This window comes from Acanthopagrus latus, chromosome 15, assembly GCF_904848185.1.
Source record: "Acanthopagrus latus isolate v.2019 chromosome 15, fAcaLat1.1, whole genome shotgun sequence".
Taxonomy (NCBI): Eukaryota; Metazoa; Chordata; class Actinopteri; order Spariformes; family Sparidae; genus Acanthopagrus; species Acanthopagrus latus.
The window spans coordinates 10,366,699-10,508,462 of record NC_051053.1 but is presented as its reverse complement, the minus strand read 5'-3'; the positions used below and the strand labels follow the sequence as shown (position 1 = coordinate 10,508,462).

Sequence of the window (141,764 nt, the reverse complement as noted above, 5' to 3'; positions counted from 1 at the left end):
GGATGGTAAACTTCATTGTTAAACTTAAAAAAAATATCTGCCTCTGTTACAAAACATATTCTTGAAAAAAAAAATGTGTGCAGACCGTCTGATACATCTGAATTCCTTACTTCTCAATTTTGGTATTTGCCTTGGCCCCAAAAAATCTGTGTGGCTTGAATAAAGATGCATAAAAACAAGGGTAGAATGTCATAATTACTGAAAAATAAGAAGTAGGATTATCTCACAACAAAAGCAGAGACAAGACAAAGGCTAAAAACTATCATATGTGTAAAAGTGCTTTAAAAGTGCTTTACTATGTATATTTCAGATGTATATATTTCTTTGTAACACTGTTGGCATTTTGTGAACAGCAAACAAAGAATTTCATTGCATAACTGAGAACATGTTTCTTTTCTGTGCATATGACAATAAACACTTTGAATTGAATTGAATGCATTGCATAAGATGGAAAAAAAATAAAGTTAAAAATAGCAGACATAGAATGCATAAAATCAAGTCAAATAAATGGTAATCATGTCAGGTTAAAAATGCCTTTTGATTTGACTAAATCAAGCTGTTACCAGATGTGTGTTTGTTACTCGTCCACTGCTGTCAGTCTTCAGTTTTCTTGTTTGCATGAGAACGAATGTACAGTAGCTACTGATGTGGTCGGCTGGTTAGCACACAACATCATAACGCTCTGCTGCCACAAGGGTGTGCATCTGATGTTAAAAACAATATGGACATAGGGCTGCTGGAGACGGCCTTTAAGTAAGATAGCTGTAATTATGCAACTGTAGCAGAGATGTTGAGCCAGAAAAATCCGACTACCAAGATGACCAGGAGGTCAAATTATGATTTCTGAAGAGATCTGGAGAGAAGAAGCACGGCGACTGACAGAACAACAGCTGCATCAGACCAAACCGAAAGGTAATAAACAACTAAAATCATTTCAGTTGTGTAAGTCGCCTGTGGAAGCGCTCCCATCCCTTCTCGTTGTCATGAATGTAAGCTCTCTTCTCTGTGCTATAATCAAGCCTGACATACGAGTGCACAAAGTGCTGCCCTTTGCTGCCATTCCATTCAATTAGCCGGGCCTGATGCAGTTTACACGTCTGTGGCTGATCCCACAACAAGCAGCCGGGCTCCGCGGGGTCTAGGCCTGCTGCCCACCCGGAGCCCGGTGCTGACGTACAGCCGGGGCTTAAATATTACACTGCTCACTTTGTTTGCATTCCCCACAGATCAAGGTCACAACGTTTAAAAAAAACAAAACAAAACAAAAAAAAAAACAACAGAGAATTACCCCAGGAGGGCAGGCAAATGTGCAGTGTGATCCCACTGGACGAGCAGAAATCACACATATAAATACTCTCATTGAATGTGACTTGCACGCTTACAAACACGCAATTTCACGCCGGTTAGGGAGAACAGCCGTTTCTTGTCGGTGAATTGTAATGCCACATTGAAATGTCTCTCTCTGAATATGTTTTCAGTAAATTACATCACAAGTTTGCTTAATCCCGCACCGGGACAGCTGCACGTGTGTCGCGTTTGTATTTTAAGTGGAACAAATGGAAAGCGTGCCTATACACACACTTACACACGCACACACCTTATCACTCCTAATCTTATTTGCCTGGCTGGACGAGGCCGGCACACGCATCACTTGTCGCAGGCTGCAACTCAGTGCATTTATTGACCATGTCAGATGTGGAATCACCTTGACAGTACTGCATGAAGGAACTCTTTGGTTATTCTACGTTACATAATAAAAAAGAAAGAATTACAACTTACAATCTGCCTCCTCATAATCTTGCTTGGCTTTTTGTCAGAACACACAGTGAGAGACGAGACGGTCGCTTAGACTTTTCAAATGCAGCTTTGGATACTCACTTGCAGGCTTTCAGAAGAGGATTGGATGGAGGGAAGAGCTCCGCTAGTGTTGTGTAGCATGGAATCGCAACGGCATTGTAGAATCCCACCTGAAAAAACAAGTAGGCAGGAGAAGCACACTTTTAGAAACGGCATGAGAAGAATCAGACAGGAAATGCAACACAAGTCTAATGATTTGAACTTCCGCTGTGGTCTGTGATGTGTTAAAGAGGGGTGTGGGGGTTTTAACCTCCTAAGGCCGAGAAGAACAGTAGAACAATGAGTCTATGCTGTGTGGGAGGGTTTTTTAAATATGAAACATGCTCCAAAAATCGAAAGTCTGCTCGATGAAGAAAAACAAAAAGGAAAGTCATATTGGTTTTGTTCTGATGGGTCCACAAAAATCCTTAGAGATATCTTTATTTGAGGTTTGACACCTGTATATTGACTGAGTCACTGTGAGGGCCCTGCACACACACACACACACACACACACACACACACACACACACACACACACACACACACACACACACACACACACACACACACACACACACACACACACACACACACACAGGTATTTTCAATTTGTCCGGCTGATTAGAGCTCCAGCCAAAGGTGTCATTCAACAGTCTGCACCTGCCCACACACAGGCTTGAAGTGAGGTGAGTGAAAACACCTGTCTGGACTGTGAGTGTGTTGACACTGAAGGGAGAGTCTTCTAACTTGGCTTTTACCTGTATTTCTGTTCCCAAAAAAGTATTATTAGGCTGTTGTGCTAAAAAGAACCAGAATTATCATATTGTTAAACTATCATAATTTTAATATAAATTATGTAATTGATGAGTATTTGTTAAAAGGTCTGCATATACTTGGCTTACTTATTTATTATTAGTTAATCAAACAACCTATATGATTTTTCTTATTTTCCTCCTTAAAAAGCAGGATGTACTGGCTTTTTGCTTTTAATTTCTTCACTGCATCTCAGATGGAACTATTGTACTTTTTCTTTGATTTATCTGGCAGCTTTAATTACTTATCTTAAAAATCAAGATTTCTACACACAAAACATTTGAAGGGTTTATAAAGGAAATGTTTACATTTATTATTGTTAAATACTGAACCACCCAACAGTTTATAGAAATACAGCACATTAATCAACCCATAGATTATTTTGATAATTTTTTAAATTTTTCATATAAAAACATTTCATGGTTTCAGCTTCACAAATGTGAACATGTGTTGCTTTTCCTTTAAATCAGGATTAATAACTTTGAGGTTTGGACATTTGGTTGGACAAAACCCTCCAGGGTTTTAAATTTGGGTGAATGTGACAGCATTTCTCTCTAATTTCAACAAAGCCAACAACCGACTGTTTAATGGGGAAAATAATCAGCAGATTCATCCGTAATGAAAAAAACATCATTTTTACCACAAAATAATTCTTAACAAGCTCCACGTCAACCAACTACAACAGAAAAGTCCTGCTTGGAATAATCTAATAATACTACATACAATTACATAAATTCACAGGGGACATTTTTGAGTAGTTTTATTTTTATACTATAGAACCTTTTCCTGGTCATATTTCATTACACATACTTAACTAACTAACCTTTTCAAGGGCTTGGGATTGGTACTTTTACCAATGTAAAGGATCTGAGTAGTTCCTCTATCTATGCTAGAAAGTAAAAACTTTTAAAGACTTGATTCAAAGTGTTGGTCTTACTTGGCCTTGGGGAACCTCGTCCTTCTTGTCTCTGTCCATCATCGGGATTGGCTGCAACCCGATCTTCTTCATCTCGTCTCCCTGTGGAGGAGCATGAAGAGACAGGAGTTTCCTATTATTTTTGCATACCGTGGCAATCCTTCTGACCACCACACAACACCATTTTGTGCCTCAAAAAATACTGAGCAGCATTTACAAGCACCAACAAAAGTCTGACTGGTTTAGGAGGCACGGCTGTGACACTACAACTGTTTCAATTCCAGCAGGATCCCACTGTACCTCGGCCCAGAACTCAGCATAGATGTCGTTGGCGGTCAGTCGTGTGATTTGCCATTTCTTGGTAACAGAACACAGGTCACATGCTGTCATCATCAGACCAATCACACGGTCCCTGGAGGGGAGCAAAGCCTCGTTATAGCCGAGTGGAGAAACTCAATGTGCCGTTTATGTGCACCAGGTCCGGGTTTCTCTTCTCTGAGACCCGGATATGATCCGGACCGGACCTGTGCACCGGTGCGAGTCGCTGTGGACCTGACCTGTGTGAGTGGTTGTTCAAGTCCAGCGCCTGTGAGCCCAACAGCTCCGTCAGCTGCTGGTGGTTGTTGAAGTACAGGGCGAGGTCCGTGGCAATGATGGCCTTCCGGATGATCTCCAACACCTGCTCGTATTCGCTGGAATTCAGGTTGGAGAAAATATTGTGCCCTTCCAGCTATGAGAAACAAAGAGATCAATAAAAAAGCAAAAGCTCCACTTATGAGGCGTTCAGCTCAGCTAGACTACAACAGGTTGTAATCTCACGTTCATGTCAGGGTCCACGCCCTGGCTGCCAGCAGATCCGGGATGTTACACAAGAGGGCACTCAGGACTACAGTATGATCCTTTCAATGCATTGTGGGTTGGTTAATGAATTTACAAGTTGATTTAAGAAATTCAGCTGTTACAGGATGCATGCATATAAGAAGAAAGTGTTAATATGCCACTTCTCTTACACAGGATCAGCAAAACTGTTGTTAAAATTATATACCAACTGAATTCAGGTTGATTTTTTTATCAAAGTGGCTTCAGTCTTTGAAAAGTCACTTCTTTGTAAAATATGAGTTTCTGAAGCTTTGTGTTCATTTTACAGTGTTTTCAGCGGCCATCTGTGTTTTCATTTTCCAGTACTAATAGGAAGTTAATTCCAATCAGTTCAGACTGGAGGTAATTTACATATCTATACAAATATGTATACATGCACTCAAAATTATTATTTCCCTTCTTCACTTAAAATCAGATGTTATTTCTGGCATTCTCCAGAAAGGTGACAAATTTAAAGAAAGCACAAAAAAGTGTCATGTTTCAAAAAATACATCCTGGCTGAGCTAATATAAAATGGTTTATTATGAAAGTTATTAAGTTACATTTTCAAGCGCTGTATCCAAAATTCAAGCACTTTCAAAACTTGAAAGAAACACAAGATTCTAGTGCAGTCTAGTATTTATTTCAGGTCAAAGACCCCTTCACTGATTTATCTGTATGTTTTTTACCTGTGAGTTTTAGTTTGCTTTAATAGCCTTGGATTGTCTGACTACCAATACTGCATCTGTGGCTCACAAACTCCTTGTGAGCCTGATCGCTGCCTGAGATCCTCTAGCAGAGCCAGACAAATGGTTCCAAAGTCTTGACTCATGACCAAAGGTGACCGGGCTTATGCAGCTGTGGAACTTCCTGTCTGGGGATCTCAGGCATTCATCTAGTATCCTCCTTTGAATCTCTTCTTATAACTCACTTTTATCATGCAGCTTTTTTTTTTTTTTACACTAGTGGTATATTTTGTTATTTTTATACTTTTTATTTTGATCCTACATTTTTGCTGTTAGATCTTTTATCAAGTTGCTTTTGAAAGGTACTGTATCTATGAAGTTAAAATTTATTTTAAAAAGTTCGTTAAAATTATTATTATCATCATAAGCTAAAAAGAAATGGTGCAGGGTCAACCCACTACATCTACTGTGAACAATTCATTGGGTATTCAGTATCAAACTGGGTTTACAATAATGTGCAGGGTAGACTGTGGTGCCATGTATAAACTATTTGGCAGCAGTTGTAGCACGGCTGATGTCAGGCTCATCAGACTCACCCACCCTCCCATTAATCTGCTGGTTTCTGAGGTGGAGGGTATGTCAGAGTCTCCTGCTCAATAAGTTAAAGTTGGAAAAAAAAATCCACAGTGGCTCACAACAATGTCTGCATACTTGGAATAATAATACAGATAACTGGCAGATATATATTATCAACCAGTCATTTGGTGCCCACCCCCTGCAGTAACTCTGAGGACGTCCTGTATAAGACCCGGGTTCAATTATTCACAAGGATTTCCAGCACCGTGCGAACCCTGTATTTGTGATTTTATGCTAAAGATCATAATTTAAAAGATGATAACTAAATAGAAAAATGTAATTGTAGAGTAAGTCCCACATAGTGGAGCTCTACCTGTAGGATGGAGACGGTCTGAGAGAAGTGGTGTTGCTCCATGGTGGAGGTGGAGTACAGCGCAGCCAGCGGATGGTCAAACTTCTGCAGATACGTGTTGCTGTACCCTCGGTGGTCCAGATCATGGCATAGGCAGGCTATCAACAGACCCTTCTTCTGTAAACCAGAGATAACACGAAAGAAAAAAAAACTCATAGAGGACCCCCAGATGCTAATCTTGCTTTCGTTTGTATAAATTTTTGTCTTGGAGCAGTAAAACCCAGACCCAATGAGGAGCAAACCTCCAGCTCTGTGAAAATCCCAGTGGTTTTCTGCAGGATGGCGTACATACAGTGTGCCACTGTCACTGCGTGCTTCCAGTTGTGGTAGGGCACACGCCGGTAGTTCTTCCGTACAGACATGGTGAACCGACACAGCTTCTCCAGCTCAAAGCTACACAAAGAAAGGAAGGATGGTTAGATTTTTTTACCTGGGCTCTATTTTTACATGTTTAGGTGTGTAGATGATTCAGATTCACCACATTTTTTGGAATCATATCAGTCCCGTAGATCTCCTCAGTCGGCAGCTGCACAACTGCAATGGCTGCAAAGTAATACTTTGAGGCATCTCCGACTGTCAAAGCTACATCCTTGGTAGAGTGCTAGTTTTTGCTACAGACAGAGGTTGTTATTCTATAGTGCGTGTCTGATAACAATACCAGCAAAATATCAAGAGCAGTGAGTTGTTGCAGGAGGACAATGGTGGAGATGTGAGTCAGAGTTTACCTAGAGGAGGGGTGAACAAATGTTTTCTCCTGAATGACCAGATTTTAGAGTTAATAGTGGACCATGGGCCAAGCTCCTGTTCTGTTGGATTGTTAAAATGCAAAATGGTATTTTATCTTAACAGCATAAACAGTGAATATTATTATTTTAAAAAAATTTTTTTTTGGCCTTTTCTGGCTGTATTATTGATAGGACAGCTGAAGAGTGTGACAGGAAACAGGGTAAGAGAGGGAGAGTGACACTCAGCAAAGGGACCCGAGTCGGGAGTCAAACCCAGGTCCGCTGCAGAGCCTTGGCACATGGGTCACACGCGCTACCAACCGAGCTAAGCGGTGCCCCGTACAGTGAATATTATTATTATTATATATTTTCTTATATGATGGACAATCTAGATGAGGTGACAACTGTAACAACTCAGATTTCAGAGCGAGACTTGTCTTTCTCGTTGCGAAAAGGATTTTATCATTTAACAAACAGCTCTATCTCTGAGTCGTTGCTGTAGTGCTGTCAGAAGTTGAAGGCTGTGAGAACAATTTAATTAAACATAACTTTGACCTTCATAGTTGAGGCGATCTACTGGACCGATTCCAAAAACTTTTGCTCAGAGTGAATAATTTACACACCAAAACGTGTTAATACAGGGCCCAGGTTTAAAAAAAATTCTGGAATGACCCTTTAAGTGTGAATCATGAAGCTCTTTGATAAAGAACTGACATTGTCATGGCGATGGCGACAGCAACACCATACCTGGTCTTTCCACAGGAGTTATGAACCATGTAGATAAAGACAGCAGGCCAGATCTCCTCAAAGGGATTAATGTCAAAGTGGAACCTGGATGAGAGCAGAGTCTTAAATTAGCACGTACAGCGCACAGGGACAGAGGAGGGGACTCGCCCAGGTCTGGACTCTGTCATCATCCCTCTCACAGACACATGGCTGTAGACCAGCGACACTCAGGGACACTAGTGACCGGGTCTGCACTCACATTTCGATCTCTTTATAAATGGGTGCAGGGAGGTTGAGCTGGGTGAGGGTCTTCCATTCTTCCGATGTGCATATGCTGTGATAAGACAGTTTTTCCATCGTCACTCTGTAAATGCATTCAGAATGCCGGATCCTGTGGTACATCTGCAGAGAAATCGCAGAACAGGAGTTAGTCTTCAGTAGTGTCAACACTCCGGCGCTGTTACACCATCTCCTGTTGAAATCACAGTCGAAATTTCCATAAGGGGTTGGACAAAGTTATCCGCGACAGTCCCGTATCATATTTTATCTGCGTGTCTCCAAAAAGTGTCTCCACATCTGGTTTTTATCCCTGTCCCCCGTCCCAGGCAGGCAGGTACATGCGCCAAGCCTCACACCTTCCACCACAAATCACCATAAATCAGGGGCCGGGGCCTGAGTGAGTTTCCTAGAGACGAGAGGCATAAATTACAGCGAAACATAAATCCTGTCAGTGGACGGATGCAGACTGCTTGTCTTAAAATATTAACACGCCTCATCAATTTTAAAACCAACTTTGTGACGCTGCTCCTGCGTAAGTTTGTCGCACGAGATGATGGTGAGTCAGGCCCCACAGAGAGGAGAGGCTCTGACAGACAGACAGACAGACAGACAGACCACACAGCGCAAGCTCCCAGAGTTAGCCCGATTCCATGCACTGCCAGAAAATAAGCTTTAATTCACATTTTTGGAGCAATGCACACTTTAAATAGAAAGCTGCTGGCACTATCTTTGTCAACCTTGGAGGGAAAATGAAATTACTACTCTGACAAATAGAGAAACCTGCAGCCTAGTAACAGCTGAAACAAGCCTTCCAGCTATAAGTAGGAATTTAGGACGAGGATGAGGCCACTACGTCAAAGGTGCAGCTATCTGAAAATGAGCCAAACAGGAGCGAGCACTCATGGCCATGAAGTGTTATATAATCGCTGCACGTCATCTACCTACACTGCAAAAGATAAAGGGCAGGCTCATGCCGACAGACAGAGACAGACTGAGAGGGGTTTTCTGCTGTTGGAGAGGATCAGTTAGTTGTTGTTTTTTTTTTTTTAAATGACTGAATTCAGTTTACTCACGTTTGCACAGTGTAAGGCCAGAGCACAAAAGACAGCAAACATCTTAAAGTTGTTCTCATCTGTTTTAGTGAAGGCACTTCCGCTTAGCTTGTTCACCATCTGCACCACACCTATAACGGTCCCCCTGCTCACGATGGGCATGCAGAGGATGTTCCGCGTGGTGTAGCCGGTTTTAAGGTCCACCTCCCTGTTAATGAAGACACACAAAATAATATAAGGCAGCACAGAGTTAATTTAAGTTTGTGGGGGACACATAAGAAGAGCAGCATATTTAAGTCTGCAGTGTTTTTAGCCTAAATACAGGAGAATAACCATACATAATGGATAGTGAGTAAAAATGGCTTATCACAGGGTCTGTTGGAGATTACCGGTTGAACCGTGGATCTGCATAGGCATCTGGGATATTTAAGACTTCCCCTGTCCGGGCCACTTGGCCAGCTATTCCCTTGTCTATAGAAAACCTACAGAGAGGAGAGGAGAGGAGAGGAGAGGAGAGGAGAGGAGAGGAGGAGAGGAGAGGAGAGGAGAGGAGAGTTAGTGCCGGGCTGATGGGGGAAATCTGCATTACAAAAATCAATAATGTGAAAATCAATGTGAAAACCTGATTTTAAGAATGCAATTTTACACTGCAAAGAGTGTGTAGATGAACCACTTCTCCTCAGAAGGAGGGATGATTATGTTCCAGTGTAAGTCTGAATAAAAATGGTACAAAATCAGCAGGTTGTTTGAATTTATCCCTCATTTTTCTATTGATTTTCTTTCATTGGACATTTTTTCTGAGCTGCCTTTATCACAAGATGACCATGTTTACTGTAGAATATAACGAATAATGTCCTCTAGATGCAGGGAACACACTTTTGGATGTATGGAGACAAAAAAAAAAGTATTGGAAAATTTGAGGAAGAAATTTTAATCAGAAGAGAAAGATCTTCATTGACTGTTTTTCTTTTGCTAAAACAGACTAAATAAACAAACTCTTCATTTCATGACTGAATAAACTGAATAAACAAACTGATCTTAAAGGACAACACAGTTTCATACCATTTTACTCTGTATGTGGCGGACCCTGCCACCTTTCTCGCTTTAAACAGTGGGGACTTTCTATTTTCTACTGAGAACAGCTTGTTTATTCAACTGTGGAAAATATAAATCTTGTTGAGTTTGTTTTATTACTTCATTAATGTTGTAACTATTACATTTCTGTGTTGAATTTATTCTCCAAAACTACATATTGCCCCTTTAGAAAACTGTAAGACTGAAACATATGAGACTTGCATCAAATTTGAAGACACCATGAAAATGACACAAGTATACACTGTGCTCTCCTAGAGAAAAGGTTAAATCTTACGCACCTAATTTCTTTGGTTTTCCTAAAGACAGGCTTGCCTTCTTTCTCCTCCCCGATATCGAACAGGTCAGAGTACAGTTCTTTGTTGTTGTGATCTACCTGGAAGAGTGCGCACCTGTCCGCATTCACCAGGTTTTTTGCATATATCTGCAAAACAACATCAGGGACAGAACTTCATCGGTATATGAGGGTTCAAAATTAGCTTAAAAAAACAAACAAACAAAAAAACCCAATCCCCAAAGATTCAAAATCAAGTCTAGCAACTTAACTAAATCAGATGCATAACTGTACTGACAGTTTCTTTTGGATGGAACAGTTAAATGTAGAATTACGTCACACACACACACACACACACACACACACACACACACACACACACACACACACACACACACACACACACACACACACACACACACACACACACACACACAGGTACATATACAGGTACAGGTCATTCCAGTTCATTTCAGTGTTTGAACCAGATGAATTGAATGACCTGAGATGACAACACAGTCACGAGGCAACACGGTACAGACAAACACACAGGTGGGTTTTAGTAAAAGAAACAGGGAAGTCATCTTTGACACTCATCCAGATCACGTTTGGTTTAGATTTGCAAAGCAGAACAAATACTGCAAGCCAAGGAACTTCTACACTTTAAAACTTGAGCTTAGTTTAGATTGAAGACAGTCTTAACTTGTATTTAGTATGTCCTCTGTATGTGTCTATTATACTGGTAGTGAAAAACTACAATAATCATTTTAAGAAAGTGTATTACTACTATTATTGCTACATATCGTTATGTTATGCCCCTCAGGTATCGAGATGGCCAGTTTTCACATCTGTCCTATGGCAGCATTGCTTCTCTTTTTAACACACATAAGCTAGCACACACTCCCAGGATGTGTAGCCTTGAAGACAATGTGAATGAACACATACTTGCAGAGATCACACTCACCATAATATGTTCAAGTAGAGAATCTATTGCCACAATGTTATCAAAGTATGTTCTGTGCGAAAAGAAGAAATGGCGCATTGAGATGTTTGACAAATGGGAAGCTCTGATGATGTTCACATTCAAGACATGAAAGCTGTGTTGCCTAAAACTCCAGTCATTTCTTTTTGCTAACACTTGATAATAAGGGTACATCATATACTTGATTACTGATTAAACTAAAAATAGACAACAACCAGACTCCAAAAAACTCCAAAAGAAAAAGAACTCCCACTGATGGAGGTAAAGAAGGCATCGATGAGAAGCCCCCCTTCTGCTGTGTCGAAGTCTGTAGATGATTCAACACATTCTCTCTACTACGTAAGTAGGCAAACCGCCTCCTTATCAATACAGTGTCTAACTCTGCCTTCTCATAGCACTGAGGTCTGGGTTTCTAGGTGAAGTAGGGATTCTTACAGTTGTGTTTTAATCTTTAGACAGTAGACAGTCTGCGAGCGGTAACCGTGTTGCTATGCTGCCTTGTAGAGTCTATCATCTCTTTAACTGAGACACGACTCATTTTGATTGAATGCATGAATTCACGCAGGGTGCGTCATACATTTCTGTTGCTCATCACCAATGTAAATGATCGTGTTACTATGACTTTGTGTGAACAGTCATCAGCTGAGGAATGTAAATTCACAGTTGTTACATTATTTGTACATATTTTTTAAGATCAAACTGGTCGTCAGATGCAGATATTTACATTTTAATCATAAGAAAAGTTACACTAATAGAGCCTGACTGATATATGATGTTATTATGTTATATATTCATCGTCTCAGTGTATAAGTTGTCCAATATGGGGCAATATGAAAAATGTCTTTTAGAGATTATGATGCAGATTATAATGAAACATTTATAATGTTTATATTCCCAGTAAAGTACTGTTGCCTTGGTAATGGATTGGTTGGGATATATACATAAATTAAGTGTTTTATAATGGAAATCCAGATGACGTGATGCATATAAATGAACGTATGAAGTAAATGTGCAGTGCTGTTTCCTAACTGATTATCTGTCAACTGTGAACGAATCATATAAAGTCATGGTAACGTGATCATTTATTCACAGAGCACCAGGAAATTCATGATACGTCCTGCATTTATTCCTGCCTCAATCATCTTAGTCACGCGTTAGTTAATTATGTGATTTGTACCCTTAGTATTAAGTGTTATCACTTCTTTTATTGTGTGAGCTAAAAAGTTGTATTTAACCTTTGACCTGACATGAGTAAAGATGAGACACTAACTTTTTTCAGACTGAGTAAGAACATGGTGTAACTACATTTTAAGTATGATTTCATCAGCATAAATGTACACTGTCCCATCAGCAGGCCTTACTTTGACACATCTAGTAGGAAGTCATTGAGCTCAGTCTGTTTGGCGAGGCCTCTGCACACCTACAAACAAAGGAGGAAAAAAAAAAAAAAGGTCATGACCCAATAGTGAAGACGCTTCACAGGTTTCTCACAGGCCACACAGCATTCCGCGTGTACTGTAAACAAACAGACTTGCTGTCTACACACTTGGCTGTGGGCCCCCTTCATGACTTTCAGTAACAACAGAGTGTTTTGCAGCGAGCAGCACAGTGCGGCATGCTACAGCGCTACGCCGCTCACTGAGATCCACTGTGGCCAGTGCTGCAGTGGGACGCTGCCTCTCTGAGGTGTTGTGCTATCTAACACCAGTGGGGCGTAATGACGTCTTCGGGGAGCTGTTTGTTGAATCTACGGCTTAGCTGATTGGACTGGGCCCAGTGACAACCCAGTTCCTGTACACAGTGGATTTCCCCATTAAAAACACCAGTGCAGAACCAGAACAAACAAAGTCATCCAAGATCATAATAAGTGGGACGGGTTGTTCCAAGTCGGAGGTGAAGTGTTACAGCGCGGTGTGTTGGCCGTAATGTGCAATTCTAATTCAAACCAGTCCTCTGTGGAAGTTTGCTCACCTGTACTTGATGAATGGCAACCGACGCCCACGCTAGATTAGCTGTTGCAACCTGGAAAAGAAACAGAAGCTAAGCTCCGAGGGACTGCGGCAAAAAACAACGTATCACAATTAACGCACATTATCACACATTTTTAAAAGGTTATTATCACATTTCCTCTCTTGTGTATTTCAACATAATTATCTGTTAACGGAAGAGACAGTCAGCCTATAGAATCAGAGTCACTCTGAGTCCACAGACGCACACCTGTAGCACTGCGATGCTGCCATGTCATGACTGTTTTCACACCTGTAGTTCAGTTCATTTGGTCCGGACCAAGGAAAGAAAATTATACTGTTCACGCTGACAAACAAACCAAGAAGAGTAAACATGTAGTTACACAGACTGACAGATGTCATCCTGCATCATAAGCTCACGACTGTGGAATCGCTGTCACACACTTTTTAATGACCAAATTCATGGAGTGGGATGCAACACAGCACTTTTTACAGCGTTTGGCCTATTGATCAGGGAAAACACCCATACTAACGTATATTCATGCAACCATGGATGATTTTACACAAACACACAGCTTAAAGGCTACAGATTGATTAAAGGTTGCTTCCTGAACAGTTCATGAACTGCAGATGGATTTGTAGCAAGAGATTGCTGTCAAGAGATTGTTTATGCCAAGTTTTACATTTAAAGTTTGACTCTTCAAAGCTTAATCATCGTTACCACTTCTCAGCTCATCGCCCTGCCATTTCTCCAGAATGTATTTCACGAGCACCAAATAGAAAGTCCACTGAAACAAACTACATTTCCACAATGAACTGCACCCCACACATCTAACGGAGATCTTAAACAGATCCAGATTAAGGTGAATACCAGGCTAACTGCTGTTCCAGCCTCCCACTCTTGGTGTGTTTTGTCTGGGTCAGACTGACCTCCTGGTGGCTGAGGTTGAAGGGCTCCTTGCCCCAGTGCCGATGCAGCTCCAGGATGGCAATGAGGTCCCCGATGGCAGTGAGGATGGGAAGGCACAGGACAGAGTGAACATGGATCCCTGAGTCCTGCCCTGTGCCGTCGGGGAAGCGCTCGTCCTGCAACACACAGGTCAGTGACGGTCGTTATCACCGGAAGTGCGCAGGAGTTTAGCAAAGGAGGTCAGAGTAGCTCAGTGTATCCACTGATGTTGATGACAGAGAGGACAGATCCTATCATTTAGCCCTCAGCAGGGCAAACATTTAGTCTCTGAAGCCAAACACACCATCTGATCTGAAGTTTTAACTTTTAGCTGTTTCTCAATGCAGAGCACCTTTGCTCATATTTTCATGAATTTTAGAGCCCACCAGAGCTTTGGACCGCTTTTTTTGGACATGTTCTCTTGTCCACAGTGTGAAGTGTGAATGAGGACACTGGGCCTCTAGCTGGAAAAGTCCCCCATCATTTATTAAGTAAGCACTGCAGTGGGCAAGTGCAGAACCCTCAATTCAAATTCAGAGTATGTTTTCATTTTTAGCTTGAATGTGCCGAGTGCACCGAACCAGGTGGTGACTTCATGAAACATATGTACAGAATATAGAGCAGAAGGAGATCTGCAATCAAAATTTACAGCAAAGCAGTGAACTGTTAAACTCCTCTGACAGGCACTAATTGATCTGTGTGTCCTACAGGCTAAGAGAGCAATAGGTACATGATGGAAAATGATGAACAAACTACATTTGAATGAACATGTTCAGGATCTAACATCATGTGTTAAACTACCATACATTCCAACAGGAAGGCTTGGATTTTTTTGAACAGGAGTAACACTGATCAGCCAAAGACTGGAATGTAGCTGCCAAAAAACATGATTTCTTGAGCATCGTAACTGTCAAAGTCCTGTCATTTCGTGTTTTTCGCGGGTTTTTGTGTTGTATTTGTGCTCCTGTTTTCCTCCCCAGCCTGCTTTCCCTACTTCTACTCCAGTCATTTGTTTAGTCTTAGTCGAGTCATCTGTTGTGTTTTCCTGTTCCTGCCATGCATTTTGAATAAAACTTCCTCAACTGATCTTCCTGAATTTGAATCCAACTCTTTTCCTTCTCGGCGTGACAGTAATTAGCGCAAAATCTGTATATTCAGCCCTGTTGTGTCATCTGTTTTTATTTACTTTCCTATTCATGCAATATAAAATTCCAAGATGGATAAGTCTGCACTGCCTTACCCCCATGATGTCCTCTACTAGCAGTGTTTTGCGAGTCTTGGCAACATGAGCGGCAATGGTTGTCCCAAATGCGATGGGGCCAGAGGGAATGAGGCTTGGAGGGCCATCCTTGGCCCCCGTTGGAGTGAACATACATAAACTCTATAGAGAAGCAAGGACAAGAAGAGAGAGGGAGAGAAAAAGAAAGAAAGAAAATATACATGTAAAAAATATACACAACTGTGTTAGTGTTCAAGATGTAGTCAGCAAATGTCCTCTGCACTTACATTGTTGCATTCTCCCAAGAAGTAAAGTGCAAATCCATCAGCTTTTGTTGCTGCAGAAGTGAGGGACAGACGTGGTTTAAATACAGTAAAACAGTCCAAGTCACATTCTGTTAAACCGTCTAAATCAATGTTAGATATACCTGAGAGGACACGTGTGACAAGGAGACAACAGTCCGGTTACAATCTAAAAACAATCTATTAACAATGTCCCACATAACAACGAGGGCACTCTGACCGAGGGCTTTGACAACCATCCAGTTCATCTCATTCCCAGTCCGCCTTTCAAAGTCCCATTTCACACTGATATATGGGTCATGTTATCACATAATGTGGCAACAGAGAGACTGGCGGACCATCAGATCATCAAGAAGTTAATGAGAGGTGTGGTTTGGGTGAAAATGATCTTTCTGTTTGATTCTCTGACAACATTTCTTAATACGATTTAAGATGTCAGACTCTGTCTCGGTTAGAGGGATGAAGTCCTGGACCTTTCCTGATCGCTGTTCCTGTTCACATTTAACAATATCTGAGCGGAATTAAGAAACATTCGAAAATAATACTGATTGCTTGATCATATGATTAGATTATCCAGTTTGTTAGATCCTTTGAACAATAATTTCATTTTGGTTTGTCAACCTGAATGATTAGGGAGAAAAACTGGGACTATTCATTCAGGGGTAATTCTTCCTGCTTATCGTATGCATGCATGTCACTCCTGCTCTCTAAACAAATATTCTGCTTGTAATATATTAAGTATTTTTTTCCCAATCTCACGAGGAGACGCTTCTAATACCACTGTCATGATCAAGTTCCACATTAAATGTGTGCTCTCAGTGTCACTTTCAGGTTGCAGCAGCAGCAGCGTGATGTGAACTGAAGCCGAGGGGACCAGTGTGCTGACTCATGTCGAGTTTTACCTGTTTTGATGATGTTGCACAACTCATAGAGCAGGAGTTTGTTGTCTCCTCCAGTGTCCAGCCGCTGCTCCATGTAGCTGTTGAGTTCGTACACCACGCCCTGCATATTCGTGTCCTGGTACTGCTGGACGCAAGACACACAGATATTGCAACTCGGCAGCCTCGCCATAAACACCCAGATTGAATTTCAAAACTCAGCAAGCGCCACGACAAAGGAAAAACGTGACGACAACCTGCAGTCTGTCTTGCGTCCGGTCTAATGGTTCTGAAGTGGCTGGCGATTAACTCGAATGAGATTTTTTTTTTCTTTTAGATGAATGAATGAAAAGGGATTATCTTCCTGCCATTCACAAAAGCAGAGCCATTCATCACAACATCCTCCACCCCACGCTCACACCGCCCTTCACTGCTGCATTCTAGCCCAGGGATCCCCTCACTGTCCCCAGAGGAGGCCGCCGGAGCCCCACAGCTCTGATTAGAGCTTCTCCGCTCAGCCTCACCTCAAAAGTGTGGTTATGTAAGAAGCAGACCTCCTGCCTTGTGCGGGGTCAGAGAGCCGTCTATTTCTGCGCCTGCAGAGAGGGTGAGGACAGGACGGCAGGGAGAGTGGCGTACTAGAAAGCCTCTCCCACGGGACGCCTTCTATCCTCCTACATCCTGTTTGCACAGACGTATGGATGACGCACTGAGGGGTCGAGTGGCCCTTGTTCAATTTTTTTTTCTTCTTCTTCTTCTGTGTGTTTATGTGTGAAGTCCTTTCTGCCCGGCTCTGGGGCCCTGCTGTGGGCCCTGACACCTGGTCTCCTAAGGGCATGATGGTGTTAAGATGACAAAGGTGTGAACATACGTACGTGGAGCACAGGGGAGCTACTCTTTCCCCAAATTTTCCAGCCAACTGCCACACACGTGCTGAGTGCAGCAATTCTTCTTGTTCTTGTTAATTATCTACATGACGCTGACCTGAACAGTCACAAAGCCTGGCCTCCGATGTCAACATCACTACAGGTACAAATTTGTAAACTGTTTCAAGATTGTCTTCATAACTTTTCTTTTTTTTTTCGTATCGAAGAGTCAAAGTCACAACGTCTTTGCTCAAAAGAAAGTGAGCACAAGGACAAACAAGGCTGTTGTCAAAGAACATAGTTAGTGTGCATGTAAATGAAGTGCACCAGGACATTTTTGCAGTTATTAAAGGACATTGTGTGCTATGCTGTCCTTGAAAGAGTCTGGCCATAGTGTCCATTCCTGGCTAAGACTGAATCTGTCACTTAGGTTAGCTTTGGGATTTAGGGGGGCAAAGGCAATAAAGAATCGAAACATGACAATTAATAAGATTAAGCAGAAAACCTACCCTGCTGACTTCTTTAGCTGATGTGTCATCTGTAAAGAGAAAAATCACAAAGTTAAAAAACAAATTGAAGTTTGGTTCCCTTTTAGGATCAGGTCCCATATTGTTAGAGGGTGGATGAGACATGAATGATCAGGGCGTGTAGCCTACAAACTTGGACTTTCTGCTGTGTCACATCACTGTACTTAGCTAGCCAACGTTAGCTAGTTCGATATAGTTTGATAAACTCAAAACAAACAGAGAGAATTTTTAACACATCAAATGAAAACTTTAATTATTAAGTTACAGGTTCATCCTGGCAGTACTAGATTACTTGGTTTATTGTGATCCATAGCATGAAGTGGCTAATGTTAGCAGACTTAAGGACTACCTGCTGCTTCATTATGTTTTGGCATTTTAAATAAATGATCATATGTGGCTGTTGGTCAGTATAATACATATCAGACACGTTGCTTTGCTTTAATCAGTATTGGTTAGTGGAGACGGCTTTGATACAAGCGATGTTTAAAACTGATGAAGGCCCTGGTAAACGGTAGATGCCAAGTCAGTGTTATTATGCAAACGCAAATGTAGTCATTGCTGAGAAAGAGCAAAATCAAGTTGGTCTGCATTAAAGAGCAGACAACACGGCGAGCCAGACAAAAATCTACAATAAGCCGATAACTCTAATTGATCCCCAGAGGGGAAATGTAGCTGATGCTGCAGCACAGTGACAGAAATAAGTATTAGTAAAGAAAGTTAATTAAATCAATAATAGATGTAAATAAAACTAAAATATGAAAAGAATCAGAGCATTTGCAAATAAAAATGACTAGGTAATCTGGCCTGGCTGTAAGAAGGTTGGGTGGGTATTCGCGCACGGATGGACTACAGAGGCACAACAACACAAGCAGCAGGTAGGCAGAACCATATGTCGCCCTCACTACAGCAGACAGGTGAATGGTAAATGAGCAAATGCATATTCAAAGCATTAATACACATTATGAATAAATTATGAATGAATATATCATGCTGTCGATGTAGGTAGACATTTGCTTAAACTATGTTCCCTCTAAAACAGAATTAAGAGAGGCATTCATTTAACTTGACAAGTGCAAAATTCTGCGGCCTCAAGTGCAAATTCCTGGTGTGATTTCAGGCTGTTGGAGAGACAGCAGACATATGACTATTGTCTTTGGACGCAAACACCAAAGTATGTGATAATAACGAAAGCGTCGGCCAATCACAACAGTTGCTGGACTTATAGTCTGGGAGCGGGTCTGGGAGCGCTGCTACTTGAGACGAAAATAAAACCATTCACACAGCTCGAGCGGTTCTTCATTACACGTCAACAGGACACGAGAACAGTAAAAGCCCAGATCTCTTTGGTGACTTTTCATGTGATCAAACCAAGCTGATAAAAGAGAGAGAGAGAGAGAGAGAGACAGAGAGAAAAAAAAACTGGGCAGATTTTAGAAACATCTCCTGAAGTGCTGACTCGAGCTGGTCTTCCTTTGAAAAATGAACCTCTTTGTACATGTGAAGGAAGAAATTACAGCCAGCTACATTGTTTGTTGTTTTAAACATTCCTCCAGTGTGCTATGAGTTTCCTAACTTAGCCATGAGAGCTATTTTAGAGTGAACCCCTGGCCGGGCGTGACGTCAATCAGAGGACAGAGAGCTGCACTTGAAAAAGACTTCAAACCCCTTTGGAAAAAAAAGGAAAAATACACACAGAGCCCTTTTTTTATGATGACTTGTTGAGGCCAACAATATTCCGACATGAAGCCCTTTGAAGGGCACATTTGACAAATACAGCAGGATACCTCGTCTGCATTTTCATATCACAAGAGAGCGACTTGACACCGGCCATTTGACACAGATACTATGATAGAGTCAATGACCGGATTATTGTTGCAACTGAGCTGCAATGATTATTCACAAGTCGACTAATTAACTGCTATGTTGATAACTGATGAGTCGCTGAAGTCGTTTTTCATGCAGAAATAGCAGAAAAGTCTATTTTTAGCCTCTCAAACATCTCCTGCTTTTCTCTTTGGTATCATGTTAAATTGAATATCTTCAGGTTTTGAACTGACAGAACGAGATATTTCAAGATATCACCTTGGACAGTGAGGAAGTGGGAGAATATCTTTCACTGTTTTCTGACATTTTATAAACCAAACGTATAATCGGCCTGTCTAGAGAATAATTAGCTGATAGCTGCTGGTTGCAGCCCTATTGGATAATTCTGTTAAGAAATGAGAGAAAACAACCTACTACCTTCATTCAATAACTGGATATGAATAACAGACAAATTACATTTGCTGCATTAAATTCAGTTTAAAGGTGCTACATGAAATACCTGACCACCTGTTGACTTCATAGTAACACAAACTGGGCAGCATAACACCAGAGTAAATGATATGCAATGTGATGTAATGTGGTGCATAATGTGTACATGCTGTAGTGTGTAATGATATGTGAACTACTCTGAGTACTCAGACTACAAATAAATTATTACTAACTACACATTATTTGATTCATAGCATACATTACGTACAGTGCAGAACACATGTGCAACAGATAACTGCGAGCTATTAGCAGCAAAAAAAGACATGGCATCTCATGCGTAGTGGTCCCAGTGGAGATGAAAATGTTTAAGGGGCCAAAATGACGGGATGCTGTTGTGCTTGCAGGCTATATACCCTGTCAGGTGAACCTTTAAATGTGTTGTGCTGAACCAGTTGCCCGGTTGGACCAGTTCCAATAGTTTCATTAAAGTAAGCATGCACGGCCGTGCACACATTCAGCAGGTGCAGGTCCAGCATGGCTCTCATTCCTGGTGTTCCTAGAAGCCAGAGCATAGCTAGAAAATACGGTGTGTGGTATCTTTGGCTGTGCTCTTGCTCCCTGACAAAAACGTTGGTGATTGCTACAGTCTATAACATCAAATAGGCTCCAAATTGTATCACATACACTGTATAACAATGTGTGTGTCCTGCTATTCTTTTGTTTTATCTCCATACAATGTGGTCAGCTGTCAACTAGGGACAGAGACCAGTAGCCTGTTGTAATGCCATCCCATATTTTCAGGGACACCGCTGTGCTGTCAGTAAACAAAGGAGGAGAGAGCAGACATAGTCTGAGAAAATACACTGCCAGCTCATGAGGCGGTGAAAACTAAACATGACTGTCTAGAAACCAGCAGACGCTAACCAGACCTGCTGTTATCACTCCATTCAAACTTTTCCCAACCTGGAACGACAGTGAAAATTATTTTCTGGTGCACCAGGACACATAGCTGCAAGTTATATATGTTTTTTCTGTCATGTAGACCAATACTATACACGTTGTAAATCAAACGACAGTGACGGCCCTGCAGCTCTTGCTGACTAGCTGGGAGATGTTAGCAGCTAGCTTGCTATGCTCCAAAAGCTCTGTTAGCTTTTTAAGCCTAATAAATACATAAACAAATCTGTAGAAGCCACAAACACAAGCAAAGGAGCTGTCACAAACATACCTCCGTCTGAAAAGGCTACCTGGTGTGACGGTTACTCCTCCTTCTGTAGTTCTGTGCTTTGTGCTAACATTAGCCGATGAAGGAGGCTGTTGATGCCACTGTGGCTCTCTGATTAGGCTCAGGGCCTGTGTGCTTTGTGCTACCTCCTCAACTCCAACTCACTTCATAACACTATCATAATAAACGCAAACAATCAACATGGCTATCGTTTGGACTCACTGCTGTCAAGCTAGCATGTTAGTATTTGAAGGAAACGCACATTGTTTCTTTACCATTCTTGTGCCACTTGCTTGCCAGTAGGCTAAATGAAACATTTACAGAGGCTTATTCAAGGCCTATGATGGCCACAGAAACTGTTTTCTGTGATGTATTGATTTTAGTTGATATGTTAAGACATTTTCTACAAATATAACAAGAAATGCTTGTAGAAGAACTTACAAAGTATAACATATATAACATATGATAACAGTATTAAATGCATGGTTACCTGTAATTAATAATATATCATAATTTGACGCTCATAGTATTTTGTAAATACTATGAGCATATAAAAAAACATTTAGTTATTTATTTTTAGTTTCACATTAAGTCCAGTTATGTTTTAGTAGGCTACATTTTTTATTTTTTATTTTGCTCCAGTGTAACAGTTCAGACAGAGGAGCTGACCATTTTTGGAGAAAAAAAGAACAAACAGCAAAGCTGAAATGAAATGAATGGATCCATGTGAGGTCAGACAGGACAAACTCTCTCATGAATGCTGGTGTTAAATTTGATTCTAGTTCAGACACCATGATAATAATAACAGGATAGTGAAAGCCTTTTCGCACCACACAAGGTTATCTGTGCACTTATTGATTTCATGGTTTGTGATGAAAGCTCCTGAATGACGGACATTCGTGCTGCTGGCAAAAAGTAGATTTTTAAATGGGTTCAACCAATAAAATCATCGGTCATGAGATTCTGTACAAAGGTGTCGAGCAAACAAAGTTTATCCAATATAAAGATGTAAACATGCCGCGCCCCCCCCCAAAAAAAGTTTCAAACTGAAACAAAGTTTTTTTTGACAGATCTTTGAAGATGACGAAGAATAACAAGAAGTGGAAGAAGAAGGATAAGAAAAGTAGACGTCAAACTCTGTACCTTTACCCAAGCACATACACGCCAGCACACAAAGTCTGCCGTTGACATATAAGCACAAAGGTCTCTGGTGAACTGACAGCGATAAATGATTTGAAGAAGTACCCAGAGAATATCAGCAGCCTCGGGCTGAAGCCTTTCACCGGGGAAAAATCCCCCAGTCAGCTGGGTCTAACGTGCACAACACTTGATGGCCGTTTCATTGATCGGCTGCCACAGACACACACTCTCTCTCTCTCTCTCTCTCTCTCTCTCTCTCTCTCTCTCTCTCTCTCTCTCACACACACACACACACACACACACACACACACACACACAGGATGGTCAGCTATAGCAGTGACTCAGCAGTCAACATGTGTTGACCCAGTCCTGCATCAACCTGCAGCACCCTGTTTGCCTCCACTTGTGTTTGTGTCTAAGTGTGTGATCTTTAAATAGAGATATTAATGGGAGCCTGGTTAAAAAAGTGCTGAGTAACAGTCAGATGGTTGTTGTAATTTTTGGGAAGTAAATATCAACAGCTTAATACTTCCCGGCATTCAGATGATTACTTTTGGGTGTGAAATTACTTGTTAAGAACAAAAACCTTTCTGTTGGCCAAACCAGCAAATTTAAACTGTTTTTTCTCCCAGTATTTTAAACAGTATTCACTGAGCGCCGTGTGGGGCAACCTCCCTCCTCCCTCCTGATGGAAAGCCCTGCAGGTGAGACAGCGCTTATCACAGTGGTAGGGTATGAGGTTCTGCTACACAAGCACATCTTTGTCTGTCTGCCACTGCCATCCAAACACATCTGAGACACAGTATCAGCTGCTTCACAGCTCGGCCCAACTCTTGCCCTCTGGAGCTCAGGCAAGAAAGACTTCTTCCACAAACTTCTATATTTTTGTTCAGACATGGAGTCTGATTCGTCAGGGACAATCAACTTTTTATTATTACTAACATTCCAAGTATCCGTTTTACAGCCTCTTACAAACGAGTGTGAGCTGCTTTTCTGTTTTTGTAATTACAAGTTATCCAAAAGCATGATCTGAACTTTCATTTTTCACTTTTTTGTGACACTGATTATCCAGCAATAAAAATGACTGTCAGTTGCAGTTCAAGTTCAGATATAATCTAATTTTGAGAGATAATATTGAATCTAAACTACGCTTCCTTCTTCACAAATTGAGGAAATGAGGGAAGAAGAAGTGAGGAGAATAGATCCAACACAAAATGTTAAATTACATGAAATAAAAAAAGCTGGAGCATTGCATATTGTTAAAATTATAGCAGTGATAATAGAAATGTACACCATGCAGACTTTATCCATTACTCTGTATGAGCAGAAGTTGTGAAGTTCTGACAAAGAGCCACACTTGTTACATTTTCACTGTGTGTGTGTGTGTGTGTGCGCGCGCGTGCACACACACACACACAGTGTGCAGAAGGCACAGGCGAGTGATGAGGGGCCTCTGGATGCGAGCAGTAGAGGGATTTATTAATTACCCCATGACAGCGTGTGGCGTGAAGTAAACATTGCCAGTGGGACTGGTCGAGAGAGGTGTGATGGTCAAATGACATCAGCAGGGGATTCTGGGAAATAGTGTTCAGAAAAAGGCTGAAGTGCTGTGACACACCAAATCTGCCTTCGCAGCTGAACTTGATATGTAAATACTTAATACTACAGAGCAAGATCTATCATGACAAATATAATATCACCACTCAGCAGATTCTACACAGTGCAAAGGCTGGAAGCGGAACGAAAGGCTGTAACACAACCTTTGCACAAACACACCCTCACACACACTTGCGTGTATGTGTACAGACAGACTATCTATGTTATCCAGCGCAGCTCATCACATGATAAGTGAGAACGGGACAGGCTGCAGGGACTGCTTCCAGAAAGCAGCGGTTATCTCAGTGACGATCACATGATGACAGGACCTGCTGCTGCTGCTGCAGCACTCAGATATAAGATCAATCTGATCCCTCAAAAGTATCACTACAGGACACATAAATAGATAATATGAGCTACTTTGACCAGAAAAATATGTCTAGGAAAAGTCCAGCTTCTTTAATAAATGGAGTACAGTGTCAAATAAATCTACAAGTCAGATCGTCCCAAACACAGTTGAGCCTGTGAGATGAACCAGAAATTAGACAGCGCTCGTCATTTGATTGGATACAGCCACAGAGAGGCTTCGGAGTGGTGCCTAAGTGTCTGCTCACACTGGTCTGACACAGGAAGTGGACTTACGTTACTGGTGTGATGTAAAGATCAACACAGATTGAGACACGGGGCAGCTCAATGAGAGAGCTGTCAGGCGTATTACTCATGTTCACGGTCGCCTCATGAGCCCAACTTCACAGACCTAGTGGCTGAACGTTGCTCAACACTTAAACTTCCGATTTGTAAGAAGCTGAAGAAGGAGATGGGAATGACACTCAGAGGTCAGCTCTCTTACAAATCAAACCTTTAAAGTAACAAGTAAGTGGTTTAGACCAACTCAGCATGCGTGGTGTGAGTCTGGTGTGGTCAAGGTGGAAGTTTATCTACTGTGGGTCAGTGTAACAGCACTCAACAGTAGTAGGAAACACATTCAACATGTTGATAAAACTCCACAGGGCTCCTTTAAAGATGTATTGCACCAATTTAGCATTGCACTCCAACACTGTCTGCCTTACGGCGGCCAGTTAATGAACAGATAAATAAGAACCACAGATTTATTCCACACATAATTTTTCTGTGTCACAGCATGACACCGATATTACCCACAATGTATCTTAACTGGCAACATTTTGGTCTGAGCGTGCCCACAGGAAGAGCACCAGGGTTTGGAGCCAATTTGAAACCATTAAATAACAATGTGACGTGATGCACCACGTCCCAAAAAGATGTTCCTCTCATAAGACTACACTGCGGAGAGGAGTGGCTGTAAAATGGCGGATGACCACCCCACAAATCCCCACAAAACGTGTCTTTTCACTCTCCCAATAAAACACAATACATAATTAAATAATTTGATCCATTTTCAAGTTAGCAGAGGGCTAAACCGGAAGTTTCGTGACTTTGCACCGCTCCGTTCTGGCATGAAACACTGCAGTTTAACAAATGAAGACTAAAGCTGCATCTGGCTCCACAGGCTACATCCAAACTAACATCCACACCAGAATAACAACAACGTGGATCGTCAAACAAAATCCCCAAACGCTTATGTGATTAAAATCCCAGACTCTGATGGTGGTCTGGTGGTCCCCATCTCTCTATTCCAAGAAATATCTACCGTCACCCACGGTTCATAATGAAGTTGGCTCCATCAGCCATTCACGGACATGGACTTTGTAAAGAGAAAAAAATGTCTGCACTTGTAGCAGAACAGCATATTTGCATATCTACATATGACCTACAGTGTATTCATCAGTAAGTGCACGGTCCTCCACTGTGTTTCATCATCCAACGCATCGATGCCGGTAACCACTTCACCAGGAGCCTTAGGTCTATCAGGGGATCACTAACATAGTTTGTCAGAGCTCTTGCTTTTTACTACCTTCCAGGCAGCCAGCAGTTAAGAAGCAACATGAGAACTAACTGTGAAATTCAAAACTCGCTTGAATCCATCTGAATGAATATTCATGTCTACTTTTGATTTTTTTTTTTTTTTTTTACGTTACAAATTTCCAGTTCCACAATAACCAGTTACTGCTGGGTGATAAATTGTCCACAAATAATTACAACAAAGATCGTTTTATGCCACTAATATAATGGTAACTGTAATAGCCTGAAGTTAGAGCGGTTCACTTTTTATTAAAAACCCAGAATCATTGGGACAGGCCAGGCAGCACCGATTTTTCAGCTCAATCAGCACTTCTGAGCTTCTTCTCAGCGATAACAGCGACTTTGTTCACTGCGACGAGGTGCCTCACACACAATTACTGAAAGTCGACTTTCCTGCCATACTGGAACAAATGGTGGCCAGTGGCTGAACAGAAGAGAGGTCAAAACTAGTGCTGTCACAACACTGGAGCTCCTCACCTCGATGCAACACCACACTGACACCATGTTTGGCACCGCAGGGAGAAACTTACATATATAAACATCTTGTAACCATCATCCAATACAAAATTACTGGGGTTCCTGATTATCATCAAAATGGCTTAAAAAAGGGCATACCCACACCAATTTAAAATAAATCAGGAGCTGTGTATAGGACTATGCTAATGATCTACACAGTTTTTTCAAGTAACTCATGAGGATATCCAATCATCCAGCATTTAAGATGACTCCATAATGGAAATCCAACACGACCAACTCATCTTGACAGATTTTTTTTTTTTATCACATCAGTCACGCTGATAAAATCTTACATCCTTCTATCCCTAAAGATTTTTATTAAAAAATCAATATGACGAGGCTCATGTTCCGTGTGTTCCCAACAGCATCTAAGTTTATTCATTTGTCTGGGTGGATGCGTTCGCTCACTGTCTGAGGGAAAAGTGAAAAAAAAAATAGTATTTCAAACTGTTTCAAATGTTCAGAATTTTTTGCAGTAAACAAAATTACTACTTAAATTGCTAAGTCTTCGCAAAGCATGGGAAAACCTTGACCCTTTTCAGAGTTTTGTTTCATGACTCATATGATAGCTGAAAAACAACAACAACAAAAAAACGGAAATATTAGCCAAAAAGGTTTTTCGCCTTTCTGCTCCGCAATGAAGTTGGGTGAATCAGCACAGACTCCATCTGCTCTGAACTGAAATTAGTTATTCCGACTTGGCGCCTGGCGAGAAGGATTAACATGAGGGCCTCTATTTGGTACCTGTCGACCTAAACACACACGGACACACACACATATGTACGAACTGTGCACAGGAAATGGCTTCGCATGCAGGCTCAGACTCCAGGAGTAGATGTCTGCATGGCTGCAGTGAACATGGCTGTCTGTACATGAAGTAGAAAGCAGCTCCAAAATGTGACAAATCCATCCTCCGCCAGTTTCCCCCTTCACTTCAACACACCCACACCCTGAGCCAGCACAACCCTCCCCACCACCACCACCACCACCATCCCTACCCCTCCCCTGGGCCCCCTTCAGCCGGCTGCATGTCTCTGGAGGTCGCCTCTGACGTCAGCAGCTCGACTGGGCCGAGTGCCAGCCCTGTGGGCCCTTGATGGATGCGGTTGGTCTGAGAAACAGTCCGCTGTGTGTGGAGCGCGCAGCACAGACTCAACTCGGCCCGCTCAAACACATCTAATGACCCGTAAACACCCGACAGGCCCGCTCCCTCTGCCTCTCTTCTGTCTATCACACGTACTGACGATTGAAGGAGACACATGTGAAGATGAGTGATTTGTACTGCAAATGGCCGGGATAATAAACACAAGCCGCAGAGGAACACTCTGGTTATTCTCTGGTCTTAAAGAGGAAAAAAAAAGGCTTCAGTTGTTCAGCGCCTGACTCGGCTGCAGATATTCAGGGCAGCCTGTATTTGTGGTTTACTAGTCGGGAACTCTTATGGGATTATGTGCGCAAAAAAAACATTTAACCAAAGCAAAATATTACAACTCTACGTCAATATACTGAAATCTGCTGATCTGATCATTATGTCAGCGTGATCCAGACTGCTGCAGCATGTTTGTGTGTGTGTGTTCATATGTCTGTCCTTGTGTGTGTGTGTGTGTGTGTGTGTCTGTCTGTGTGGGTATACCTGCAGGCCTGCTGCTGGTCTTCCTCTTCAGCCATCTGTCCAACGTCTCTGCACTCACGCTCTCCAACACGAAGTCGTCCAGCATCTGCGGGTGCAGGGAGAGGTAGGCCTTCACTTTCTCATCTGTCAAGCCTGAAAACACAGAGACGGGACGTCTTTCAGAGAACACAACTTTATTCCTGAGTAAGTTAAAATACTTTTTTTTTTTTTTAATTAAGGCTGAGAAATCATGGGAATGCTAGAGATTCAAGATACAGGAGGGTGGAAATCAAAGGCGCACAGTGTTCCCGACAACCACCCAAACAAATGCACAGGCCGGAGACGAGCGAAGGTCATCTCGTTTTTTTTTAACTCTGAGGTGACAGCGGCAGCAGCAACAGTGCCTAGGTTCCAGCTAAAGCTGATAGCTGGGCTAGCTCACTTATGTTTACTGTAAAGCTGCGTCTCCAGGGACAGGAGCCCCCAACAGAGGCAGCAAGATAAAGGAGGACTCGATTGTGCTTAATAGGCAATTAGGTTCTTGAGAGCTCACTAAGTGCTGCTGTTTACTGTCTTTGTTGTCAGGGAAAAAAGCCATTTGCCAGACCATCGTTGGGGGAAAGTTGTTTTTAATACACCCGCTGGCGTCTGAGAGGCCGCCGTGATCCACTAGGAAACAATCATGTTTAGGTCACTCACGCAAATGGAGTGTGCATCTGAAACAAAGCCTTGTAACTGAGACGTCATCTCGTCATGAGACCTCGAACTCAACGCTGACATTAGAGGCAATCAAAAGTAATTCTTCCAAGAAAAGAAAAAAAACAAATCCTGTACAGCAGTGCTGATATATTTAGATTTGTGGTATGGTGTGTGGTAATTGTGTCTTTTATCAGATAATAAAACAAAGAGCGTTGTTGTTTTTAGACAGCCCCTATATTTTTTTTTATACCGCTTTCTCACGAAATGTCTGGTTATCAGCAGCATCTGTGTAGACTCCCTTCAAGTATGAATCACAGGAGGACATGCAGCTGGAAGGCATGTGTTCTGCTGTCAGACACACAAACACACCCGCGGAATGAAAATATCACTAAGTGGGGCTGTCTGTCTGAAATCCTGCACGGTGCCCGGATGGTGGATGACCTGAACGAGGGGGGTGGCGTGGGCTCGACAGTTGCGTGGGATGATGCAGGGGGCTCGAAGCATCCACTTCAGCTGCAGGTATCTCCTGCATTTCAGCGAAGAGTGTTTAAGACTTGCAGTTGTTAAATAACCTTTAATTCGATTTAATTTTAGAATCAAAGTGCTCCCGACTCTGGTAAACAGTCTGCTGCTATCTGCGACCTTTGATCCATTCCCCCAGAACAAATCATTTGATCTTCACTTACGATGGATAATCTGCTGTGTGTGTGTGTGTGTGTGTAGGTCGAGCAGGCTTGTGGTTGCAGGCAAATAAGGCAAATAAGGGTGGGGGGTGGAGGGGTGGGGGTGGGGGGTGTTCGGGGGGGATGGAGGACGCTGCGGTCTGACGCTGTCCAGACACGAGACACAGATCTTCAGGAGCGGAACGCCTCACGAGACTCCTGGCCAGCTCTGACGCACATCGCCAGAATACGGCTTAATAAATCAGAGAAAGTTGAGGGGGGGGTGAGGTGAGCTGCAGGGGATAGAGAGACACACAGGGAGGAGTAAAACGGGAGCGCTGCAAGAGACCCTGACGACTTTGTCCTATTTGAAACACAAAGGAGGCACTGTGATTGGTGACACTACAAGAAAAACAACTGAAAAGACAAGGAAGCTGTATCAATTTATGAATACGACTTCTGTGTCGACGGGGCTCTAAAAAAATTATTTAGCTATCATATGTGTGCACATGAACAAAAATAGTCAAATGTTCTGTTTCCACGGGGCAAAAACTAACTGCACTACAGTGATTAAACATTTGCAGTGGCTACAAGACGGTTGATATAATGGTGTTCTGGCTGTGCTGAAAATTGCTGACCCACACTAGGAAAAATTGAAAAAACAAAACAAAACAAAACAGGGACTTAGTGGCAAAGAAAGAGCGAACGTTGGCTGCCTAGAACAGCAACTGTTTATTTGTGACCCCCATTTCAACCCTTAACCTTTATCTTGGCATGTATTGCGGGACAAGAATGTGAAAGTTACATTCTTGTCAAAGCTCGATACATTTCTTAGCTAATCAGTGTCAGGTCGGTGACTGCTTAAGGATAAAGCTGAGCATGTTCTATATTTGTTGTGTGGTCTTTCCGTGTGACTTGTTGTGGTCAACAAGTCACACGGAAAGACCAAAAGCAACAAATCTGTCTTTGGAGTCTAAAATCAGGTTACAATAAAAAAAATATAACAATAAAAAAAAAAGACTTACACATGATCTAAAACAGCTGGGCACTGTAGTCTTCAAACACTGTAGTATCAAACATTAATCAAACAGGAGTCTGTAGAATATTTTTTGTGGACTTCAGCTGCGTATTAATACACAGTCTGTGCTCTGATGATTTCAGGCAGTAGGAGAGTGTTTGTGGGATTCATTTAAACAAATTCATGGAGGATTCATGGGTCGAGACTAGGGCTCATGGACCATGTGGAGCTTATTTTTAGCTTCTTATTCTTTATTGTTGGTTTTTTTTTTATGTTTGTTTTTTTTTTTATTTCTCTGTTTCTGTTTGGTTAGGTCTAGGTCCTTAGCACACCAAACTGACATCGTGGAACTAGCGGCACTTTAACACTACAGGACTACAGCTGGCGGTCAGCTAGCTTGCACAGCACAAGGTAGAGGTAGTCTGTGACCGTCATTCAAAAAGTGCAGGCAGCAAAGAAGTGGCAAATGGCACTTGTGAAGAGGTGCAGGTGAATAAAAATTGAGAAACAGTGATAACTGGGGAAATCGCTGATGCTACTGGCTCAAGGAACTTTCTCTTTTATTTTCTGTTTTTCTTCTCATGTACTGATTTGCTTATTTGAACAATCAATCAGAGGGATTTTTCTCATCGACAGGCTCCCCCGCCAACTCTGTTCGCTCAGCCGGTAAAAGCTGACTGTTGGGCAAGAAATAGGGCCACAGATGCTAATCAACAACCCGGACATTGGTTAGGTATAGGAGAAGATTATGATTTCAGTTCAAATCAAGCCACAGACTCAAAAACATGTATTATGGAGACTACATTCTCCAATGGATGTATTTTCCCATCCTTTTTCACAAGCCACAAAGTGATGACAACAGAAAAATCACAAAAACGTGATTGGTCAGCTGAAATGATGGTCCCGGAGTAGCACTGATTATGATGTTGTAGAAACACCAAAATCGCAATACAGGATCATTCCCCATGACATATTCCTCAAAACTATAGTTTCAAAATGAAATGAAATTGAATGCGTACAGGGAAGACATATGAAAATGGAGTTATGACGCATGAAAGGAACCATTCAAGGGTCGACTTCCTCTAAATCAATGTTAAATCAACATTTTCAACATTTCTTTCAGTGACAGGCGGCTGTTTAAGCTGTGTGTGCATCTGCTCTAAGCTTCACATCTAATTCAGGTGAACGCCAGATAAATGAATTTATCTGTACTCCTTTAGAAGAAGAAATCACTGGTTACTGGAAAAAGTTATGTAAATATCGTCAACCTCTATTAAAGAGCTGTGGAAAAAGATGCCAGAGGAATGACTGGTTTGACCCAACAGCCACTTTATTGCAGCATGATGTTGATTGATGGCACTTTTTTTTTTCCTCAGCATTCCTGCTACTTTCTGTCGACCTTACAGACTTTCCCTCTGATTCCTTCACAAATCTTTCGAGCCACGGCTCAACATAATGCGACCGCAGTGACACTCAGAGCTGTGGGATATGCGTCAGTGTCCTGGGCCTGTGACTACGACGGCTAATCAAAGGTGCAGCCAGATCCGTCCCACATGCTGTGGTCCAGAATGGTTAACCCCACTGGGAACCACATGCGCTCACTCAATCAGGAGAGAGGGAGGGAGGCTGCTGTGGGAGACGCAGCGGCTTGGTCACTCGTTCGACCCAAGTTTTTGCTTTTATTTTGTCGAACCTCAATTAAATTTCCATTCTCCCCCGTGGCCAGCGCTGCTGAAAACAATGTGGTCATCAAGATAAGCACTAAATGTTTTTAATTTATCATCTAGGAACATTATCTGGGCCGAAATTCAGCTTTAAAAAAATAAAAAATTAAAAAATTCTGTGGTTTTTTTTCTGGTTTCTGTGTTGTTTTGTCCAATTGGGATATAAAATAAATTAATTTAAAATGTACTAATTTGCACTACCTATCTATCTATCTATCTATCTATCTATCTATCTATCTATCTATCTATCTATCTCAGTTATCAGAGATAGATGTCTCCTATTGTCGTTGGTCACTTCACATAATAAACACTGTCGATCAAAAGCAAATCAACACGTGCAGACAGAACGGCCCTGTTCCCAGTGTCCCTCCACCTGCAGCCCCTCCTGTCATTAGCTTAGTTTGTATTTAAGCCTGCGTCGTTCCCTCACTTGTTGTTGGTTTGTCTGCTCTCGTCCTTGTGTCAGTCCTGTTTTCGGCCACATATCTCATGGTCCTCGAGTGTTCCCTGTGTTCCTGATTTGTTCCTCGTGGTTATTTGGTTTGGTTTGTATTACGTGGTACTTTCCTTTTACTGCATCTGTTGCTGCCAGGTTCTGTTTTTTGACTCTTTGTGTGTCTTGCATTTGGGTCAATTTTATGTAATTGTGACAAAAACATGTCTGAATCTTCATCATCTAACAAGCTCTTTTTAGATCTGTCACATTTAAGGTTTTTCAAAATCTTGAGCCAGCCAATGAAATATGGTATTCATATTATGTACATAAGTGCTACTACCTTATTGTTAAAATATTGAAAGATAAGTCAAAGGCTTGCTACTAAAGTAAAAGAACAGAAGTACTATTGACAAAATGTACTTAAACTATCAAAAGTAAAAGTACTCGCCTGCATAAAAATGTTCATGGTGACTGATTTATTACTATGTATGACTCCCACCACAAGTCACAAGATAAATGTGGGAGGTGGTGAGATGATTAATAGAGTAGGAAGGAAGACAAAACAAAGTTTTGCTTTACTTATTTGTATTCCAAATCTTTGCTTCTTTGTGAAAATTTAGGCCCCAGACTTGTCTTTAAATGAAACCACCTGAAAGGTCTAAAGGGAAATCTCTCCAGACGTGAATCATGACAAGGGGCCTGAAGTAGACACTACTTTTTGTCAGCCAAAAGGGTTGAGAAGCACTGGACTTGTCTCTCACGATAATATGTATTTTATACATCCATTTTGTAGTGGAGTCAAATGTACAAAATTCACCCCTCAGCATAAAACATAAATACGTATGCAGAGTGTGTCTGTACAGCTTAAAATCACCTTCAAATTGTACTGAATGTGGTTGCTCCTCACGTATGTGCTCTAAATGAGTCAAACATTCATTGAGACAAACGTATAGGCGGGAGGCAGCGTGTTGTGCAGCATGTTTGTGAGTGGCTGCAGCCCAGTTGGCAGGGATTTTGGTGCCTGACTCAGACTTGGGCTTCCTGTGTAAAAACTGAAGCCTGAGTTCATGCAGTGAGGTATTGTTGCATAACACTTATCTTGACTACAGCTCACCACACCCTGGAACTGGGGAGGGGAGGCCAGAACCAGTCGCAATCCATCTGGGTCTCACAACCACAGCGTTTACACCGTGGGCTGGGCATCTATACGTGTGTGTCGGCACCGGTTCGTGGTGTTAATCTGGTATTTTCGAGGCATCAAAACATCCCGAAAAAGCTTCCAAAATAGTCAATCGTTGGGAGTTACGATTTAAGTTTATGAGCGTTTTTATGAAGGAAATCAATTAGGCATGGTCTGCTTTTATATGGAAAAGTAAATGGCTTGTTGAGATACTCCAAGTAATTCACGGCATCGTATAATAAAATGTGCTTTTAATAAACATGTTTTTTACGCAGCAACTTTAAAGGACTGAAACAAGCAACAACACTGAAACCTGATAGAGAGTCAGTTGTGATGGGGTATCGTGAACAATCACAGGTCACAACAAGAAACCTTGTGTGTCAACATTTAGCAGTGGCACATAACAGGGAACGCCTGAGAGTATTTCTGATGCTACATCTCTTTATAGGAAGCACCTTCAGAGAATGGGACAAGAAAAAGGGAAGGCCTCATTTCTCTGTAACCATCCATCTGTCCCTATAATACCATGTGCATTTGGTCTGATTCAAGTCCACACAACCTCTCCGACTCCGTTTTGATGCCACACCGCTCTTTATGTCATCACTTCAGTCTTCATCTGAGAGCTGAGGAACAGAGATGGTGACTGCAACGGACGTCATCAGCTGTGGACACACTTCCTCTTTTAAGTCGGAGGATTCTATTTTGAAATCTGAATTTCTCAACACAAGCGTCAGCACAGCGAGAAAACTCACATGGTGAGGTTTCCTTTTGTACCCACAGCAGTGCTGTAAGGATCCCACAGTCATTTCAGCCAAACTATGAGTCTTTATGTTCAGTTGATCTGTCGATTTTTTGAAAAGAATTTATTTGTTTATCAACTTACAAGGTTGGATGTAGTTATAGGTATAAAAGAGCGCAATTCAGAACACCCGCATGCATCACTGATGCTGGGGCTTGATGTTGAGTGGACTCGGGGTTGGTGCCCGCATGTTTGGAAGAAAATGCAGCAAAATTGCCCTTTGGACACAACGGTGGTAGGTAAAACAGGCTAAAGTGCCCTCTCTTCACTACAAAGCTGGTGCCATATTTATTTTCTTCGCCCCTGCCTCTCAGACATCTTGAGCCCGCCACTGAGCCCAAAATGATGTTGTGGGTTGCAACATTATTGTGTCATTTCTTGGTTACACCGTATGATACCCGTAACAGTAACATTGTTACTGACTAGTAAATAGATAATTAGACTGTAATAAATAGTTACTTTACAGTTAACAAACAATGGAATGCTTTTTATTTATTGAACAGTTGTAAAGGTTTATGAACATCAATTGCAACTTCATATTGACCATCCACATATTGTTTATAGATGAACGGCACAGTATTTATTTGCCATTAACACACTATTATAAACATCAGCTGCAACTGTACAATAAAATTGTAAAATTGTTTAATAAATGTTTATAAAGCACTGGACTGTTAACAGTGAAATGATTATCAAGGTTTAATCAACTACAAATTTAACGTCTACTAATGAAATGTCACCTTTTTTTATTAACTGCAGAGGTGTAAAAAATTATTTTCCATGAAAGTCATAACATCTAATTAGATCTAATGAAAGTCTTCTTCAAAAGTGCATGAATATATTTGATAAGTAAATGTGAACGCTCCATAAGCCTCCCACAACACTGAGCACATTTCAGAAACGTTTGCCCTGAATTCAGCCTGTCAGGTTTGCTCAGGTAACACTCTTTCCCCACAACAGACATTACACAACATGGGGTGAGGGTTGTTTAACGAGCCCTCTCAGCTGACAGAAAGCTGATGAGGCATTGATTTATCTGGAGGAGAGGTGGTTCTTGTAGTTGAGGGCATAGGTGTAAGTCACCTGGGAAGGGTATGACTCAATATCATGTGATTTCAATATCAATATCAATGTGATTTCAATAATAATAATAATAATAACAATAATGAGAAGTCATTCTTCATGTTTGGTTGATGTTTGCCAGCGAGCCACAGTAACATTAACCAGGGTGTGAAGTGAGAAATGTAGTTTTCCTCAGCTGGCAGGGGGACAACGTGTTTGTTTGCTGAGTTACCTCTGGTGTCTTTCTCAGGAACTACTCTTGAGAAAATCTAATGACGCTGTAAAGTCCAAAGTTGATATGAGACCACGGATAAGGGTGATGCATGACTTCATTTGACTTTGGTTGTTATTTGGATTACAAGTCATTAATGCAGAAAAGGGCAAACATGGATACAATTGTTTTTCTTGTTGTTTTTTTTTGCTTAAATCCTGCAAGAATAAGAGAAAAGTTCAAGCCCTGTCCATTAAAGTGAGGATTGGTTGATTGAATTTTCTTTATCCTTGCTATCAAAGACTGCAAATTCCTGGAGGGACTGCCAAAGCAAGGTACTGCTTGAACTGACACAATCAACTCACATATGCACATTTCAAGAGCTGTTAACAAACAACAACCAGCTCCATCCTATCTTTATCGCTCATCTCTATTCCTCATGACAAAGTAAGTGATCTGTGAGACGGTGCCTGAAACAGGAGTGGACGTGTGTCTCCGGCGTTCCTGTTGGACGATGTGGCGGCAGAGGCCGACCCCGGCAGTGCCGATGTTTAGTGAGCAAGATGTTCCTCCTCTGCAACACATAGATGAAAAATGCACATGAGAGAAAAAGGGAAAAGACCACTTCTCTCGAAGCGCACTCCTTCTGGCAGGGAGTCAAGGGCAAGCTGCCAAGGTACTACTTTTCACTTTCCTGACATGAGGCTGAGGCAGGAAAGGGGAGGGAGGAGGGGGAGGGCCGCAGGGTGTGTGCGTCAGCAGGTCCGCCTGGGACTCCCTTGCCAGGAGGTGGGAAGAGCATGTGGTTCTTATCTTATCTATAGGAGGGCTGGAGCACGGCGTCCAACACTGACATTCAGTGCGCGGCAGAGAGGGAGAAAAAAGAGGCAGCGCCGGAGATGAAAACGCTTTAACTCCTCTCCCACTGCTCACCTCATTTATTCATTGAGCCTGAGCCGGTGAACCTGAGTGCGTGTGTGTCCGTTTGCAGGTGGACACATATATTATATTATATTATATTATATTATATTATATTATATTATATTATATTATATTATATATATATATATATATATATATATATATATATATATATATATATATATATATATATATATATATATATATATATATATATATATATATATATATACACATACACACTCACCGGCCACTTTATTAGGCACACCTGTCCAACTGCTCGTTAAACGCAAATTCCTAATCAGCCAATCACATGGCAGCAACTCAATGCATTTAGGCATGTAGACATGGTCAAGACGATCTGCTGCAGTTCAAACCGAGCATCAGAATGGGGAAGAAAGGTGATTTAAGTGACTTTGAACGTGGCATGGTTGTTGGTGCCAGACGGGTTGGTCTGAGTATTTCAGGAACTGCTGATCTCCTGGGATTTTCACGCACAACCATTTCTAGGGTTTACAGAGAATGGTCCGAAAAAGAGAAAATATCCAGTGAGCGGCAGTTCTGTGGGCGAAAATGCCTTGTTGATGCCAGAGGTCAGAGGAGAATGGCCAGACTGGTTCGAGCTGATAGAAAGGCAACAGTAACTCAAATAACCACTCGTTACAACCAAGGTATGCAGAAGAGCATCTCTGAACGCACAACACGTCGAACCTTGAGGCAGATGGGCTACAGCACCAGAAGACCACACCGGGTGCCAATCCTGTCAGCTAAGAACAGGAAACTGAGGCTACAATTTGCACAGGCTCACCGAAATTGGACAATAGAAGATTGGAAAAACGTTGCCTGGTCTGCTGAGTCTCGATTTCTGCTGCGACATTTGGATGGTAGGGTCAGAATTTGGCGTCAACAACATGAAAGCATGGATCCATCCTGCCTTGTATCAACGGTTCAGGCTGGTGGTGGTGGTGTAATGGTGTGGGGGATATTTTCTTGGCACTCTTTGGGCCCCTTAGTACCAAGTGAGCATCGTGGCAGCGCCACAGCCTACCTGAGTATTGTTGCTGACCATGTCCATCCCTTTATGACCACAGTGTACCCATCTTCTGATGGCTACTTCCAGCAGGATAATGCGCCATGTCATAAAGCTCGAATCATCTCAGGCTGGTTTCTTGAACATGACAATGAGTTCACTGTACTCAAATGGCCTCCACAGTCACCAGATCTCAATCCAATAGAGCACCTTTGGGATGTGGTGGAACGGGAGATTTGCATCATGGATGTGCAGCCGACAAATCTGCAGCAACTGCGTGATGCCATCATGTCAATATGGACCAAACTCTCTGAGGAATGTTTCCAGTACCTTGTTGAATCTATGCCACGAAGGATTAAGGCAGTTCTGAAGGCAAAAGGGGGTCCAACCCGGTACTAGCAAGGTGTGCCTAATAAAGTGTATAATATATATATATATATATATATATATATATATATATATATATATATATATATATCTATATATATCTATCTATCTATCTATATATATATATATATATATATATATATATATATATATATATATATATATATATATATATAGAGAGAGAGAGAGAGAGAGAGAGAGAGAGAGAGAGAGAGAGAGAGAGAGAGAGAGAGAGAGAGAGAGATAGATAGATATAGAGATATATATAGAGATATATTTATACACACACGCACACACTCCTGCCACATTCCACAGCAGCCAAGGGTGAGGTGACCGGTGTGGCTAAATCAATACAACCAGTCAGTTGAAAGGTGTCAAATGAAGAAATCACTGTTTCAGGCTGGACTTTAACTGCAGTCCCATCACTTCTGGAGACACGCCCCCACATGGAGAAAACAAACACCGCTGCACAAACATGCAGGCTCACACCTCATGCTGGAGAGAGAGGGAGATTTCCATGGAAATGTAATTTGCATTATTTCCACTTCCATAGTCCAGGTCATGAGACATAAAGGGTAAGGGCTATAAATGGCAAACTGAGATGTAGATAAGGCATGTCCCTTGATCCACAGTCTAACAGTGCGGTCATGGGCGAGCAGCAACTCTCTTGACTGCAGCTGCAGGCACACAGCAGGCCAGCCTTCACCTTCAAGTTATAAACACAAAACTTTTCTTGTGCATTTCCCCTTCAGTGAAAGGAAACTGAACGGCAGCCAGAGGTGGTAGATCACACTGCCGACAACAGCGACCTGCAGTCGCTGCCTCGGAGCCAGCATCTCCACCGACCTGGTGGTTTGATGTCGCACTGCCCAAACCCTCCTCCTCCTCCTCCTCCTCCTCCTCCTCCTCCTCCTCCTCCTCCTTCTCCATCCCCAGAGCCACATCACTGATCAGGGGTCATGTTCCCCGCTCCACATCTGGACTGACGCTGAACTCTGCAGCCGCTCTGCAGAGGAGCCAGTGGGGACCCGGTGTAATGAGAACCACAGATCCTTGCGTCTTCTCTGCTGCCGCGTTCTTTTATGAGCCTTGACAGGAGGACAAGTTGTAAAGAAATCTTACATGCATGTGGCCTTTTCCCATCAACTCAGATACCAACCCCGGCGACGAGCCGACGAGGGGGGTCAACGGACGCCTTGAGGAGAATGTCATCTGTTCCTTTCGCCGCTCAGATTGTGTACCGTGCCCTGGCGCCCGTCCAGGCCTGCGTGGATCTCGACGTAAGAAATGGGGGTTCAAACTGCGTAACAAGCTCATTTTCTTTGGCTCGAATTTCCCGAGAGTTTAAACAAACGCAGAAGACAAATCACACCACTCTCAGCTCAATCTGGAATTACTTAGGCATTCAAATTTGAATTCAATTTTCATGTCCCAATCACATCAAGCCATATACGTTTTGATGTATTCGGTGACTGTGCTGAGCGAGACGTCCTGGCTCAGAGTGAGAGAGAGGGCATGCGGTGGGGCAGGAAATGTCCAGCGTGAGCACTTCCTGCCTGACAATGCAGCCTTCTTCACTGAGTTAAGCAATTCGCAGACAACCAATTGGGTTTTGAAAGATTCCTGAGAGATCACATTAAGGCTGACCCAGACTGACCTCTGATGCCGACCAGCACCATTCACAAAACAGGCACACAAACACACACGTATGGATGTAGATCTGCACACAACATGAGGCTACAAACAGATATCATGTCTCAGAATTATGGGAGGACTCGATTTGCTGGAAAGTCCGGCAACCTGTCCCACTTCACAAAATATTATAGAAGGATAAACATGCCAGCAAAAAAAAAAAAAAGCCCTCCACTTCTCTGTGCTGGATGCATTTAAAGTCATCTTTCTCATGTTTAAAGGTGCAGTATGTAGAATTATCAGAAGAGAAAGAAAATTTGTATGCCTAAACAAACTAAATAAACAAACTCTCTTTCAGTTTCATGACTGAATGAACCGAATAAACAAACTGATCTCAACACAACTTACATACAGCCTGGCTTTGTTTATATATGGCGGACCCCGCCACCTTTCTAGCTTCAAACAGTGACCTGCAGACCTTAATTTCCTCTGAGAACAGCTTGTTTATTCAGTTACGGAACAAAATCAATCATTCTGGGTTTGTATTATTACCTCGTTAGTACTGTAAATATTAAAATTCTGACTTGGACTTTCCTCTCCAAAACTACATAGTGTCCCTTTAATATTTGCATAGAGCAGTGCATGTGCAGTAAATGATGCAGATGCAGCCATGGCGTGCACTGTAGTTCGGAAATGTTCATGTGTCAAAAAGCCTTGGATAAAGTCTAATCAAATTACTGCCTGATGTCACACCGGTCACTGGAAACATACAGTGAGAAGGCAAATATGAGTCAAGTTAATCCTACATTTACCCCAGATTAAGTGACAGCTGTAGCGTTTGGAATAAAGAAAAAAAAGGGCAGCATAAATGCAAGCTACGATACTCACACATCACGCATCGAGCTGAAATCTGATGACTTTTTACTGAAAACTACTAAGAGAGGGCTGAATGTTACTACAGTAGGTGTTACTTCACTCGACTCTGACGGCTGTTGTTTCATGAAACCCAAAAAGTGTGGAGGCTTTGAGAAAATATGACATTCTTGTCCTTTTTTGGTCAGCACGGGGAGGACGGGATACCTACATACTGTACCTCAATAATACGTTCCATGACTGCAGTTTACTGCTATGTGTGTACTTTGGCGTCCCCTCGCTCAGTTAGGATCCCAGGCCCCCGAACTGCTAAGCTGTTATTACAGGGTCGTCACTGCAGGTCACTTGAGGTGCCACTGAAACAACTGAAGCCACTGACATGAGTTATTCATATTGCATGCAGAGAGTTACGATCGCAGACAGGAAAAAATTACAACTATCCCTACAGAAGAGGTTCCCACAAAGATTGAGAAGTTACATAAAACGCCAAAATATGCAAGGAGGGCTGTAAATTCACCACTGAAATTTTAAAAAAAGCTTGTTATGGGTGCAAATATTTCCTGGAAGGATTTACTAATGTACTTTTTTGCACATTTTTAAAATGTTTATTATTATTTCTAATTTTACGATTAATGATAAAAAAAATAAATAATGCTAAATAGTATATTATGTCTGCCTCTGACACTTAAAATCATACTGGAGTGAGAAAAGCTGACATAAAAAAAGCCACTATCATATTTTATGAGTTTATTATCTTATGGATATTGGCAGCTATGGGATTATTTGAATAATTATGAAAATCACGAGTTATCATAAAATAAGAATAAGCCCCTTTTATTCCGTCAGGAGTAACATCAACCCTAAGATCACATTATTACAAGAGTATTTTATAAGATTTGTTTTGCTGAAGCAGATTCTTCACTCTGTCTCCTCTCTCCGGCTCAGGCTGCAGACTTGGCTCCGCTCTCTGATGCCATGTCTCACTGCAGCACTGCTCGCTTGTCCCCCTCCGCGACGGACCGGACCGACTCCAGCACGAGAGGGGAGCCTTCGTAGCCTTGATTCTATTCAAAACCGAGTCTACGCTGCGTTTTCCAACAATTGCAGTCCTGCCCGGTCTCCCCTCCAGCGAAGTCCCCACCCATCAAGATCAGCTATCAATTTGTCATTCATAAAGTTGGGAAGACACATGGGCGAATACCGTCCGCCCGCACGACTGGAAAGGCTGAAGATTTTTCTCGCTTAGGTTAAATCTGTTACATCTTTTTTTGTTTGTTTGTTTGTTTGTTTGAATCTTTCACAAAGTGTTTCTTTTTTTTAAGAAAAAAAAAGAAAAAGAAGAGAAATACCTACTTGCACCAAGGAAACAGTCCGTTAACCTTCTGAAACAGCTTGTTGAAGACGGACCATCTTCCATTTCGGATTGTGAGCGCAAAAAGCAGAGAGGAGCCACGGAGAAAAGTGCGCCTCTGCAGCTGCAACTTGGTGCGTCTGGGCGAAAAAAAACAAAACTATTCCAGTACGCGTTGATTTGATGGTGTCCTCAATGCTTCAGGCTGTGCACGGTTTAGGAAGGGCAAGAAGAGCAGTGTGTGTTGCCCCCCTCCTCCTCCTCCTCCGCCTCCTCCGCCTCCACCACCACCACCAGCGCTATAACCCAGCACCGCTGGCCGAGGTGTAGCTACAGTCGGCCCGCCTCCTCGGCGTGGTGGCTCCGTTGTGGATGTGCAGCAGCACCGGACTGGGGGAGCAGAGACGACGACGCATAGACACAGGGAGATGGGAGTCAACACACACACACACACACACACACACACACACACACACACACACACACACACACACACACACACACACACAGGGAAAGACAGGAGCGCGCCAGAGTCAAGTCAGCCACATCTATCAAGCGCGACTTCCGCTCTTATTTTCAAAATAAGAACCACACGATTCAACTCTTGGCGGTGTTCAGTGTATGAAACGACCATAGTGATATTTTATTTATTTTATTTTTAAGAATTTGAGCAGATTAAGCATCATTTCCCACTGTTTTCCTCTAAACAAACGTACAGTTTTGATACCTGCGTCTAAATTGCCACTAACTTAATATGAGACAGTTCTGCAAACAGTCGCACAGGCACCGAGCGCCATGACAACATGCGACCAAATGTGTGTCATCTGTTAACAAATAACCAGTTTATGCATTTGTCAATGTTTATCCCCACAAAACAAAGGCATTTGTTTTTAATTTGAAGGCTACATCCCGAGCGTTTCCGGTGTTGTTGCGCACTTGACGCGTCTGGAGAGCGCACTGTTGACGCTGCTGTTCCTGTTCCTGAATTTGGCTGCTGAAAGGGGCCGAGCCACACGCTGCCCGGCGCTCTCTAGAGACACGCTGCTGTTTCCTGATCCGCGACTCGGTGGTCGGAGAGGAGACGGAGACAGCCTCCGCCTCCACATCGGGACAGGAGGGAGCGCAGGAGACTGAGACCGAACAGGGGCAGCACTGAACAGGGCTTTGACTGTCTTGCCGTTGTGCCCTTCAGCAAGGCACTGATCAAGCATCTCTTTATTGCTCGTAAAGTACCAGCCTGACCTCTGACCCTCCTCAGCAGAGAGCGATCAATCTGAAGAATTATGCTGAATATCACAATACAAGACTTTATGAATGGCATGTGCACAGCGAGTGCGTTCATTCAGATCAGCCTTTCACAGAAAGAGCAACGTGCGAGATGTCAGAATGACAATCTACATTTCATAATGAGGCATAAGAAAAGCTTATTTAATGGACAAAAATCACAGAGGGCAGTCTAAACACCAATCACACCAAGGTCTGACTGGTGTCTCATCTAGCTGGAGATTTTACCTTAGGTTCTTTTGATCACTGTAGATGTTTGGTCCTCCGACCTCAGATGTCTGCAGAGACTTGCATGTACTAAAGGAACGTATTCAATTGATTTATTTCACCATGCAGGCTCAACTCAGTCTTACGTTTACATATATTATAATTGTAAATATCGCCTTGAATTGGCACCGTAAAAATAAGTCATTGCGGTCCATTCCTGCTGTGAAAGGCCTTACTCTGTTGCACATGTGCAGAGCCAGTGAAACATTTAGAATCACAGAGTTATAATCCTGTAATAATGACAACACCCAGTCTAGTAGTGATGATAATAAATATAATCTAATTAACCTCAAATCCAGGTCAACCAGATGAATATTTTACATTGTGCACTGACTGGAAAACAAAAACAACGGAAGCTGAAAAACAGAGTGCCGAAGCATCATTTGGCTACAAAGCGGCAGAGTCGAGATGTTGGGGTTTTTTTTTCTCCCCTTGACTTTTTTTTTTTTTTTTTTATTGCTTTCAAATTAAAGTGTAAGTGGAGGATCCGTTTGAACGCTCTCTCTGACGTCTTAAGGCCACAGTTCCTGTAACTGTACAGTTTCTGCCTTAGGAATGCATCGCCACTCATGTTTATATTTCCACTGATAATATCCATGCAGAGAGAGAGACACGTTAATTCATTTAAGGGACTTCTGCGGAGCAAAACAATCCCGGCATTCAACTCGCTCACTGTGCCGTGGCCACACCTACACAGCACCCGTACAAATCTTGGTTCGGGCGAAACACGCACGCATGGGAATCACTCCCGTTTGAATCCGCTCCAAATTAAGTGAGCTCCCTATCTCTGCAACCTTTGTCAACGTGCACCCCTGTGTTATCAGCACTCACACTGCGCCTAAACAGCTCCGAGTCGGCAACATGATACAGCATAATGTGTGCCAGACTCCCTCACGGCCGCAGCAGCACTACATACTGATCATATCGAGAGGGGGGGAGGTGTGTGGGGGGAGCTGTGGCGGGTTACGTCAGCATGTGCGCTATCAATCACTGGCATTCCTACACTCAGGAGCAGCTGGTCCATTCAGAGGTCACGTATAACATAATGGATTCTCTCTGACACACTCTGTCGCCGCTCCTTCCATTTTAGCTCAGAGAGAGAAGCCCTTCAGTGGAGAAACGACCTGCGTCAGCGTATTTCACACCCACGACACTGCCTGTATGATACCTTTAAGTGTCGAACTTGTTGTCTGTCTGATTATATTTCCCGTTGCCCAGGTATTTGGGAGGTGATGGCTAATAAATAAAGGTGTAATAAAACCATCAATGTGAAACAATTGATCAGGCCTTTTAATTGTAGGATACATACAGTATGTATCCCACAGATAGTATCTTGATCTGAAAGATTCGTCTACAAGCACCTACATTCATGGCTTTAATCCTATGGACAATCAGGACATTTTAGCCTGAGTTATGAAAATTACAAGGTCAAAAGGGCACCATGTAGTTTTGCACAAGAAATTCAGTCTCAGAATTTTAATATTTACATTATCAGTGAAGTAAAAACTACAAAATCAGAATTACTTTTCCATAACTGAATAAAAAAAGCTGTTCTCAGAGGAAAATAAAGTCCACAGAACACCTGAAGCTAGAAAGGTGGCAGGGTCCGCCAAATATAGTCAAAGTAAAAACTGTCTGAAATTGTGTCTTCGAGGTCAGTTTGTTTATTCAGTCCTGAAAACAAGGAGAGTTTATTTGTCTAGCTGGTTTCGGCATAAGAAAATCAGCCAGTGAAGATCGTTCTCTTCTGATTAACACTTCTTCCACAAACCTACATAGTGCAGCTTTAAGTAAAAATATTGCTGTGGCTCTGAGTTGATGAAGCTCTGTCTGCTCGTTCAGGGCTCACCCTCCTTGCATTCGGACAGAAAACACATACTTAAAACTGTTCCCTGCGAAGTTCATGGCTGGACGTTTTATGAGCTTATGTGAGACGGATATGGATGTCGAACTTATAGCGAATGCGGTAGATCACAAGGGACGCCACGACTCGGCGTGTGACCCCCCAGTGAACCCTTCTGATCTGCAGCTCTCCGACACGGTAGACTGACTTTTTTTTTATTTTTTAGATGTAATAATTACATAACAGGAAGTAACTGACCGGCCTGAGCTGTAAAATCAAACAGATATTATAACTATGTTTGGATGTGTCCGCCTTGTATGAAACGTGCTTAAACCACTGACATGAATTGTAATAAGGTGACGGCTTTATCAACAGAGACAGCTACATTCTTCGCCTTTGCACACAGTTCAGAAAATGCATTCTGTTTGATTGTATGTATATGTGAGACACATGTTAGACAAAGATACAAAAGCCACAGAATGATCCCAGCAAATCTCGAGCCGTCAGATGTTTCCTGTACTATTTTAAGTGCACAAAAGCGAGCTGCAAATTGTCAGGGACACACCGTTGCTGGAGAGCCGCTTGGCATCTCTGGTGGGCTACAGAAGTTCTAGTTTATCAGCTCGCTAATTCAACCCTGACATTTAAAGACCATGATAAATATTTCCATCTAATTTCAATTTAATCAAATCCAATCCATTCTAATTTAATTGTGGTAATATTCACAAGACAACCCTCAGTTTTATGGCTTCTTCATTTATTTCAGTATAATTAAGTATGTTGCAATACTGTAATTTCCAAATTCGATACCTCGCAACAGTGAGGACATTAAATTTGGGATTTTTATCAAAGGCTTAAAGGAGACCTATTATGCTGTTTGTTTTTTTTATCCCTTTCTTTTGGTGTTTTATTTGGGCTCTTGTGCATGAAAAATAAAAAGGTCAAAGTCTGTACCAACTCTCTCCCACAGAAAACACTCCTCCTGAAACACCTAGTCAGTAGTCCCGCCTTTAATCCTGTGACTTCTTGACATCACTACATTACCATGTCACACATTTGCACAATTTATGCTTAAATTCACATTAGAAGTGAAATGAAATGGAAGCTGAAAACAGGACAGAGAAAAAGCATTAATTTGCAAAATAACTGAAAACTAGTGTTAAGAATCACAGAGTCACTCACAAAACAATGCGATGTGATTTGCAACATGTTGCCCAGGATAACGATAGCGTCACAAGACAATCATCAAAAAATGTATAAAAATATCTACATGAAAATTCTCATGAAATGAGATATAAACAGCATCCAAAGACAGACTGTCTCTTGTCCATGCCCATATGTGCCATCACTCCAATGTAAAATAGCCATAAACTGATGAAAGGCCAAACTGCCAGAGAGCAAAACAGCAGCGAAGTAAAAGGAAAGTGACAACTACAGATGCCTAAAATCTTTTCAATCAGTGTATTTTAAGTTTTCAGACGTTTACACCACAAGGAGTCCAGAAGAAGTGACTCTGGTAAGTCCAGTTGTCTGGACTAAACCACTGTCCAGTGTCCACATGTTTTAATAAAAATGTTAGTATTTGTCGTCAGTGCATCGATAGTCCTATCACAAGAAAAAAGACATACAATGTATTGCTGTATGGATATTTTGTCCCATCCCTACCCAATAACCATAGATGTCAAATCATTTTAATAAAAAAGTTATTTATCTGTATGAAATGTTAACTCGAGGACTAACATGGAAGTAGAAATGTTTACGTAAGCATTGCATTTGAGTCCTGGCTGACAGCAGTAAAAAAACAATGTTAGAAATATATATTTACAGTAGATCACAGGCGGACACAGGTCAACAGATGGATTTTGGAGCTAAATTTGCGTCACACTGTTTCTCTCTCTTTTTTTTTAGTTATTCAGTTACTGTCAGAATCAAATGAACTCAGCACCACAGACCCAAGAAAACCTCAAAATGTCCGCCAGGGCTCTCTCCGGCTTGATCTGTATCAATTTGGACAGGCAGTGTGCACTCTTTTCTCTGTCAACATCATCCTGCCACTGAAATCCCATATCCATCTGTGAATGGATAGCATGTGTGTTACGGAGAAAATTTATGGAAATCAAAAAAAGGTGATGATGAAAGATGCTGAAATCTCATCTGTCTTAACATGGGACGTGTGTTTCACATGCGGCAGGTTCCTGTGGCTGCCAGTGAAAGAGCGGCTTTAGCATCGTCCGCTGGGGGATCAACAGCTGACTGAGGAGCGAAGTGCTCGGCAGCCATGCTTAACTGTTCTTCCCCTCTCGGCTGTTTTTAGCAAACATCCTCCTGATGACTACGGCCTCTGTCTCGCAACAGAAGAGCTGCACATCTTCAGACGTGTGTGCGCTTGTTCACACACAGCCCCCCCCCCCACACACACACACACACACACCACCCCGACATTACAGACCTCATCCACTTAAGCACATTTCTGATTCAAGGCACTGTACAAGCTTTTTGCACACTGCACTCACACACACGCCCCAGATGTAAGTGAAACATTTACAGATCACATGCAAGCAAACATGAACACATCTACACACACACACACACACACACACACACACGCAGGAGTGTACTTGCATCCACACAGGCACACGCACACACGCACACATCACATGCGGCAGACACACACCACAGAGACTTCCAGTCCCCTCCCCCCAACTGAATAGTCTGTTCTGACAATCCACAGGACAGCCGGAGCATTGACGTCAGAGGCAGGCCCATGAAAATACAGGGTCCCTGGGGGGCTGAGGGAGTTATGCACATCTTCACAGCTTGGCTCGCAACTAGTTCAACAACCAATGAGCATATTACTGCCTCTGTTTACTCTTACTCGTTGGAAAATGCAATAATAATAAAAAATGAAAAAAGAGGTTCCACATTTACACAGAGCCTGGCATGCACACATTTGCATGCGACTGCAATGCGGATCGTCTGAAACGTGACGTCAATGGACGTCATTGCACCGTGATCCATTAGGACAAATGTGGGATAGGTGCATAATTCAAGTTAATGGAAATACAAATCACAGCACATCATTACCTGCCCTCTGTCGTCTTAATAATTGCCATTTTGAATAACGGCTGTCACACTGTAGTATATTAGACATACCCAGAGGAGAGGTCTGTTGCTCGCTCAGACATCCTCGCAGTCCCCGGAGAAAAGATGACATCTTTGTTTACCGCTCAATGTTCTCAACCCCTTTCTGTTTTATTTCTTCTTCTCACACATCAGAGCCATTAATCTCATTGTTCACTCTTGTTCACCTCCTCTCACCTTTCCTGAGATTGTCTGTGACGAACTTATGTAACGCAGTTAGTGTTCTGCAACCAGACGCAGTGTGTGTTGCTCTTGTCTCGGCTGTGCTCTTGTACAAAACGATCCCGCGATGATCATCATACTGAAGCAGTATCAGTTCATGTCTGCTTATCTGTGTATGTGCGTGTTTATATATCAAAGGCAAAAACAAAAATGGCAGGGGAGGGGAAATATATCATTAAATTGTTATATTTTGAATACAGTAATTATGAATAAAAGTGCACAAATTAGTAGTAATAAGAAGTTGTCCATTGAAAATACAGATTTTACAATCTACGTTTGAATTTTTCCAAAATGAAAAACTTCAGAGATCACTTCAGATCATCACTACAGAACATCCAGAGACCACAACTGCCCTGTATAAATACATTATATTTAAAATGATCAGCAAGTCACTACATCAAACATTGCACATGCTGCATTAATTCACATGGGATGAAATGCGAGAGTAGGACCTTAAAAGACCAAGTAAATGTTAGAAACTCTGTCATCAGCTTGTAGCTTTTCAGCTAACAATCCCTTTGTTGCTGTTGCTTCTCAAATAAAATGACAACCGACACCAAAAGGGAGAATCACCCCAGTCGCCAGGATAAAATGTTGGCAGCAAAACACTTCTGCACACTACTGATACATCCACTTTTGTGCGGATCATGGGCATCCACACCATGTTGACACTTCTGCAAAAATTTGTCACGTCACACTCGTATTACATTTTCAAGACCTGACTTTTTTTTTATTTTATTTTATCAGGAGGCGGAGGGAATACTGGTGGAGTTGCAGGGGAAAGGCTGCCAAGCCAGTGACCACAAGACTGTGTTACAACGTCTGTAAGTGAGAAAGCTACTGGATATTTTTAAAGAGACCTCAGGATTTCCTGCCGTGTTTTTTTATCGAGTTACTACAAAAATAGGCTGGGAAATGTTGTTTAGCTTTTCCAAAACAAACCCAAAAACGTTGGCACTAACCTGAATGATCTTGGCCGTGTTTTTATCAGATCAGAGTCACTCACAGGGCAGAAGCCATTTCGGTCGACCCTCATCACCCTCTCCGTGCAGATTTTCAACTATACTGGCTATGGCACTAAACATAGGCCTGATGCACTCTGAGAGCTTTATTTTTTCGATTCCTCACTGTGTTGTTTTGATGATGACCTCATGTATGGTGCATGTTATATGTATGTGCAGAAACGTACATTGTCAACACTCTGGCGATTGTTTTGTGAAAGAACAATATGATAGTATGAATGCAGTGTTTTGAAGGCTTTTCTATGCATCACATGTCTCCTGAGATTTTTCCTCACTCAGGCCGTCTGAGTGCATATGAGATGGTGTGATGTCATTGCTGTTCACCATCGCTGAGTGTCGGGTTATCAAAACAGACCATGATATTTATGGGGATGGTCACTACCCCGGTTTCAAGTCCGGGGTATGTACATACGAGTTCCTTAAAGCGATCTGATCCGGGGCCACTGTCCCTGTAAATGCAAAGTTGACAGGTTTATCAAGTATGATGTTTTTGTCTGTGGAAGTATTAAGCTGAAACAGATTGATTTTCTTTTCAACCAGATGATCTGTGGAATTTTTCGGTTATGCAACAGAAGCTTTTATGGTTGCCTTCTTGTTGCAATAAAACTGAACCTGGATCCAAGCTCTCAATGAGATCCAAATGTACACTTAAAACACTCAGGAATGTATAGATGATGCTCCATCTCTTTTCAGTGCTGCAGCCAATTCTGGTAAGAAAAAGGGCAAAAAAAACCCCAAAACAAAACAAAACAAAAACATTCTGCAGTAGCTGGAGTGTCCGGTGGCAGATGAACCTGGGTATCCGAGCATCTGAACAGCTGCCACATGTACTAGCTTGCTTGCTTCTTGGAGGACTTCCTTCCATGTGGTGAACACGATGACAGGACATTAAGAGCTGAGTGCAATGGAACAACTAAAGACGGGCTGATTTTTGTCAGCATTGTCACATCAATGGAAGCACTGTGTAGATTACCCAGCAGGGAATACATGCTGTGTCCCCAAGGGCAAGTGTCCACTAATAAAACTTGGCTCTTCAGCTGCTTGCATGTCCCTCCAGAAGAGGCACAGAGCTGCTTGTCAACAGGAAACAGGCTGATCTGGTGAAGGTTGCCTTTTATGGACTCACTGACAGTAACAGTGTGTTCAGGGAACCTGAGGAGGATGAAGGTCCTAATGTTCATTTGGGGTGGAGCTGATTGGAGGACTGATCTCATTTGTACCTCGATCCTGTTCTTTCCATTATGGTTTATTATGGGATATAGGATTCTGCTGTCTGCTCTGCTTCCTCTGCAGATATCTTAGACACATAACAATTTTGCTGCTCTTTGCAGCAGGTGAAGGAAGCAGGCCTCTGCACATCCAGCATCGCCAGTATGACGAGCCTCTGGCTGCAACATGTTCTCACTCCATACTTGTTAAATGAGGCAGCATGGTCAGTGACTGAGTTGGGCAACAGAAGAAGTTGGTTACGTTTAGGAAACAAAAACTATTTGGTTATGTTGCCCAACAAACCGACAGTGGTTCAGTCAGTCAAGGTCAAGCAACAACAGTTACAATACTTGACCTGCAAAATTGCAATATCTGTTATTTGTTATTTTTAAGGCAGAGTCTTGCAACCCAATTGCCAGAATAAATAAAGGCAATGTACGTTTTTGCAATCAAATGATATGTTGATATGTCTCTGCATTTGATTGTATATTATGACAAAACTATGCTTAACATCTGACTTTAGGTGTGTAAAAGCCACTTGGTCAGAGTTAGGACAATGTTTTTGCCTTAAATACCTGTTTTGGTCGCCACAAACACAAGCTGGAAATTGTTCTGAGGTCTCCTAAAAGATATCCAGTGGTTTCACACGTACAAACGTTGACACAGCCTCAGACTGTGGTCACTGGCTTGGCAGCCTTCTTGCCTATAGTTCGAACACCATCTCGTGCACCTCCCAATATGAAAGTCAGGTCATTAACATGTAATGTTATTGTGATATGACATATTCTGTAGGAATGCCAGTACATAGTCTAATAGAGAAACAGATGAGAGCGTATCAGTGGTTTGATGAAACATTAACTGCCAACATTTTATCCCCAATGACTGCGCTGACACGATGTAATGTCTAGTCAAATATCTAGCAGTAAGTGATAGCTAGTGATCATGTCCTTTTTGCTTTGAGCTCTGGCCATCGATTCCATCAACAAATCAAATTATTGTTCCAGTGTAGGAACATGCCAACATTGCCATAGTGAAGCCTAACAAGGCAAGACACTCCTGCTGCCCAGTGGGGATCACCAATCACAACAAGTACACCTTATGATTGCATTTATCAAAAAACTGTACATCTATAGTTAGTCAATCGTTAGTCAATAGTTATTTTACTGTCAACAAAATATTGGTTTATTGTAAAGTGACAACTGATGTTCATAAACCTTTACAATTGCTTAAAATATGGTTCATCGTTTTTTTTTTAACAGTGAAACAACTATTAACTAAAGTACAATTAACTATAACATTACCATTTATTAATGATGGTTATTATAAAGTGTCCCTGCTGATGGCCCAATCTACAAAACAAAAAAATACTCTCTTTTAGTTATTTTGGTAATAGTTTATAAATATATTTATTCCTTCCCCTTAAAATCTTCTCAGGAATAGTAGACCGACGTTTCATTTTGCATCAGTCTCATGAGCAAATGTTCAAATTCTGTATGATTAATTATTTAAACCCTGCAGGGATTCATCTGCATGGAGGTCAAAGGTCAGAGCGAACTGTAGCACCCCCGGTAGCTGATGGGTGTTTTCCTGCAACACTGCAACCTGAAGAAAGGTCACTGTAGCACAAACATTGGTGACGTAGGTTCGTGAGGCAGCACTCGGAGCAGCAGAGCTTACTCTGACTGCAAAATGAAGCGTTTGTAAATTCAGAGCACTGCCAGAAGTCCTCTGCCTGAATTCAGAGACGAGTTGACACGCTGTCAGCAGACGACGTGGACAACCATGCAGCAGTGCAACTCTGGCCGAATGGTATCAGGCTAAATGACCTGTACGGTATGAAAATACAGTTCTAGAGGCCATTTTAATGTACTGCTACAGAGCTTCTTCATATCAAGAAGAGACGGACGCTACAAAAGACAAACAACTTAACTCAGTTCTTGCTATATTACATGCTTTAAGTTATTAAATACTCAAATGTTTTAGTTTGTTAGTAACTTGTAGACATCAAAGCTGTGAGTGAGACAGGTTTAAGCAATTTTTGAAGCGTTATTATTAATCTGCCGCCAATATTTTGTTTATTCAAAGCCTGCTCAGCGCATGACACGCTCAACAGAACTGCACTGTGCGGTGGGTGGAAAAATGTCATGACGTGATCCGCGATGACCATATTTCACCGAGCGTTTCAACAGTTTAACTGCAGCGGCCGCCTGAAACAGTGGAAGCCTTCTTCTGCTCCTGTGCCACATGCTGACAAATTTAATGTGACCATATAACACCTCTAATGCTCTCAGTGGCTCGCCGTGATTCAGAGCCCCGCACTGCACAATTAAATTCAAAAGCAAAAAGGGGGGGGATTAGCGTGGATAATATGGCGAGAAAATAAAATGAAAGAAAACGTTGATGAGGCTCCTATCAACGCACGGGAGAAGAAAAAGAGAGCGCACAACGGACAGGTGGTGCAGATATGTGACGTGCCGGAGAGCTGCAGTGGAGGGAACTGCAGAAAGAAGCACATGAATAAAGAAAAGAAGAAACATTTAAATGGGTGAAAAAAAAGAAAAAAGGCTGTGATGAAAGAAGTGTGCAGGGGGGACGGGGGGGGGAACAGGGATGGGTGGGTAGGTGGGGGTGGGGGTGGTTTGTTGGTGGGTGTATCTGCGTCAGAGCTGGAGCCAATGAAGTCAGAGACGGGGCAGGCTCGAGCTGGAGACGCTGTTACTGCCACTCACAGCACCCGCCTGGGCCTCATGTCCTCTACGTCACGGAGCTGGCACAAATTATGCCTGCCTCATACACACACGCACACACGCATGCACACACACAAGGTAAAATGTAATTTATGTGCATTACACTATTACAGCGTACAGTGCCTTTCAATGGCATTTAAATCAGCGTCGGCAGACGTGTATTTCACTCCCTAAAATAAAAAAAAAAGCACAAAGATTTGACTGAAAAGAGAGGAGGATTTTTTCCTTACGTTATTATTCTTTTCACCTTTGACAACAATCAAGCTGCTAATGATCTGGTCTTTGTGTTTAAGTAAATGCAGCCTGATACCTGATGCACGTGCCAATATTTCCAGAGAAACCAAAGAGCTTTTTCATATCAGTGTCAAAGCCAATAAAGCCTTATATACACTCCGTTTGTGCTACATTTCTGACAGTATATTTGAAGTAGTTTTGACAATTACTAAATGTACTTAAACATTAACTGATTAATTAAGGACCCCCCCCCCCCCCAAAACAAACTGTAGATTTACTGCAGTCTTTGGTAATAAAGTCCTATAAAGAAATTAAGCACAGTAATGGTCATATAAACAATAATAGCTCTTTCACAATATGCAAAGAGGAATATCACAAAAACACACATCCAGCATTTACAAACACAACACACACTCCTGCATCTCTCACACATGCAAATCCCGGTTGCTCAGATTAGCGGGCAGTGTTTCTGTTGGCACCACTTCTGACCTAGATTATCACATCCGTAATTCTAGAGAGGATGACCATGATGACGATGATGATAAGCGTGCGGTCAGAGGTCTGCGGAGGGGAAAGAGAGAGAGAGCAAAAAAAAAAAAAAAACACAACCAAACAAACACAAACATAATAGGACAAAACAAACGGCGCTTGTCGGCTCTGCTGACGTCACTCTGCCATGTAAAACGCTTCACTGTGCAATCTTGTAAAAACTGCGGGCTAAAATGGGAGGTCAAACGTGTCTCTTCACATGTGCGCATGAGAGTGGGCACCTGCCGTTACGTGCTGAGCACCACTGGCGCAGGAGGACAGCTGCAAAACGTTATCCAACCAGAGTGAAAAACAGAAAACTGTGAATCCTATTGTTTCAGCTTGTTACACATGTTGATTTTTCATCAGGGAAATTAAGGGTCTGCTGGTGTGATCGTTCTTTAAACAGTATTTGAGGACAAAATTGTTTCAGAGTTGTTTTTATTTTTTTTTATTCTTTGTTGCTTCCAGCTCAACAATCAGAGCAGCAGCTGCAGCTCTGCCGGCAGGAGTCACATCCTATAGGTGATGACGCAAGCAAGGAGACATGAGCCATGACCTCATCAGCTCCCCATCAAACCATCACTCTGCTCTCTACCTCACACACACACACACACAATGATAAGTTACTACTAGCTGTAAAAATCCCTGCGCTGGATGCTAACAGCCTCCTGGTCAAACGGAAGCCTCTCAAACACACAGTCGGCTCATTAATTACAGCTGAGTGATGTCACAGTGCCTGTCGGTGTGTGTGTGTGTGAGTGTGTGTGTGTGTGCTACTTGTGACGGTGTGTATACAGTCATGGGCATTAGACGTGGTGGCATCAAGAGGACAAAGAGGAAGAACTATTTTATTCATATTTAAATGTAGTTTCTAATAACGTGAGAAAAATAGCAACATTTCTACAAAGACCAATTCAATTATTATGAAATATTCAAGAATTACAACATAATTTAATTAATATCCATAAAATGCAAAAAATGTCTTTCTCATGTAAAAAAAAAAAAAAGTTAAATGTAAATCTTTAGTTTGGTTCAGTTCCATGCAGTGAGAGAAGCTGTATGGAGTGGAAAAAACACTGGTATTGATGAACAACAATTTTATGAGTTGTTATAAATAAATCATGCGTATCAAAAAACAAAATTTAAGACAGAACGAGAGAGAGAGAGAGCTCCGTACTGAGCTCCAAGAATTCAGGGAGTGGCTGCGGGGACAAGCGGTAAGTGGATGCCTGTGGCTCTCATCAGAAGCCAAACAAAGTCAGTATGAATCATAGGTGAGAAATATGGGTGCTGACGTCCGGGCCTGTCAATCTGTCCGCACAGCAGACATCAGCACGGGCCAAGACGGCCGAGCAGCCAGACGTCAGGTCTGCCTGTTCACTGATAACACATGGTCACAATCCATTCATGAACCAAACACACACCAGCCCCGACCCTTACTCACACATCCAACTTGAAACTGTTGCACTGCATTCATGCGCAATATTTCAAGAACTTCATTTTCCTGATTTAGTGTTTTACAATGTAATTGGTTTGTCCAGAATTGGACTTCACGTTGTCCAGCACCGCCGTCTGAAATCGTGAAATTAAAAATCAGCAACCTCAGTATAACGTTACAATGGCTTCACTTAAACAATCAAATTTAACTGTTTTTCTAATTCCTGCCTTCTGCTACGTCACAAACAGCTGTGATGTTAAAACCCCTTTTGACATCAGCTTTGTCTTTCGTCACTCACTATCAAGTCTGCAAAAGTTAATGATAATTTTAAGAAATGTTCAATCCAGAGTTTGCTGGTTGTCTGCTCCAATGGTGAGCGTCTCTGATACCGCTCCCTGCCTTTCCATAGTTATACTTTAGCCCCACCTAGTGTCTGTCTGTCTGTCTGATGGAGGCATCTAGTTACTTGAGTCAATTTTAAGGAAGGGCAAAGGTCAACATAAATCTAAAAGTGTGAAAACTCTGAAAATAAAATACAAATGACAATGTGAGGAAATGTAGGATTCTTTCCTCCTGCAAACCTTTGTGTGGACGACTGTGACCTGCAACTCACACTGAGACCACTAAGAGGTGATCTTGTACAAGCTGAGCTCCTTCCAATCAGTCTGAAGCTCATAAAGTGAAGCACCGGAGCTACATTGTCCTCAGAGGAGAGCCGGGATAAGAATATTCATGAGAATTTGCGAGTGTTTGAACGTGTGTGAGGCTGCATGTGGTTTATACGCTACATGCTCTGTGACGTCAAAGAGCCCCGTGAGCCTCGGCTGCGCTTCCACAGTTTTCAGCATCGCGGGCACAGAGCCAAGCTAAAGAGACACACATGGTGCGCCGCTGGAGAACCATGCCAGTGTGTGACGCTGAGCTGCTCCTCAGTTTAATCTGTGTGGACAAAACCAATCCACAAGATCTGGAACTATTCTCCTAACGGTCTGAATTCAAGATGAAAGAGGGACTCTTGACTGGCCTTGGACGTGCTGACCTCCTGTCTCGCAGGAACAGGCTCTTTTTGTTCCTCTAAAGGCTTTGATTCAAGAAAACAGATGATGGCACGGTTCATTGTTATCCCCTATCCACCATATAAGTGCCCTTTAAAAAATAATCATGCCACTTATATCAACCATCAGTGAAGAGGTGTTTAGAGTTATTTCTGTGGCTTTACTTGAGCTGCTTTATGGACTGTTTGTTTTGTATTAAACCAAATATGTTCAATACCATATTATGAAGTTGGGGCCAATTCTGATCCAGTCTCTGTATCGGGGGCCGATATTGTTAAATGTATGAATATATGACTGAAGTCACCGATCCACATACTGATCTTAAATCCATATATCTCATCTATTTCTAGTTGCACTCTTTACATTTAATTATTAGTTTTGAACTTGTGAATAGAAATGTCCTTGTTAGTAGTAGTACAGATAATGAATTGTGTTCCAGTTGCTTGCATTTGTCAAAACATGAAAAGAGTAGCCAGAGCAATTTGTGCATTTTTGTATATTTTCAGCTCTGGAAGCTGATGCTGATACGGCCATTAAAAATAATACAAAAAATTATATATTGGCCAATATGTAATTGATATCTGTGCGAAATACATATTGGCCAATCTCTATCTGTATACAACTGTGACATATATATCATTTTATATTTATTTGTGTATATGTGTGTCTGTGTGTGACAGTCTAAATTAGGCTACCAAACACTTATGATGACAAGGTTTCATTGTTTTTGAAACTATTATATATGTAATGGAGGCGGGATGTCCAACAACATTTTTTTTAAAGTTTTCAAATATAGGTGTGTATTGGAAGATATTCCATACACGTGTGATAAGTCTCATAAGTATCAGCTGATAACAGGCTGACTGGTGGACCGATGTATGGTGAAACTGCACCAATTGTTTATAAAAAAAAAACAGTTGGCATCTAATTTCATCATGGATCAGTTGGGTCATATGCAGTGATGCACCAAAAGCACTGTGGCAGGGTCTCTTTAGGTGGCAAGCCAATGTGTATGTAGCTCACGTGATGAAATGCAGACAATGCCACTGTATCGCTTGTCTCTGGAGAAAGCATTTGAAAAACTGGCAGGGGCTGTGATACACAGGAGGAACGCATGATTATACATCCTAAGTTAAAATACAATAACACGAAAAAACAACGCTGAATGCATTCTATCTGTTTTCTCTCCGACTGGTGATGGATCAATGTAGCTTGGCACCTGGCAAAGCTATTGAAAGCCCACAACTGATAAAGCTAATGTCCTGATAAACTCACTGAAAAAGCTTTCTTAGGGCACCTGCGACAACGATGCATCCCAAAATGAAGAGAAAACAAACTGTTAATTTCGTCCGTGCCATTAAAGAAAGGCTACAGCGAATCCTTTATTTCTTAATGGAACACTTGGCCAATATCTGACAAAAAACAAAAGTATATTTCCCTTTAATTTCCATGCCCAGTCTCCACTGTCTAATTTAATTATTGTGGCATTAAGTTGACAGAGCATTGTACAATATTACAGCTCAACTCTCTCACTTTGCTACTGAAATTTTCAGTATATTGGTTCATGGTTCATGCCTCACTTTGCACCATACCATATCTACTGTAGGCTCGTGGAGGGAGAACTGGTCAGTTGTGCAGCTCGAGGCTGCTGACCAGCTGTGGTGGTGGCCGCCGGGTGGGGGTTAAGCCTGGACCTGTAATCGACAGGTCCAGGCTGCACACCAAGAGGCAAGACAAAAAAGTCTTTGTGGTCCTGATATGAATCTCAATGCCCCTGTTTCTACACCTCCCCTCCTGGCCTCGCCGTGGACATGTGAGCGAACAAAAACGATCTCCATGAGAAAATACGAGCTCGGGCACCCGGAGGCGACAGTGAATGGAGCGGCTACAGTGACAGCACCATAGTGACTGGAGCTAGTTGTCAGATTCTGTTCACGATGCACAACACAGATTTATTGCATTTGTCTGTTGTTTTAGCTCAAACAACAGACCAGATTGTATCATGAAATGGTTTAATTTCATTCCAAAATGGTTTCGTTTAAAGCATTCGGCTGACTGAACTAGACCCGCCAGATGAGTAGCATGGGGTATAATGCTCTTATTTACAATGATACCCTTTAATAGTTCCTCTTAGATAAGCAAAAGATTATATGTCCTTCTACTTCCTTCAGGAATCACTTCTTTGTGATCAGATCTACATTTGCTTTGACGATGGGATATAAAACTGTATTGCTGCCATCGTACATAAAAGCGTGCAGGATGAGAGAATCTTGAGTGGGAGGGGTTCCGTGGGTGTGTACCCCCTAAGTAGTCACAGATGCCAGCACCGTCGGAGAAGGAAGCGCCCGTCTCTCCTTCCGCATTGGCCAAGGGAAACTCTGGTTTGGGCATGGGCCCAAAAAGATGTGGAGCCAAAGACCGTGATACAAACAGGTCACATCTTCAAGTGTGCAGGCCCGAGGACGCCGTACTGTTTACGGTAAGTCCTGCACTGCGTCTGTGAGTTTATATTGAGGTGTTTAAAGGTCAGGTTACGAAATGCGCACCACCAGCGGCAGATGTGTAGATATATGGGATTTTATTTGTTAAGGTTTTTAGATATCTTTTCCATGAAATTTTGTTTGTAGGACTGAAAAACTACAATCCAAAAAGGCAGTCACACCAGTTCATGTCAGGGATTGTCATTTTAAAAAATCATGTTTAAACTTCTATGATGTGTATTGGAGCACTGCATGTGTGAGGTAGTAGGAAGTAAGATTAACATTTTGTCCGGACACAGAGAATAGCATGAACATTTGGTTGAAACAAAGAATGTTTCCTTGGTGTCTCTTGAATGTTTGGGACGTATTTCAACCCAATCCACTGAAAAATAAGCACTTGGTGAGGTTTAGAATGCACATACAAAGAATCACAAACTTGCTTACATTTAGCTCTGAACGTATGGCTTTTGGATTATGGATGATCTTGTGAATTTATCAGAATTTTCTACATGAATTTCTTTGACAAAATCCATGACATGAACTGGGAAAAGCTCCGGATTTTGAGCGAGGAGTTGGCGTGTAGTGACCCATATGTTAATGGATTTTCGTCTTTGAATAATGTGATGCAAAGGAAACACCACACCAGTCCTCACGTAAGCCGTTTCCATTGCTACAGCACTATTCATGCACGCAGGCACGATTCTCTGCTTGAAGGTGATGCTTGAACTTCCAACTCCTGTCATGTGTTTGCCAGCATAACAGCCGCCACGCTTCTGATCGAGGCATTTCAAAAGCTGCCTCCTGAAAATGAGGAACGCTTGAATTTCAAGCGAAGAGATGAGCTGACCCGCTGTTTTCAAACCACAGGCACTCTGAGGAAAGTGAAGCATAAAGCTCCAAAGAAAAGGACTGACTTCGGTTTATACTGGCCTGTTTACCGTTCAGTGATCACGCCACAGCTTGCCCACATTTCGATTTTAAACTAAATCATTTTGAGCATCCCTGGTCTGGATTTAGGACTTCCACATTATTTCCATCACATCACTGTTCGGGGCTGCCACTGGGCTCGATTCTTCCCAAGAAAAATGAAGGCGGAATTATGGCACAATGGAAGTATGTCTGCCATCGCACAACCAAAACAGAAAGAAGCATTGTTTTCCCCACTGCTATCCCCAGCTCACGATGGAACAACTGGGGAAAATGTGGAAACTCTACACTGCAGAAGAAAAAGAATCCAGCGAATGGAGGTGGCAAAGAAGAAGAAGAAGAGGGACAGTGATGGAAACCGAGGTCAAACAAGAGTGAACAATGCGCAGTCCCTCAACGGAGCGCAACGGTGTTGTGTCAAAGCCTGTTCCCCTGTCAATATGTGTGCCCCCGCCGGGACTTGTGACGGTTCATTGCTGGCAAAGTCTGCCTGCGTATCAATACAACACAGTGGTTCACATTTCTAGTACTGAGACTGAGGTTTCTATGTCAAAGCAGCCATGTTTCTATCGCTTGTAAAGTGGCACCAACCTTAAAACCAAAGGGAAACACTTGGAAAATGTAAAGTCGAAAAGTGGTCTATTTCTGTTTTGATGCAGAGAGCAGATCAATCAAACGGATCACCAGTCGTCGAAGCTCGCACTCGCAAGTAAACCAACCTTATGTTTATCGTTTGGCAGCAACCTCTAGTGGTCATAGTAGCATAATGTAGTAGTAATGTGTGAGCAAAGGAGGAAGTCAGGTGACGGACCATAGAAAGCAAAAGAGTCAGATTATGGAGGTGGCTTAGGTGGTTAATGAATGGGTGACACCCTGGGCCACATTTTTCTTTCCGAGCCCAACCAAGTTTGAGAGGGTAGTACTCGACGGGCGTCCTCTTTTTTTCTATGTCCACACCTGACTGGAGTGATGCAGTTAATGCTTGCCTTCTTACCATGCTGACAAACATGTACAGCGTAGATGACCGTGGCAAAAGGCATTGTTCTACTCTTATTGTCTGCTCTGCAACTACTGTCACACAAATGTGACTCTGCTGGGAACTGAAGAGAGATTATAAAAAGTAATCCACAACGAGTAAGATTGTTTTCCAGGGATCAAAAATACTTATGTACAGGAGTGGAGAGTTGATTGCTTGTCAGTCACATGTCACTGTAAAGGTTGTGTAGACTGTGCACCCTGAAGGCATCACCCCTAGTTTTGGTTCAACTCTCACACCGTCATTTCTGAGCGTTACTCCTACCTTGGTCGCTGCATCCTGCACGTGGGGATTCCTCGAAGTCCTGGTCGTCAGGACTTTTCCGTTTCTTCGACATTTGCTGCTCCCTGCTCGAGTGATGGATCTACCCACCGCTGAGTCGAAATCTGCTGATAACGCGAGACGCCTTCAGCCGGCGGGGTACACAACGCATACAACAGTCCGCGGGAGGCGAGAGGAGGAGAAATGCGAATAAATCTCAGTCCCGTTCATTCAGGTCCCTTCTCGGGTTGTCCTCTTCCCGGCGTGCTGCGTGCGCAAAGTTACCATGTGCTGGCCAGCCGAGCATCTGGAGACGCGGCGAGGCATGGAGCCGGTCTCCTCCTGGTTCCCGCCGTAGTCGGACAAGATGCCGGCGTCTGTCCTCCGCGGACGCTCCGGGGCTTACTCCTCCCGACAGATGAGAAATATTCGCAGCTGAAGTGATTTGTCGATCACGTGCGTGGCGGATTATGCTTGAACGCCGCTCGGATGGGAATTACGCACTCGAGGCAACTTGTTGATCTTCATCATAGAAGTGGTTTTCGTCAGTCCGGATGTCCTTTTCATTCTTTTCTTTTCTTTTTTTTTTTGTAAAGTCAATTCATAGTTTGAACGTTGTGTGTGGTGTTTGACTGGATTGGCACCCGGCGACGTCAGACTACAAGTCTAATCAGGCACGGATGACGCACAGCCGACACAACGGGAACTCTCGCCTATCTTGAAGAGTATAGACCAATGTAAACGGAGATCGTCTGGACGTGGTCGAGCGCACCAAGGCGCGCGTCCCCTCGGCGACATGTGAGCTGCACACTAAGTTGCGGGTAGAAAACGCTCCGTGAAGGAGAAGGAGGAGGAGGAGGAGGAGGAGAGGATTCCCGGAGACACACTAGTACAGGAGTGGAGCACGGGGGGCGCGCAGCAGCTGTAGTACAATACCTTGTCGTTTACAAGCCCGCCAGTCCAGCGACGAGCAGAAAACACTCTGCTTGTCCGTGACGCTTCTTGCGCAAAACCGCCAAATCCAAGTGCCGGAGTGACACAGAGCGAACAAACACGCATTGTGTGGTGGGGACCAGTCTTTGCTTTCACTTCAGGACCCACAGAGCAATTTGAGAATGAGCTGTGAATAAATGCAGCAGCAGCGGCGGCGGCGGCGGCTCAGAGAGGGAGAGTGGCGGTGTGGCAGCGCGCACTACAGAGGAGGCAATGACGCCACCGGTCTGGCTTTTTACAAAGTGCTTGATGGTAGTTTTCCCCTCCGGCCGACTGAGCTCTGAATGCCAGAGAATTAGAAAAAAAAAAGAGAGAGAAAAAAGGAAGAAAAATGGGGGTCAGCTCTCTGCTTTCAGAAGTCACTCACTTCTACTTTCACACACTGAGTCTCCTCACACGAGGGTCACAGATGGGTGCCTGACACCAGTTGAGGACCTTCCCTCCTCACCTCACCTTCCTCTCCTCCTCCTCCTCCTCCTCCTCTTTTCATTCTCTCATATGCTCATTTATTTATGAACGCTCCCGGGTCAGGGGATCATATTGCTTTTACTACATCTGGTTTGGATTTCCAGTGCAGCACCTATACCGTGTCTTGGATGTCAGAGCAAATACCCTTTTTTTTTTTTTTAATTCAAATCAAAAGCATTTTCTTTTTTTTGTTTGCGTGCGTCTGTGCGCACATCCTCGGCGGGTTTTCTTGCAGAGAGCCACGCTTTGCATTCGTGCCAGTGACGCTGGTATTTCGTGGTATTTTCTGAAAGCAAACACGCCTCTCTCTCTCTCTCTCTCTCTCTCTCTCTCTCTCTCTCTCTCTCTCTCTCTCTCTCTCCCCCCTCCCCTCCCTCATTCACTGCAGCTACTGACGTCAAGACATGCTTGCGTCAATGCTCCCTGCTTTGACAGAGAGCTTTTTCTTTTTCTTTTTTTTTTTTCACTGGGATCATAATGGGATTATTAGGCTTAGAGAAATACCCTGCCTTCCTGGCTTTTTAGATTTCTTTTTTTATGCAGTTTTTTTATATAGATGTCCCATTATCTTTTCTTGCTTTAACTATTATTTCAATTTATAAGAAAAGGAAACAGGAGGACATGTAATTGGCTCTTAGAGCACATCACAAGGGCTGAATGAGTGTGTATCATTCCACAAAATGATGATGATGCTTTTTCCTCCAATTTTTCCATAGTTTTATAACAACAGCATTAAGATCCTACATGTATCCATTCTTGAGTGCTTATTGAGCCAGATTTGCAAAAAAAAAAAAAAAAAAAAGATGATATGTTTTACACTAATACTCAGTTTTAATATCCTTACATATATCCTACATATATGAAGTGCACAGGCAGAGGCTGGGCTGACATGACAGTGGGACCTCGGGGAAGCAGCAGTCAATTGTGTATTTGATTTAGCGGATTAGATGTCTGTTCCTTCCTGTCAGTCTGCGGTGGCTGCTTGGGCAAGTGGGAGGATGTCTTGATGTCCTCGTGCACTGACCTTGATCTTCGGGGGCTGAATGGACTCTTGTGCCCTGCTGACTGGCCTCACCTCACATAACGCCTTTCTATGCACTTTCTCCAGCTCAGCCACTCCGCGCTCTCTGTCAGCCCGTGTCTTCACACACTGAAACACACTCTGCACATTTCGGTGCCATTGAGTTTTTTTTCTCTTTGCGTAAACGAGATACGCTGTAATTGCAGCTCAGTGGAGAGCAAGTAAAGGCCAAAGTCATTTTTGAAAAGAGATAAAAAAGGGTCATCATTTCACAATAAAGAAAGAAAGGACAAAAATCATACCAGTCTTGTCTCAAGACATTAAACATACTTATGTTCCTTAACATTTTAAAGGACAGTGGTTGTTCTGTGCTCCATTGAGACACCTGACAGCTCTTGGGGACAGGACTGTTGCCTTTAACTCTAGGCCAAGTCTTTGACCTAACATGTAGGTCATATTCATCCACAGACAGCTCTTGTTTAGCGTTAAAACATCAGGAAAGTCTAATGAAATGCATGAACTAATTTAAAGGTGCACCATGTAGTTTTTGGGGAGAAATTTAAATCAGAAGAGAAAGATCTCTATCGACTGATTTTTATTTATTTATTTTTTTTACAGGGTTAGGGTCACAAACTAAATGAACACACTGAACAAAGGACAACAACTTTATTTGGCGGACCCTGCCACCTCTTATAGCTTCAGTGATGAGACCTAATTTTCACCTGAGAACAGCTTGTTTATTCAGTTATGGAAAAAATACATATATTGACGTTTGTACCATGAACTCATCAATATTCACTCCCATCTTTGAAATCAGCGCAAACCAACCCAGCCATCCCACCAGTAGAGGTAGAAACAGAGCAGCAACTGAGGCGAGATGACCTGTGTGAAAGCATCAGCCTGCAGGGAGGGACCAGGGTGTGATGGCTTTCACAGTCCCTGCCAATATATATTATAGTTACAGCCCTGAAAATGCCAATGGTACACCGGGAGGTTTGTGAGGCTGACGGTTGATCATCAGATTTAGGCTGCGGCGAAGGATGCAGGAACTGTAGATTTCAATAAACTCCCCAAAGTGGTGTGATTCTGCTGCGACAGAGGCTCTGTAGAACATCTGAAGCCTCTCATTTGATAATGCAGGTGTGGCTGCCCAGATGTGCAGCGGTCGTACCATAACGATTTACAATACGTTGTTGGTCACAAATTATTCTAAGCTGCTTTAGTTTTTAGTAAATAATCTAAAAGTTCTGTGGTGAATCCATTTTAGTGAGTTCAACTTGGATTGTTGTCAACACGTCAGTTCAGTAACTCAGGTCGAACAGGAAGAACACACTGTGATGTGCTTTAAGGTCATCTTCATGTCATGCCAGTACCAACAAGACTTAATACATTTTTCACACCTTATTAACAAAATGCATGTCTGGACTCGTGCTGTGACAGGATGGTGCTAAATAGCTCCATGCACACTGACAGTGGGATTAAACAGAGTGCAGCTGTGTAGTTGTAATAATCAATACAAAATAGTGCTTTAAATTAAAACACAGTAATCATATTTATCCTTAGATCTGGGTGATCTGGGCCCACTGAGCCATGGCCGTACCCAGCACTGAGGTCACTATTTTTTCCCCGAGCACACATCATAAAAGTTACATCACTCTACTTGAAAGATGTAAAAGCATTTTACCGTGCTGAGATAACTGATTTTATCATCTGACCAGCAGCACCAGAATAACGATGGTTTATAAGCCGACACACACAGAGAGAATCATTTTGGTAACTTCCGAATTAAATGCTGCGGTCAGTGAAACAAAGTATTACTTTGTCCCTTCTATCAACTGACGATGGGGGTGCAAAAGCTAACCAACCAGAGACAGAGACACCAGAGTATTTATAAGTCATCCCTCCCAACCATAGACCGATAAACTATGAAAATCAAAATGGATTTATGTTTGCGTGATATCCCACCCGCTGGCAGAGTTTACGCTAGACTTTGGGACAATCCAAATGTCCATAAATACTTCAGAACCACAGCTGGTGTCACGTTAGGCTCAACCAAAGTTTCTTAAAATCCGCTCACTGATAACAGGCGGTGGGCCGAACGCGTTTTGTGTGTATGTATGATATGAAATAAGTTTTCAATCGAAGAAAAAATGTTTTTGTAAATGTATATTTGAATCAGTCAGTCCAACTGGCGTCAGGTCAGTGTGTACTTATTACCTCAGCTTGAAGAAGACCAGTGTCTTCACGGCATCAGTTAAAACAGGTATGGTGATAAAGTTACAAAAACAAACGCACAATTACTGACTGTTACAACGAGTGGCGTGAAAATGTATTGTTATGGAACCGTGGTGCTTTTTCATCCGTGGATTGCGTCATCTGTGTGAACTCCGCCCAGCAGCCAGCCTTGGTGTGAAAGAGAGGTGTGATTGTAAAGTTCCATTGCCTTTCTGTTTTACCACTATATGGATCAGTCTTGCGTATATAGACTACTTTGCTATTCTATAAATGAGATGAATATAAAAACCTGCGTAGGTCCCCGGGCCCATCGGAGCATGGACGGAGGCCTAACATTTCTAGTACCCTCTACTACATGGCCAGTTTTTAATTTTGGACCTCTCTATTTCTAAAATCCTGCATAGGGCCCTGCGCTGAACCACTGGAACAAGCAGACACTAAATGCATAGAGTGATCTGCTTATGACATGTTACGTTCATATGTTGGGAACACATGGGGTACTCAGGCGGTTTAAGTGAGCATGACATACGTTGCGTCACCGATGTCCTGGGGGAGAAAGCTGCCCTCACGTCAGCGAGGTGTGAATGGAAACAGGGCGAGAGGGCGAAAGTTGAGTGTTGGTCTCTGGGGTTTCTCACCCCGATGTCCAAACTCTGCGGTCTATACAGTCCCCGCAGTCAACGCCCTCCTCCACTCAGATGTACAGGGATGCAATTCCTCACCCATGTGTGCAAAAATACTCTGTGTTCTTCTCTCACAAAGGGAGCTGGAGGATCAGCTGAGTGAGCCCAAACTCTTTGATGTGTTTTGAATGTAAAGTCATTTTAACACCATACAAAGTTTTGAAATGTAAAGAAGCAAAACACTGAACAGCTTGTTGTTTTGGGGGACATTTGTCGTTTTCACCCGCTGCTGAAAGCGAGAGGCCACGAACAGCTGACTAGATGGCAGCTGACCAATGGTTGTGCTGCCACATGTTGTCTGCACTTGAACACACCGCAGAGACGACTGCCAACGGCCAACCAGCATTTTGCGCCTGTGTAAGAGGAAATACCTCTCCACACCACCAGATGGCACTGGGGAAGCTGGAGGAATCTGGACTGCGGATAAACCGCCAGCATTTTTTGACACCGCTCTGGCTTCTATAGCCAGAATATATAAAGAAGACTGTAGCTGATAAAAAAGTTGCAAATGGCGCTGAACGATGAGTAAATGGGTGAAATCATGGACACTGCAGCGACAGTCTGAAGGGGCTCTCCTTTCTTGTTCTGTTTCTCTTCGCTCTCTTGATTTTCTTAACTGAACAGCCAGTCAGAGGGATTCCTTTCAGTGACTTCTTCAACATGCTCAAAAAGAGCAGCCTACGAGGGTCCACGTACCAGGACACACAGCAAAAACTGGGGCCACATGCGCTCATTAGTGGCCCTGAGATTCACCAATGACGGAGCGTTGGCCTGGTGTGTCAGGGCCCTTTTATTTTTGGGAAGTTGGTTATTATTCAGCAAAACAGATGATTTGCACTTAACACCATTGCTTTAGAAATTCTGGCAATTTGATCAAGAATAGTTAATAATAGTCCTTCACTGGACCTGACGTTAAGATCAACATGGGAAGATGGTATATTTAGAAATAACAGTTGGAGGAGCGTCAATAACCAGATACTGCACTGTAGGATGAAACGCCAGAGTGAAAAACAACAAGAGCAGTGGAGTGTGCAATGAGCAAAGCGCATTCAAGAACGTCATGTCTCAAAAACAGCCACTTAAGAGACATCAGCATGTTTCTGATGACAACAAAAGTTGTGTAGCATCTGCATAGCAGAGTACTGAAATTACATTTTATTTCTTTTTTTAAATAATCTGGAAGATAAACTCGTTGTCATGGTACAAAAAGGCCAGATTTATCTATTTACATGTTACTCCTCAGGTACTTTCTCATTTACACTGTAAACAACATTAAAAATCAATAAACACATTTCAACTGTACATATTTTCTTAATTAAAATTTCTTAATGTCTTACCTGTACGTATTGCTTAATATAAGCATGTTAATGATGAATTTTGGTTCACAAAATGAAAATGAAAAAGAAAATACATGTGTTCCCTGCTGCACAAAACATTCTAAGGAAAACAATCTAAAAACTAATAACAAAAATAACCATAAACATAACATGTATTTGAGTTAAAAACACTGAATTTCTCAGAAATGTATTGAAACCAAAGCACATTTTTAAGGCGTTCAAGAATTCAAAGTCTTGGTTGCTTCTTCTTGGGTTGTGTAGATTTAATTTTCAATTGATTCTCCCTTTAAGTTGCAGCAGATTAAGCGACCCCCCCCCGGGCAACTCTTGCGCTTGCAGAGGTGCTTCCATCAGAGGGACGGAGGTGTCACAGGAGTCCAGGCCGAAGGTAGCCGCCCGTGTGGAGAGGTGTCGTACTCGAGCACCTCCGTGGCCGTGCCACTGTCGTACATGGGAGAGCCAGAGGAGGGCACTGCGACTGAGGGAGACAGGCCGGGGTAGTGGCTGCCGGACCCTCGGAGGAACTGTGAGCTCAGGCTGTTGTTTGTCCCCCCGTTCTGCGACATGGGAGTCAGGGGCGAGTTACTCACAGACCACAGGCTGGTGTACTGACTGTAGGGAGACATGGACAGAAACCATATCAATGACCTCTTATCAGGATGTTTTAGAAATTATACTCACGCCAAGGTGAAAAAACAGTGTTTTTGAGAGTTTTTTTGACGTGCATTGAACCTGTGAGATGTATCAATGAGTTACAGCACATTAGATAACCCTCACCCTGTCAGTCAAATTCATCTTTAACTCAACACTTTAATGAGTGTTTTGTCTCAACATCAATGTATTACACTCAAAATACCAGTGAAGGGAGGGAGAGTCTGTAACTTTTCAAAAGTGTCCAAAAAAAGGGAAACACACTAAATGAAGTGTTTCTGTTTTACGGTGAGTGGCCACAAGCATTAAGGCACATTACCACCACAGACCATGACAAAGCAAGAACAGGAAGAATCGAAAATTGTTTAAGAGGGGCTGGATTATTGGGCTGTTATTAATATGTGTAGTTTTAAACACAATTTTAATATTTCATTTAAAAATATGATCGAATATTGGTGCATCTTGACACCCCTTAGTTGGACAATTAAAGAAACTATTAGTTTGATGAACTATAAAGTTACCATTTATACTACAAGTGTTACCAAACAGAGGTATTTACTTAGAGGCGGACACTGCTTGCACAAACTATGCGAGAACTGTACAGCTAAAATCGAAGGCATCCAAAGTTTTCAATTTCCTAATTTGTTCCTTTTCTTGAGTTGTACTTTTATTTGTTGAGTCGATGCAGAACGAATAAACAAAGATGAAGAACACACACCTGGAGTTGCTACCAGAGGTGGAGTTGTGGGCCACTGGCATCATGCCGGTGTGTGTTGGCATCTGTAGGCCGGACCAGTTGTCGTGGCTCGAGAGCACTGACAGACAGGCCGACGAGTTATCGGAGTAACTGACTACAACACAAACAGAAGCACACAGGTTAAATCAATTGATCAGAAATCAAAGCATGTATCACTGCATCTGCTGTTATCTTAGTATGATTAATTATGACAGAGGAGATAGAAGTGTGAATATTCCCTCCATACATTCCTCGTCCAAAGCCCAAACATTTACAGCTCTGTGGCTCCGCTCACACAAAAGCCAGAGGAATGCAAAGCATCCCCTGCTCAGCCACGTTTGTTTGAGTTTCTTGTTAATAGCCGGGGAGGAAGAGTTGTAGTTCCTGGATGTATGAAGGTTAAAAGGTGGAGGAGGACACTCACTGGGCGAGTTGGTCCGATGGGCGTACGGACTGGTGTAGGGGGCAGAGCGGTGGCTCCTCAGGGTGGAGTAGCGCTCACAGCCGTGGGACGGAGAGAGGGAGATGGGACTGCCAAACTGGCTGTGAGGACTGGCAGGAGGAATAAACCAACCACCTACTGGCTCCACAGAAGAGAAGAGACAAAGTGAAGCCAAGTGAGCGGCACAGCGTGTGACACGATGTCAGACAAATTAATAAACGGTGCAATACTTACACTGAGAGTAAGTCGACTGCTGGTTTTCATTCATATCTTCTCTTATATCTTTGGTATCAGTTCTGAAAAGATGAAACGATTGATCATACATTTGAACCCATAAACTCTTATATGTCTTAAGGATATCTGTAAAATGTGTTCTTACCTCTCCTTTGCATCTAGGAAGGCCTTGGCAAAAGGGTTGTACTTTATTTTAAGAGCAGTTATCTAAAATCCAAACATAACCAGCAACAACAAAAATGAGAAATGTGGTTTGCCACTGAAGCAAATCAGAACAAGTGAAAATGACAAACTGACACATTTTGAACTAATGCGGGGTGCATCATGAATTCTTGTTGCTGCGTGATGAGGTCACACTTAACAAAGGATCAGCAACACAATGTTAATCCACAGTTATCACATTAATTGATCTGTGACCAAACAGCAGGATTCCAGCCACATCATATATCACCATATCAAAAATCCATGTGACCGGATGCATATCAATTCATGTGCATGCTTACCGAGAAGTAGTATCCTTTAAAGGTGCACTATGTGTTTTGGGAAATACATTTTAATTAGAAGTGGAAGATCTTCATTTACTGATTTTATTTTTATGCCTTAACTAACTCTCTTTGTTTTCATGTCTGAATAAACTGAATTAACAAACTGACCTTAAAGGACAACACAATTCCACATGGTTTATATGTGGCGGACCCTGCCACGTTTCTAGCCTCAAACAGTGTTCTGGGGACCTTATTTTCCTCTCAGAAGAGCTTATTTATTCTGTCATGGAAAAAAGAAACGTTTCGGATGAATATTTAAATTTGGAGTTTCAGTTCCTTCTTCAAAATGACATAGTGCACCTTTAACAGATGATCTGTTAAGTTTTAACTAATCACAGAAAGCCTTTGTAACTTCACCATTTGTTAGTAGAGGCCAGCAGGGATTCATGATACATCCTGCACTTAAATCTAATCGTCATGCGTCATACATTAGTTAATCATCACTTCAGTATAAGATTTGTGCCTGTAATATGTAGTAAATGCTGTGCGTAAACTCCGTGCGTAAATTACGCACACATTTTACGCACACAGCAGAAACAACTGTTGCTCTTTCCTATATAGTTTTTTAAACAATATAAGTTTCAAAGCTTAGTATCACACACACACACACACACACACACACACACACACACACACACACACACACACAATGTATTGCCCACCTCTTCGTTTTGGTATGCGGTTACTGCAATGAACTGTGTCTCTGGGAAAGAGTGGCTGGTGATCATCCTCCTCGGGCCTCCAACCCGCACAATGTGGATGCGTGGCTCGTACTTGTGTAAGGAATTCAACATTATCTGCAATGTAATCACGAAGATGGCATTTTCACATGCATTCAATTTGAAATTTAAAAAATGGGTTCCAGAAAGAACAATGAAAATACTTTATTTATTTATTTTTTGTCTTGAAGAAGTAAAGACGATAAAGGTAAAATGTCGAACCTCACCTGACCGCCTCCGTTGAGCTTATTGGTGAGTTTGACTTTACTGAAGGAGACGGGAGCCTTCATCCAGTGCGCCCCGAAGTTTGGAGAGTCCGGGTGTATGTACACACAGCTGGGGGTTTGAGGCTCGGGTTTGCCACCGGGGACCCACTCCCCGTTCACGTACTTCCACCTGTGGTTGTCCGCGGATACGAAGTCCAGCAGGACAGAATACATGGCGTTCGGGTCCAATCCAGACACGTTCACCTTCAGCACCGGAAACATGCGCCTTGATAAAAGAATTAAAGAAATAAATAAATTGTATTATTATTGCTATTTATTTTGATCTATCCACCTATCTGTCTATCCACAGGCAACTTTTATTTACTTTTTCAAGCTCACCTGCCGTTCTTCGTGACTATCATTTCATTTGTAAGATCCTTAAATTTCTGCCACAGCTCGTTCTCGTCCAGGGACACTTTCAGCTCTCTCTCCGTGGGGTCGCCCTTCTCGCTGCCGGCCTGCAGCTCACTCTCCACGGCGCTGAGGAGGTGGTCCACCCGGTACTGACTGGCCTTCCCGGCACACTCGCCGGCGCCTGTGGCCATCCTGTCGAGCAGCTCCAGGGCTGAATAGTCGTTGATGACAGGGCCAATGCGAATTAAACCTGCTCCAGTACGTCTCGTCGCGTCTCCACAAAGATAAGCGGTCACCTCGAGCCGTCAACAGCTCTTGAATATATAGTCCGGAGAGGTGCTCCATGTCGGGATGGGTGTCCGGAGCGGACATGGTTGGCTCATCTCCTCTTTGATGTTTGCGGCCTTGACACCGATTGGCTGGGAGCGGCCATATCACTGCGGTCCGCAGGATGGCGGCGTTTTGAATAAAGCGCTTACACCTACTTTATTACAGCGACCTGTAAATACTGACACTTAGATCAAAGGCACACCTGCAGAAAACCTGCAGACCCCTCCAGGCTGACCCTGGCTGCTCCACGGTCCCAGGAGGCATTCTGCGATCCAGAATTTAGTTCTGATTTCTAAAACGTTTCATGAGAAATGTTGCCTTATGTTCGGGTTAAAGGCAACATTACTTTAAATGTTAAACCCAGGCCTCTCCAATAAACCTGGAACAAGTCCTGACACCGTGCCAATTTGTGGATGAAAGAATAACTCCTTCTAATATCATTATTTGATTAATTAATAAATAAATGACAGCAAACAGGCAGAGAATATATACTCAAGTACAACAGTCACACCTTTAATTAATGAACATTAGCAGCTATTAAAGTCTCAAATGATCAACTGATCATAGTACACATTACCGGTCAGATAACCTGTACATGTATATTAACTCTACCATTACTAAAATCAAGAAATGGCATATTCAAATCATTTAAAGGGGCAACATGTGAAGACTTTAGTTTAAAACGTTCACAACTTTACTAACATTATCAACATAAATGTGAAGAAGAGTTTTGGTGTTGGGTCAAAGACATCCACGTGTTCTGTTGCAGAAAAATCCAGTGACATTCGAAGCTGATGCTAACCAGCTAGCTTGTACCTCCCTCTCTATCTGAGCTGTATTAAACAAACAAAATAAACATGGTGTAAAACAAAAGCAAAAGGAAATGTACACACGTGCTGCTGGCTACTGAGCCTGGTTCCATTGCCCTGTTGCCTGGGTACAGTTCTTGGTCCCTCCCACCGCAGGACTGAAAAACCTCCTGCTCCTAACAGACCAGAGCCCCTGTGCTCTAAACATCCAATACACTCCCAGTGCTATGAGCTCCCATACCTGGCATACTCTAGTTATATCATGTTCCTCTATTTACGTCGAGTTTGACAGGTGAGCAATTCTGACATATTGCCCCTTTAATGACGACTAAAAGACAGTATTTTTATTACATAGTAGAAGTATAACAGTATGTCAGTGTGAGCTGTAGAAAACACATAGTTTTAATATTGCAAAATGGAGTGTATCTTTCACAGGTGTGAGACGTTCAGTAATCAGTAAACTAAAATAAACTAGTTATGTATGGTGTTGATATCTTCAGTGGTTAGTGTCTTCTATGTAGTTTCTCCATAGCTTAACCTCATGGTCAATCACCTAGAAAGGGAACAGAAGATGTTATATTAAAAAGTATCCTCAATTGTGAGAAAAAGTATTCTACTTGAAAACATTAAAATACATGAGACCTGTTTGTTGCTACTCTCAACGAGAGCAGGCAACATTAATTGACTTACTAACTGAGGATTAGATAAGATCCAGCAGCCAGCTAGTTTAGATTAGAATTACTACTGAAAACATGGGAAACAGTCCAAAGGTAACTAACTTAACACAATTAACATGTTAACATTACACACATGTATATATAAACATTGTTTGTTTAATCTATATAAGAATAAGACCCAGTCAGGTTTCTGGTTTTAGTTTTTGTACCAAGCTCCACTAACCAACCTTTAGAACTAGCTTAACATTAACATAACCATAATTCCACATGCAAATTCATAGCCCAGACAAATAGGGGCACAGAAAATCACCAGGTAACTGCAAACTGTAGCTGCAGTTAGCCAGTTAGGTTAGTTAGCAGTGCAGTGAGCGATCCAGATTGGGAGCTCAGGGCACCAGGGATGCATTGGTCCTGTTTACACTGCTAGCTGGTTAGCATGCTAACTTCAGTAGATATTGCTGCAACACAGTGACACTTGATTGATCCTTATTCTGATGTTCTGAGTTCTTGTTGATTTTGTTTTAAACATTCTTACCTTTTGCACCTTCAATTGAAGCCATACCTCTTTATATTAATAACTTTACCTGTACGTGCTTTTGTTGACATAGGTCTTCAATCGATAATGGCTCAGGTGTTTTACGGCCGCACACTGCTTTGCCCAAAACCGGAGTCCCGAACTTTTGTAGGCTACCAAAAAAACAGAATGACAAGTGACTGATCAATCCTTTGTCTCTAGCGAATTGATTATGAAAAGTTAAGGTGCGCATGTTTATTTTCATGCACCTGGATGAGGTCTTTCTGCTCAGCTGTTTGGGACAACAAAGTCCATCACTCTGGACACTTCGAAGCTGTTTCGGAGAGCAGAGAGGTGGCTCGTTGCTTTGGCTCGTCTTCTCGTGTTTGGCGTCAGTGACTGGAAACTGTGAGGAACAACAACGGAGGGGACACCTCTCACTGTTAATTAATGAAAAAATATAGAGTGACATCCAAACGCATCATGCAGTGGCATCATATTCACAAATAACCACTGTATGCTGGTGATTTTATTCGCTGGGACCTGTTGCCATGGCGGCCTCCGGGGTAAAAAAAAAACAAATGCTGAAGGTGGATAGTTTGTGACAGCTACGTGTTAGCTTCCATCGAGCTCTGTGGTGTTGTGTTGTGTTGTGGCTGGTTGGTGTTACTAACCAGATCGCGGTCGCCTCGGTCCTCCTGCCAGCGCGGTGAGTCTGTCTCTCTGTCCAGCAGTCTGGACCAGAGTTCACAGCAAGCAGAGAAAAACAAACCTCACTCACTTTAAAGAGCAGTTGAAAGACTCCCTCAATACGCTACTGATCTCCTGTCTCCTCACCGGTGCTAGAAACCAAACTAAACCTATACGAAGGTGAAGTTGTCTGTGCTGCTCCATCGTTTCCTTTATGTTTCTGCTCGTTTACTCACCTTCGGGTGAAAGCCATGTTGGATAAACACAGCTCATGCATTTGTCTCAGCTGCCTCAAATAAATCTCTGCTTTCCTGCTCTTCTCTGGAATCTCAGGGATAATCTGGTTTGAGGACAAGGAGTAAACATGAGCGCTTCCCTCAGCTGTTGGGCTTCTGTTAAACAAAAGAGGCAATGTGAATGGCCGACCTACCAAATCAGGCATCTTGCTCCGGAAGTTCCTCATAAAACTGGGCTGTAGGGTTGCAAATGTGGGGGGTTTCGTCTGTGGGTGGCACATATTACATTCATCCATCATTTCCTCATCCATGAATCATCTGGTGATTTAAAAAGACGCCCCTTGTATACGAGTGGGAGCTGACCATGGAATAAAATTCGGAGGCGTCGGAGGCAGCGTCGTTTCCAACAGTCCCAGTGTCCCGTTTGGCGCCTCTCTCTCCTCCTCCAACACCCCACCCAGTGCTAACCGTCACACTAACCCACTTCCTGATGTGGAGCTGCAGCTCTGTGAATTAATGTTATTGATCTATATGGTGCTCTATACTGTAGATTCATGGGACATAATGAAGAGTTATGATGTTGCTGTCAGTCACTTTCTGTAGTCAGTTTATGATCATTGCATGATAATGTAGCTCATGAGTGTAGATGGACTTGAAATGTCTCAACTTCAATTTTAAGATACATGTAACGTTTCCCCATGAAAGAGTGTGGAATAGACCAAGTGTTAAATGGCAATCAAACCTGATGATATGATAGGTGCATATATTGCACGATGTTCATGGTGCTGGTGCTTTAATGCCTACAACAAACAAGTTTGAAGTCTCTGTCTGTTGATTTTTTTTCCAATTGACATAAATGGAATTTACATGGCAACCCTCAAGTTGTGGGGAAAAAAAACATTGAAAAATCTGAAGCACTTGTTTAATGTTCAGAGTGAACTGGACTTGTCTGATATGTGGCCATGATATCGCCTGATTGTGGCTCGGATCAGTCGGCAGGAGTGGACCACTCCATCATTCCAGGCAGTATATGAGCCGGATGAACCTGTCAAGTATGGACCAGATCAGGGCCACGACAATCTTACAGTCCGGGTACCCTATATAAACAGCTAACAGCTCCTACACTGTTTTATATGGTTCAAAGGGAATGTATTATAGATTGAATGAAATGCTATCACTTCATGTACGTATTATTGTGAGGTAAACAACGAAACAGAGCAGAAGTAGCAGTGAATCAAAACCTTTGCAACACTTTTATCCTCCTCAGGACATCCAAACAAGAGGCAGAAAACGACTTCACTCATTAGAATGATATTACAAGTCTGGTGGTTGTTTCCTGACTTCCCCACAGTTTCCACACATAAGTACTGTCGGTGCTTCACAAACACTCAGCTACACTGACACCCCGGATGTCAATAAGGGGTGACAGGCCTCTCCGGCAGTGGAGGATCTGAGATGTCAGTATGGAGCTGCGGTGAGTAATGCTCCTGCATGCCTGCTAGCTTCCAGCAGCCTTGTCTGACCACTGTTTGCCTTCCCCAGCTCTCCCTCCAGCCGGGCCCGTCCTCTGTTTGCTCAGGCCCATTTTGACAAGGAGGTGAGAGAAGAATGACTCCTGCGTGCTTGTCCGTATATGCTCACCTCAGCACCTGAGCACAACCTCAGCTCCAGTGTTCTCACCTCGCCAGCTTCTCGTCTGACCTCTGATCAGATCACCGTAAAGAATTGAAATAATGCTCTCGATCTCCCTATCACCATTTCAAATGCCTTTTCTCCCATATTTAAAGCCTTCTGTGGACTATAAGCATGGTGAGCCTTTTTCTTGACACAAGCTATGACTAGACTCTGATTTGTTACCTAAAAAAAATGGAAGAATGGTTCTATCTTAACTTCATGTTAGTAGTCAGATTCAAAAAAAGACTCCACGCTCATGTCTGTGCATCGAATATGGAGCTAAACCAAGCAGAAAGTTAGCTTAGCTTAGCATTTAGCCTGGAAACTGAGGGGGGAAGATAGCCCGTGCAAAGTGCCTTAAACCTGAATTTTGTTTCTAGTGGCCAGCAGGGGCGACTCCACTGGTTGTTAAAAAAACAAAAACAAAAAAGAAGTAGGATTGTATGTAAGCTTATGAGAAAATGACCCTACTTCTCACTTGATTTACTACCTTAGTAAACAGTTTCTTAATGAGCTCACAATTGCCATAGATTCAGGTTTTCTTCGTTTTGTATGATTTTGATTTTCCACATAGTGGCCTCATATAGAGTAAAATAAATAATAAAGTAGGTTATGCTTTGGGCCAAAATGGAAACGCTCTATCAGTGTGGGTTTATGCTGGCTGGTTTGAGGAGGCTCCAGGTGCGTTTGCCTCTTACTGCCCTTGTTAAGTGGAATCAGTGCCCCTGTGGTTTTGACACTAACCTTGGGAAACATTTGCTCAAAGTCCTCCTTGTCCTGGCTGCCACCAAAGATCAGCTCCGCCGAACTCTCCTCCAAACCAGACCCTCCGTCTAATATCCTTCACACACACAATTTAAAAAAGTCAGTTTTACAGGTGAAAGAACAAAAGGTCATTCATAGTATATGATAATACTTTAACCTAACGTAATATGTCAAGCCTTCACAAATGTGTAAAAAAACATCTTCATCATCCGGTCAACTTTTCTTGCTGCCGTGATGTGTGAACTGCACACAAAATGTCGGGTTGTTAATATATTCCTAATGGTGTGCTACTTCTCAAGAGTAGCCCTGGTGTGGTGCAGCTCACACCCAATAACACTGCGCACTCGGGTGACAACACACTTTGTCTGCTGGGTGCAAACTGGCCCCGGGGAGGACTCCTGAGCAAGGCAGCGTTTGCTCACAGGACAGTGCAGCAGGTAACAGACCTATACAAACCCTGCGAGCTGCACAGGACGCAGAGTGGAGGAATAAGGATGTGGAGCCCTGCACTCTGTATTTACATTACTGCCGACATGTGGACTGGTGACACTGTAGAAGTTTGAATATAAAAAACTCGGATAACTCGTTTAAAGTGTCGCCCTGCAGCACTAGACCAGCTCTGTCGTGTGTACATTTTCCACTCATTGAAATCAATTTATAGTAATAGACATGTTATGTTCTGCTCAATCTAATTTTGCCAACCTGTAATACATACTTGTTAAATTCAACATGTTGAGGAGACCATGACCAGATGGCCACAAAGATAGAAAATTACTGCCTCAACTGTCCAATAAATCACAGCAGCTAATAATAAACTTATAAATAGCCACAAAGCAGGACAGATTGGATGAATTGGCTCATTACACGAAAACATAAGCAAGGACTCCTTACTTTGGCCCCGGCTCTAATTGCTTTTATTTTGGGTATTTCATGTGGACGTGGGGAATGTGCCTATGGCACAGCCGAGGTGGGGGCGCAGGAGGGAGGGCCGCTGTCTCGCCATGTTTGTCTGTGGAGCGGTGAGATTTCACACTGACGGAGGACTTGTCAGTGCAAGCCTTCACTCGCCTTCTTACCAGGCTCCTAATGTCCCCAAGCCTATGTGCTGTTTCACTGTGGCAGCCTCGTACTAACATCATACATGCTCCCTCTAAACAGTGTTCAGTCCTCATTAACAACAAGGCCGACAGCGGCCAACACTGTTCTGTTACACATTCACAACATGTGAGGACACGGAGCGTCATCTGAGCAGCTGCAAAGCATTAAAAAGGATCGAACAACATACCTTTTTTTAGTGTTAAAGATAAACAGCTGTCTTGTAAAATTTGCTAAATTTTTATTAGAAGTTTAAAGGGGCACTCTGTAGTTTTAGAGATGATATTCAAACTCAAAATTTGTATCTTTACAATATTAATGAGGTTATAATACAAAATCATAAATATCATCGTTTGAAGCCAGAATGGTGGCAGGGTCCGCCACATATAAACAAAGTCAAACAGAATATGGTCCTTTAAGGTCCATTTGTTTGTTGAGTCATGAAAACAAAAATCATTTAGTTTGTTTAGTGTGTTTAGGCATCAGTCAATGATTTAAATTTCTTCCCCCAAACCTTTAAACCTTACACTGATTGCCGGTTATGTGTTATGATTACAATTAGGGAAGGGGTGAAACTTTTATGATTTCTTACTTGGAATACACTTTAATCAGTGTTTTAAAGGCAGTACTTTTTTGTTTATCATATATGAATTAGAAAAGTTCTGTTTATCTTCTGAAGAAAGCGTATAAACTGAAAAAAAAGATAAAAGTTTCAGAAAACTAAAGCATGCGTAGTAATAAGCGATTATCTCTGCCACTCTTTGGTTCGCCTGTTTGCCTTTAAGCTTCTAAATGAGCAGAAACTCTCCAAACAGCTCAACATCTGCTTGCAGTGCCGGCATGAAGTGACACCACAGGCCCAATTGCTTTATCTGTTTTGTAGCGGGCATAATTACGACATTTTCCTCCAGGCTGATGTTTGTCAAAGAATGAGCAGCCGTCTGAGGAGGTGAGTTTCCACAACGGCGGGGTCGGGTTGTGTTTGGTCATCTCACTTGTACGTGAGAAATCAGCTCTCTCCTCCAGGAGGGTCCACGCTGAACACGCCTCCAGTGGAGTCGGTGTTTGTTGTTAAAGGCAGCGCAAACAGAGATCCAGAGTACTCACACTTCCAGACCAGAGGCCTCTGCAGCTGAGTAGCATCTCTCCACCGGCCCACAACCAACACCAGCTGAATCTTTGACACTTTGACACACACAGACAAAAAAGTATAGGTCCTTAGAACAGCTTCAGGCTGTACTCTTGAATCTAAAGGACATCCATCTCTCGGCAAGAAAAGTGGGTGTTGCAGGTTTTATAATCACAGCAGCAGAGGTAATGAGTATTTGGGGGAGAAACAAACACTGAATATGATTTGTTGGGAAAAGAAAAACTGGCTTGAAACAATATATTATTTAAATGATTTGTATTTTCACAGTTAAAAGACGCTGTAAAGGGAGAATAAACAAATAAGATGGTCTCTTTTTCAAGCTCCTTGTGATTTCATGAGGAAGATGAACGAGAACAAACAGCGAGTTACTCCTAGCACGGGTCAAGCACCCTGAACACAGACATGAGTGAGAGTGGTTCGTGCTAATCTAAAACAAACTCAGATTTATTACAGCGTAGGTCTCCACCTGGAGCTGGAAATGAGTTCCTGGTGTCCTCCGTCTTCAGCAGCGCAGGGAAGTTTTTCTGACGTCATCAAATCAGATGCAGGTCTGCTCCCCAGCACTGTTAACATTAACAGCAAACATACAAAATCATGTCTACTTTTTTCCATGATACATATCGAGAGAAAGCTTTTTCAGAGCTGTTACTCAACTCTTCTTCCTGACAGCTTCCAGACTTCTGTGCAGCTGTGATGGGTGACGGCCATATTCGATGTGCCTGTAGAAGTCCTCCATGTCGTGGTGTGTGTTGAGATGTCCGCACTGGGCTAACTGCCTCTGGAGGTCAAAGATCTCAGAGAGAGAAAAAGTGACAGGAGACTTGGGTGGACATCACAGCGATGCGCGAGACATAGATCAGTGAACAAATTCATTCCACTCAGGTGTCTTTTTCACATTTTTTGACTCTGGGACAAAACCTACCAGGTAATAGCTGGTTTTAGGGATGGACTTCAGGTATGAGTCATCGTGCTGCAACTTGGAGACGGCCAACTTCTTTTGTTTCTGAGAAAGAGAAGAAAAGAGACGGCGGCAGACAGACAGAGACAGAGAGTTGTGGGAATAGAGATTTAAAGCGAGCCTCGCTTGTTTCAGGGGCTGGGAAGCAGAGCACACAGAACAAATGAGAAGTAAACACACAGCCACAGGAAGCCATTAACTGCAGCAAGGACCAATTAGGCCCCAGCAGGTGTCCCTGCCTTCCCCTGCTTTGGTCCTGCCTCACCTCGCGTCCTCAAGTCTGTGACGGAGCCTCTCGATCTGAGCTGAGGAAACAACGGGTAGTTTCATTTGCTCAGCAATTTGAGGCAAAGGATTCCCACTGGAGGGCCTCTAAAGAAGTCCTTTATTGTGCTCTCTTTGTCCCCCCCCCACCAAGTGCAAGTCATTAGAGAGGACAATTACATCCTCCTGAAGAAGCCCCGCTTTTACAGGAGGGGAAGATAAGACAGGATCTCTCTCATGTTCGACCCCCTCTACGCAGGCCCTCTCTAAAGCTTATTGCTCTTTTCACACCCAGTCCGAACAGAGACAGTCAAAATCAAAGTCAATCCCGGCGCCGACAGCAGAGGTACAGCTATTCACAATCCGAGGAGGAAAAAAAGGTGGAGGAACGTAGGAAAGCAAAACATGAAAGCAACGGTTGTTTAAATGTTAATGTGAAGAATTAAATTGTGAAATATCTCTATTGCTAAACACATAGTCTTGATATCCAAAAGCCACTGAGTTCACAGCACTCTTCTGACTTTCTGTGGTTTGAATTTCCATCTTAAAAATTTCCAGAGGCAACTTTATACTGGTGCAATTAAAAAACACTCACTTCAAGCACATTCAAGTGTTTGCAAGTTGAGTCCAAAAGAAATGTTTTAGCAGTGTATCAAATGACAATGTGAAAGCAATGTGACAAATCTGAAAGGGGTCAGCCCACAGAGAATGATCACAGGAGTCTGCGGCTCCCTTCAGCTTTACAGAGAGATTTACAGTGATGTTCAGCTCACTGGTCAGCTGTCTGTCTGCAATGATCTGTTTCACTCTCACTGCTGTCAAAGTAAGGATTTGTGGTCCGACAGGAAGTTGTTTTAAGAGGGAAAAAAACCCCCTAAAAACTCACTGTACAAACATGTATACAAGCATCTGTTGTGTTTTTGACTTAAGCCTCAGACCTCTGTGTTATCAGATTATGTGTTTGTTGTCACATGGTCCAAGGAAGACGTCCAGATGTGTGACTGGAAACATAAATCTGAATTTAAGTTTGTGGAATTGCAAAACTTTAAAATGACCCTCAGCAGATTCCTCAGAGAAGAATTCGAACCATGTAAATTAATAGATGTTTTATTTTTTCTCACACTTCAAATATTGTGATGTTTTAGATTCAGTCAATCCACCATCTCAACATGAAATCAGTAGTGATTTTATTTCACAATTAAGTGTTCCGTTTTTTGTCTAAGATTCAAGTTATTACAGCCTGTCTTTACTTCCCTCGGATGAATAAAAACATCTTTTAGATTAACATTACTTGTAAATTACAAGTTACCATTTGACTGAAGCAAGTTCACACAATTGTTGCTACTGAGGTGACATTCATCAGCAGTGCTCACCTATAATACTGCGCAGGACAAGAAGACTCAAAGGATCAAGTTGTCAGCTGCAGCTGTTAATCGTTTTAATGATATGCATGTCGCCTGAGGAGTAAAGGAGAAAGTGAAGGTGTCGGAGTTCGAGCAGGGAGGCTTTGATTTGCAGGGTTGTGTATTTGAGACCAGACAAAGTGTGTTGGGGGCCTGTAGGCCTCGAGAAGAACACGGCCCCCTGTTGATTTAACTTACATCAAGTATAAACTACTTACATTAAACCTTTACCACTGCAGAAACAAATGTAAATGCAAGGCCGTACATTCCATTAAGTGTAGCTGTGTTAGTCTTATACTGCCCCCGGGTGGAGGGAGTAAACCTCAGCTGCACCAGGCCATCTGAACAGAGCGCAGTGCTGATATGAAGTCTAACGCAGTAAATAACAGACTTTATCTTCACAAAAACAAACAGGTGTCAGTCCAACACAAAGGCTGTGCTAATGCAACAGTCTTAATTCAACCATGAGTAAACCACTGTTTGTTCTGTGTGCACACGCGTCCCATGTATGAGTTGCCTATTACCAAAATGTGCCTGTGAGTCTGTTAGCCCTCACTCACTAACTGAAAACAGAGACAATGCCTCTAAACAAATAACTGTATAAATCAATTTCATTCCTAAATCGTTTGAAAGAAACAAACATGAAAACATACAGCCTTGTGTTTCCACTGTGCCTGTGAAATGACCCCACAATGAAAGATGCTGAAAACAGCTCGTCTACTGATGAATGTAACTGCTGACCCCTGGTGTGGCGTGTGTGTGTGTGTGTGTGTGTGTGTGTGTGTGTGTGTGTGTGTGTGTGTGTGTGTGTGTGTGTCAGAGAGAAAAACAGGGAGTACAGTAAAGGATGGGATGGACTACCAATCCAATGTTCAGGGGCTTCAGACCCAGAGGGGTCAAATTATATCCCTGTGTTTAATCATTTACGGTGGATGATCTGGTTTGTTTTTGTTTTTGAAATTACGAGTTTTAAACTCATGACTCAGCGGAACCTCTTCTCTTTTCACTGCTCAGATTCAATGACTTACCTGCTGAGCGTCACTCCATGGCTTTGCTCTGGCTGCCTCATCTCTCTGCTGTAACACTGATCTTTGAGACTGGACCTTGTCTCTGAGCGGAGCGCCTCGGAGACGGTGCGTGTTCCCGGAGGCCTCCAGGTGGCGCTAGATGACAAACAAAGGAAAATGAGGGACACCGAACTCAGCTGATGGGAAGTGAGGCAGAGTGTGGGGGCAGAAAGCAGCGGTGAAAGTATTGATCACTGATCTGAGAGCAGTGGGTTTTTTCTTTCTACTCTCCTCTCTCACTGCTGTGCCATCTCTGTTACTGACTGGGAGCAGAAATAAATCTCTTGAAGTTTCTTCTACCATCGGTAAAGTGTTTATCAACCTGCGCCAGGTGAGCCTGATGCTGGGCCCGGGCCTCCTGGTCCTAATCTGTACGTCATCTTCAACTGCCTTCCTCCTCCTCCTCCTCCTCCTCCTCCTCCTCTGGGGCTCAGCCTTGACTTCATCCCCTGCCTATCAACAGCAAAAACCCAATTTAGATGCGGTGGGAGTGAACCAGTCAGCTTGCCTGAAGATTAAAAAAAGAATGCTTTTTTTTCTTCTTCTTCTTTTTTTTTTTGGTAATCCCTCTCGTTTGCCAAGAGCAGCCTCCCACACAACAGCCTGACATTGTGTTCCTGCAATACGCAGAAGGAATATGCCCACCTCCTCTCTGACAAAACCCTCACCTTAACACCTTAACTGCGTCTCTAGAAAACAGTTCGGTCAGAGTGTGACCTGGCCCGAGCACATCCCGACCTAACTTAGTCCTGAGGAGGAACGGTGTCCAGCAGGTGTGGCGTGAGGCCGCTTCAGCCGCCGCATCATGAGGTGAATGCTTCTGCTTATTTTGTTTACCGTTGGGCACCAAAGCACCCAGGCAAATGCATCGTGCGTGTGAGACCTACTTGGCAAATAAGCCCGATTCTGATTCTTAAGAGTATAAACATGAAAGGGAACGCAAAATGAAAATATGGCGCATGCCACCAGAAAGTGACAGCACGCATGTGAAAGCAGATTAACCACACACGATAAAGGAAAAGAAAAAAAGACATGGCGCTGCGTGCCTCCTTTTATAACCCTTAAATGAGGAATAAAACGTGCCTGAGCTTTAATGGGAGGAGTGTCCTCTCTGAGTCTTCTCCCTGAGGCCGCCCTGTCCCTGGGAAATGCCTTGTTCTTAATAGGCCACCCCATGACTGAAGTTTATTGGCCGAGTCTGTCCTGGAAGTGTCTGCTTTGTCTTTCCTCACAAAAGCTGCTGGAAACGCGGGATTTATCAGTTCCGTTGCCACAGTAATAGTGCCGTGGCTGGGCTCTCTCTGCCGTGCGCAAAGCGTCGGTGACGGGGCGAAGAGGCAGCATCCGTCTGGACTGTCTGCCACTGTAGATCAGTGGAGGATAATGCAGCTGTCCCGCTGGACCACGTCACTCTGCGAGACAGCGATCAGATCATGATGCTGCAGTGAGGTGGGCAGAAGCTTGCGGCCGATTCTTTTTTTACTCCACAAAGAGAGGGGGCAGATGGGATTTGGCTGATCAGGGACGTGGCAGACCAAAATAGCTAAATAAAGACATTAGATGCTTGTGAGCAGGAACGGGTGGTGGCAGAGGATGAAGAGAGAGGCCTTACAGCACGGAGTGGAAGCCGACCTTGAAGGGCAGCTCGGAGAAAGTGTTTCCACTTGTAACCAAGCCGACCGCCAGCTCCCACTTCTTTAAATTCCACTTCTCCCCCCCGATTGAAAGTGATCGAGCTGCTTCAGACGTAATAACACGGGCTCTCACCCCCAGGACTGTCATGAATAGCTCGGCCTCAGGCCTCAATCAGACACCAGTGAATACCAGAGAGAGGCACATAAACAAGGCCACAATTGACGTGACACAATAGAGGAGGGTTACACAACTTTGGGTCGCGGAGCCAGCAGATCCTATCATCGCAGGAGCCATGGAGAACCGGACGGGCCTTGGTACACACTGTGCTGGCCCAGCCGTGATCTCAGTCTGCCGCCACATGTCACAATACACGCTCTCTGTGACGCTGAATGGGAACATTCAGGACAAGATGCTTCGCGTTATCAGCTGGTGTGTTCAGAAGTCTGTAATGTCACCTACTGTAGCACAATAAAGACTTGTACTAGGACATGTTTGATTGGCTACACTGTTTTCAATAAAATGTAGTTTAAAGGTCCACTATGTAGTTTTGGGGAAGATAATTCAATGAGAAGTGTCTTCTTTTAATGCCTAGACAAACTAAATAAACAAACGCTTTGTTTTCACAACTCAATAAACAAACTGAGCTTAAAGGACAACACAGCTTTTATTTAGTTTGTTTATATGTGGCGGACCCTGCCACCTTCAAGCAGTGTTCCGGGGACCTCACCTTCATCGGAGAACAGTTTGTTTATTCAGTTATGGAAAAGATACATATTTCTGAGTTTGTGTCATCGCCTTATTGATACAATAAATACAAAGATGTCTTCTCCAGAACTACACAGTGCCCCTTTAACTGAATGAAAGTGGAATAAGACATTAAAAGCTCCCGGCGCCGGTGACTGGGGTTAGAGTTAGATTACCTTCCGGACAGCAACAGGTAACGAGTGCTCATCTGAAATAGAGGGCAGAGTGACGGATTGATGAACGTCCCTGCACTCAGATCTCATGGCACGTGAGGAAACCTTTCAAGAAAACAGGCACAGGTCACCGTTACCTTGACTACCGACGTGAACAAATAGTATCAAACGTCACCTGAAGTAGTTCTTTTTCTGAAATGTCTTACCGGTTGTTCATGTGGGAGCTTTGCAAAACAAACGCCGACCTCCTCTCTGCGTCCAACTTTAAAGCGTCCACTGCTCTCTGGGTAAAACTTTGGTTACCAAGTTACTGAGAACAATGCGAAGAGTTAAACCTTTAGGAGGTCACAGTGTACACACACAAACACACACATCTTAAGTGTGTTTGCTGACCCCGCATGAAAGATTTAATTTGCGTCTGAGGCTTGCATGTGTTTGCTGTTTCCTTCGAAGTTTCCCTTTGACTGGTTTAATGATTGATGTAATAAAAAACGAAAGCGACTAGAGGGACCCAACAAAGAAGCCAAAAGTATCTTTATGGCTTAAATTTTCCTTTATTATAATGTTTGTTATGTTAGGTTGGTTTTTTTTTGCAGAAAACAGTCATGTTCTGGTTTGTCTCTCAGCCCTTGATTGGCCCCTGACCAGCTCTTTGTCCCAGTGGTTCATTCCCACTTATATAATAAAAAAAAACATGCTTCTTTGTGGCTCAGTTGAGGCCACATGAGTATGGGAATGTAAAGATTAAGCTCTCATTTCAGACTGGGAATGCTTTGGATGGAAATCACACAGTTTTGGCACATTTGGTGAAAGTATCTCCCAGATTCGGGTCCTAAAACTGCCTCTGGTTGCACATATGTATTGTGCTGTTTGATTCAACCAAAGTGAAGCAGACTGGAGGTGATTTCCTGGGGGGGGGGTCGAGCACCTGGGCCCTCCGGCACACTGGTCAACCCTGCTTAGTGGGAAATCTAAGGAGCTTAGAAGATCACTAATGCCCAAACAGCCCAAGGTAGCTACAGTAGCAACAAAAGGGCCCTTTTAAAAAACACCGTCTGGGGAAGGATTTTCAACATCAGCATCATGTAACAGAATTATTCAAGAGGCACAACGCAAAATCAGCTTGTGGAAGATTTAGAAGGCTCAGTGACAATTGCATAATTTAAAAAAAAAAAAACCAAATGCATCTTTCTTTTTTTACTTCAAGTGGCATAAAATCATCAGCTGAGAAAAGAAAAAAAAAAACATTTCAACAGTACAAATATTCAGTCCATATTAAATACTGTACATCACTGATAGATCCCTACAAAGGATATAACCCTCTGATGAGAGGAAACATAAACAGTCCAGTTTGGTTTCAGCAGCAGGCGCACATGAAGCCCTGTTGTTGTATTGTTCTCCGGCACAAAGGAAACGGTTTCGCGTCCCCTTTTTTAGGCAAAACTGCCAGTCCACTGAAAACAAAAAACCATGTGCAAAAGGACGAGGATATTAAGGTATTCATTTCAAACAAAAACACTGGTTAGGCATTGAACTCGCAAAGCGTCGTCCCCGTGAGCCGCCAGAGAGACTTAAAAATCAGATTCTTGCTGAAGGGGCTGCATGTCAGTTCTGTCATTGTTCTATCACCCCGGTGCAATACAGAAATGACTTTTAACTTCCCCAACCAAAGTGTCTGTTTGAGTCGACGCTTCCATTCACATTCCTTTAGACAAGTGCGTTTCTACTTCACAAGACTTCAAAATTCAAAAGATGCCACGGCAGCAGGCCTGCACCCTCCTCACGAGTCCTCCGCCTCTGCTGTCAGCCTGTGGGTGAATGAAAAGCTCGGGAGTCAGGTGTCAGCAGCCTTTAAGGTGCGGGAGTGCAGAAAGTTTGTCGACTTTCCCCAGAGCGGCCGCGTTCTCGACCCCTTTCAGCCACTCTTTACATTTCCTCACGACCGTCTCGTCCACGTCCCCGTCCTCCTCCTCGTACTCCACGTCGTCGTACTTGTACTGATCGTTCAAAAGCGAGATCTTAACGATGGCGGTGATGTCCGGCTCGGCGTTCTCCACCTTGGCGACGGGCGCGCAGCCCTTGGAGCCTCCGTGCGCCTTCTTGGATGGGAAAACTCGCCTGTGCCGAAAGTCCGCGGAGGCGCAGCACTTCTGCTGCTTCGCCATCATCTGTTTCTCTAGATTCCGTTTTTGGATGACAAGGATGGCTTCGGGGGTGAGGCTGAGGGTGAACTGGATCTCCTTCTTCGCGTCCTCTTTGCCTTGGAGGTGTCTGGCGGAGTCCATGGAGCTGGAGCGCCTGACTCCCTCCGATGAGTCCTGAGGTTTGGGCACCGACAGCCAGGAGCATTTTCCCTGGGTCTCCTGGTCGCCGCCCGCCTTCTGAGTTGGGCTTTTGCTCTTCTCCTGTTTTCGTCCCAGATTCCGCAAATTCGCGGATGCCCAGGAAATGGACTGCTTCTCCTTCTCGGAGCCGGCTTTATCTCTGCCGGATTTGCTGGGGAGCTCAGTGGTCTGAGGAGGCACTCCGTTGGCTTTCTTTTTCCCGAATAGATCCCTGCCAGGAGAGGAGATCCGCTGATGGAGGCTGATTGGCGGAAAAGGCATTTTTGTATGTATGTGTATGTTTGCGTCTGGAAGAGATCAGGATATAAAAACGCGCAAGTGTCCAAAGTGCAGACGAGGGAGCCCTGCGCAAAGCGACGAGCGGCGCTCTGAGGGCATTATCCAGCAGCGAGGTGCAGGGGAGGCGGTGGTGCACCTGTTGGCCACACTGAGAGTTCAACTGGTTCACACACACGCACGGCCCGGCCGCTTTATGATGGAGCCGGCGGAGGGGCGTGGCCAGGAGGAGCGCCAAACAAAGCCACGAAAACACTGTGGTGATGTCATTTCACCGTTTCCAATAACTTCCTCAGGCGATGAGCCGCATCCACTTCACGGTCCCCCTCTCCGTCCTCACAGCGCCTCCCTCTCTGCTGGTCACCGGAACACCTCACACACCTCTTATCAAACTGTTTCATAGATAACTAGCCTGAAAAATATAAAGAATCTGAGGAAAATTGTATGATTTTCAATTAGACTCTTTTCTTTTTGTTCCTTATTTTTAAGATTGAACATAGACATTTAAAGGTGTAATATGTAAACATTTTAACATTAGAAACATTAACAAATGTTATCACCAGAAAATGAAGAGATGAGTCATGACGTGTGGAACACATCTCTGTAGGCCTAGTTGTGGTACAGAGATGTACCGGAGTTTGCATGCTAACCAACTCTATAGCCAGGAGAAATGTTAACTAAGCACGTTTCTGCCGAACCACTGATAGATTTAAGTGCAATGCCTCTTTACATTTTCTATTTCTATCTTGAGACGATGTTGCGCTAGGGTCGGGTTAAGTTTAGGCACAAAAATAAAATACTTGGTTGTGGTTCGGAAAACATCGTGTTTTTAGCTTAACATACTTGTTCTGTTGCCACAAACATGACTGTTAATGTGTCATGGTGCCTTGGCAAAAATGCCTCATAGATCCACATTTACAACCGCTGAAACACAGACTCAAACTGTGGTCACACCTTTTGGAGCACCGTAGCCAGTTCTAACACCACCACCACCTGGCATTGTGAAAGTACGGTAATAAAAAGGCCTTTAACCTCCTTAAATGTAAAAGTCTTATTCAGGGTCGTAAGATAACCCTGACTGTCCTTGAACTAACAAAACAAAACATGTCACTGTCACAATACAGTCGGATTTTATCCCCTTCAGTCAGTCAATAAAGTCTCGAATGTCAATTAACTGATGTGTGTACATGGTCCATTGTTGTTCTTTCAGACATGTAAGCCCATGAAAGACATCTGGGGGAATATACAAATAGTCTCCAGTATTGATTTCTCTTCCTTTCTGCTGTTATCTGCACTTTCAGCCAGACAGCTCTACAATTGACTCAATGCGATTCGGTTTCCCTCAGTGTAGCATGTAAGAGGAAATCAATACTTGCTTCCAAATTTATAGTTTTTAGACTGTTTATTTGATATTGCCTGAGGAAACATTTTGCCACAGAGTCTTTAAACAAATGTTATTCAGCCGCTCTGGTGATTAACACATCGATATGTGGAATTTGAGTCTACGCACATTTTCAAAACCACGGCCTACAAATGAATCACTTCAACACAGGAAATGCGTATTACATTAAGTCAAATACTTGTTTTTGTGTTTGAATTTCAGTACAACGACACCAAAGTTGTGTTTCTTTAGCTGAATATTTTAATGGAGTCCTTCACCAAAACCAATAATAAATTCCAGCCAACGGTCTGAGTCATCCTTGGAATTAAAATAAAAAGAAGGCAATTATATTACCCGCGACAACACAAGCCAAGATATTTATTCATTTTCACAAGATGAGCTGGATCATTAAGCTGCAGAGGACACACAGGCTCATTTCATTTCAGTGCTTGTCGTGGCATGGGATCCCTCTCCTCTGACATAACAATGGATTAGATGTAATGAGGAAACAGTTGGGAGACTAGCAGATTGCCGGGGTCAGCGCGCTTCCCCCTTCATCTTAAAACTTCACCGTAATCCCCCCCAAAAAATAACAGCGGGCAAAGAAAACCGATCACAAAAACAACCCGGCTCCCTTCACTCGACAGAATTATTTTTGCCCCTGAAGATTAATCGCTCAAGGATTTGCTGGGTCTCTGCCAAGTTAGTTGAACAAGTAGTACTGAGGGGAGATTTTGTCCATGCTAATCCACGACCACGTTATACAAGCGTCTAATGAAACTATGTGGGGGCTGCACAACAGGAAGTGCTGTTTTTTTTTAGTAGCATCAAGCAGAAAGAAAAACCTGAAGGCATGTTTGTTAAACGACGAGCGACTACACAGTGAAACGGAGACTTCTATATGTGGCTAATAATAGCTCATTCAGATTGAATATAAAGTGTTCTAAATCCATCATTTTCACTTTAAAACAAAATCTGGAGAAAGATCAATGGCTGGTTGTCATTTCAAGGTGTTTTATAATATAAAAAAACACACCTCCTCATCAGGATAATGTGAACATCTGCACCACACATGGGGGGAGGGCTGAGGTTATGATTCTTCCAGAGGAGGTTGTCATGACAACCGCATCCTCAAAGGCTATGCCATCATGCTGAAGCAACATAGGGAACCCTGTGCGAGCTATACTGGGTTATTAGGTCACGTCAAAAGCCCAATGCTCAGAAAAGCGTAATTAACTGGGTCGTTGCTGCATCTGGCAGGAAATCAAATCTACAAAGGAGAGACAATTTTAATGTAATTTGATGAGCCTAAGGGGGGGCAGGTGTGCTCAAATACATGTTGAAGTCTATCAGACTAGACAGAGGCTGCTTTTTTTCTTTTTCTTCTTGTTTTTTCCTTTTTAAATCTCTTTAACTGGAAAACGCTCATAAGTGTGGTCGACATCATACATCCCAGTGCATCATCAGCGAAGTAATGACTCAATCGCCTGAGGGAGAATAATCATAAATAAACATTAAAGCGCATCCGAGAGCCTCTTTATACATCAGTGCCTCATACAGATACAGAAAGACAGCGTGTTTTAATGAGAAGTCAAAACACAATTTAAACATCCAGAAGAAAAAATGGAATCTCACACTGTTTAAGATGTAAATATGTTTGGTTGGTCACTATGTCAACAGATCTCTTTGTGTGTGTGTGTGTGTGTGTGTGTGTGTGTGTGTGTGTGTGTGTGTGTGTGTGTGATGTTAAGGATGTTAAGGCACTTGTTATTGCAAAGAATAATGTATAGCAAAGTCAAAATTATTTCCCTGCACTTCAATGGTATAAAATCCTCTGAAAATATAGGAACATCTTTAAATATATTAAGCATTAAAGGCACTCATGTTGAACACATCAAAGGAAAAAGAAAAGTGTTATAATCTGATTATAGTCAGAGACTGGCAGCTAGACTTAAAAAGCAAGAATTCACAGTATGAAAAAGCCATAGTAAAAACCTGCAGGTATAGTGTATAAACAACACAGATGTATATTTTACAAAGGAACTGTTATTGCAGTTTGCATATTGGGACCAGTCTTCACATGAAATCTTGGAGTAATGAGTCCTAACTCAGACAGGTTGTGAAGCATTTCATCACAGCATCCCTGTAGAGAATGAACAAGCAGAAAGAAATGTGTGAGAAACGACAAATAAAGAAAAGGTCATAAAAAGGGGATCCAGGAAAACATAAATACAGTGGAGCTAGAAATTCTGTCATGCGTACAGAATTAAAAGCGACAAAATAAAAGCACTTTCATCCTTTGTTACAACGATTTGGGTGTGGCTCGTCATGAATAAGTGAGCGTGTTTTGGCGGGGAAGCACCACATGCTCAGAGAGATGAGGGCTCCCTCTTACTCCAGGTACTCTGTGTTGAGGGATGATGCAATACGAGCGATCGCCATGGTTACCACGGATCGGTCTTCGCCTGCTCCCCTCACATGGCTATTGCTCTTGCCATCGGTGTGTTGCTATGCAGACTTCGCCTGGGGCCCTCAGTCAAATTTTCCGTGGAGGAGGTGTGAAAGGCGTCAAGGTTAAAAGGAGAAGGGGGGATCATAAGCAGTCTGAGAGGGAGGAGAGGAGGTCGGTGGACAGACTGGAGACTTGCTCCTTTAGATGCTCTTGTTCATCCCTCTGATGCATCAAATATATATATATATATATATATATATATATATATATATAGATAGATAGTCTTGATGCTATTTCTGCTTTCCCCCAAAAACCTTCATGAATAAATGATGAGTCTCAGAGACTTTCCTCACATTTCTGATTAAATATCAGAGCAACAGTAGCTCAAAAGCACTGTGGGAAGTGCACATGCAGCAGGTTTTAGCACCTTGCTCGGCAGGCGTGAGGGGTTATAAATAGGCAACAAGGTAAAACACATTAAAGGATCAAGTCCACTGGCCATGTGGTGTTGTGACTGGCCAGCTACCACAGTTTATTTGACCACAGACAGGAATAGGAAGAGACCGCAGTCTAATGCTTTTTAATGTGTCAACCAGAGGGATAAATGTCTGTGATCAAAATATGCTGCTGCTTTGTGACAACAGGGCAAACAACAGAGCTAAATGATCAAATCTAAATTAAATGAAAAATGGATTAAAGTAAGAAGCTTAAGGAGAAAGAACAATAATGTGTTGACAAAAAATGTATAATAACAAAGGAATAACAAATAAATAAGTATGACTCAAGGAGGATTTCATTCCAACACCTACCCATCAAATTAGCATTTCTCTGAAGGAATTTGGTTTTTGGAAGGGTGGCACGGGAGTAAGGTCTTTGTCTCAGCTTCGTATTGTTGTTAGCATTTGTGTTGGGGGAGGGGGAACTCGGGGTGGCTATAGGACGTCCCTCAGCTGTCAGGACGGATTATAGGGTTGCCCAAACACACAAGGCACTTAGTGGGGGGGCTGCACGGGGGCTCTGGACCTCTCACCAAAAGAGACATAACCGTACTTACAGCTGGACTGACAAAACAACATCACACCTCATGCTTAGCTTAGGGAAAGCACTGAGGTGGCGCACCAACCATATGGGACACATTGAGAAGAGAACATCTGAGTTAAAGGGAGAATTCCCTTTCATTTACTGTTCTCTACTGCGATTTCAAGGCTTCAAGGCTTAATCTACATTAAAGCAAGCAAACCTGTGCAACAGACCATCATGTGGGTGCTAGATTTTTTTTCCACACCTTATTTATGTCTAGATCTAATCAACATTTGTGCTCTAACCCTTTAGAGCTTAAGATAAGCTCATCACAAGCTATAGGAGAGAAATATTAGGGCAAATCTGGCAGAAAGAGCATTATTCAAGAAATGATTTCACTTAGATATAATGGATAAAGCAAATAATGTCACAAAAGGGCAAGAGCACAGAGCAGTGTGAGACAATAAGCTGCCATTTGTTGGCCACTAAAAGTGCCTGCACTAGTCGTGGGGGGGATTACAGCCATATGGTGGAGGCAAACAGAGTTTAGGGAAAATGAAAACATGTTTTCATTGAAGGGTCGCTCAGTATTTGTCGTGTGTGGCAGTGCAGTAGACATCTGTAGACAGGGCGTTGTTGAGATATAAATGGTAACTGTAAATGACGTCACAGATCCATGTAGAGCGGATGTTTCTATGATTTAGATGTATTTAATCATCAGCCTTAATGCAAAATGACCGGTAGTCTGCAATTGAGTGAGCTTGTACAAGCCAGCTAACTCAACATATCCTTGCCCACATAGGTATTTGATTTCAAATTCATTTTTTTTAATGTGTTTTGCTCTTTTAATAAGTAGTGTTGTGTGGTTTACTCCAGCCTCATGTAACCTCACACACAAAACCATCACCAACAATAATACTAATGCCAACAATATTCAAGAAAAAAAGAGCTTTGGTATCAGTATAGAAAAATTCAGGTACTGGAATCACATTGTAACTGACAAAATAAAAGTGCAACTTGAACTATTAAGCATACAGTTGAAAATATCATAATGGAAAGACACACATCAATCCAAACCCAACACAGACAAAATGTTAAAAAAGATCACTGCACTGTCTTACCTGGCGAATGGAATGTAAGAGATGCTATACCTGAAACAGAAAGATACACAGAAATCAGGATGATGGAACAAGGCTGAGACTGTCAACCTAACACATCAGCTGAAGAAAGAAAAAAAAACCCATAATCATTAGTTTTCATTCATATAATATCATGAATGTGATGTTTCCCTGTAATGGATTTTGTTTAGAACGCTGTATGGCCACATCAGTATCAATCAATATTTAAAAGAAGAAAAAGAAATGTTTTAGTTTCACCATTTTCCTGTAATTTAATCTCATGTACTGGGTACCAGTGAATGACTAAAGGCATTTACGTCAATGTAAAATCCAGTGTGTTTTAATGATCCTGTCTGAGAGTCACTGGTTTGTTTTGATGTGATGTCGAAGAGCTTAAAAGCATAAACAAACACCAGAAGGAAGGAACACAACATGGCTTTAGGACATCATGGTGGCGTAATAATAGCTCCCTGATGAGTAGCACGCCAAAATGTGAAATAAGTGTTTAAATGCTCCAAGTTGTAATCACTGGACTGAAGGCTCTTTGATGTCGCGTAGCAAGGGGATTAACTAAATGTGATTGTGAATGAATTACACTTTAATCTTTACACTAATGACTCCAGACAGATTGGTAGCCAAACATCAAGTACAACAAAAACATGATACCCTGTGCTGGAAGTGATTACAGTGGAAGTTTAGTTCTGGAAAGTCCCTGATCAAACACTTCATATATTCCAGGTATGTGAGGAATCTAGTACCTCAGTTGAATGATTAACTGCAGCCAAAGTTTGAGCATGACCACCATCTTATATGGCCAGCAGTTAGCATGAAACTCTTGTACTGTACACATTTTAAAGTGCATGTTCTGAATGTCTAGTGTAAAAAAGTGAACTCAGCAAACAAGTTCAGTAAAAGTTGTCTGTGCTGTTTTAATATTAAACCTCCCACTGCCTGCCATGATCTATAGTGACGCAGTGTCAGCGTGCAGTGCTACAGTGTCATATGGTCATTTCCCTGAAGTCAGCCAGAGGACTGGACTTTGCCCTCCTCCGCAAGTGTGTGTGTGTGTGTCTATAATAACAGAACCACCTTCACACAGACGTCTGAGCTCCTGCGTGGGAGTGCACTATGCCCCCCAGTCTGTTAAGAATGAGCTCGGGATGTGTGACTTGTAGTCGTCATGGTGATGGCTCTGAGAACGCAGGCAGAGCGGAAGTGAATGTACTACATGTGGGTGCTAAAATGTAGTTAGGAGGCTGACACAGTCCTGCTCAGTGATGCGCTGATATGGTCTGTACCCTCCCGGCTGCCGGGGGTTTTTGTTTGCATGCACATTTACACGCTCAAAGTCTTTTGTTACTGCTGTGCAAATATGTTCAAATTAATGAACATACAAGTTCTGACATGCCCACACACATCACTCACAGGTCTGATTATTCACTACTGTGAAGGAACTTAACCCTGCTGACCTCATTACTATCTGTGCTCTTTTCTCTATCAGCTAGTCTGAGTTATCTGTAAGATTCATAAAGCCACATATAAGACATATTAAAGGTAAACAGAGCTCCAATACACAATTTTTCACATTATCAATTCAGTCTAATATCTTTTATCAATTCATTTAGTAGTTAAATAATGTCAGCAAACAGTCAAAATTTTCGATCACAATTTCCTGAAGCCTAAAGGTGATGTGATGACATTTTAATTGCTTAAATCTTTATTCTATATACTTTTAAACAACTTATCAAACTAAATCAGCACCCAGAAGTCTCCTTTATTCTAACTGGTCCATTCACCTGTGACTGTAATAGTAGTTGTGACCCACGCGACAGCTGGCAGCGACTTGGTTTGTATATAAACAACACAGGAGGAAATACCTGTCTGTGCCTAAGTAGGTCTGCACTGATCCTGGCGGCACCACCACCTCCTCTACAGGCCAAAAATATTCTGACCTAGGATCACTGAAAACCTACCTACCACAACATGACCCACTGAACAAGCTGATGTCAATGCCAGCTGAGGAAACTAGGGCCAATCAATCTGATCATGGCTTTGTAACATAAGATATAGTGTGGTTTAATGTGAATTGTGACACTGATAGTGCCTTTAAGTTTAACCATTTATAGATTGAACCATGCACTTGTCAACAGCAGAATGTCAGATTAAAGCATCAGCAGTGTGATTATCTATACTCTCGGACATTTAATGCAAGCTAAAGCAGCTGGGGAAAAGTTCTCCATCATGGACAGATGGCCCCATCTGCGTGGGTGTGAGTGACTGGTGAGTAAATTAATTACCAACCATACTACAGTAGAGAGATGGCTGAGACTGTCAGGTCACACTTACCATGTCATTGCCAAAAACTGCATAATACAGAAGATGATAGCCAGGCCTTTTTTATGCCACTGTAAAATAAACAGAAAATGATTATTCTGACTGTTGAAAAGTAAAACAAAAAGGGATGCAAGTGGCTTTAAAATGATGCATTATCTACTTACCCAAAACACTGCACAGAGCGTTAAGACAAGGCAGAGCTGGTGGAAGAAGAAAGGAATGGTTATCTTGTTGGCAGAGGGATGTTTTCCACCAGACACCTAATTTCTTACAGCGTTGCATGGGAAATGCTAGATTCTATCCAAGAAACATTACTTTATCTTTCAACAGAAAACATACTTAGTGTCAAGTTGAAATTAGTTTTCTACATAAGTTACTTAATCTGGGGACCTTTTACACCCCCCAGAGTTGGTGAAAGCAGATACAACAGTGTATTGACACAAAATCCAAAATATCAAAAGACAGTATTTACCAGCATGACAATGGTGGCTATCAGTCGTGTTGGTTCAAACATGCGCTTCAGCTGTTTTAGTGGTCCCATTAGGAAGCAGGTGCTTTAAAATGAACAAGAAAGAAACATTTGTCCAAATGTATATAAACCTGTTGTTTAAAATCTTAAATCAATGAGATCATTGTGATTATGTTCATTTCCAAATAAGGTGTGATAGTTTCCTCTGCAGGGTTTATGTTAACTGGTAATTATTGGATTATACCGGGAAAATCTGTTGACATCAGACATATCTAAATCTCTCTGGTCATGACATGGTAATGATGTACTGTTGCTAGTTATCATCATTTTACCATGTATCCAAGACAGTCGTTTTTCCTTTAGTTAACATATTTGAAAATTATAAACAAAAAACATCATCCCAGTGCCTTTCACGGAGAGAAAAAAAACAAAAATGTGTTACTCCTCCATAAATATGCAATGATTTGGATTACGGATGTTAATGATTTATCCTTAATCGATTAAACAATGTACATACATACACAAAACATCATTATATATATATATATATATATATATATATATATATATATATATATATATATATATATATATATATATATATATATATATATATATATATATATATAAGTGCTTATTAAATTTATTAAACTAAAATACAAACTACTGGTATGAAAAAATGTATTGGTAGTAATACTGGGATGAGTAATACATCATTGAAATTTAGCCTTATCACCTATTCTTATTATGATCAAGTCAGTGTTATAATGGCAGCTAAAAAGAAGGATACTTCAAAAACGATATGGGTGACGTGAATGTCACAATAGTCTTCATATGCATGTACATACAGTGTACACAAACAAATCTCTTCTGAGCGGCACCAGCATTGTGTGCACACAATAATCAAGTTTACACTATATGTTGCAATTCTTAGCAGCTTAATATTTCATGCCCGACACTACGATGACACATTTAAAACCTCCTACATGATGCATGTGTGACGTCAGTAAATGTAACAAGACAAAGGCTTTCCCCAGCTGACGAGGCACGCAGCTCTCGGCTCGGCAGTGCTGAGTGGGTTGAGCGAGTCTGTGGAGCGTCACATCTGTTAGATGAGACACCAGAGTAGTCTGAGTTGACGCAGGCTCTCTATACTGGTCTGCTCAGAAAGATGGAGCCTTTTTTTTAACTGCTCAATATGACAGAGACACTAATGATGTCCATGCACACACTGCTACAGCTGATTATGGTTAAGGATGACAGCATCGTTAATCCCATTACTGATACTAACTAATGCTTGATTGTCTAGAGAAACTGTCTGAAATTAACTCTTCAGTAACAGTGAAAGTTAGGAGTTAAAGTTTGATTTAAAGCTATTTTTTTTCTTGTCACAAAACATTAAAAATGAGGAAAGACATCCTTTACATGCCAAATGTTTTTGAAATATTCTTCCACTACTGTGGGTTAGATGGAGAAACAAATCTTCTCTGTGTAATCTTCTTGGACTCAAAGTGACACACAGATGAAAAATTGATTTGTAAGATCTTTAGAATAACAATACACCATCTTGGTTTGGATCAGTAACCTGGGCTATGAAAGCAGAAGACGACCCAGTTTCTTGACACATCTAAACCCTCCAGACACATGATACCTGAAATAGAGACTGCCTGTCTGCCCTGTCTGAAAAACACCCCTCATATCAATGGTTCACTGTCTGTCAAAGAAGTCAGAGACATCATGATTATGTTAAGACCTTGGATGATCAAATATTTAATCATCCATAATGTAGTAAAATACAGAGGGCCACTGATATCTAGTAAAGATAACATTTTAATCTTACTAAGATATTCAGAACTATACAGTAAGGATATGAAAGAGTCTATATGTAAGTGTAGAAGCATTATTAGAGGACACAACCACACCCTACGAATACTGGCTTAATCTATCTTGACTGATTTGAAATGTAAAACTTACTGTATTGAGCTACATTACAAGTTAAGGTTTGCTTGGCTTGAAACAATGCACAAAGAAAGCCTGTGTGACATAACCTGTAATAACACATTGATTTTTTCAGTATGGCGCTGGTCACAAGGAAGCAGACCTTGTTTATGAATACTTGGAAAATAATAACATGAAAGCAAACACCAACATCTACTCTACTGTAAGAGAAAACCAGCAAATCCAACAAAATATTCCTGCTGACCGTCGTTTATCTATCAATTATCATTTCCTTCTGACTTTTCATGTGACATTGTGACAGAATTAAACAGCATTAGGATCTAGATCACAATTAAATGAACTCTAGTACGAGCAATTTAACCCTTTCCTATTAAGAGTGCCTGCTCAGTTGCATCAAATAGTGCAGTACCTTGTTACACATACACCTGACTTTTGGAACTGGGAATGTAAGTACAATGTGATTATAAAGACAGATTTCGATTCATTTAAATGGAAGTAGCATGGAAAATATTGTATAATTATGTTAATCTGATTAAATAATGGAGATTATCATTTTAGCTATAATCCTGTGGTCTGGACCAGAGCCAGTAGTCACCACTGTTTATCATCAATAAGCTTTCTAGTGAGATGTGTTGCGTGCTAATGATGACAGCATGTCAGGCAGTCACCAAGGAAAGAATGGTTTGAGAATGGTATGAGCCCAATGCATTGTCATTTGCTTTTTACACTTGGCAATCATACTTGTAAGAAAAATATGTAGAGACTTTACAATTCTTGGATTGCTTAATTGATAGATGTAGCCTCTTACCTGGAAAGAGCTGCGATATTCCCTAGTGTGTAGAAGACGGCAAAAAGCTTGATTCCATTTGGAAGAAACAGCAGTGCTGAACCCTGTAAAACAGTAACATACTTTCCATCAGCAACACAGAATAATGTCACCACACTTTGACCAACATTAAAGTAGAGGTGCACAATATATATTGGATAAATCATTGTCTTAATGCTACGAAATGTGTATTATTAACTATAAATCGGTATTGGACAGCACATACACAGTGTTGTGACATGACTTCAAACTGCAGCGCAAACTAGAGAGCATGTCACTGCTGGTTTGGGTGTTTAAGTTACAAAGAAAGCCAATATGATTGCAATTTCCAAAAACATGTCCTGCAAGGTTTCCAAGTGGGAGGGAAAATAGTCATAACAAGTAGCTGAGTGAATCCTGAACTTAAAGAAGTCTGAAATCATAGGTGTCTTTCTTGAAAAAAATACAAAACAACAAGGAGTTATGAGGTTTATCCTTTATTTACTGAAACATAATGGGCTCCCCCTAGTGTCAAAATACTAAATATAAATGTTAAAAATCACTGCCTGGGTAGTACAATAATCCACATTCAACTACAGGCAAATAACAACTTAAAGAAGTGTTTTATGTGGTGGTTTGGAAATTCACCCCAACTCATAAAGGGAGCATATATTAAACATTGTCTGAAAAAGGAATGTGGGTCTCCCACTTTGAGCATTTAACAGTGTATGAATAAAAGAGGCATTATGTGTTGTTTGTTGACAAGTGCACAGAAATCTCCTGACCTCTGTGAATTTCACCACCCAGGCCTGCCTATAGTTTGAGGTTGTGTTCATACTTAGTCAGTGTGAAGTATGACTATGCAGAGGCTTCAAAGTGCTATTCAGCAAGGGCTTCTTGTGACAAGACCTCCTGTCATTTTGACTGCAAACTACACTACGAAACAAAAACTTAAGTTCCTTCCTCAAATCAAGCAAGCTTTATGTGTTAACTAAGCACAATCTGCAAGCGCAGGAGGACACGGATCCGTCCTGCCAAGCCATGTTAACAACTTGAGTGTTTTATTGTGACTACAAACATGGACCATTGCGAACTCCATTAACAGCGTTATGTGCTCTCTGCATTTTTCTGCATTCCTGATGTCTGTATAAGGTCAGACGGAACATTAACGCTGCCTTTTCAACATAAAAGGCAGGGAGACTCACGAGTATTGAGCACAGGATGCCTGCAGCAAAGCATATGACGAACCACTTCACCCTGGTGCTGTAGCTGAGAGAGGTGGCATCAAGGACCTGGTGGGAACAATGGGAGGATGTCACAAGACAAACCTAATGACCTGCCGAGTGAGCCACAGGCTTCCTACTGATGATTTAATAATGTTGGCTTAAGCCACGCAAATAACACCCAGCTGCAGTATTGTATTACAACACAAACACTCACAGCGCAGTGACAGGACATTGCACAGTAAACTGATCTTATGCAAATGAACACTAAAACCACCACTAGCAGAGTAAAACTTTATTAAGTTCAAAAACAGTCTTCAAGTAGGCAACTTACCTCATTTCCTCCTCCTCATGAATGCGTGGGGGGAAAGTATAAATAAACAAACAATACAAATGTTTGAAATGCTGATAAAATTTTTTTTTAAAAAAAATCATGCTAGCTAGGCTAGCTTTAAACGGGGCTAAAAACACACCGATTAGCTTGACACATGACAACCAAACTGCCTAGCTACCGTCTTCGGGGTGCTAACAGAGCTAACGTCAACCTAGCCTAGCATCAACTGACATTTTCACCGATATCTGCTGCTATTAGCAAAACTGAAAGTCAACTCAAAGAAAGTAAATACACATTAATAGCAGGTACCTGAGCGGTAACGCGGGCTCGGTCACAAACAGGAATCAAAAGTAACACAGGGCTATGCTTTAATTATTGCATTTTAGCCGTTTATACAGCATTAGCATTAGCAGCGCATACTGTCATACAGTCGGTACCTGTGCAGTGAGACCCAACTCCTCATTTTCCTCTTGGCCGCTTAACACACGACGAAGCTTGTCCATCGCTGGAAGCTAGCTTGCAACGCAGTGATGCGAACAAAAGTAAAGTTTGTATTTCTTTATTCCTGACTGTACGTCTGCTGTGTGTGTGTCCACCAGAAGTTCTTATCGCAGTAGTGGTTAAGTTTTTGACTTCCTGGCTTCCTGAACGGTGCTCTCTGTGCCTGCTGACTCAGAGTCGGTTAATTCGCAGTTAGTGTCGGGCCCATTGGCCGGGGAGGTGTTTCAAAAACTGACCGTGAATCAGCTCGTGAAGGCAACTTCGCCAAGCCCACTTCCCCCCTGTTGCTGCCTTCCCGTGCTGTCGGAAACTACAGAATTAATTGCGTACCTATGTGATGGCATTCGGGATATGATTGGCTGTCTGTCCATTAGACTACATTTAATTAAAAGGAGTAGGAATATATGCCAAGAATACACTTGTGAAAATCAAAGCAAAATCACTTACATTTAATTTACCCTAACCTTACTTTTTTTGGTTTATTTATTACAAATATACAGTATTACTTGGACCACGGATGAATCCTCCCCTTTGTTGCTTTTCTGTGACTTTGTTGCCCTCCAGCGGAGATGCAGCTACAAGGCAGCAAACAGTTGGCACCGCCAGTACAGTGTGTTCTCCTGGAATGACCATGCTTGGCAGTTTTTCAAGCCTATCATGTGCAGACAGTGTTTTGCCGGATTCCATGCATAGCTTTAGCTTTAAAAAAAAATCCCCCACAAAAGATAGTAGCGGTCAAACAGATTTATTTAATGACTTTTGGTAAAAAAAAAAAAATGTACAGACCCTTCAATAAACTCATTGATGTATTTCTATTTTCAAAATGTTTATGTATGGATCAGACTATTTCTAAAAATGTGTCCAAAGACCACATTTTAACTGTCATACATGTGTTATCATTCCTGTTAGAAATGCATCAGTCCTGTAGACTCAAGTGCCATGATTTCATTTTGATGTGTCGAGGCAAGTCTCCTTTCCTTTAGCAGGAACATAACTGGCACCAAACGAGATACAGTTATGGCAGGCTTTTGACTTTGGGTCACATTGGCCCCCTGAGGAACAGAGTCATTGACTTGTCTATTTATGTGTAAACCAGCAGCGATTTTAATTATCTGTAAGTAGCCCGAAATTACAGACACACGAGTTGGAAAATGCAATCAGAAGGAGAGGGTGGCACTGAAATCACAACAATCGACTCTGACAATCAAGGATGATGTGTAGTTTGAGGCACGAAGCAGATGACCAAACTATAACATGTCTTCTGACACCTGGATCATTTACAGAAAAAGTCAAACAGTTTCTGTATGTAAGCAAAATGGAAAGCTTCCACTCTCAGACACAGCAGAGAGATAATCCTGGAACACATAAAGAACGCGGTGTTTCAAAAGACAATGCCAAAGTCAAAGTTAAATCCCAGCACGCATGGAACATGCAAACATTACACCCTTGGATGTGGCATTTACGGGGAGAATTTGATAGAGCTCACTCCCTTTCTTCTGTGTTCTGACTCTTCTCATTCGTGGTGATTGGGCTGGTGTATGTATTGGTCACTAAGTTAAATGTCTCTTAAGGGATAATCTGCCGAAAAAAGTTCATGCTCACCCCGCATTTTGTAGGCCACAAAACATTTCTGGATCTTCACAGCAAAACAGTTTTGCAGCCTCCTCCAAAACAACTGAAGTAGATAGGGACAGAAAACATACATGAAATGGTTCCATACAGCTTGGCTTGTGTAATTGAGTAAGAAGCCCAGAGATCAAATTGATTGATTTGAAAAAACATTCTTTACACCATTTTGTAAGCCAGAGTCTTCACTGCTGCAGCTTCACTGGGGCTGCTGGGACTTGGATTACACCAGATGAGCTGCATGAAGCCATTTTATGTTTTGTTTTTAAAACAAGTCCCCACCTACTTCAGCTTTTTAGGAAAATACTCCAACACTGTTTCGCCATCAAGCTCCAGAAATGCTTTGAGGACTATGAAACTATGAAACTACGGGACTGAGTGATCAACTTATTCAAGATTTTTTAGTGAACTTCTCCTTTAAACCTTCTCCCCCTTTTTAAGGCTGGCTTAACAGATCCCGTCATGTTAAACCAGTCCTTATTGTTAAGTATTCTACCTCCAAATGTCCAATGAACAACGTCTGACTTCATCAGATGCGCCTGACTGTTGTGAGTACAACATAAAGCTCAGCTGACTCCTCGACACACACTTGATAAGAAGTGAGTGTCTGGTGTGAGATCCGGTCTACACCGATGAAGGAAGATGATCTGCTGCACTTTCAGAAAACGGGACTCTGAGTGAGGGGCCACATATCCAGACGCGGAGCAGTCAGCGGACACCCCCGTGTTCTACTGCACACAACAGCGATGAGGACGGCGCCGCCACTGCTCATGTTCCTGACTGTTTTAATCTCCTGTGAATGGAAGAGCACCTCGGGTTTCGTCTGCCCGCGGATCTGCCGCTGTTTTGCCAACACTATCAGGTGCAACAATGTGACACAAGGATCAGCGCAGACGATGGAGCACAGAGATAAAAGGCTGTAAGTTAACACGACTGATATGGAGACGCGCGTCTGGATGAGACTGATACTTCTGATGTGTCTGAAGCAGAGTGGTCGGTCCTGGTGGATGACTGATCGGCCAGCCTGTGAATTTTGATACATTTCAAACCATATTTATAACAGATAGTTTTCATTTGCATGTGTCTCTTCATGCTAACATATCCTTACTTAGGCTGAGTCGTGCGTATTTACGCACAGATCCAGGGTCCATCTGTAACGCACTCGCTCGGCTACACGTTCAGATGCGCTTAGATTTAAGTCAATGCAGGGCTGCTACAATGAATATAACTTATTTTATTCAAAGATGTATTCCTGTTTGTCTCTCATCATGCTGGCAGTTGAATCACTCTTGCTATACTTTAGCTTACTTTTCCAAGCACGTATTGGTCAAGTGTTGACACATTGGTGTGTTACTGATGGTACAGACGTTTTGCCATCTATAAACTCAACCTGGTGTCAGTTTCAATCGTATAATTGAGAAAAAAAATGCCAGACAAAAAAACCTCCATCTACTCCAGCATTTAGCACAGTTACTACGCGGGTGACTATTGTGTTGGAGGTGTCCTGGTATCACCGCACTGACAAGAGGTTTTGCAGAGAGAGTTAACAGAAATCCTATCAGATGAAGTCTGTGGCACATCTCTGTTTGGAGTTAAAACATTTTGGAATCTCTCATTTATGCATTTTGTCCAAAACATTTTTTACATGTAACCTTGTCTGCTACCAACACGCAGGGGAGTCACTAGACTTAACTGTGTTGTAAGTTTCTTATAATAAAACTGTGGTAATTGAAAACCTCATAATAGTTGTAATGATATTAGAATAAAAAATATGGACACGCCTACAGACATGCCTGCTGAAACAACCCAGTTTCTGCTCAGTGTTTATGTTTGTCTTTTACCTCATTTAGCCAAAGTAGAGCACAGCTCTACATGGCCCTGCATGGGTGCAAATTAATTACCTGGGAAGAGAATGTCAGCTTGATCCCACACGGTCAAGTGCACTGTGCATCCTCGAGGTCCTCAGAGTCTTTTTGGCCATTAGAGCTCCATGTGAGAGTTCACTAAATCCCCTCAAGGCCTTGAAGGTCGGGAATCTTGACCTCTCCTCCAGTTAATCACAGAGCCTTGAGTCTCTCCTGATAAGTGTCCATGAAGGCCAGCAGCATCTTGCATGTATCAAACGAGACCAACACACACATTTTTTGTAAAATGGTATAACTGACTGTATTATTGACTGTAAGTGTTTTTAGTCGTTAATAAAATAATCTGAACACACAGTCTGCTGCTGGAGATGATCAGTTGGATGGAAAATGTACAGCCATTGTTAAAAACAGCGAGAAACCACAAGTTTATCCTCGGAGAGAAATGATGGGCATGACTAGATGAGTTGAAACTTAACCTGGAAGTCATAACATTTTTTGCAGTCTAAATTTTAGTCAAAGAGCTTTGGTTTCAGCACTAAAATGCCCTCCACTGCATACATATTAAAACTCCTGTGGTATAAGACACTTTAGGTTTTGTCACCTTTAAGATGTCTTTGACTACAAACAAATAAAATGTGCTTCTCTGTGTTCTTTTCTTTCAGGTTTCTCTATCACTTGCCTCTGCGCACGATTTCAAGCCATTCTTTTGAGGGGTTGAAAGGAGTCCAGAGGATGTAGGTATCATCAGCTTCTACGGAAAAACTCTGGCTGAAACAGGCTAAAATATAGGATATCACTAAATGTATGGCTGCAGTCAAAGTAGATTCCATCAATAGCAATCAGGAGCACAAATGAAAAATGAACTGCATGTATTGCCAACTCCCTAATGTTTACACTAGGTAAGAATCGAATTGTTTTATCCCTGCCTCTGTGGTGTTTCTGTGGCTATGCTACATTAATAAATCTCCATGTGGATCATGTTTCAGGGCATGGCCCATTCACAGAAACAGAAATTAATCCTCAGCTACTGCGGTTGTCCTCTAGCATCCATATTAGTAGCACACTGTCTCTCTCTCTCAAGTCAGTATTAACGCTTGATTGTGCATGACCATGTTCTTCCCTTATAGGCTACGAAGAAATAACTCAATTATTTAACTCAAAGAAATCAATTTTGAGTTTTTTGGACACTATTTGTTCTTTTTTTTTTTTTTGCTACATAAGAATTTATGAAGTGTTACTAAGGAAGAATGAGTATTCTTGTGTTATACTAACACCTTGTGGGGCCAATATTAAGCAAAGCATATTCATGAACAGCAATCAGTGGTGTTGTTTTAGGCAATGTATAGTATAGTTTACAGTAAAATTACAAATTGTCCACACGAAAACATGGTTTGGGCATATCTCCAGTGCCGCCAGTGTGAAGGATCCCCATTACAACTACTTTCTTAAACACAATAAGCAGTGTTAGGAGGTTATTGAAGGAAACCCCTAAGTTAGAGCAACATTCTGTAACTTTTTGTCCTTAAAATAACAGCTTGAAAATCATTTTGATGGTACAGTGTCTTTGTAATAGGTCTCCGTCTCAGGTGCTCAACAACGGATATGTCACACTCAGAAACTGTGGGAAGCCTTTAATGCCCTGTTAGTTGTAGATTATGGTCGTCTTGATGGAATTTCCACATGTTAAGTCTCGTAGATTCCTAGTCATATATGTGTGTGCAATCTATAACTGTGTCCGGGTCACAGGCTTCAGTGTGTGCGGACTCAGAGTGGAGGATTGTTTCGAGCAGCTGTACAGATAAGGTGCTGCCTCCCAGACAACCAAGGTCACATTCTGTCCCTCCAACATCTGAACCTTCACTATATCTCACACGAGAGATCCACCGTCTCCATGAGAGACCAAACTGCATATTCTCCCATCGAAGGCTCTGTGACTTGGGTGCGCATGATTCCGAGTATTCGGTAGAGGCTTAAACAGTCACAGGGCAAGAAGTGTCATGCAGAGCGGGCATGCTCTCCTCGATCGAGCATCATTAAATACTTCAACGCACAGCTTTTTTCCTTTCTCACCTGGGTTAATCAGATTAACTAAAAATGTGTCAACAGTCGCCAGCGTCCTCAGTGTGAATGACACCTGTGACAACAACTTCCTTCAATCAGTACGTAGTAATTAGGAGGTTACTGCTTTTTCAATCTTAAAATAACAGCGTCAGCACTTATTTTTATTGCATAGTGTCTCATAATAGTGTGAACAGTGTCTCTGTCTCAGCCACTTCGCCCCCCCATCACTTGTTTCTGCACTGTGTAAGGTCAGTGAGAGGGTGGGATCACAGCGTTACATACATGTTTACTCCACTTTACTTACTTTACTACTTTCCACATGATATTGCTTTAATGGGCCTGTAGTTGTAGGATATGGTCATGCAGAATATTTCATTTTAATGATTGAAAATAGCCGATATGTTACTAACACGCACGCTGGTAAGCAACTATATGGTAAAAATGTGTACCCTGACAAAAAGTTACACGTACATCTTCCTGGGATGGACGCCATTGTTTTGTCTCTGCTCTGTGCTCAGTGACATCGCTCAGAGCGTCACCCTGGAAACCATCGAGACGTTAGCGTTCAATAACCTTCTCAACCTCTCAGAAATGTGAGTGTTCTTTCAGTGACTATTTGAATAGTAACAGTGAGCTTAATGATAAATAGTCACAGTAGTTGAGCTCACGCTGATGTTTCATGTTGTTTGGCAGCTCGATCCAGAACACAAGGAGTCTGATGCGCATTGGCAGAGGGACGTTCAACAACCTTCCCAAGCTGCGTTACCTGTGAGGCACCTCAAAATACACAATTTGAATGTATTTTTCTTCTGTTTAAACAGAAATCGGATATGTTTGAGCAATAACCAGATAAAGCGTCTATGCTATGTCATATTTTTTTTCATTGGGTTGGCATTCAAAGTCACAAAACGCATCACACAATGACACGTGCTCTTCTTTGCATTGACAGGAGCATCTCGAACACTGGGATAACAGTCTTTCCTGATATTACGTCCATTTATTCTCTTGAACCCGAATTTATATTGTGAGTACAGCTTTAGTAAAGGTTTAAAGATTTATGACAAATAAACAAAAAAAAGGCAAATCACCATGAACACGTGAACTGTAACATTATTACAGGGATATCTATGACAACCTGTATCTACTGGAGATTCCTCCGAACGCTTTCATCGGACTGACAAAAGAGTACATCACAATGTAAGTGAAGCGAGATGTTCCTTTAACTGCTTCACGCTGTCACTTAATAAATGGTAATTCTACAATCTTGCAACCAATTGCAGGAACCTGTACAACAACGGCATCAGAGAGATACATGACCACACCTTCAACGGGACAAAGATAGATAAGCTGTATTTCCCAACATTTCCTACTTCTGTCTGAGAGATGTAAGATGAGTTTCTTCCTCTGATGACGTTTTGCCTTTTTGCTCCATCATTCTGCGTTTTATGATTTTAGGGTTTTAAAGAATAATCGAAACCTCAGGAGGATCCACAGAGACGCGTTCAAAGGAGCCACAGGCCCAGAGGTCTTGTAAGTAGTGTTTTTAAACCTCCAGAAAGTCTCATAATGCAACATTTACGGAGGATGTTTGTTGAACTGATTGTTCAGTTGTAGCCTTGTTATCATGTCTTGATAAATGAATTGTTTGAATTCTGTGTGGAGACTTGAGAAATGGTAAACAACAGAACACGTATCCCTGTAATAGCTTTTCTTTCCACCACTGAGTGAAATGACCTCTCATATGCATATACATACAATATTGCATTTTACTGCTGATACTTGCATGAATAAGCGGACTGATTAAAGATTGACTAACTTAATGCTCTGAGGCAGAAAACAACTAGCACATCGGTCACAAAAGAGGCCTTTACAACCCCGCGCAGTCACACTGCCGTCTGTGTCACTTTACAGGGACGTGTCTGCGACAGCTCTCAAGAAGTTACCAGCGCAGGGACTGGAGTCAGTCCTGGTGCTGTTCGCTCAGTCGGCATACGCCTTGAAGAGTCTGCCTCCTCTGCAGGGGCTGTGGAGCCTTCGAGAGGCCCACCTCACCTACAACAGCCACTGTTGTGCGCTGCTGAGCTGGAGCACCCACAGGTGACTGACACTGCGCATTTTCCAGGCTAAGCAAGGATACATTGGTTAATGGATCAGTAAGCTGTGACCCACTGCTCCTCTAGTTCTCAGTAACTACGCTAATAGTAATGCGCACCACAAGCAAAATCTTATTCAGAGAATTTTCTAACTTGTTATCACAGTGTACAAGACTGCCTTCAACTTAAGACCAGTGACATTCACATGATCTCCTTCCCTTAATGCAGGGACTTTACCATTAATCCTGCATGGAATAATGGCTCTACATCCTGTGATGAGAGTGACTCCACAGCAAGGTAAAACATGTTTTCCTGCTCCAGCTAGAAAATAGTTTGACTCGACTTCATGAAGGCCTGCGTTACTTGTCGTGTCAGCCCATTAAGCAGAACTCTTCTCCTTCTTCTTTGTGAACAGGGTTCAGCGTGTGATTGGAGGCTCAGCAGAAGGGACTCTACCCAAGGATTTGAATCTTTTTTCAGATGCTGATCTGTTTGTGGACGATGAGAGCTTTGGGGACGTGAATTTCCACTATCCAGAACTGGACTTCTGTCAGACACGGCCTACTTTGCTTTGCACGCCTGAAGCAGACGCCTTCAATCCATGCGAGGACATCGCAGGTTTCAGTTTCCTCAGAGTGGCCATTTGGTTCATCAACATCCTGGCCATCATGGGGAACCTGACAGTCCTCCTGGTCTCCTTCACCAGCCGCAACAAGCTGACGGTGCCCCGCTTCTTCATGTGCCACCTGGCTTTTGCAGACCTCTGCATTGGGATCTACCTCCTGATGATCGCCACGGTAGACTTGCGAACGCACGGCCACTACAGTCAGCATGCTATTGAGTGGCAGACAGGGCCCGGCTGCAGCGCTGCCGGCTTCCTGTCTGTGTTTGGCGGGGAGCTGTCAGTCTACACGCTCTCCGCCATCACTCTGGAGCGCTGGCACACCATCACCAACGCTCTGCAGGTAGAGCGCCACCTGTTACTCACACAGGCAGCAAGCATAATGGCGGCCGGTTGGCTGATATGCCTGGGGATGGGGATGCTGCCTCTGGTTGGCGTGAGCAGTTACTCCAAAGTCAGCATGTGCCTTCCCATGGACATAGAGACTCCTCTGGCTCAGACCTTCATCATCATTATCCTGCTCTTCAACGTGGGCGCCTTCATTGTTGTGTGTGTTTGTTACGTGCTGATCTACCTGGCTGTAAAGAACCCCGAGGTCCCGAGAAGAAGCGCCGACACCAAGATGGCGAAGCGCATGGCTGTGCTCATCTTCACCGATTTCCTCTGCATGGCTCCCATCTCCTTCTTCGCCATCTCTGCTGCGTTCAAGGTCCCCCTGATCACAGTCACTAACTCCAAGATCCTGCTCGTGCTCTTCTTCCCCATCAACTCCTGTGCCAATCCCTTCCTTTACGCTATCTTCACCAAGGCTTTCAGAAAGGATGCGTATCAGCTCATGAGTGCATTGGGCTGCTGTAAAAGCAAGGCCAGTGTTTATCGCATGAAGGCTCACCGTGGGGAAAATGCAATCAACTTTGGGTCAAGTTATAAAGGATCAGGGACGGGAGTGCGGCTGGCTGCGATTGAAGGGCAGAGCCGTCACCTGAAAGAGGAGCGGGAGCTCACCTGAGATAAAACTAAAGCCATGCAAAACTTGTTTAGACTGTTTATGAGACTGGACAAGAGAAAGTGAGTAAAAATGACTCACGCTGGATTTGGAGGAAATTGATGACACACTATGAGTCTAACCCTATGAATATTCCTTTTGTTTTACAGGAGGCGGGAAGGAGGGGCAAAAGTGACATTTGACCCACTTTACGTGATAGCCAAAACAAAACTGGCCAGACATTGTCCCGAGTGTCCTCAGTATTGCGTATTTTTAAAATCTATTATACTCTGGACTGGTTAAGGAATTGCACACGCCCTTTTTGGCAGTAGAAAGAGCTCATCAAGAGCTTCAAAAAATGAATTTTCATTGCCATTTCTTTTTTTATGCAGCCTATGCGGTTGCACAAGGACGTGAATCATGAACGGTTGTACCAAATCTTGAATCCTGTCCTGTTTGTCCCTTACGTTGGTAGGAATAGGAGGCTGGTCAGAGGCGGTCCGGGGGTTGTGATGGGGGGGGGACATCAGCCTGGCCTCCAGGTTCCCCCTGGCACTGGTTGAATAGGACAGTTGATTGGACTCTTGTCTGGATTACAACAGTTTGCATAGGGCACCCAAAAAGTCGTCTCAGCTCATTTTCCAACCAAAATGTCACTTCTCTCTGGTTCTCACCCATGATGACCGGTCATAAATGGAAAAAGCCAGATACGACCTCCCCATAATATCACTGTCAACACAACTACTTCATTTCAAAGTTTGCAAGCTGACTCTGTTACTGGTTGTTGACCTACAGTATGTTGTTCAAACAAAGGAGATTTCTTAAACTATACCAATCATTGCAAAGGACACTGGCAGGTAGCTAACATTTGCTAGCCAGTCACGGCAACACCTGGGGTTGGAGAATGTACGTTAGCGTTACACTTGTGTCCCCCTCTGGAACTGCTTGAGAAAATGTCATGTTATTGGCCCCTCCAAAGTTGACGTCAGATTATGGCCCCCTGCATGGTATCACATGTCAAAATGTCTCCTGTGTAAAAGCCCTATGGCAGAAATCTTCAGAAGAGAGCTGTGGCTCAGTGGACCTTGATGGACCCTCAGCTATGAGCTCTCAATCCCAGTTTAATATTTGGATGAGCTAAATGGACAAGAGGTCCTTAAAATGCTCCAGCTACTGACTGGACTAGCGTGGTGAACCTGCGTGGTCGCCTTCATCCTGCCTTCATCTGCAAGCTGCTGTCTCAATGAAAACACTGTCACTTCATCTCAGACTTGGTATTAGCTGATGTTAAATACAACATTTGTTTTACTCTGAGGTTGGCTGTGAACAAGTTTGTCTGAATTTACAGATCAGCCACAGGTTGTGTGGAAAGCTGAGCAGTTGACCACACGGTGGAGCCGTTGGGAACACAGCGCTCTCCCAGCTGGGAACTACACCACCAGGGATTTAGTTTTTCCCTCTAAGGCTTTTGGAGATTGTGTTAGCTGACTCAGAATAAAAGAGATCACTTACTGTTGTGTGTGTGTGTGTGTGTGTGTGTGTGTGTGTGTGTGTGTATTCTATATGTACATAGTGCTTAGGCTATGGTAACATAATAAAATAATATCTGTAAGGTATGATAACGTTCTGTCTCAAATAAAAAGAAAAGAAGAAATAAAAACAAAACAGGAAAATACTCATGTTGAATTCTTCGAGTTTGTTCTTTGTAGCTTCATGTGTCTGTTGTTGTGTTATTTCAGTGTATTTACATTCCGCCTGTCAGTCAGTCAGTCAGTCAGTCAGTCAGTCAGCCAGTCAGTCCCGCCTTCATGGGATCCCTCCTCTGACGTCGGGAAAAGTAAACTTCTCCATCTGAATCTGATCCCGGGTCGGCAGCAGCTCCTCACACAGGCGGATCAGCAGCCACTCTAGCGGGTGATGCTGGTTACTGTCGGGAGTTAAAGAGCTCGGGTCCCGCACGATTCGCTCAGAATCACAAAGTTTATCGGACTGTGCGTTGCGGGACGGAGAGCAGCCGCCGCAGCGAGGAGCTCAGAGTTTTGGTCATGGCAAAGAAGTCAACTCTGGGCTGGTTTGGAGTTTTTCTCTCGGTTATTATCGTGTGGAGTCCGGCGGACGGTGAGTCGTCTCTGTCTCTGTTTTCCCACCTTCATGTCCTGCGGTGAAGACTAAAGGTTTAAACTCTGTGCTCTGCAGCTGCAGCACATTTAAATACTAACGGAGAGCTTGAAGAATGTCTGCGTAGACTTGCAAAAAAGTTCTTCTTGAAAAAAAAAATCTGAACGTGTATCTGCTGCTTCTTTAAATTATAGTCATTAAATGTGGTTTAGTCGGTTGTGGTCTGGAGTGGTGACAGAACAAACACCTCAAAATACCATCTGGTCCAGAGACATGTGATGAAAACATTCAGTGGACTAAACTTTGTTTTTTAGTCTGTGGCCCCTTTTAGAACAAATGTTTTGATTTATAAAGGTGAACTGCATCTGAGCTGTTTGTTTTTCTGAACTGAGAGCTGGAAGATTAGCTCATTAATCAGAAAGAGAAAATTAATTGTGAGCTGGTTTGATAATGAGTGAAGCACACTGTCGAGAAAATTCATTAGTTTAAGTTTATTTCATGTTGATTAAGGATGCACGGTGTTTGTCAGCCAATACCTCATGTCTGAGACCAATAACACAAGTGATAATTTCACGTTTGTGTATCCAGAAGAAGTTCCTAACCTGAGGCTGTAAGAAATGCCCTGATGATTTAATATTCCACAGCTCCACTAAGATCTCTCTGAACCTTTATGGAACATGTGGGGCGAACTGCTCAGCCATCGTCTTCCTCTGAAACTAAATAACATCTTCGCCAACGATGACATGTTTAGCTCACCAGACAGTTAACGAGTTGCATTAACTTTGCGTTTACTTGTGAAGAAATAATATTTGATAGCATTTTCCAGAAATGTATAAGTGTGCTGATCATTTATTGGGGTGATACATATTGTCTATCCCTAATTTTGATCAGTCAATCAGTATTATTGAGTTCTGGTTGAAAAAATAATGTATCTAAAGATGCCACCTTTAGGCTCTGAGTTATTTTGACATTTTTCACTCTTTTTGACTTTTTCTAATGATTATTGCGATGGTGGTTTATTTTAAGAAAGGAACAGTTGTCACTGGATCACAAATCTGTGATGCCGATCATCTCAGTCCTCCCAGGTAGAACATTTTGGATCAAAGCTCAAACATGATTGGAAAGAAGAAGCAATATTTTGTGTGAAGCAGAAACCATATTTGTCAGTGTGTCTGCCGACATTGCATCAGTCAGTATTAGAGCTACCGCTACTGATTATTTTTGGATTGATCTGCTCAACAGGGGCTGATCACATCTATTATCTTATGAGGAATGGTGTATCTGTTGCGTCCCCAGTGTAAATGACACCTGTGCTGCTAGTTATTTTCACAATCATTAAATCGTTTTATCTATAAAATGATTAAAAAAAAAAAAAAACTATGAAAAATGCTCATTACATTTTTCGAGAGCCCAAAGTGACGCCTTCAAGTTGCTTCTTTCGTCCAATCAACAGACCAAAACACCCAAAGACTCTTCATTTACTGTCATAAACGACAAAGAGAAGCAGCAAATACTTTAATTCAAGAAACTAGAACCAGCAAACGTTTGACATTTTTGATTGAAAAAGGACTTAATTCATCAGTTTCCAGAATAGTTGGCAGCTGATTTACTTTGCAGCTCTACTGAGTGTAACGTCTGTCCAACACCTACCTGTGTGAACAGCTCAGCATCATCCGAGTTTCCGCCGTCCCACCAGGACCTCTGAGCCTATTGTGATACCGGTCCGTGTTCCGAGGTATTATCTGACCCCGGATCAGCTCAGACGGCTGCACTTCAAGCCCACCGTAGGCATCATCCAGCTTTCGGAGGGCCATGAGGTGAAATTCAACTGCTCCATCGACATCCCTGATACCAGGCTTGAGGCCACCATTGCGTGGGTGAAGAACGGCCAGGACCTGGCAGGAAACAACCAGGTGGTGATCAACGAGCTGCAGACCATCACAGACGGGGTCGCGACTCTCCTGTCTACTGTCAGGTATGTAACACTTAGAGGGGAAAAGATGTGATAGGCTGATAACAGAGATTGAAATGTCTCCCTGTACTGTTTTTCAGCATTACCCATGTGCAGCGAGTGGATGCTGGGGACTATCGCTGCATACTGAGCATCAACACCGAAATGATCAAGTCTCAGCCAATCGTCCTCGAGGTGGAAGGTGAGTTTAAGCACGATGCGAGCATGTGACAACTTCTCGGGGCATCCACATTTTTCCTGACACAACTTTTCTCTGTCCGTAGGTCTGCCGACGTTCATGCATCAGCCAGAGGACATGAACGTAACAAGGAACGCACCTTTCACGCTGACATGTGTGGCCGTGGGACCTCCAGATCCCGTTCAAATCCGCTGGCTCCGCGACGGAATAGCTGACAGCGACTTTCACAGCTCTCCCAGCAGCTACTCTGTGTCAGGTGAGGCACCAACCACACATTCTTCACCTCTCTCTATCTCACACATACAGTGAATATGAGTTTCCCTGACACTGACCAGTGGGTGATGATAATATGGCTCAGCAAAAGTGTGAGTGACGGCTCGTATCGGACAGAAAGACGCAGTGATCTCACTAAAGTGAGATTCATGCTGTGTGCCTTGATCTGTACGACGTGTCAGAGGAGCTGCAGGAGTAATTTCCAAAAGTATAAAGAGACTTTTTTTTTTTTTTTACTAGAAGAACTTCCGACTTGTAAAAAAAAGTTGTAAAAGTAATTTTACTGGATTAATTTGTTTTCCTTCATCTCGTGATTGAATGTGGAAACAGTCATCGACAAAGACCGACGCACATGTGGCCGTCTGATTGTGGTGACGAGGCGTGGAGCGGGTCTCACTGAGCTTGCACCACTTTGTCGGTGGTTTCTATTCTGCCTTGTCTCTGCTGCCTCAGCATCTGTACTCTGCTTACTGCGTTGAGTTTTACCCCCACAGTCGGGATCACTGGGGCCTCCTGGTCCACTGCTCAATGGTTAACTGCGGTCATTGACGCACGGTCAGTGCTTTTGGTAACACCACTCTGTTATCTGTGCACTGAGGACAATGAGACATGGCAAATAAGCGAACAGTGGGAATGTAATTGATTTGGGGAAGTGCACTTTCAAGAATTAGATAAAAAGATTGATACCGCTCTCATGTCTGTGAGGCAAATGATGTACCTGGAGCCAGCAGCAGGTTAGCTCAGCTTAGCATATAGACTAGAAACCAGGGTAAAGAGATAACCTGTATCACAAAAATAACACAATTGAGACCCTTTGCCAGGTAACCACGCCAGGAAGTTACTGCCAAGAGATGCTCCAGGCCGGTGCCATCTTGTACTCTTATCTTGTCATCATAATGTTATAAACCCAAAGCTATTGAGCAGAAGAATATGAAAACTAACAAATATTCACATTTAATAAGCTGAAACCAGAAAATAACTGTGATCTTTCAATGAATCAACTGAATGCTCAGTAAATAAGAATATCAGTTCAGCTTTGAGTTTCATGTTCTACTCTAAGATAAACATGTAATATCATCAAAAGTATCGCATTTAGCTTGAGAAAACTAGAGGAATTGTGGACGCGACTCTTCCTTCGTGACCTTCCTTCTTTCTGAAAGCAAACATTAGTTATTAGAAGCATAACATTTCAACATGCTCCAGCTCTTTCATTTTATGTCCGCCGCGGGCTGAGCACTTCAGTGGGTGTTGATACCGCCTGAAGCGGAGGGGTTAAAGGTTCAGAGCTGTGCTTGCCTTTGGTCCAGCGTGTGCAAGGGCCTGGGCAGTTAGGAGACGGGGGGGCTGCACAGGGAGTCTGTTCGGGGGTTGGCTCCGGGGACAAAGGCCTCATTCACTGGGCGGCCCACTACCCAGCAGGGAGGGGCTGGACACCGAGGCTGGCAGGCTAGCAGGGCTGTGTGCAGGACCAAATATTGGCACAATAAAACAGTGTAAAACCACTCTGCAGCACACTGTGAGTCGAGGGGCTCCTTTCCCCCACTACAGCTTCAATCTCAGGATATTATTAGAGTGCCTTTGTTATGTGAGTGGTGAATGATGGTTGGTTTTGTTTTAGGAAAGTCATTAATATGCACTTGGCACTTGTGTTAGATGAAATCATGGTATTGTAAGTTGTTACAGAAGTAGAGAAGTTGATGAGGTTTTAATGTGGGTCACGGACAGCCCACTTGTCCACATTTGACTCAGGACAGCAGCATGAGATCCAGTTTATGGTGGGAAGGTTAGCTTTGAAAACACGCACACACAAAAACTGAGAGTCTAAATGCAGTACGCAGTAATACGGAGTGAGAAGTTCAGCTATATTTGCTGTCTGAATATGAAAAAATGGAAAAACAACACAGAGATCTGCAAGCTGGAACACTCCCCTCTATAATTTCACGTTTCCATTCGAGTGGCTCACTCGACTTTTTTTTTTCTCTCTGCAGTGCTGTTGCTTTTTGTTTTGATATACTTGCCAAGTACAGTGAAAGCAGAAATGCAAGCAATTGAACTCCTCATTTCCTTTTTCCGGAAAGTATACAACTTAAAAGTATTCTAGGCGTTTATTGAGCCAAGAGCTTGAGTCTCTCTCTGATAAATCTCTGTGACTTTGACCTTAAGGGAGCGTCATGCTGTTCTTTTCTCTTTCCTTCAGAGATTTATATATTTTGTACTTGTAAAAGATCTTGAAAAAGGTCAAAGTCCTCTCTCCCACTGAAAACACTGCATCTGAAACGCCTCGTCAGTAGTCCCGCCTTTAACTCTGTGACTCTGTGACATCACTCTCCGTCGCCATTCATGCATTTGCATAATTGATGCCTCGCGGCTAGTTGGACATGTAAGAATGAATTTGCACCGCTGCTCTGTTGTTGGTGTCAGGCGTGTGTTAGCTGACCAGTCAGAGCAGACTGGGTATTTGGGAGGATGGTCCTTAAAGAGACAGAAGCTAAAACACTATGTTTGAGACAGAGGGGGAATACAGAGCTGTCGGCACTGGACAGTTTGAGAATTAAGGCATGTAAACCTCTTCTAGTAGTAATCCTCAGAAACTGTCACCTTTTAAAGTGATTAACTACAGCACCACATAATGTTGCTTTTAGTTAATACTCAGCTATATTTTTGGGGGGTGAAGGATCAAGTTATACGTCTACTTCTGCTCCACCTCTCTGCAGACACATAAATGTTGTTTTGGAAACATGCAATTCCATAACAGTGTTAATTACATGCAAACAGATGTTGCTCTCTCACACTCTGTCAGCAGTAGCCTTTTTAGCTCTTCTTTATATGTGGTGAATTATGCTACAGGTGCTATGGAGAGGTGGTTGTTGACATTGCGGTTCATTATAACACTATAGCCACACAAGAAGCAAACAATAATGCAGTAATGTAACTATAGGAGCTGAATTCTTAATACTTAAACATTTTGGGAATATCTCCTTTAAGGAAAAATCAGCCAATGGTATGACATTTTCTAACTTGGCTCCTTCCCGGTGTCCCTTTGCTCTTTAGGAAAGTTATATAAGAATGAGCAGTTCCATTTGGGAGTGAAGTCAAACCTGCTCAGTTCCCGCTGCATGTGCCCACACCATCTGTTTGCCATGCAGTTTGAAATGAGACATGTGGTAATTACATTTGCACAGCTTGGCTGGAAATGTGCTCGCGTCTTTGCACATTTCTCCCAGAGTTTAAATTGGTTAGCTTCAATCCGTGTGGTGCAAAGTTTATTCTAGATGGTTTGCTCATGTGAATGTGACTTAGAAATGATGCAATCCGACCTCATTTAAGTCAGGTTCTATCTTTGTGCAAGCAAACCTGCTGCAGCCAGTGTTTGTGTGAAAAGCACGGCACTCTTTACCCAGGTGCTCCTGCGCGGAGGAGAGCGATCTTATGAGGTTGTGGTATTCTGCAGCATGCAAACAAAACATCCCAAGTTTGGCTCCAGTCATCTCTCACAGGCTGCTCTGTGATCAGATTTGTGCAGAGGTTTCCGAGATAGAGACACTGGAAAACAGAGCACAAAGGGGACATTATTTAGCAGATGTCGCAGTCCCATTCTAACGGGGCAGATCTGCTGCCGGTTGAAAGACGGGAATTGTGCGTCCAGGAAGAGAGAGCCAGCGAGAGGGTCGCTGCCACAGTACATCACGCTCGAGAGGCTCGATTTGAGCTGTGTGAACTTTTGACATATAATGAAGGAGTGAGTCACAAAATGTGTTCCGTTGGTGTCAGTTTAAGTCTCGCTTTCTCCACTGAGGCTGACATGGCACTTTTTCCCCCAGGATCACCTTTGACACAGGGAGGAATCTGTTAGTTTTGAACTGGTGAGAATGTGCCTATCTGGCTTGTATTTTTCCCCACTGGTGAAAGATAATGCCCTGATGTGTCCAAATATCCAGCACTACCCTGACCTTGAGGAATGGTTGTTTTGCGTGCATACGCCAATGAATGTGCTACATGTTCCTCTTCTTCAATGTGTCAATTGCAGGTGTGGACAAGTACACTCAGTTCAGCTGTGAGGCTCACAACCAGAAGGGTGTCACCACCTCCAGAGAAGCTAATATCAACATCAAAGGTAAAGATGGGGCTTCTGGGGGGCTGTAAGACATTCCAGTAGCTTTTCATTGCCCTGTAAGCCAACCACATGCCTCCAGGTTAGAGAGTTAATAAAGTTTTTTATTGTGTTTTGTAGTGCTGCCCAGCGCTGTGTTGGACGTTACTGTGATGGAGAGGAAACCTGATAAGTTGATGTTGAGCTGGAGCCCTGGACATGACGGTTTCTCTCCACTAACTCTGTGCCACATCAGGGTAAGCTCCACAACAGCTGTCGCTTAGAGGTGCAACATGTAAGAATCGGCTTTGGAATGGGACGGGCTCGGCTTAGCTGGTTAGCATGCTAAGATTTTTATGAATGGATGTGACTGACTGAATGTCCTCTGTTCCCTCTAAGGTCAAAGAAGTGAGTCGGAGGAGAGGGGAGGTGACGAACACCCGGTTCATCAACGTCACAGTTCCGCCCTTCCAGTATGAAGTCCCCGGGCTGAAGGCCATGACGTGGTACAACTTGAGTGTTTCCTGCAGCAATGAGGTGGGAGCCTCGCCGCTCTCCATGTGGATCCAGAGCAACACCACAGAGGGAGGTGTGTGACTACTGCAGGAACCTCGGAGCAGCTTGCAAGTGCAAGGATATTGTTTGGAGTTAGGGTTGCAATTTCAGCAGATAAATGAGAACGTGATCCTTAATCTGATCTTTTTCAGCACATTCACATGTGTCTGGCTGTTTGAATTCAGAAGGCTGAGAGAGTTTCTCTGCCTTAAACACCACCTAGTGTGTTTACATAAAAGAGGAACCCTCTGTGTTATGATCCCGCCTCCCTCTCAGCATAGCAGATTCATGTTAAGGCTTCTCTAGCGTAGGACCGTATAATTACCCTACTACTTTCCCAGCCAAAATGTGCTTAGTGTAAGCCTCCTTACAGTGGCAGTTCGCAATAATTGGAATTTACAGAAGTTGTGCAACTACCACTTGGCAAGTCCCAATCACAAAAGTATCATATCCACCAAAATTGCCGTTGTTTTCCTGAAGGGTCACATAGGAAATAGGAGCGGTCTCTCTGAGAAAACACAAAGTCCTTACTGGGTGGAGCTGCTTTCAATTTCCTTCCTAAAGTCACCGCTGGGGATATTTTAGTTGAAAGATTCCAACTATGCCAGGAAATGACCACATACCAAACTGTAATCAAAGATTTCAGAGGTCTTACTTTCTCTTTCCCATTTCTGTGTTATAGGTTGACATGTTTTTTGAAGTCTCTTGATGTGGTTTGCTGCTTTTGATGAATGTCTTAACTTCTCTGTTCCCCATTTCTTGTCACATTTTCAGTGCCATCGGTTTTCCCCGGAAACGTCACAGTGCAGCAGAACGAGTCGTGGCTGGTGATCAGTTGGAAACCTCCCCCAGATGATAAGATAAACGGCATCCTGCGTGGCTATGACGTCATTGTCAGACATGGCGCGCAAGTGAACACGGTGAGCTTGTCGCCGTCACATTATTAGCCTCTTGCTTTTGCTGTTATTCGGAAAAATCACAAAAAAAGTTACGCGGCCTATGTGGCTGTCACGATGACTTAGATTTTCTACGAAATATATGTTTTGAAAAAACGAGGAAAGAAGAGAAATGTATCATCGTACATTATCACTAATCCCAGGTGATGGTTACCATAGTGACAGCAGGTGTGAGTCAATACTACTCCACATAGAAGTGACAAATGCCCAGCATCTCCTGTGACCCCTTCACAATAAAAGTCTTCAACTGATGAAGCATGAGGTGGCAGCAGTAAAGTTCAGTTCAGTCTGACACACACTCTTTAAATAGAATAAACAGGAAACAGTGAGGCTGTTATCAGCGAGATACAATCACAAACAGTAATGATAGAGTATTTACACTTGTGAATTCCTTATGTTTATGAAGGCAATCTAAATTCAGTGTGGGACTGGGGGACTCCTCTAACCTCATATAGTGACAAAGTTGGGAATGATTTAATTAAAATCTTCATTAATTTGGTACAATTTGTAGCGTTTTACATGTATCACTTTTTTATCAGCCATATGTGAGCACATTATCACATGACATTATAAAATGAGAACTTTCTCATCTCTCACTCAACCCTGTGGACGATTTGTTAAAGATGTAATTATGCCGCTGGACTGCAGATTTCTTTTGGGATTTATAAATGTTCTCAGCTGCTTCTCTTCGCTCAGCTAACAGAGATCAACAGAGGCTCATTTTAGTTGAAAAATGGAGCCTGCTAACATAAACAGACGACTGGCTTCCTGCACAGCACAGAGGTTCCACAGAGCCGGCTTTATTATTCCCCAAAATGTTTATTTTGTATAGAGCAAACCTACATGAGCACTTACTTACAGGTAGACATATTTGTGGATATGCAAAATGAAATTGGCTGGGACATACTGCATGCTGCGTAAATGTAAAAAGGGACTAGTATCTTATTATCATTATTATTATTATGTCATTAAATTATAGCCTGCTCTACTAATTGCATAATCTCCCCTAGACAGACACATACATAAAGTAGTGTGAACAATAGTTATGCTTCCTCAGAACTGCTGTGTTTTGATCATTTCTGATAACAGTGACTCATCATGTTTGACAAATATGAAAAGAATGAGTCTCGCATATTGGGAATATGTGATCCTCCCCTTGTCCTGCCTACTGAACCAGAGGTCAGCTTCCCCTATTGTCTGTGAACAAAAGTTTTTCCACCCCTCTCGACGTCAACAAGGCAGGGAAAGTCACTTACGACAAGTGCCTTTTTTATGGCTACACTCTAAGAAACAGCACAGTTTACTTCAATAACAATCTTATTTCTATACATCGAGTGCCCGGTGCATTATTCCACGATGCTGTTTGTGCATCATAGTGCTTCTGTTCCTGCATCAGTGCTCTGCTACAATAGTGCGTTTCCTGTCCTTCCTGTCTGTGGCGTGTTTAAAGGAAGCTGATGTGTGAAAACTGTTATTCAGTGTTTTTCTTGCTTCAGCATGTGGCCTTGAGTCATCACAGACCGAGGGGGGATATGAATACAACGGGATGTGTACTATAGACCCAGATACTTGTATGTGCTGTCCAGTCAGTTGGTGATCTCATGGCAAAGGACTGGAAACGTGCAGAAAGGCAACTTTGTTAAATCCTCAGACTCACCTGTCCCTCATTGTGAAATAAACCATTCATCTTCAAATCGGGAAGGAATATTCTTCCACTCTTACTCGCTTTAGCTTTGTGCTTCACAGTAGAGGTCGTGGTGCCGTCATCTTCTTTTTAGATCTGAGGTTGTTTCCCAAAATGTGTTGCGTCCAACCACACGTTGCCCTCTGTTTGGTGCCGCAGACATGATAGACTGTTAATCATGGGTTCAGCCTTCCCGGCCTGACTGTCAGCACGTTGGTAAAGCAGAGGAACCCCAGATGTTATGGTGTGGTGTTGTGAAATACAGGACTATGTCTGTCACATGTTCCCTCCCATTGCAGCACATGAGCTTATTCAGAAAGTGAGTCTCCTTCCCTTTTCAGTAAAGTTTCATTATATACAATAATCCCCAGAGTGCAGTTCCCTTGGTGTTTCTCATAAAGTGTTTATACTGTCATTGACTGCAGGGAAGGGACTTTTTAATTGCCTTTTTTATGTTGTAGTGCAATAAGTGTCAAGGAAAAAGAAAAAAAAAGGAGAAGGAGGCACAGTGAGACAAAGTATGTGACACGGGGCAAAGTTGCCAAGCTGGCTGTGAGATGTTGCACAAACGTACAAGCTGTTCCTCAGCGTGCTTTTCCAACCGAATGTCCCCCTCTTTTGAAAATCTGCTCTCCTTCCAGCCTGATCGTGAGCAGGTTGAGTTCTCTCTCATCAAAGACAATGATTAACTTCATCATGACACATTTGAATCATGTCTGCTGTGTGCTGTTCCAGATCCACACAAACGCCACCGTGGCCTTTGTAGAAGTGCAGGAATTCAACTCAACCTACAGTGTGGAGGTGGCCGCATGCACACAGGCAGGGAGCGGCATGGTCAGCCCACCAGTGTGGCTGTTTGTGCCAGAGAACAGTAAGCTGCTTTATTGATTTATCTCCTAATCTGGGAACTTGATAATGTGGTCGTCACAGCTCAGCTGATGTATTGTGTCATACTAGAATAACATTACTGCCCTGTGAGTAGATAGAGCACATATCAGGGCTCTGGGATTTAATGGCAATTGGTTGTCCACATTGTCCAGTCTTGTTCTGTCTAGTACTTTGGTTTATCAGCAAATCTAAAGGCATTACCATCAGCCAAATATTTATGTGATTGAGATATATCCATAACTGAATTAACAAGCTGTCCTCAGAAGGAAATAAGCTCCTCAGAACACTGTTTGGAAGTAGAAAGGTGGCTTGTTGAAAGAGTCCTGGAAATATAAACAAAGTCAAACAGTAAGGACAGTTTATAGTTTATGGTTTTTATTAAGTCATCAAAGTCAATCAGTCTTTCCCCCAAACCTACATAGTGCAAATTTAAACTTTTCTCTGAGGTCATCATCATTCAAGGACCTCATCTCAGATCTTTTTTTAATTTTGTGTTTATTCACTGCCCTCAATTTCTTTCTTCATTGTGTTCATTTTTTGTCTTATTTTTACATTCTCTAGCATGTTTGTTATGATGTATTTTAATCTAGCAATTTTTTATTGGAAGCTGTTTTGTCGGCCACTTTAAGGAGGAAAATCAGCATCTTAGTATTGTCATTGTGAGCATGTTAACAAAGTGGGAGAAGCATTTAGCTCAAAGCATCCGTACAGCCCAACAGAGCTGCTACCGTGGCCGCAGACTCTCGCTTTAGGTTTAGTCCTGTTTGAGCTAAACTGGTCACAACTGGACGTGGCAGGGTTATCTTTTTCTAAACTTGGACTGTTTCTTGCTCTGCTCTCAGAATCAGTGGTGTCCCCATCGTCCAGCCCTGACACCGGGGTTCCAGACTCTCTCTACGTCGTGCTGGGCATGGTGTGCGGCTTCTGTCTTCTGATGCTTGTCCTGTCTGGGGTCATCTGGGTCCGGAGCAGGAGCCCTGACTCTTGGCTGGGGTACGCTGACAACCTTTCACCTTCTGCGCAAACACAGGGTTAATTTACTCATCAACCAAGCTGTCTTATCTTTTGGAGTTCATACCAATCACTGTGTTTCTGGCCTGTTTTCTCTGTACGGTTTGCCTTTAAAAGCTGTTGATGCCATAGTTCATTTTTTATCGGTGCCTGGGGTTTTTGTGTTATCTTTCTTCAGTCGCTCACTGTAGTGGGACTTGAACAACTGAAGACTTCCGCACTCTGTTAATAAACTGCCTCTGCCTCCTCTTAATCGCCATTGTCTGCACCTGAAGCCAGTAATAACTGTGCAGCTGGATGATGGATGACAACCAGCTGTTCAGGCTCTGGAATTCATTATTGTGAAGTCTGTGACTCAGTCTTGCCATTCAGGATATGGACAGGAGTGTGTCACAGGCTGCAGTTCTGATAGGAAAACAGTATCTGTGAACTCAGAGGGCTTCCTCACTCTGTAGTCTCAGCCTGTGTGTGTGTGCTATTACAAAGCTGTAATGACTTTAGTTTTGCATGTTGTTCAGGATCCCTGTCTTTTTTCTTCTTCCCTGTCTCCCCCTGCAGTCGGTTGATGGGAAGTGGAGAAAAGCTGCAGCCTACTGTACAGTACAGACCCCAGAGATCCTATAATCGCTCAGCTATAGGAATGACACGTATGTTCTTCAGTATTCTTGACATGCACATAGACATTTATGTCCCAGCGTAGGTAGCAGGCAATAACCTGAGCGTGTTCTGTCTGCAGTTGGGAACCTCGGCATTAGCGCAGAGCTTCAGGCTAAACTTCAAGACGTGATGGTCTTGAGGAGCTTGCTCTACGTAGGGAAGATTCTTGGAGAAGGTGAGTGAGCAGCCTAAGAAACACTCATGTTCACATGATCTCATCCTGAAAAATACGAACAATTCTGCACAGAGTTGTTGTGAAGTACTTATGATTTCATTTAATCAGGTGAATTTGGCTCCGTGGTGGAGGGACATCTAAGACAACCAGACGGAACATCAGAAAAAGTTGCTGTGAAGACCATGAAGTGTGAGCTTTCTGTTCATAAAGCACTTTATCTGATCATCTCTAAACTGTAAAACAACAAGGAGACAACTTTCCTCTCTTTCCTCAGTGGATAGCTTCTCTCAAAGGGAGATCGAGGAGTTCCTGAATGAGGCGGCCTGCATGAAAGACTTCAACCATCCTAATGTCATCAAACTGCTCGGTAGGAGTGGTGCATTACCTCTATAGAAATCCCCCCGTTCGGTTCCCATTTTCATTTTCACATCCATAAATTAATTCTGTCTTTACTCATCCTATTCAGGCGTGTGCTTGGAGGGAGGCGCAGGACACTTTCCCAAGCCCATGGTTATCCTGCCGTTCATGAAATACGGAGACCTACATAGCTTCCTGCTGCGCTCGCGCCTGGGAGAGAGTCCACTGGTAAGAGTTCAGCCAATCACTGAAATACATCGCTTTTGAAATGTAATTGGTTACAAGTGACTAGCTACCTTGCTAACAATGTAATAAGTAATATGACTATAATAATTACTTCATAACAGTAATGTAACTTAGTACATTTGATTATTATAAGTTTTAAATAGAGCAATATCACTGAGTAAAACATAAATATGTTGCCCACTGCATTGGTTCTCAGCCTGGGCGGCAGTTATTTTCCCGGGGGAAAATATTTTAGGCTGGGGAATAGATTTTACCTGCCATTGCCCATACCAGTGAGGTAATTTGCCTTAAACTGTATCAAAGTCTTCTAAATAATGGTACTAAGGTGCACTAAATAATGGTCTCAGACGTCACCCACTTTGATTGGAAAGTGTTATTTAATCATGTATTTCCTACCAGTAACTGCAACAGTAACTACAAACACATTTATTTTGTTATTTAAATACACTTAACTAGTCCCCTGTAACCAGTTACTATCAACATCGATGTGCAATAAATTAACCTCAACAATATTAACTTATAACTGTGTGTGTTTGTTTTTTTCACACAGTTCTTGCCCACTCAGACGCTCCTGAAGTTCATGGTGGACATTGCTTTGGGGATGGAGTATCTCAGTGGTCGCAACTTCCTGCATCGTGACCTGGCGGCTCGCAACTGCATGTAAGAAGCGAATACAAGAGTGACTTTTCATCCCTTCTAGACGAGTTTGTCTGATCTGTTTGTTTTTCTTGTCTTACAGGCTGCGTGACGACATGACAGTGTGCGTGGCAGACTTCGGGTTATCCAAGAAGATCTACAGTGGAGATTATTACAGGCAGGGCCGGATCGCCAAAATGCCTGTCAAATGGATCGCAGTAGAGAGTCTGGCAGACAGAGTTTTTACTGTGAAGAGCGATGTGGTAAGTCGTATCTCCATCCGCTCCTGTCTGTTCTCCACTGCCGGTCTTCAGTCATTGTATGCAAATATGTGAACGTGTCAGAAAGTAAACCACAGCCCTTCCAGTAACAGCTGACTCCTCATTCTGTCTGTAGTGTCACAAATACTGGTGAGCTGACTAATTGTCGCTCAGCCTTCCTCTTCAGAGCATGTTATGGTTTTGTTTTGACAGTCCTCACACATCATTTATCAATGTGTGGTAACTTTTGGAACTTTGTGCTTCTTGGAAAATTTTCCCTGCTTTTGCAATTTCAGCACATTTTAAGGGTTGATCAGGGTTGTCATCTGAATATTAATATTCTGTGTCACGCAGTGGGCTTTCGGCGTCACCATGTGGGAGATCGCTACCCGAGGCATGACGCCATACCCCGGCGTCCAGAACCATGAGATTTATGACTACCTTCTTGAAGGACAGAGACTGAAGCAGCCCGCAGACTGTTTGGATGAGCTGTGAGTGTTGTCTCTTCTTGACACTGATGTTTAGGTTGTGTTGGAGGGGCCACATTTGATTCAGTGTGGAGACATCATATATGAACAACTTTAAACAAATGTAGCGCACTTTTCACTTTGAAAGGCCTGAAATTCTTTGTGGTTAAAATGCTGTCACTTGTATGTATTGGAGCTTTGGTCCCACTTTACTAATATATTCTGACATGTTGTCATCTCTTTTTGTTTCATTTGAGTTGCTGATGTAGAGTACCTGCCTGTTTCAGTTCACCTTAATTTGGCTCACATGCTCATTTTGCTCACCACAATCATCTGCCTTGAAATAGAATCATGGTCATGCAACTTGCAAAGTTATTTGTAGAAGCTGAACTTCAGTGTCTCCAAATGTGTTCACTGTTACAGCTACGGTTACAGCTCATAAAAAAGGTATTAATAGTAATTAATTGGAAAAGTTAGTGATTTCCCTTCCTTGTGTCCAGGTATGAGATCATGTACAGCTGCTGGAGGGCTGATCCACTGGACCGACCCTTCTTCCCCCAACTGCGAGAAATGTTGGAAAAGCTCACGGAAAAGCTTCCAGAGTCCTTCAGCAGGGAGGACATCATCTACATCAACACCAGCTTTCCCGAAGAGGACCCTGATGGGGAAGCACTTCCTGCAGTACACCCTGTGTTCAGCTCGTCACCGTCCTGCAGCCACCAGGCAGCCGAAAATTCGGTAGTGACCGCGGACATTCATGGGAGCCTGGAGGACGAGGAAGAGGAGGACGACGGCCGTTACGTGGTGGTGATCTCTGCTGATCCCTCCCTGAGAGCTCCTGCGACGGACACTCCCCTTTTGTCAAGCGACGCTTTAAGTCAAGCGAACGGAGACGCGGTAACAGATGTGACAGGAGCGGATCACGGCTCAAGTGACACTTCTTTCCTGCTGTGATGATTGGTACCTGGCAGATCCAAACTGTAATAAAACTGTCACCACCAGTACTAAAACCGTATGCCTCATTGCACTGGGAGCACCTTGACATTTCCCCAATATTGACTTCCTGTAGTATTCTTATAGAAGCAGATTGTGCTTTACATGGCCAGCCTATATGTCAGTGTTAGATGTGCTGTCTGTGTGTGTCAGCATCAAGTGTGTTCATGCACATGTTCCATAAGCTTGAGATACACTGAACTGTGAAAAAGTGATTACTGTATTGACTTTTGTGTTGTGATGTAAATATAGAAATGTACAGAACATTTATAAAGTGATCTTATATACCGTAAAATACATGAATCTAGGTTTTTCTTCAAGACGTCATGAAAATGGAAATTATTGTGTGAATAGTAACAGATTCAGATATGTATCACAAAGACAAAATATATATATTTCAACACTGATGAAAGGTCTTATTCTTAAAGGTAAAGCGACAAGTTCAGTGGTGAAGGAAGCCTGAAGTTTCCATGTCATTCACTGTTTGGTGATATTTGCCTTTCTTGGAGCGTGGCAGATCCATGACAGTTTCCTTCGACCTTCTAATTGGTTGTAGTGATTGTGCACCAGTAAAAGTAATTACTAACTATAAGTACTCATTCTACAGAAAATACCTCAAAATTAATCTTTGGAATCATGAGATGAATAATGGGAGGGAGGGAAGAAGAAAACATTCATACACAGTTTTGTATACCTTTTCATGAGAGTTCCCCCTTTCTCTTCTAATTTGTTGTGAAATACTCGATAAGTTGATCTCCTTGGGCCACAGACAGTTACTGAAAATGAAACATTGTGAAAAGGTCAAGAGAGGAAATGGAACCGCCAATCAACCAAAGTCATCTGAAGCACCACTGAGGTCACGAGTGGAAACGGATCCAGCGGTTTAATCTTTAACATTGTTATGTATTTCATAAGCGGATCTGTTGTGCTCTCCTCTGAATTATAGATAAATAGAAGTTTAAAGTATAGTACCATACAATGAGTGTCAAAAGACTGGATATATTTAGGTAAATGCCGGCACCTTAAAAAGTGTAAATAACAACCTCCATGTGAAGTAATGGGAGGGGATTCAGTGTCCAGGTCACTGCAGACTTCAGCTGATAAGGGCAAGTTCACCCCCCAGGTTGACTTTTGAATGATGTTTAATCAGTGTAATGCTGCAATTAATGATCCAGCGTGATCTGTGAGGCATGACCACACGAGACTGTTGTGATCTGTAAAACGGTCAAAGTGCAGACTGGGACATGATACAGGTACAGGTACAGGTACGGGTACAGGTTCAGGGAACGTCTCGGGATTCCTCCTCCAGCTGTTGCGTTCACGGCGCCTCCTGCAGGGGAGTGTCCGAACCCACAACGAACATGGCTGCTGCAGTCAGGATGAGGACGTGGAGCTGTCCGGCTAGAGGAGTTTTCAGCCCGTGGGCAGCCCTTTTTGTAGTTTTGCCGACGATCATACATGCGGTTGAAGCAGCTCCAGAGGCAGGGCTTTGGAAAATCACAGTTGTAAATGTGAGTATCTCCCTGGAAACACTTGGCTAACCTACTGTGTAACTGCAGCACCAGCTAGCTAACGGCAGCTACATTATCCCTGCTATGCTCGCTCGCTTACAGCTGTGAGTGTTGTGACAGACGACCAACCTGTACTGCATTAAAGCTATTGTGTTAATCACTCTTTATTACCACTTACTACCTCGACGTGGTAAGTCCCAGTCTGCTGTGCCGGAAGAGCAGAATATGTTGTTAGCTAATTAGCTGTTAGCTTTGTGGAGAGAGGCTGATATGCACTGTAAGATTAGCTGTCGGCTAACTAGCTGTTAAAGACAGCTGTTCAAAGACCCTTTGCTAATCAGTCGAGTTCCCGAGAGAAACCCCATATACATATATAATTGTCTGTAACCCTACGACCATCTCTGGACCCACACATGGGCTCCACTTTCCAGTTTTAACTGTGTTTTGTGGTTTATTTGATTTACTTACAATGGTACTTCATCACCAGCTTCTAGCACACTGTAATATACATGTAAACACACCCTGGAAGTTGTGTTACAGTGAAAGCCCTCCTGTCGTTTATCAGTTTTAAGGCACAGTCCCCAGACATAATCCAAGGAGAACAAGAAAACCTTGATCAATAATTAAAGTATTCAGAAGTTTCAAATTCCATCTGTTGTTGTCTCAGTTTCTGTATCCAGTTGCAGTATTAGATGTGCTGGAGGTCAGGGTAAAAACAGGAGAGGTCACCAGACTGTCCCAGAACTCATACAGACAAACATATTGACACCCATGGATAGTATCTCACAGGAAGGGCCCTGCTTGAATAGGTTAGAACTAGAGCTGCAACGAGTAGTCAATCGATATACAATTCATCGCCAACTATTCTGATAATGATTGATTTTCATTGTCCAGGCCTAAAATAAGATTTGCTGCTTTCAGTTCATCAGATGTAGTGATTGGCTGCTTTCCTTTGTGACTAATGGCAATAAATGGGGAGTGTTTGAAAAGGCCGTTTCGAGACTTCACTTGGGGCTTTGTGAAATTATGATGAGAATTTCTCTTGATGCCCACCTTTATGATAAACTGATATTTTGATATTATAAAGAGGAAACTTTTTGATAATGCTAAAAAAGATAACTGTCAGAATAGTCTTAAAAATAATAATTATTTTTCAGCTCTAGCCATTTGCCCCCACCCCCCATGCTGCCTACAGGATTGATCAGCTGTCTAGGCTAATTTTATGGACTTTAATAGGGGAAAAAAAATGCTTGCATGCGCTCTGACTCAATCTTTCTATACTTTCCCACAGACCTCAAGACCACTGCTGTTAAGGAAATCCATGTATAAAGACACTGACATTGAACTGAAAGGTAAGAAACAAAATGTGCTCTTAAAACATTAAACAGTTTGTTATATTGTTTCCTTGAGTTCATCATCTCATGTGACTTCTTTTAGTTGTGTCGTTTGGCTGTCCTGAGGATGGATCCTTCACGATACACTGGTATTTAAAATACTACCCCTGTCACAATGAATTCAACAATATTGAGGTAAGTACACAGGCATAATGTCATACAAATGACCAGACTGGTCAGTCTAGATTTGATTGTTTACGGAGGCTAAATTGTGACTAATTGTAGGAAATGTATGAGAGGACGCCTCTGAGTCGTGGGAAGAGCCTGGATCCAAATCCCCTCGGACAAGGAGAGTTCATCGAACACAGTCACCGTCCCATACAATGTGACAGTGGCCTGCGCTCCTTTCCGATGCTCAAAGTAGGTTTATTATATTACTTTCATCGCCACTGTTGAATACTTGGTGACATGACATTCATCACTGACTGTTTGTGTTTTTCAGAAAGCCAAGGCTGACCCACGTCCAGTCAGGCCACCTGTTGATGGGGAAGTGCCAGTAAGAAATCCATAAATACTCTCTGATTTTGATACAGTAGGCAGCTAAGATCAGCAAAGAGTTCAGAAAAAAACTCTCGAAAAAGTTACATCATAAACTTAATCGGCCAGTGTCTTTAACAGAGAAACAGAGAACAGAGAAGTAAACCTTCAAAATCATTAACCAGCGTTATGTGTGAAAAAACAGCGGTGTTGACGTCAAAGTAATGTAATGTGTTTTGGTGACATTGCTGTACATTCTGGCCAATCCTCGCATGCTAACAGTTCCCATATACGTAGTATTAAAATACTTTTAAAAATTGGACAGCACTGACTGACTTTTGTGATGCTGCAGGATGAAGATGACACCAGATGGTTAACTGAGGAGTACGACGACAGCAGTGGCGGCTCCACAACAAACAGTAGTTTGAGTATCAGAGACAACGTAATAGCCACCACGTGGAAGGACGGGCCATATCTGCTGGTCGTTAAGATTGTGTCGAGCAAGCAGGATTCCAACTGGAATTTAACAGGTACGAGTTTTAATAGTGATAAACATGTAATTGAATAATGAGAAACAAATATTCTGTGTGACTAGATAGAGAAACATTATCATTGTGTCATTTGAGAAAGCATCATCCAAAATGAAGGAATAATGTGCTGAAAAGACTTTGTAATCACTTTATGAATATGACGCTGTTTTAAAGCCGACACTGAATTGTCAGTTTTCAAAACCAGCAGAAACAAGTTCTCAAACCTGCCTCATTTCTCTGATGTCTGGATTTTGTTTTGTTTTGTTTTTTCCAGTTAATGTGGTGATGAAAGGCAGCCATGGCTATATTTCGATCACAGAATGGCCTCTTATGATTGTAAGTAGTTGACTTCAGCAGTCAGTTTATGTGATTTATGTTAACATTAGTTATCCATCTTTAAAATATGATGATTCTTTCCTGGCTTCAATGCAGGGCTGTATTTTACTGTTTTGTGTTCCTGCATGTTGTAAATGACTTGTCAGACATTATAAATCTGTCAAAATATTCAATTTGAAAAACCTAAAGCATATATTTGTAGCTTCGCACAGTCTTATATCATCTCCAGGGAAGAGGGAGTGAGTGGATTACATTTAAAAAAAGGACTACATAATGAAAGACAGTTTCTTATGGTAGAATGAAGTGGTGAATTACTTTTATATTAAATGTGGATTTTAAAAGTCTCATTACGAAACAAATGCCTTTGAGCTAGACTACAATGAAGTGACCTTCAGCTGACATATCCAAACCTTTGCATGGAATTTGGTTTAGCAATTGAAAAACAACTGCTCCCTTATGTGTGTATAGACTAATTCCTGCCTGTATGTTTGCAGTTCTACATGATGATGTGCATAGTGTACATCCTGTACGCCCTGCTGTGGTTTATTTGGGCAGCATGCTACTGGAAAGACCTGCTGCGGATACAGTTCTGGATCGCTGGGGTCATTTTCCTCGGGATGGTGGAGAAGGCTGTATTCTGCGCGGAATATGAAAACACTAACACTGTCGGCTCTGCTTGTGAGTGTCAACAGATTATTCACAATATACTTTTTACCTCTCTCCTTTCAGATAGTAAGATGCTGTTGTTTTTTTCCTCCTCCTCCTGCCTTTAGCTCCAGGGTTGTTGATCTTTGCTGAGTTGGTCTCTGCTCTCAAGAGGACTTTGGCACGATTGCTTGTCATCATTGTCAGCCTTGGCTACGGCATTGTGAAGTATGTCAACATAATGTATATGTACACAGAGATCCAAAACTCCTAAATTATTGAACAAACAAAGCAGGCAGCTCACTTTTAATTTGTATTCTTTGTGCCTCCTTTGTTTTAGGCCCCGACTGGGGACAGTGATGCACAGGGTTGTGGGGCTCGGCATTCTCTACTTTGCCTTTGCTAGCATTGAAGGTGTCTTGAGGATTACTGGGGTGAGTTGTGCTCTCTTTTGTTGTGAAGATTAAAAATGAGATCAGAAGTTAAAATTCATGTCCAAAAGATATTTAAAACAATTTGAATCAGAGGAAAGAAAACAAATCCTTGTGAACCAGCTAGTTTTAGTTGGTAAATGAAAATCAATCACTTCTGTTTGTTTATGACTCTAAGTACACTGACATTACACTTTGTGTATTTTCTTGATTTGTTGGGGGGCCAAAAATGAAGGGTCGAGACAATGGCCCTGTTCTCATTACAGCAATTGTTCTGGCTGTGTTTGACTCCTGCGCCATCTGGTTCATATCCTTCCAGTGTACTCCTCTGCCGCACCAATAATCAATCGTTGTTATACCCTAACAACTCACCACTAAGCGGACTTTTGTTAATTAACTGAGCCTGAAAGTGATTTTTAATTTTCTTGCCTTGTGGGTTGAATGATTTGATATTTTTCTTCTTTGCACCTTCGTGAATAGTTCTTTATTTTACTGGCTATGCTGCCTTTTATCTCCCACCCTCTCTGTGATTTCTCCTCCTCCTTGTGTCCTGTGGTCCTGCTCTATCCTCCCTTCTAGGCAAAAGACTCTGACTTGGCCCTGCTGGCCAACATTCCCCTGGCTCTGCTTGACTCCTCTTTATGCTGGTGGATATCCTTTTGTGCACCTAAAAATCTTTCCCTTTGTGGTTCTCCTTTTCCCCTCGCCTCCTTTACATGATGCCAAATGATACTTGGAAAGTTTATCTGCAACTATCCTATCCATTTCTCAGATAATAAATCAGTGGAAGTGTGAGTTGGCAGAGAGACATACCGCATCTCAGAAGAAACAACCGCACATTAATCACTCACGCTCTTGTGAAACTGCTCATTTTGTTTTGGTTGACTGCTCTAAACAGGCTCCATCGTCACTGCTTCTCTGCTTACACAATCAATGACATTTTTCTATGTTGCTGTTGATGGATAATCTTGGTTTTCAGGTGATAGATTTGCATCCCTGCCCGCTCCCAGCTATAGATGGTCTAGTTTAAAGTTCATAAAAATTTGGGTGACTTAGATATCTGGGTATTCCACTGATATCCTGAATATTGATTTGATTTCAGTTTACAAAGCTTTGATTAGCTTTTTGATGTATTCTATGGATCTCAACAAAGGGCAACAAGAAAAAAAAAGAAGCGGAGAGTTCTGAGTTGTAATGAGTGCACCATGAAGCATGTAAGCCCCGTCTCTGTGCAGTGTATGAAACTCTGACGAGGACAGAAGCACATCTGTGATGACACAGACGGGGCTGTCAACATAGTTTTTAATTATATTAATTATAATAATAACTGTTTAGGTACAAACATTGACCCGCCCGTGTCCTCCAAACAAAAAATTGATCGACATTTGGTAGGTGTTTAGTTTCAGTTTGCATCCAAGAAAAATCATTAAAAGATCAGTCTTTTAAAAAAACAAAACAAAAAAAACCCCAACTGATTCCTAGTGAGTACTGTGGATAAATGATCTATTAAAATATGATTAAATAAAATGTGAATGTGGTTACTTATATAAGACATCATTGAGAATTCTTATCAAAAATACACGAAATAGTTGTTTCTATTGTTGACAAACAGATACTGTCTCATGCTTTTATTGTCATATCACCCAATCCAAGGCTTGACACAGACTGTCAAAGAAACATGTGAAATTAAAACATGAATATATTTCAGTCAGGGTTTCAGTGACGGTCAGCATGTCCTGGAAGATTATAGTTTCTTAAAGAAAAAAACAAAAGAAAGTCTGCTTATCTCTTTATCGAGCTTAACAGTTCATGAAGACTGTTGATGTACATCACCAACACAAAATGTTGGTAATTGTAGTCAAATTTCAACTATTTTTCTCTAGAATCACATGCTCTGCCTTTAATACAGTTCAAATTGTGCTTTAATGGACTTCTACTTCAGGACACTATGACCAGCGAGATTTAATGGAATATATACATTCTTTTGTGAAAGATGCTTAATTTTCTTTCCAAGAATGAGAAAATCAATAGTATTCTAATGACTGTAGAGTAAATTTGAGACTGCCAGAGTGCCAAACCTCTGCAGGATGAACAAAATTCAGATTTGCTTCTTATAATGGGTACTTTATGTTTGTTCTATTTATATACGACTCAGTGTCTGAAGAAGGACTTGTTACTTTACACAGGCAGGTGCACATAAAACGCTGGACTGTATAAAACATTTAAAAGAAAACATAGATATTAACTACAGTACAACGTGTTGGTTAATAAGGAAAATGGTGTAATGAGTGCCACATGTTTACCTTGACTGCCACCAACATCTTTGTCAGCCTGGCACAAACCATCAAGACTCTGAAGCTGAGGAGAAACCCCATCAAGTTGTCTCTCTACAGACACTTTACAAACACACTATTATTTGCTGTCATTGGTAAGTGGCACGGCTACACTCGCAGTTATTACAGATTACACTCTGCTCTGTGCCAGCTCCCGGGATTTCTAGTCAAGTGTATTTTTGTTTTTATGAAACCTGTAAACGCACACAGCGGAAGCAACAAGTGACTGTTTTCTCCTTCAGCTTCCATCATTTTCATGGCTTGGACAGCAAAGAAGTTCAGGTTTGCTGAATGTCAGTCTGTGAGTATGGTTTGGCATATTTATATTTATAGTATTGTAAAAACAGAAAAAATATTTTTTTGGATTGACATTTTAGTTACAATCAGAAGTCTTTGTGTCAAAGGACTGGATCGAGCTGTGGGTGGAAGACGCTTTCTGGAGGTTCTTGTTCTCAGTCGTTCTGTTCGTCATTATGTTTTTATGGAGGCCATCTGCAAACAACCAAAGGCAAGTAGTTTGATAGGACAGTCGGATTCACCAGCGCTTTTTCTTCCCCTTTTCATGTCATTTTTTAAATTATTCACTCAACGTCTGTGTCAGCAGGTATGCTTTCACCCCTCTCATGGACGACTCCGATGATGAGGAGATCGATGAGTTCATCGCCACTGGGAACCTTGGTACGGTTAACATCATTACCCAGAACACTGCAACCATTCAGTGTCACATAATCCTGATACAATGATCTTTCATATTTTATTCACAGGTGACGGCATGAAGTTGAGAACGTCTAAAAGCGAGACGAATGGCACAGTGAAGCCTGCGGAAACAAACCCAGTCAGTAACACGAATGCACACACGCAGTAGTTGTGTATTCAGTAGTGTAATTCTGTGAGGCTATTCAAAAATAACGCAAATGTTAAGAGTATCAAGTAACAAGACTATCAAGGGCACAAGTATCAGATATTTCAGCAGATGGCAGTATTTACTATTTCTATCCTCTCTTTCTCCTTCTCCAGGATGAAGACTTGAAGTGGGTGGAGGATAACATTCCTAGCTCTCTTACTGATGTGTAAGCATCCGATTAACTTGTATTTATTATTCGGAAAGGTGTTTTTATTTAAGACATGTCTGATTCTAACAGAGTCTCTCTTTGTCCTGTTTGCCACTGCAGAGCTTTACCAGTCCTGCTGGACTCGGATGAGGTATGAATCACACAATGTTATAATCTGCAAAACAGGGTTCACACATGTTAGTTCTTTAACCTCAGACAGTTAACTTAGATATGTTGAGATGAGGAAGTTTGTCTGAAAATAGTAGGAAGAGAAAGCCTTTCTTTGTCTAATTGTGGAGTTGCTGTTTCAGAGGTGATATGGGGACTGATTTCAGGATCCAATGACAGGACTCAGTGAGAAGTGTTAGAGGATTCAAGGCATTTTTGCTCAAACTGACACTTAAAACAAGCACTTATTAACTGACTGGTAGCTAAACCCCAACATTTGGATTGTCCAATGAACTGTAAGGAGTCACACTTTGGCTTTCTTCACAGGCAAAGTGGTGTGTGTGGTGCTGTGGTAACAGCAACATTCTGTATTTAAGAAGTAACACAGCACCCAGTCTTACAACTTGGCTTTCCCTGCCAACTAGTGGTGACAACATGCTTTTTCTGCAGCCTGTGCAGCAGTGATGTATCATGGCACTACAGCATCTTACTGTATTAAACCGAATGTAATGAAGATACCAGCAATCACTGAGCTAGCAACAGTTGATCCAATGCAGCCAGCAAAATCAGCTGTCATTAAATAATAAGGCTGCAGTGAATGATTTTTTTTTAATTGGTGATTACTCTCTTGATTTCTTTCCTCTAATAATCGATTAATTATCTGATCTATAGATATAAAAAAAAAAGGTATAAAATGTCAATCAGTGATTCCCAAAGCCCAAGAGGACCCCCTCAAATGTCATGTTTTGTTCACAATACTCAGTTTACATTCTTAAAAGAGTAAAGAAACTGGAAAATCTTCACATTTAGGAAGCTAGTTGATCAAAATAGATGATTTAATTTAATTTGATTAATTATTGCTGCTCTGCTTGATAGAAATGAGAAGGCTGCATTTGGCTACCCCCTTCTGAAATTAACAATCCATTGTTGCAGAAGTTACTTGATAATTCAAGAGGTACAGTTGCCACTGATATTGTCATGAACTGAAAATGTGCACTGCCAGAATGGAAGGCTTGACGGGCATACGAAGGGGGACGAACCTCTGTGAGCATTACATTCAGTTGAATTTTCTCCTCATGTTATCTCGAAACAGCAATACAAAAACATTCTATTCAGCTGTGATAATCAAAACTTAATAGCCTTGACAAAAATATTATTATTTTTTTTTATTTTGTGCCTAAGGAAATCATGACGACCAGGTATGAGATGTCAAAGCTGGAGTGACACAAACAAATTTTGGACGGGGAGGGAGGACAAGCGGCTGTCCCTGACTCTGCATCAGGGTGTTCTCCAGGATTTCCAGTCTGGTGGTGGTGGAGTGCCATTTAGTGTTTCAGGGGATCTTTCAGTGGTTGCTACACCCCTGATACTCCGCAGGGTGACGCAGAACACTTTTCAGCAGGGGACCTCTGCCTATTTTCTCATCTGCCCAAGAGCAAAAGACTCTACTAGAGGAAGACTGTCTTTTCACTGACCAACTGTGTCACCATTTCCCTGATATGATCAGTTTTGAGCCTTTCTTTCCAAAGAGAATGTTTTGTTTTCTAATAAGTGCTGTATTTATTTATGTTTATGTGACATTACTTTATCAGAGAATTAAGTGGGCCTCATGCATTAAAATGCTCTCATACAATATGTATGAAAGTGTTGTTCATGTGTCGGATTGAAACTACACAGCATCCTCAGTGTTGCTGTATGGATGATGTTGGGAGGGGTGAAGCACAATATACTTAATTTACATTTAATTGTAACTGGGTTCAGTAATGTAAAGTCTGGGTTTGTGGTCATGCTTTGAATCTGCTGTTTGTGTGTGTCTTCTGAACTAAGGAGCAATATACCTTATGTATGTTAATGTGGAGTTCATTATTTATTTGTTTTTTCAAGTGTACTTATAAGTTGTTCAAGTGTGTCTTCACCCACATGTGATGACGATGTGTGCTTCCAGGTTTTAATACATTGGACCCTGAACAGTCTCTCAATGTATTCGGCAAACTGCAGTGTGTTTCTTAAGTCTTTGCGTTGTTTGCTGGTGTTGGATTCACAGACACCTTAATAATGTTCATGTTCGAAGAAGTCTTAAGATGTTTATGTTTTTACAATTAATTTCGAAAATTGCTGGTGTTTTTGTCAGTGACACTGTCGTCGTCCTTGTGTGTTGTAACGGGCAGGATGTGTAATCTTGTCCGTCTAGACCATTAGATGAGCTGTGTGGTTGGCACAAGCACAAGCTGATCACTTTGGTTCATAATGTCACTGTTCCTTTTTTTTTGCCTGGCAACCTTGAATACTTGTGCTTGTGATGGCCGGCTGTCCTCCTGTTATGTAAAACTGCAGACACCTGCAGAGGACCTGGATTATTTGTACAGATTGGTTTTGGCTAAATCCTGTTATTTCATAATTCCGCAGGTGGAGAGTTGTCTGGATAGTATGACTCGTCTTTTTTTTTTTCTTCTTCTTCTTTTTTTCCATGGGTCTCATAAAAAAAACAAAAACTGCGCTTGAACTTTTCACACCAGCAGTTTTCTTCTCTCTTCTCTTCCTTCTCAGGAAGTGCGCACACTCAAGATTGAGAATGACTCGAATACAGGAGAATGTTTGTTTCCTGATCTATGATTTCCAGTGTTAATTTGGTAATAAAAATACATATTTGACTCATGGTCTTGGGTTTGCCACGTCAGTCAAAATCTGTTTCTATTTTAAAGCTGTTTTTCAAATACCAGATTCAAGAGGAAATAGAAGAACCTGTTGAATGAATGGACTATTGTGAGGAAAATGATGATGAATGATAATGACACAGAGACTCAACTCCTAAGAGGTTCGTTTGAAAGAAGCCCAGTTGTTTGAGTTTTTCTCTCGAGCTATTAGCCCTTAATAGGCTTGTGACTAAAAGGGCTGAAACATAAAATCCACCAACAACCCAATATATTTGTCATGCTGGCGTTACAAGTTGTTTTATCGAGACAGAACCAATTAAACCTTCAAGATCAAAGTTACACCTGTATACCAGGTGTTGGGGCGGGGAGAGTTTAGAACAAGTTTCAGAGTTTGTACCCTCCATGAAAGAAGAGAGTAATAGCTCTGCTGCACAGAAGGCCAGATTACAACACTATACAGGTTTGAAAGACCTAGTGG

At 42.4% G+C, this 141,764-nt stretch overlaps 8 protein-coding genes across 20 annotated transcripts in view; 3 read left to right on the top strand and 5 right to left on the bottom strand.

Annotated features, from left to right (window-relative positions):
• Window positions 1–63,316, bottom strand: part of pde10a (phosphodiesterase 10A) — a 66,707-nt gene extending 3,391 nt beyond the window's left edge. Inside the window, exons 1-21 of one of the 6 annotated variants that reach the window (XM_037124338.1) lie at window positions 61,906–63,316; window positions 28,242–28,373; window positions 17,920–17,948; window positions 16,569–16,692; window positions 15,652–15,701; window positions 15,386–15,526; window positions 14,127–14,282; window positions 13,201–13,251; window positions 12,591–12,649; window positions 11,212–11,263; window positions 10,255–10,397; window positions 9,271–9,363; window positions 8,903–9,089; window positions 7,810–7,952; window positions 7,572–7,655; window positions 6,342–6,492; window positions 6,061–6,216; window positions 4,125–4,294; window positions 3,868–3,979; window positions 3,589–3,669; window positions 1,879–1,967 (exon numbers count right to left, since the gene is read on the bottom strand). In XM_037124338.1, coding sequence (XP_036980233.1) covers window positions 1,879–1,967; window positions 3,589–3,669; window positions 3,868–3,979; window positions 4,125–4,294; window positions 6,061–6,216; window positions 6,342–6,492; window positions 7,572–7,655; window positions 7,810–7,952; window positions 8,903–9,089; window positions 9,271–9,363; window positions 10,255–10,397; window positions 11,212–11,263; window positions 12,591–12,649; window positions 13,201–13,251; window positions 14,127–14,282; window positions 15,386–15,526; window positions 15,652–15,701; window positions 16,569–16,692; window positions 17,920–17,948; window positions 28,242–28,373; window positions 61,906–61,978 — 2,276 coding nt within the window. In that variant the 5' untranslated portion in view covers window positions 61,979–63,316. Of the gene's footprint in view, window positions 1–1,878; window positions 1,968–3,588; window positions 3,670–3,867; window positions 3,980–4,124; window positions 4,298–6,060; window positions 6,217–6,341; window positions 6,493–7,571; window positions 7,656–7,809; window positions 7,953–8,902; window positions 9,090–9,270; window positions 9,364–10,254; window positions 10,398–11,211; window positions 11,264–12,590; window positions 12,650–13,200; window positions 13,252–14,126; window positions 14,283–15,385; window positions 15,527–15,651; window positions 15,702–16,568; window positions 16,693–17,919; window positions 17,949–28,241; window positions 28,374–42,207; window positions 42,472–61,905 lie in introns of those variants that run through there. The other 5 variants (XM_037124337.1, XM_037124340.1, XM_037124339.1 and 2 more) reach the window with 5 other exon arrangements.
• Window positions 63,317–68,178: 4,862 nt separating this feature from the next.
• Window positions 68,179–73,240, bottom strand: tbxtb (T-box transcription factor Tb). The gene is made up of 8 exons (XM_037124343.1): window positions 72,572–73,240; window positions 72,194–72,458; window positions 71,910–72,044; window positions 70,848–70,909; window positions 70,703–70,764; window positions 70,451–70,606; window positions 70,009–70,141; window positions 68,179–69,251 (listed from the first exon to the last, which is right to left on the bottom strand). The coding sequence occupies exons 1-8, from the start codon at window positions 72,775–72,777 to the stop codon at window positions 68,990–68,992; spliced, it is 1,281 nt and encodes a 426-aa protein (XP_036980238.1). The 5' UTR covers window positions 72,778–73,240; the 3' UTR covers window positions 68,179–68,989.
• A 168-nt stretch (window positions 73,241–73,408) lies between these two features.
• On the bottom strand, window positions 73,409–87,175 carry si:ch211-130h14.4. Of its 3 annotated transcripts, XM_037123681.1 has the most exons (13): window positions 86,774–87,175; window positions 84,180–84,314; window positions 81,449–81,529; window positions 81,181–81,319; window positions 80,993–81,089; window positions 80,484–80,561; window positions 78,261–78,357; window positions 76,037–76,108; window positions 75,843–75,946; window positions 75,591–75,651; window positions 75,186–75,322; window positions 74,987–75,089; window positions 73,409–74,278 (listed from the first exon to the last, which is right to left on the bottom strand). In XM_037123681.1, the coding sequence occupies exons 1-13, from the start codon at window positions 86,858–86,860 to the stop codon at window positions 74,222–74,224; spliced, it is 1,248 nt and encodes a 415-aa protein (XP_036979576.1). In that variant the 5' UTR covers window positions 86,861–87,175; the 3' UTR covers window positions 73,409–74,221. The 3 variants fall into 3 exon arrangements, with proteins under 3 accessions (XP_036979576.1, XP_036979577.1, XP_036979578.1); XM_037123682.1 differs by lacking the exon at window positions 80,484–80,561 and having other exon boundaries at window positions 80,978–81,089; XM_037123683.1 differs by lacking the exon at window positions 80,484–80,561.
• A 179-nt stretch (window positions 87,176–87,354) lies between these two features.
• Window positions 87,355–90,539, bottom strand: prr18 (proline rich 18). The gene has a single exon (XM_037123684.1). It carries the CDS (start codon window positions 89,374–89,376, stop codon window positions 88,612–88,614), a length of 765 nt encoding a protein of 254 aa, XP_036979579.1. The 5' UTR covers window positions 89,377–90,539; the 3' UTR covers window positions 87,355–88,611.
• A 1,500-nt stretch (window positions 90,540–92,039) lies between these two features.
• Window positions 92,040–103,244, bottom strand: sft2d1 (SFT2 domain containing 1). 2 transcript variants are annotated; one of them, XM_037123685.1, is made up of 8 exons: window positions 102,924–103,213; window positions 102,135–102,221; window positions 100,933–101,015; window positions 98,169–98,250; window positions 97,861–97,896; window positions 97,709–97,767; window positions 95,366–95,395; window positions 92,040–92,915 (listed from the first exon to the last, which is right to left on the bottom strand). In XM_037123685.1, the coding sequence occupies exons 1-8, from the start codon at window positions 102,987–102,989 to the stop codon at window positions 92,876–92,878; spliced, it is 483 nt and encodes a 160-aa protein (XP_036979580.1). In that variant the 5' UTR covers window positions 102,990–103,213; the 3' UTR covers window positions 92,040–92,875. The 2 variants fall into 2 exon arrangements, with proteins under 2 accessions (XP_036979580.1, XP_036979581.1); XM_037123686.1 differs by lacking the exon at window positions 102,135–102,221 and having other exon boundaries at window positions 92,800–92,915; window positions 102,924–103,244.
• A 1,774-nt stretch (window positions 103,245–105,018) lies between these two features.
• On the top strand, window positions 105,019–113,912 carry lhcgr (luteinizing hormone/choriogonadotropin receptor). 4 transcript variants are annotated; one of them, XR_005079473.1, is made up of 12 exons: window positions 105,019–105,532; window positions 107,141–107,212; window positions 109,058–109,132; window positions 109,233–109,307; window positions 109,489–109,563; window positions 109,659–109,736; window positions 109,820–109,888; window positions 109,995–110,069; window positions 110,451–110,636; window positions 110,861–110,929; window positions 111,048–112,322; window positions 112,410–113,912. XR_005079473.1 is itself a non-coding variant. In XM_037124860.1 (11 exons), exons 1-11 carry the CDS (start codon window positions 105,360–105,362, stop codon window positions 112,261–112,263), a joined length of 2,163 nt encoding a protein of 720 aa, XP_036980755.1. In that variant the 5' UTR covers window positions 105,019–105,359; the 3' UTR covers window positions 112,264–113,912. The 4 variants fall into 4 exon arrangements, 1 of the variants encoding a protein (XP_036980755.1); XR_005079474.1 differs by having other exon boundaries at window positions 105,477–105,532; window positions 107,141–107,377; XR_005079475.1 differs by having other exon boundaries at window positions 105,517–105,532; window positions 107,141–107,216.
• A 204-nt stretch (window positions 113,913–114,116) lies between these two features.
• Window positions 114,117–130,052, top strand: mertka (c-mer proto-oncogene tyrosine kinase a). The gene is made up of 19 exons (XM_037124797.1): window positions 114,117–114,357; window positions 116,020–116,332; window positions 116,410–116,510; window positions 116,593–116,763; window positions 120,808–120,894; window positions 121,012–121,127; window positions 121,270–121,459; window positions 122,200–122,345; window positions 124,801–124,936; window positions 125,796–125,946; window positions 126,523–126,611; window positions 126,701–126,796; window positions 126,905–126,985; window positions 127,071–127,163; window positions 127,263–127,381; window positions 127,950–128,059; window positions 128,139–128,298; window positions 128,650–128,786; window positions 129,263–130,052. Exons 1-19 carry the CDS (start codon window positions 114,285–114,287, stop codon window positions 129,714–129,716), a joined length of 2,823 nt encoding a protein of 940 aa, XP_036980692.1. The 5' UTR covers window positions 114,117–114,284; the 3' UTR covers window positions 129,717–130,052.
• An 844-nt stretch (window positions 130,053–130,896) lies between these two features.
• tmem87b (transmembrane protein 87B) lies at window positions 130,897–141,288 on the top strand. Of its 2 annotated transcripts, none has more exons than XM_037124649.1 (19): window positions 130,897–131,266; window positions 132,558–132,618; window positions 132,704–132,795; window positions 132,886–133,020; window positions 133,103–133,156; window positions 133,490–133,667; window positions 133,942–134,003; window positions 134,498–134,681; window positions 134,777–134,876; window positions 134,989–135,082; window positions 135,315–135,386; window positions 137,399–137,507; window positions 137,655–137,713; window positions 137,817–137,920; window positions 138,017–138,090; window positions 138,177–138,247; window positions 138,430–138,482; window positions 138,585–138,615; window positions 139,815–141,288. In XM_037124649.1, the coding sequence occupies exons 1-19, from the start codon at window positions 131,000–131,002 to the stop codon at window positions 139,854–139,856; spliced, it is 1,842 nt and encodes a 613-aa protein (XP_036980544.1). In that variant the 5' UTR covers window positions 130,897–130,999; the 3' UTR covers window positions 139,857–141,288. The 2 variants fall into 2 exon arrangements, with proteins under 2 accessions (XP_036980544.1, XP_036980543.1); XM_037124648.1 differs by lacking the exon at window positions 135,315–135,386 and adding an exon at window positions 135,659–135,730 and having other exon boundaries at window positions 130,906–131,266.
• Window positions 141,289–141,764: the final 476 nt, after the last annotated feature.

What these genes read in the sequence shown, in the direction of transcription:
- prr18 (XM_037123684.1), bottom strand. Translation starts at nt 89,376, where the DNA reads ATGCCTTTTCCGCCAATCAGCCTCCATCAGCGGATCTCCTCTCCTGGC.
- tmem87b (XM_037124649.1), top strand. Translation starts at nt 131,000, where the DNA reads ATGATACAGGTACAGGTACAGGTACGGGTACAGGTTCAGGGAACGTCT. An exon ending in TTCCAACTGGAATTTAACAG is followed by an intron (nt 133,668 to 133,941) that starts GTACGAGTTTTA and finishes TGTTTTTTCCAG; the next exon opens with TTAATGTGGTGATGAAAGGC. An exon ending in CAGAATGGCCTCTTATGATT is followed by an intron (nt 134,004 to 134,497) that starts GTAAGTAGTTGA and finishes GTATGTTTGCAG; the next exon opens with TTCTACATGATGATGTGCAT.
- lhcgr (XM_037124860.1), top strand. Translation starts at nt 105,360, where the DNA reads ATGAGGACGGCGCCGCCACTGCTCATGTTCCTGACTGTTTTAATCTCC. An exon ending in TTGAAAGGAGTCCAGAGGAT is followed by an intron (nt 107,213 to 109,057) that starts GTAGGTATCATC and finishes CTCTGTGCTCAG; the next exon opens with TGACATCGCTCAGAGCGTCA. An exon ending in CTGAGCTGGAGCACCCACAG is followed by an intron (nt 110,637 to 110,860) that starts GTGACTGACACT and finishes CCCTTAATGCAG; the next exon opens with GGACTTTACCATTAATCCTG.
- si:ch211-130h14.4 (XM_037123681.1), bottom strand. Translation starts at nt 86,860, where the DNA reads ATGAGATCTGAGTGCAGGGACGTTCATCAATCCGTCACTCTGCCCTCT. An exon ending in TTGAGCAAATGTTTCCCAAG is followed by an intron (nt 76,109 to 78,260) that starts GTTAGTGTCAAA and finishes TGCCACCCACAG; the next exon opens with ACGAAACCCCCCACATTTGC. An exon ending in AGCAGAAAGACCTCATCCAG is followed by an intron (nt 75,090 to 75,185) that starts GTGCATGAAAAT and finishes TTTTTTTGGTAG; the next exon opens with CCTACAAAAGTTCGGGACTC.
- mertka (XM_037124797.1), top strand. Translation starts at nt 114,285, where the DNA reads ATGGCAAAGAAGTCAACTCTGGGCTGGTTTGGAGTTTTTCTCTCGGTT. An exon ending in GCTGTTTGTGCCAGAGAACA is followed by an intron (nt 124,937 to 125,795) that starts GTAAGCTGCTTT and finishes CTCTGCTCTCAG; the next exon opens with AATCAGTGGTGTCCCCATCG. An exon ending in TGCTGTGAAGACCATGAAGT is followed by an intron (nt 126,986 to 127,070) that starts GTGAGCTTTCTG and finishes CTCTTTCCTCAG; the next exon opens with TGGATAGCTTCTCTCAAAGG.
- tbxtb (XM_037124343.1), bottom strand. Translation starts at nt 72,777, where the DNA reads ATGGCCACAGGCGCCGGCGAGTGTGCCGGGAAGGCCAGTCAGTACCGG. An exon ending in ATAGTCACGAAGAACGGCAG is followed by an intron (nt 72,459 to 72,571) that starts GTGAGCTTGAAA and finishes TCTTTTATCAAG; the next exon opens with GCGCATGTTTCCGGTGCTGA. An exon ending in TTCCTAGATGCAAAGGAGAG is followed by an intron (nt 70,765 to 70,847) that starts GTAAGAACACAT and finishes TCATCTTTTCAG; the next exon opens with AACTGATACCAAAGATATAA.
- sft2d1 (XM_037123685.1), bottom strand. Translation starts at nt 102,989, where the DNA reads ATGGACAAGCTTCGTCGTGTGTTAAGCGGCCAAGAGGAAAATGAGGAG. An exon ending in GCATCCTGTGCTCAATACTC is followed by an intron (nt 101,016 to 102,134) that starts GTGAGTCTCCCT and finishes ACTGTTTTACAG; the next exon opens with GGTTCAGCACTGCTGTTTCT. An exon ending in CAGTTTTTGGCAATGACATG is followed by an intron (nt 95,396 to 97,708) that starts GTAAGTGTGACC and finishes TTTCTGTTTCAG; the next exon opens with GTATAGCATCTCTTACATTC.